The sequence below is a fragment of the Patiria miniata genome, unplaced genomic scaffold, assembly GCF_015706575.1.
Source record: "Patiria miniata isolate m_02_andy unplaced genomic scaffold, ASM1570657v1 HiC_scaffold_2, whole genome shotgun sequence".
NCBI classification, from domain to species: domain Eukaryota; kingdom Metazoa; phylum Echinodermata; class Asteroidea; order Valvatida; family Asterinidae; genus Patiria; species Patiria miniata.
The window spans coordinates 832,010-951,959 of NW_024037058.1; the positions used below are offsets into that span (position 1 = coordinate 832,010).

General features: G+C 40.7%; 4 protein-coding genes and 1 long non-coding RNA gene across 9 annotated transcripts; 3 read left to right on the plus strand and 2 right to left on the minus strand.

Annotated features, from left to right (window-relative positions):
- The first annotated feature begins 8,810 nt into the window (after positions 1–8,810).
- On the plus strand, positions 8,811–23,260 carry LOC119726963. Of its 4 annotated transcripts, none has more exons than XM_038198810.1 (6): positions 8,811–8,894; positions 12,244–12,316; positions 14,337–14,454; positions 15,075–15,237; positions 20,431–20,721; positions 21,965–23,260. In XM_038198810.1, the coding sequence occupies exons 2-6, from the start codon at positions 12,282–12,284 to the stop codon at positions 22,585–22,587; spliced, it is 1,230 nt and encodes a 409-aa protein (XP_038054738.1). In that variant the 5' UTR covers positions 8,811–8,894; positions 12,244–12,281; the 3' UTR covers positions 22,588–23,260. The 4 variants fall into 4 exon arrangements, with proteins under 4 accessions (XP_038054738.1, XP_038054740.1, XP_038054741.1 ...); XM_038198812.1 differs by lacking the exon at positions 8,811–8,894 and adding an exon at positions 8,994–9,080; XM_038198813.1 differs by lacking the exon at positions 8,811–8,894 and adding an exon at positions 9,164–9,184.
- Positions 23,261–28,039: 4,779 nt separating this feature from the next.
- Positions 28,040–37,343, minus strand: LOC119726965 (vacuolar protein sorting-associated protein 29). Its single transcript, XM_038198814.1, has 4 exons — positions 37,231–37,343; positions 32,436–32,627; positions 30,059–30,294; positions 28,040–29,813 (listed from the first exon to the last, which is right to left on the minus strand). The coding sequence occupies exons 1-4, from the start codon at positions 37,231–37,233 to the stop codon at positions 29,696–29,698; spliced, it is 549 nt and encodes a 182-aa protein (XP_038054742.1). The 5' UTR covers positions 37,234–37,343; the 3' UTR covers positions 28,040–29,695.
- Positions 37,344–37,369: 26 nt separating this feature from the next.
- LOC119726826 (cell cycle checkpoint control protein RAD9B-like) lies at positions 37,370–70,524 on the plus strand. Its single transcript, XM_038198684.1, has 15 exons — positions 37,370–37,596; positions 39,515–39,585; positions 40,150–40,302; positions 41,302–41,416; positions 41,937–42,036; positions 43,431–43,537; positions 43,966–44,072; positions 46,218–46,282; positions 57,882–58,037; positions 58,817–58,900; positions 59,583–59,677; positions 63,948–64,320; positions 64,894–64,909; positions 65,112–65,186; positions 70,411–70,524. The coding sequence occupies exons 1-15, from the start codon at positions 37,563–37,565 to the stop codon at positions 70,522–70,524; spliced, it is 1,665 nt and encodes a 554-aa protein (XP_038054612.1). The 5' UTR covers positions 37,370–37,562.
- A 6,992-nt stretch (positions 70,525–77,516) lies between these two features.
- Positions 77,517–87,961, plus strand: LOC119726966. The gene is made up of 3 exons (XR_005270875.1): positions 77,517–77,666; positions 84,784–84,946; positions 85,949–87,961. It is a non-coding gene; the product is annotated as an uncharacterized LOC119726966 (long non-coding RNA).
- Positions 87,962–92,365: 4,404 nt separating this feature from the next.
- On the minus strand, positions 92,366–107,694 carry LOC119726967. Of its 2 annotated transcripts, XM_038198816.1 has the most exons (6): positions 107,597–107,693; positions 106,703–107,393; positions 103,351–103,446; positions 100,448–100,609; positions 98,843–99,001; positions 92,366–94,271 (listed from the first exon to the last, which is right to left on the minus strand). In XM_038198816.1, exons 2-6 carry the CDS (start codon positions 107,116–107,118, stop codon positions 93,983–93,985), a joined length of 1,122 nt encoding a protein of 373 aa, XP_038054744.1. In that variant the 5' UTR covers positions 107,119–107,393; positions 107,597–107,693; the 3' UTR covers positions 92,366–93,982. The 2 variants fall into 2 exon arrangements, with proteins under 2 accessions (XP_038054744.1, XP_038054745.1); XM_038198817.1 differs by lacking the exon at positions 103,351–103,446 and having other exon boundaries at positions 107,597–107,694.
- Between the last annotated feature and the right edge of the window lie 12,256 nt (positions 107,695–119,950).

A 119,950-nucleotide genomic window follows, 5' to 3' on the forward strand; every position in this document is an offset into this window, starting at 1 on the left:
AAAGCCCTGTGTTCTGTTTTCAAACAGACATACAGCTCTAGTTGTGCATCTGAAGTTGTGAGCCGAACATTGACGTCATTATGACTTCATCACGAGTCACGTGACGTCACATTATACGCGACTTTTTTATTGTGACCATTTTCTATTGTGACCATTTTGTGACAGATTGAGCTATATATCTCCAGAACTACAGGTCCGATTGGGTTGAAAGTTGGTATGTACCTAGACCGGGATGTCTTATAGATGAAAATTAACTTGACGTCATGATGACGTCATCACGTGACATATGACGTAATATAAAATAAACATATTTTGAAGGCTTATATCTCCTGAACTACAGGTCCGATGGGGTTGAAAGTTGGTATGTACCTAGACCGGGATGTGTTATAGATACAAAAAATGAAGTGACGTCACGACGTCATCATGGGTCACGTGACGTCACGTTAAAGATTAATAGATCTTTGAAAATCAATATAAAATCAACCGTGAGAGACCTGAACTTGACGTTTGCAAGAATCGATAGAATAATCCAGGGTCTTCATTTTGTTATATTATGTGCAAAATCACGTGCCCCTTCCTTCCGGTTGAAACCGGAAGTGCCATGTAATTTAAAATTGGTGAAAGATGTGAACTTGCTTTCAACGATGTATGCTATGGCTAAGTTGTTATTTACAAACAAAAATATAGTAATAGATGAGGGGGGCACTTGCATGGGGGGGACTTGCCCCCGCCCCCTGGAAAAGCAACAACAAAAAAACAAAAAAAAAGGAAGAAAAAAAAAGAAAAAAAGAAAAAGAAAAAGAGGCGCGAAGACAAAGTGGTGTAAATTTAATGAGTTGGGGGGGGGGGAGGGGCAAAATGTCCCTGCCCCCCTCTAAAACTGATAAATCGAGAATGTGTTGAGAAATACAAGCATTTGTTGGCAATTTTTTTTTTGCCCCCCCTCTAAAAAAAATCCTGGCGACGCCCATGCTTATACTTGAAACTTTGCATCATGTCACACAAAAATACCGAAACAGCCCTGTGTTTGTCCACAAACATAAGTCTAGTTCTAATCATTTTCATTATCAGCCATTCAATTTCGCGTGAATTTTGCACATGCGATCAAATTGGGGTTTCTTTTTCATTTTGGGAGCGTTCAGTTTCATTTTTAGGCAATCCAAGATTTTGCACTGAATGTTTGTTTTCGTTTTGTGACAGTCTGTTTCGGTTTGTTGCATTCAAAACTTAATTTGTAGCTTTCTTAAATTAAGTCTTTGCAACCATTTGACAGTTGACGCATTCAAATTAGCGAACGTTGGTGCACTAATAACGCATTACCATGCTTTTCGTTTCTTATTCGTTTATGGGCAATCCATTTCATCGTTTGGTCATTCAAATTAAAACGATTTTTTTTCATTGATATTTTTTACTTTTTTCCTCTGAGGTTATTTTTCCCCAAAAATGTGGGTGACTGTAACATTTACAATGTTGCAAATTAACTGATATGAGGGATACAAGATGTACCAAAATAATGAAATGGAAAGGGCTATGATAATTTCTTTTTAACTGTTGATCTTTTCTACTTGTTTAAACGTTTGATCAAGGGGCTTCTTTAAATGTTGACGATTTCTTGACGTGCAAGACATGGGGGCACGTATGTTTGGCAATGGCTGTACCATCGGGAACACTTCTCTTGGGTAATTTCTTAAATGTTTTCTTGCGCTCACTGACCGAACACTTATTTAATTAAGGGATCCGTGCTATGTAAGTTTTCAATGCAAACCTATTTTTCCATTTCGAAGTGTGTTTTGGTGCCTTCTCCGATTTTATGCTGATGCAAAAATCCATATTTTGGCCTATGAGCAAAAGTTTGATTCATTCCGGGCAGATTAATGTTACATGGCTATTTCAGCACAAAAAAGTTGCTAGAATTTTGGATATTTTGCTGTCATAAATTTCTTTTCTTTAATGATTCTTTGTTGTGTCAATACAATCATGTCAGTAAGTCATTGAGCAATCCTTTCTCACAAATGTTTTCAATTAGAAAATTTTGGGTGAATAATTTGAAAGAAAACCTCTCAACTGAACAGTGTCTACCTGAAAACACATCACAGCAACAGCGGGCTCAGTAGTCCGGAAAAGCATGGAAACTTGTAAATGTTTAAAAGACGTGTTCTTTGCAATAAGACTAACCAAAAAAGGATGTCAAAATAGTTTTCATACATTTCAGAGTAGTAGAAAGTTGCACAAAATGTATTCCTAGGATAAATTCATAGCACAGACCCTTTAACTAAGAAAGAGAGGTGTGCATTTACGGATTATATGATTTACGCCGAGATAATTCAGAATTTTACGTGAAGGAAGTCTTAAACATGCTTGACAAAATGTGAAATATGTTTGCACATTAATGGAAATTAATGCCCGATCAACCCCTTACTACTGGTTCAGACAAAAACGAATGATCAACGCGATACTTATAATTTGAATGCATCTTTTACAGGGACGAGTGAAGCTAAAAGGCGATAGAATGCTCGGATTGTGAAATTGAATGATTCTTTTTAATTGTTGAATGACGATCTGTGCATGTGATCTTTCAATTTCAATCTAAATCGAATGAGCCAGGCGTTAAATTCAATGAAAACTTGGTGAAGTTGGCCGGGAAAACCTATATAGGTTTTCCCGGCGAATTTCCGAATTTTTCCAATCAGTTTCATTATCAGCCATTCAATTTCCTGTGAGTTTTGCACATGTGGTCAAATTGAGGTTTCTTTTTCGTTTTGGGTTCGTTCAATTAATTTTTAGGCAGCCAAGATTTTGCTCTGAATGTCCGTTTTCATTTTCGGGCATCCTATTTCGTTTAAGTGCATTCAAGACTTAACGTCTAGCAGTCTTAAATTAAGTCTTTGCAACCTTTTGACGGTTGACGCGTTCAAATTAGCGAACATCTGTGCGCTTGTAAAGTATAACCATATGCTTTCCGTTTCTTATTCGTTTATGGGCAATCGCTTTCATCGTTCGGTCATTTAAATTAGTAAAAAAAATTAATCGATACATTTCCTATTTTTCTCCGAGGTTCATTTCCTTCCAAAACTTGATAACTGTAAAACTTACAATGTTACAAATTAACTGATAGACCCTATGAGGGAAACAAGATGTAATTACGAATTAATTAATTGAAGGGACTAAGATAATTTGTTTTTCACTGTTTATCTTTTCTACTTGTTTAAACGTTTGATCAAGGGGCTTCTTTTAATGTTGACGATTTCTTGACGTGCAAGACATTGGGGCTCGTATGTTTGGCAATGGTTATACCATCGGGAACACTTCTCTTGGGTAATTTCTTAAATATTTTCTTGCGTATGTCTGACCGAACACTTATTTAAAGGACCCATGCAAAAATGTGTCAATGTAAACCTTGGAAATACATCTTTGTGTCACATTTAACCTTACTTTCAAGTTTTATTTTTCTATTTTGAAGGGTGTTTTTGGTGCCTTCTCTGTTTTTATGCTAATGCAAAGTTCCATATTCATGCGCGTCGACGACCGGCCGGCCGGACCGTACCCGTACGTACGTACCCGCATATTAGCCTGGCCCTGTTGCGCAGAGACGGTGTCAAACTTAACTGTGTCAAAGACTGTGTATATGGAGATCAATGGGTACCATGTAATGGAGGGTTCCTACATGCCAGAGTTGTAATGACTCGAGTCAATGACTCGACTCGAGTCCGACTCGAGTCACATTTTTTGGCGACTCGACTCGACTCGAGTCCCGACGGGTAAATGACTCGACTCGACTCGAGTCACTGCGAGCAAATGACTCGACTCGACTCCCTCATCAGAATGACTCGACTCGACTCGAGGAAGGCTAATAAGACTCGAGTCCCAAAATAAAAGCAAAACTTACTTGCGAAAAATATTTGCAATGACTTACGCTGCGCCGTTCGCGTTGCCAGTTTTTGTTCACGTCACGTTAATGTTCGCGAATAATGTACGTTTATATACAGCGGCAGTCTGTTTCCTTCCTCCATAATAAAACAACAAACATACACCGTGTCGCGGACTCCCACCTTGTGGTTCTATAGCATGTAATGCTAAACCCGGAACCAGACTTAAAACGCATTTCTCAATCCGTGGTTTCATCATTGGTTTCGGGTGATTTTGAAGTTCTTGGTGGAACGTTGGCTAAATTCATGTCCCGATTTCACACAAAAAAATGGATCTAAAAATTAATGTGGCCTGACGTTGCGAACTTAGCAAGTTCTTCTTCAGAGGCTAAAACAGAAATGACAGAGGTACATACATTAACATGGGGGTGCACACAAACATGCAGGGATGAAAGAAGAAACACAAAAGGAGGATTAGGTGGGAAAGGTGTGGAAAGATGCAGGGGAGGGTGGATGAGAGAACAAAGAAACAAAGGGAGATGGCAAACCACAAGGGGTCTGGTATGAACAGGGGAGGGACCATAAAGGGGAAGGATCAAAGGTCACAGGGAGTGGGAACGGACAAAAGAGTGTGGGAGTGAAGGGGGATTATGCGGGGGGGGGGGAACAGTATGGAGGTGGAAAGGGATGAAAGATGGGGAAAGATGGGGAAACACAAACAATGAAGACCAGGTGGATTATCTGTAACAGAAGACAATGGAGGAAGAAAAATATTAATCATTTCCAAGTTGGATGTTGAGACCATGTGGTTGAATAGTTCGAAGACGATTCATCCACACTTTCTCTCTGCTGAGGCGAACTGAGTCCTTGCGATGGCCAAGAGATTCAATGCCCTGCAAAATCATATCAGAAATGGAGTGGTTAGGCAGGTTGAAGTGATGACCAACAGGGGTGTCTAGTTTCTTGGTGTTGACCGTTGACCGGTGGGCATAGAAACGTTTCTTGAGCGTATTCTTAGTCTCACCTACATACTGCACTCCACAGACCCTGCAAGAAATAAGATATATGACATTAGGGGTGTTACAAGTGATGTTACCAATGGTTCTGTGGGTAGTGACGGAAGAGTGGCCAGAAAAGGAGTCAGACTCCTGGATATGAATCTGGCAGACAACACATCTGGAACTGCACTTGAAAGTACCATGCTGGGTGGGAGGGGATGCATCTAAGGATGGGACTTCAGCTCGAACAATCAAGTCCCGTAGATTTCGAGGACGCCTGTAAGCCAATGTGGGGCCGTTGGGGATGGCGCGGGCAAGGCGATCTGAAGTATGGAGGATATGATGATTGTCATTAGTGATTTTGCGAAGGGGAGGGAGATTGGGGTGAAACGTGGTAACCAAGGGAATCATGGGTTTGGCCATGGCATCAGGGGCCTTTCCCGTGAGAGCTAGATTTCTGGGGATAGCTTTAGCTCTGGCAATGGTACGATGAACTTGGCGAGAGCTGTGACCCCTGGCCACCAAGTTGTTCCTCAGTATCTGTGTATGGCGGGAGAAATCGGAATCATTAGAACAAATTCTTCTGAGTCTGAGTGCCTGGCTAAACGCTATGCCAGTTTTGCAGTGCCTGGGGTGACAGCTGGAGGAGTGGAGGTACTGGTGGGTGTCTGTGGGTTTGGAATACAGGTCAGTGGTTATCGAGTTGCCTTGCTTGCGGACGGTGACATCCAGAAAGTGGGTTTGGTGAGCCGAGAACTCCGATGTGAATTTGATGGTTCTGTGGAAGGAATTGATGTGGTTAGTGAAGGTCAAGAGACTGTCCTCATCGCTGGTCCAGATGAAAAAAACATCATCAATACATGTATATCTCCACCAGATCCAAGGGCGACATGGGGCCGAGGCAAGAATGCGTTCTTCGAGGTCACCCATGAAGAGGCAAGCCATGGATGGGGCCATGCGAGTGCCCATTGCAGTGCCGTGTACCTGTAGATAGTGTTCACCAAGGAAGGAAAAATTGTTCTTCGTTAGTATAAGTCTCATGAGGGTGCCGACATCACTGATGGGAGGAGTCGTGTGTCCTGCCTTGGCCAGAGCCAAGGAGCAAGCACGAACACCCTCCTCATGGGGGATGTTGGTGTACAGAGATGAGACGTCGAAAGTCCCAATGATGGCCGTGCTAGGAATCTGGTCCTTGATTCCTTCAAGCTTGCGTAGGAAGTCTGGGGTGTCGTGAATGTATGACGAAATCTGTGGGACAAGGGGTTTGAGAAAACTGTCAATGAACAGGGAGATGCGTTCCGTGGGTGAGCCATTACCGGAGATGATGGGTCTACCGGGGTTGCCAGCCTTGTGAATCTTGGGTAGAAGGTAAAATCTGGCAGTCCTACAATCAGAGGGAGAAAGAAATTTGTGAGCTTTCTTGGACAGCTGGTCACGTGATCGCATATCGTCAAGTACCTGTTGTATATCTCGACAGAAAGTGCCTGTGGGTTCAGAGTCAAGGCGGGTATAGTTAGTGCGATTATCCAACTGACGGTGGGCCTCATCAATGTACTGCTTACGATCCATGATGACCACAGCTGAACCTTTATCTGCTGGCTTGATGATGATGTCGGTGCGAGAGCGCAAGGAGTTGAGAGCCAGGCGCTCCTCTCTGGGGAGATTATCATGAGTCCTGTGGGGGAAGCTGTCCGGGTTAGTGACTTGGGAATTTATAACTTGAACGTATGTCTCTATGGCTGGCACACGATTCTTGGGGGGTACCCATGAACTCTTGACTCGAAAAGGCTCTGGCTCACACGGTTCACTGTCCAGGAAAAACTCACGCAGACGGATTCTACGGTAGTATTCCGTGAGATCTTGGCTGAGCTGAACCTGGTTCACAGAACGGGGAGCGGGACAAAAATTGAGACCCTTGGAGAGAAGTTTGTGCTCTGCGTCAGATATTGATGAGGAAGAAAGATTAACTACAGTGTTGACAGGGGGTTCTGGTGGTGGCGTGGTAGATGGGGACCTAGGACGTCTGAAACGTCTGTGTCTGCGTTGTTGTTGCTTGGCAAGCAAGCCACCAATCTTCTTGTTTCTCCTGTTGAGTAGGACAGAGTCAAGGTTAGACAAACCCCTTTCAATCTCATCATGGAAATTCCTGTACGTGGAATCAGAACAACTGGATTTGAGTTGGGAGTCAAGGTGGGAAATGTTCTGATGGAGGTCCTCACGTGTAAATTGACACTGCTGAGAGAGAATATTGATGAGTTTAATAGAGGCACCATGCATAACTTGATTCCATCTCCTTTGAAGGTGTGGTGGGAGGTTTCCTAAGCAGGGAGTGTGAGACAGTTGCAAACCTTTGGGGATAAATCGAGAGAGGGAGTAAAAACTGTAGTTATCCTGATGGTAGGAGAAGCGTAAGGCCTTTTCCTTTGCCTTTCTGAGCTGTTGGAAAGTGCAAATGGTGTCACTCATATCTGTAGAAAGGGAGAGAATAAATGGTTAATACAATAAATCAGTGGAGGAACACGAAGACAAAAAGTACAAGTCAAATGGAGTTGCTCATGCCTTTTGAAGGGACAGAGCAAAACAAAACAAAACAAAATTGTGGGTACCTGTAGAGTGGAGAGAACAGTTTGATTAGTACATGGTATAAAACGATCAAAAGAAGGAACAAAACAAAACACAATGAAACTTACATATCAGCAAGGAGGATCACCACGAAGGGATACTGCAACAGAGAAGTTGAAACATGAAAAAAGTAAGACTGCTGCAAACTGCTTACTGACTGGGTGGACCTGAAATATATAAATCTAAAAATTAATGTGGCCTGACGTTGCGAACTTAGCAAGTTCTTCTTCAGAGGCTAAAACAGAAATGACAGAAGTACATACATTAACATGGGGGTGCACACAAACATGCAGGGATGAAAGAAGAAACACAAAAGGAGGATTAGGTGGGAAAGGTGTGGAAAGATGCAGGGGAGGGTGGATGAGAGAACAAAGAAACAAAGGGAGATGGCAAACCACAAGGGGTCTGGTATGAACAGGGGAGGGACCATAAAGGGGAAGGATCAAAGGTCACAGGGAGTGGGAACGGACAAAAGAGTGTGGGAGTGAAGGGGGATTATGCGGGGGGGGGGGAACAGTATGGAGGTGGAAAGGGATGAAAGATGGGGAAAGATGGGGAAACACAAACAATGAAGACCAGGTGGATTATCTGTAACAGAAGACAATGGAGGAAGAAAAATATTAATCATTTCCAAGTTGGATGTTGAGACCATGTGGTTGAATAGTTCGAAGACGATTCATCCACACTTTCTCTCTGCTGAGGCGAACTGAGTCCTTGCGATGGCCAAGAGATTCAATGCCCTGCAAAATCATATCAGAAATGGAGTGGTTAGGCAGGTTGAAGTGATGACCAACAGGGGTGTCTAGTTTCTTGGTGTTGACCGTTGACCGGTGGGCATAGAAACAAAAAAATGGATACGGATGGGCCCACCTTTAAATAATCTGAAACAGTTTTGTATAATGCAATTAGGTTTTAACGTTGTCAGCGATCAGCGAACAACAAAATCTAGACCCGAAGCCAAACCAGTTATAAGACCGAAGTTTCACATCTTCTTTTCTGTGACGTGAGCTAGCAATGGAAACTGTTGGTTGGGTACCATACAGCATACTTTATGTCTTTGGATTTCCGTAATAGAATGGTGCCTTGTATTCTTTCTCTCTTGTGTTTGTTGCTTTTTATTGTAATTTAGTGTTCAAATATTTGTGACTCGAATTGACTCGAGCTAAATACTTGACTCGACTCGACTCGACTCGACCACACTCTGTGACTCGACTCGACTCGACTCGACCTTGTTGACCTAATGACTCGACTCGACTCGAGTCACTTCTTTAAAATGACTCGACTCGACTCGAGTCACAAAAATCAGTGACTCGTTACAACTCTGCTACATGCTACGATTGCGCACTTTTTAGGCATCATATCAGCATATCCGACACTCAAGGGACAAAATCACATCCGTCCACGAAAGGTTTGTTGAAGTGTTTTACTTAGTTTTATTACAGAAAAAGCAGGGTGTTAAGCAGTGCATGCCGAAGCAGAAGTTTCGATGTTCACACGGGCATGATGTACAAACAAACAAGCAATGCAGTTCACTTCAATGAGTTCATGCACAAACCTGTTATGTGGTGGCAGTGCGACTGCGAGTGAACGATTAGTTAGTGAAATAGGCCTAGTCAAAGTTTAAATTGTTTTGTCTATATTATTTTTTCCCAAACTCAACTGATCCTCATTACTGTATAAGGCCTAATGCATTAGAATGTAAGAAATATAATTTGGAAATAATTTTAAAAAAAAGGTTTCGAAATAATGTATGATGTATACCCAGCTAACTACAGACCGGTGTCTTTAACATGTGTTTTCTGCAAACTACTTGAGCATATAATTGATAGTAGTCTCATGAAACATCTTTCTGAGTAGAACATCCTTGCAGACAACCAGCATGCCTTCAGAAAATCTAGATCTTGTGAATCACAACTTATTCTGACAACCCACGACCTTGCAAAAAACTTGGACCAAGGACATATGACAGATCATGGAGCTATAAAAAGTATGGCAGTTTTAGATTTCTCCAAGGATTTTGATGTCATGCCACACCATCGCTTGCTCGTAAAACTGGACTACTATGGAATTCGTTCTGACACCAAAAAATGGATCAACTCCTTCCTCACCAAAAGGTTCCAACGAGTTGTCGTAAATGGTAAAAAATCTAACTGGGTCCCCGTCCTTAGTGGTGCTCCGCAAGGGACAGTTCTTGGACCTCATCTCTTCCTCCTTCACATCAACGATATTCATCACAAAGTCTCCAGTACCACCCGTTTATTTGCCGATGATTGTCTAGTGTACAGATCCATCCAGACACCAGATGACGTCCTCATGCTTCAAAAAGACCTGGATCCCATGGTAAACTGGGCCGAGACTTAGGGGATGAGATTTAATCCCAGGAAATGTACAACTATGCGCATCACTAGAAATAGATCACTAGGAAGTACATCTTACAACATGATGGGTGTACAGTTTAAACAGACCAGTGTCAGTATTTGGGTATATTCCTCCAAAAAGACCTCCGATGGAACAAGCAAGTCCAGCATGCATCTGCCAGGGCCACAAATATCCTGAATTTCATCAGAAGAAATTTTCATCATGCCTCATCCTCCATCAAAAAGAGGTTGTATTTTACCCTTGTTCGACCGCATCTTGACTACGTTACGGCAGCATGGGACCCTCACACTTCCAAGAACATCAAAGAACTAGAAAAAGTCCAGAAGAGAGCCGCAAGGTTCGTTTCAAATAGACGTGACACTAGCATCTCTGCTATCATGCAGGATCTGGATTGGACAACTTTGGAAGAAAGAAGAAAACAGCACCGCATCTTTTGTTTCTTTAAAATCCTGAATGGGCTAATGGACATCGACCATACCAAATACATCACCCCAAAAACTGGAAGATCACGAAGAGGACACAACAGACAGTTCCAACTCAACCAGGCCAGGATCGACCGACACATAGGCCTATGCATCTTCATTTTTTCTAACAACACTTAAAAATTGGAATGACCTCCCGGACTCGACGGTGGCGCTTAACAAACCAGACTCCTTCAAGAATGCACTTAGTGACAAAATCTAATCCTGACCACTCTCACTACACCACACCTCTAGTTTAAATTCCCTAGATGGAATATTTCGGAGCACCACCAACCAAGTACCAAGTACATATTTAGCAGCCTGTATGTGAATTGTGGACAGAACTTTAAAACAGTGTTTGTGTTTAAAACCCCGTAACTTGAAAAGTACATGAGTCATTTGGGAAAAAATTCCGTACTGGATCACCACTTTTGCAATTAATTTTCAAGCGCCAAAAGTTGCATCCTTTATGGTTATTTCCTCCACTTTCCCTCCTCTATTCTCACCCTCACCTTTCCTTTATTCTTCCTATTTATTAATCAGTCACTTACTTCATCGAGATTCGAAGCTCGGACTCTTGCTTGAAACACGAGACTTTTAACCGCTAGGCCGTGCACGATCGCTGTTGCAATGATCAATCTTTGGACGTATTTGAAGTATCCATTGAAATAAACTAAATATTCATGAGAAAATAAATATTCATAAATGACGTATTGCACTATCATTGGCCGGCTCATGCATTGTCATGGTTGTCGATGTCATGCGTATAACTTACCGCTGTCTTCCAGACACTTCAATCAGTTTTGACCGGCTGCTTCAACTTAGTTCTGCACGACGTGTCCATCCAAAATGTGCTCTAACAACGCATTTTTCCTAATTTTTGTTCGCATTGCCAAGGCTTCCTGTATTCCTCTTGGGTGAAATCACAAGGTGAGGTGAAAATTGATGTGTTTGGCGGCAGGTAAAGTGGTGATCCTGTATGGAATTTTTTCCGTGATGGGAATGATATTTGCACTAAAACTTAAAAGAAAGCTTATTAACTAGGCTTTCATATCCTAGATTTTAAAAGTACTACGTGCGGAACTTCATTACAAAACTGGTCCTGCTATTTGGGTTTCCCTTTTTTGACTCACCCTGTACATGTGACATAGCACGGTAATGGGCTAGGGCCAGGTAAACTATATTAATTGGAATGTTTAAAACTCACAAGAAGTTGAGTTTTTTGTGACATTTGGGAAAAACTGTTAGTCCATTTGCACAGGCATGCAATGCTTGAAAAACAAGTGCAGCGCAAGATTTGTCAGCAACAAATGCCTCATGGTTTCCAACCAATAAAATTTGCCAAAAACATAGTTTGTACATTAAAAGTTCATACTGATGTTTTCAGGGCATGTTAGGTCAGTTTGTTAAATGTTGAATGTAGTTGATGTTTCCTACCTCCATGATTTAACCATGGAGCCATTTTTAGACAGCAGACTGTTTACATACATTAGGGCTGGCCTACATGTATGTGTCTAAAGCTCCCTTGGTAGAATAATTAATAGTAATACCAGTATGGCACGCACAGCCTGGTATTTGACAGATTGAAATCTCACTTCAGTCAATGTTCTTTCTTTCTTTATCAATCTAAAGATTGAATGCTGCGGTCAAACTATTAGCACAAACACAAGTTGTGCCCTATTGCACATTCTAATCATCTAATGTACATTAAATCATGGAAGAAAGGGTCCATTACACAGTGTTGAGTGGAAACACATGTATTGACATTGCCGTGTTGTTGTTTGTTACTATAGTGATACAAAGGTCAATTCATTTAACAATCGTATTCCCTTCATTGTATAAAAAGACTGCATGCCAAAGTTTCTTTTCAATTCATTGGCATGATTGATAACTGAAATGTATGGCCTTCTATTAAAGGATGATTCAAGTTTCTGAAGAGCCATAGCGACAAGATAATGGACATGAAAGTAGAATCTACCAGAAGTAAAAGGCAAGTATGAAAGCAACAACAAATCTAACTATTTAATTGAATGATCATGCTTAGGATTCCCTCCTTAGTTTTTCTCCCCTGTTTTTTTTTTAATTTGGAAGTTGGACTTGTTGGGGTGTTGGGGTGTTTGTTTGTTTGTTTGTTTAAAACTTCTCCCAGAAAAAAAGCAACAAAGGTTTTTTGAAATTTGGAACTTACCTTTAAACTCATAACAATTTAAGTAAGATTTGAGGCTTTGCATGGTGGAGATGAATGAAAGGTTTGTGGAAACACCATGCAGGAATAAATTTCTCAAACTAAAGAGAATGGTTCTAAAAAGAACCAGAGGTATTTAAGCTTGACGTCCGGTCAGTATGCTCTGACCGCCTTCATAACAATTGGATTGACAAAACCCTTCCCTCACCCTGCTTTCATAGGAAAATGTAGTGAACTTAAAGTAAAGGCCACAAACCATTTTTTTATTAAAAATGGGGATTCTAAACATTTTCATTGATTTATTTGATAATGGTATGTATATATGTGAAAGTCCATCACACATATTTTGTGATTAATTGAATGAGAGAATAAATGTGTGCTTAGCCAGTTTTAAATATATCTTTTGGTAAAAAGTCCAAAAAAATCAAAATTATAAATTTCCAATGATTCTCTCTATACAAAATGTAGATTTAGATTGATGTAAATTTTCCTTAAAAGTTGCAAAGCCTGATTTCATCATATCATGTTCTCCAGCTTGCATGAAGGACCATCAATCAAACTTTCTTTCTATAAGTTTCACAAAGATCAGTGCCGTCGTTTTGAAATGAGAAGCATTGTTTTGAAATACATATGCCCAGGGACAACTGTATTCATAACTTTTGGTATTTTTCATGATATCCACACCGTCTCGACTGTATCAATCAAGCAATGCATGCACGTTTAAAGTGTCTTTAGATTTAAAGTGGTTCCTATCCATTACGCTGTGCAGTAAACAATTGCATAAAAGCCTCCTTCACGAGTTGTTAATTAACAAATATAATCCTTTTTGCCGGCTCCCATTGGTCGATATCAAGACCCACGCCATGTCATGCTGAGTGACGCTAATGAGTATGCTAATGTGCCCGTCATCATTGTGTGCCGGGCTGAAATCAGTCAGCCGTAGGCGCTTTGCTAACCAATGCACATGGTTGGGTCGGCAAACAATTGTTTTGATCGTCTTCAAAATTTTCCTTATAGATGGTTCAAAGTGATCACTAGCGTCCGCAACAACAGATTAAGCTGAAATTCGGAATATACTTATATGATATAAGTGTTCAACTACTCCTGAAATATCAACTTCGGTAAATCCCTAGAAATTGGGATAAATTCATACATTTGGGGAAGTTTTCGAACGATTTCTTCCAGACTTAAAGGTCAGCTTTGACAGTAACCAGTATTGATGTTTCGGCATCGATGACGGCTTTTTTTTTTCACTGACATGAAGTTTAGAATTTCTTCTTCAGTAATGTAGTAACATTTCAATCATACCGAGCATATTTTCTGAGAAACACAACTTTCAAAAGGCCATTTCTTGGGGGTTCACGAATTTCGATGCTCTGTTACAGCGTCTTAGTACGTAATCAGATTAGTTTTCCCTTGACAACGACCGCCGCCTTGCCATAGCAACCATATGGCTGTATAATCGAAACAAGAACTTACCCTGGACTGCCACCCTCCCCCCTCCATCCATGAAAAAACTCTGGCATATTCACGCATGTACCCGGTATATCACAATGATTATTGTTTGCCGGTTGTTGTCTTGTTCCTTTCTGTGTATTTATCAGGAATTTCATTTCTACACAGGTGGAAAGTGCTATAGAAGAACTTCATCCCTACTAAGTGATAATCTAAATTCTAATCTTGGAGACAATTAACCTTCTGATAACCATTACATGTAGACCTGTCTCATTGGCATGATTGGGGATGAAATTCTTCTACAGCACTTACCACCTGTGTAAAAATGAAATTCCTGATATATTTCAGTGTTTGCTTTCATTGTGTTTAGGAGAGGAAGCAGTTTGCAAAACAGTCCCTGTGATATTGACCAAGCAACAGACTCATCAGATGTATCCCAATCTGGTTCAGGCCTTCTGTCTAGAAGACCCAAACAATCCAGGCATATGGTACGGTATGATAGGACTCTGCCAATCACTCCCTCCATTCATAAATACAGCAAGTCAAGAAAAAGGAGCCTCATGGCTTTGTCACAGTACCAATTTATCATGCACAGCTTGAAAAAAATACAAAATGAGGACAAGTATTAAATATTTGACATGTTTAGTCCAAACCAGATGCTTCTGGGCTAGAGCTTGAAATGGAGAAACAACCAAAAAAGCATGTGGAGTGCTTTTCAGATTTTGTTTGGAAATTGACAAACTCAACATTTAAAAAAAAAGTAATTTTGCCCCAAAGGGGATTGTTTGATTGATTTGAAGATGTGCATCAGCAAGAAATATATTTCTCTCACCTAATTCAACTACAGAGTTGCTGCAATTACTGAGTTTCAGTTAGCAGAATGTTGGCAAGCGAAAGTTATTTTCAAACATTAATCTGTCATTGTAAAGGGACAGATCTGTGTTTTCATATTTGAAATACACTGACTGTATATTGTACAAGTTGCCAAAAGGTGTTTTGACAGAACACAAATGTTCCATAGACTACATGCCTTGAAATATTGTTGACAAAAGTGTTGCATTGATGACATGTACATGTATTTAGTGTTAACCTTTTTGTACTATTTCAGGCATCATCACCAGGCAGAGCCCATCATCAGAGAGCCCATCATCAGAGAGCCCATACAGCACCACAGCATCAAGAGGGTAGACTCAGCTCCAGCAGTTCAAGTTCATCACTTACAATTGACAGTGGAGAGGAAAGTAACCAATCTTCTGGCTCATCTTATCAAGGTCAGAAAACACAACACATTATATAAGTAGGGCTCATGCACAACAGGGGCGGCGGAACCGGGGGGGGGGGGGGGCAGATTTACCAAATTGCCCCTCTGGGGAAGTTAAAGTGCCCTCTCAAGATGAAAACAAAACTGGCCCTATAACTTTAGATAATTGCATTCAGTAACCATTTCCCAAAATGGTATAGAGAGTTTTGATTTGAACGAGGAATATGAAAACCAAGCCCCCAAACCCTAACATAATGAATGCGTAGTTTGCATATTGGCCGGTGTGAAGAACACCCCCTATTTTGGAAGATGGTACCAGCCCCCCCCCCCATTTTTTTTATAGCATTCCTCGTAATTTGGAAATATAGTTCAATCATGTAACAAACTTATTTCCCATTTTGATTGTGATTGACGTTTGAAACTTCTTATTTTAACGCCGAGTACAAAAAACTTTGCGCGCACAACAGCGTTACATGTATGTTTATAGGCCATGCAAGTCGGTACAGACCGGTCCATGCACTCAAGTATCACGGCAACAATCTTCTGCCCTGTGGACTGTATTTAACTCTGTCTCGACGGTAGTATCGCATTGCAGATTTCAAGAAACCATACATGAGTTGGAAACTTATAAAAAAGTGCATTCAACCATCCTAGTTCCATGATTATCGGTCAATGCATTGCGAAGTTGCAATTCTTTTCATATTTCCAATATTTTTTTTCTTTACGAAATAAATTGATATCATTTCAACACCATTCTACACAAGAAACAATCAAATCATCCTGATTTTGGTATTTGTGCATGTAGCAGCAACCGGGTATGACGACCCATTGTTTGATCTATCTTGTCTGTGTATGTATTTTCCGTGTTCAAGAGTTCATTTTGAGATCGCACTACTCGTATTTGGAGTGATACATGCAGCGTGTTTCCTGAAATTTTCGACCGTAAAACGAGGTCTGTTGGCCGCGCACCACACATGCACAGTGCATCACACACTTCGGTGTTTTGGCCAGCTTCCCGTCTTGACTACTAGCGTTGTGCATACCGGTATGATGCGAGCGGCCTGAATTTTCCATTATTTTTTAAGAATTATCAACGTAAATATGTTGACAATAATTAAGGTAGATTTTATTCACTTTTTGTGGCCATTTTGTGTATAGCTTTCGTAGTGCAATGGAAATAGTTCGGGCTAAAACTTCACATATAATTGAATACCTCATTCAATCTGCATAACAAAAATTGGCCAAAGATTTTTTTTTTTTCGACCGACCGACCCTATTTTTGAAAGGCATGTAATCGGAAGCAGAATATTTTCTTTTTTTTTCCGGCCTTAGGCATAAGAGCCTTTCATTAGGCATATTTTGAGAATTAACCTAGAGACAACACTCGTCTTTGCAGTTGTTATGGATATTTCTGAATATTTGTACCACATTTGATATTATATTTAATCTCATTGCTGTGATAATACCAGGTACTCCAGTGTTTTAATTACGATCGTTCAATAATTTGGACCTTAAAGACTTGATATTAAGCAATCTTTACAGAACTATCCTTCAGGCGTAAGAGCCTTTAGCCATTCAATATACATAATTAAATAACCGCGAGATAACACTCGTCTAATACATCTGTTATAGCTGTTTCTGAATTTGTACCACATTTGATATTACTGTGTTGACTGCCAGATACGAAAAACCACAAAAAACATATTTAGCAAAAGTGGAAACGTACACCTGTGCTGTGCAAGACAACTCCTTCAGGCAAGGGGAGCAATGTTTGTTTCTTATAATTACTGTTTGAGACGTAGAACAACTCGTAGCAGAGCTGACATACTGACGAATAAGCGAAAACCCTGTTTCGAGTAATGCGCATTTGAAGTTGGACATTTTTTGGGGCGTCGTATTTCACCCTTAATGTTTTGATAATAACCCTTTTGGTGTATAATCGAAATAAAATAGGAACGTAGTATCCATCAGGTTACTTATTTAATCAGAGAAGATGTGCAATATGTTTTTATTTGAAGGTAAACATATTCGTCAGTTTGTCAAATTACAAAATCTCTAATAGCCGGTTGCTCTTCACACTGTTTGTATGCTATTCGTCAGTTTGTCAGATCGCGCGTGCACTGTATACAGCGCACACGATCCAACAAACTGACGAATAGCATTTGTTGGTACTGTTGCGTTCCCTAATAGCAGTTCATGAAACATTTATTAGAGTCAACAATAATTCAATAAGTTGGAGGGAAACAGAGCTTTGGGGTGACAGTCACACATGTCAATACACTGATTTATTCATCTCTTCACTTTACATAACTTTGTTAGATTTCATCAACCTATAGGTTTCTCTTTTTGGTAGTCTTTGGTAGCGTTATAGAGATAACAGGTTGGCGTCTACAAAGTCTATACATGTACTATGTACTATGGCAAAACCATGTCAACCAATATGAACTGAGTGGGCACCGGCACGGTACGGGTTATCGACGGTCAGACCGAAGCGGGAGCGGTCCGCTACGGTGACCGGGGAGGCAACGGCAACTGGACGGGGCCAGCAAGTGTACCAGGCCACACTACAGTTCGAACCAAAGTGTGCATGTGGCGTATTGGGTATCCAAGGTCAATCGAGGCACTATGCGCCAAGGATAGTGTTTATGACAAGACCGGGCTAGCATAGCTGAACTACGGGGGAATGGCTACGGGGAGCCGGCTGGCCACAGCGGGAGCGGTCCGCTGTGGTGACGGGGATGAACTAGCTCTGGCTGGGCTAGAACACCAGACAACCGCACAACATGTTCAAGCTAAGACTAGCAGTCCAATGGCCATTCGAAACCGCACAGCACCATTGGGACTAGTGTATTACTATTTCACCAGCTTCTACACACTCCGCGAGGGATCTAGGAGAAGGATGCTTCATAATAACACTAGTACTAGTGATTGCACTATTACTTCACCGCGCCTCAACCACCAAGGGAGGCCGATGCTTCGTAGTGACAAGAGTCGCACAACAATCGGTCTGTCAGAGTCGAGTTCGTTGCACATCATACTAGTTACCGCACAACATATAAGTTTGCCGCACAACGTTGGGTTTAGGGTTCGTTCGCTCTACATTGGTTTCGTGGTTCGCCGCACTGCCGAAAGTGAGGAAAACCTCCGGTATTTATAGGCAGTAGAAGTCTCGGGATTAAATAATGCATGAGCACTGATTTAGGAATTAACCAATAGTAATCTTCCATGTCTAAGGGTCACATGACTAGTCACATGATTTACTAAGAGTGCCTAGTGCAAGAGACTAGAAACGTGTGCATTTACATAAGGGTAAACATGGAGAGAGAAGTGTGCAAATACAGAGAGAGATGTGTGCAAATAGTTAGACCAGAGTGCAAAAGTGTTAACACAACATCTTGAGCAACCTTGATGGAGTGAGTGACAAGCTAAAAGGTTACTGTGTCACAGGTTATTGACACCGCAGGATGTCTTACCACGCCCAGCTACGCGACCACGCAAGGGTAACATTCCATTCCCTCGAGCTAAGTACGGGACTGGAAAACTGGACCGAGAACTCCAGTTAGTGTTCATGGGTAACACACGGGGGAGAGAAACGCTCCGTGCCGCTGAGCAGTCTCTCGGAGAACGCCAAAGCACGCATGCAATGGGGAAAGGAACTTAGCTCGCTGGGGCGAAGGGAGGTGTGGTCAGTCGCGCACATGTACATCGCTACATGAATAATGCATACAGTAGCGCGCGTGGTATTGCATCATGCGCTGTGCTTGGTAAGAGACCCTGGGAATAAAAGTGCAAGTTGGCAATTTACGATAATTAGGTAAAATAAGGGAACAACAAAAGACAACAATAAGATTGTGTACTTCATGGACAGAGTGATCCAGAGGGCGCTAGATTTCCATAATCAAGCATTCTGGGTTCGTAACAGTACTTTGAATGCACACCTTACATTAGCTGGTTACCAGCGAAATTCCGTATTCGTCACTATGTCAAATTACGGATTTGTTATTATGATTGATTCGCTACAGGCGGGGCTCCGAATCTCAAAATCCAGGCAAGAATTAAGAATTTTGGCATACATGTAAATACTTGAGAGAGCAACCTTTAAAAACCACAAAAATAACAAAATCTCAAAAGTGCCAAAATGGTCGATTCGCTGGTATGTCAGCTCTGCGACGAACTTTGACTATACAACAAAACTTGACAATTGCCGGTGTTAAAAATTCTGTGTTGTCGTTGCTGCTCGTAAGCGTTAACTGATCTAGCTTCAATCCAAGCGTGTACACGTGCATGTGCCAAAGGATCTGGATCTTTTTTCATTGTACACTGAAATTATGCGCCATATCAGGTAGTGAAGTTTCTGTACCTGGGCAGCCTGGTAACATGGAATGGATTGGGATAGCAAAGATAGCCTACAGGAGAATGGAAAATGCTCTGGCATGACGGAATGTTATGATGACAACACAACTGCGGCTGCTTAAATGCTACATAGGGTCAGTGCTGCTCTATGGATACAAAGCGTTGACTGTCAGTAGAGTGATGCAAGCATGACTGGAGATTGCTGAAATGTGGTTTTTGAGAAAAACGCTGCAAATTTTTTTGGTGGAGAAAGTCTGAAATGAGACAATTTGGAACGTGCCGAGACAACCCGGAAGCTTATGGAGACACAGCAAGTGTGCTTTTTGGGTTATGTGCAAAGAAAATGTCAAGTGGAACACCTGGCCTTGATGGGAAAAATCGCAGGAAAGTGAGCATGGGGACGACAGCGTTGCACACTTCCGACCTGGATGACATGAGCTACCGGTGTTAATATGCTGGATGTCATTAAGAGATGTGTGAACTGAGAAAAGGGTCTGGTCGTCCCCAACACTAGAATCTGACATGGCATTCAGATGGATTGATTGATTGATATCCACTTCAACAAAAGTCGATTATAAACTCGGGGCTTTCACTTTCCAATAAGGAGGTGTATCAGTCACAATGAAGACAAACTTTGCAGTGGACGGTAAAACATCTTGCCTGTTCATCGATCTTCAGATATAGATTGTCAGTAAATTTCAAAAACTATTTTTAGTAAAAAAGGAAGTAAAAAAAGATTCCATTGCGTGCTGCTTCTCTGTTGCTGCTCATCAGTTATTAGACAAGTGTATTTTCTTTACTATGATTTTTTTGCTTGCTAATTGAATATTACTCTTTTTTCCCCATCCAGGGAAACGCCCCAGCACTGGAACCTATTCCTGTCATATTTCTTGCCGAGTATCTCCAGACAAGCCAGGCCATTTTGAGTATCTCCGACCCTACTCTGTCTTCCGTTCCCCACTGAAGCGATCTAGGAGTGTTCCTATAAGTTTCAGTGAAAGTTACCGTTTGCAGCACCCCGACTTGAGTAAAGGCCAGAAGACCTATTTGTGGCACACTGCAGCAGTATACAGTATGACCAACATGAAGGCATTACAGGAGAGGCGCTATAAGCAGTTATTACAACACCAAGTAGATATTGGTAAGAAAGTTAAACAGTGATTAGGATGTAACTAATGTCAGGATGGATTATTGTTCCTCATAAATGTAAGGAGCCAAAAGATCTTCTTGGCCAATACTCCATCACATCATAGAAGTACAAGTACACATGGCAAGCTACACAGTATCCAAATTGAAATTCCCAAAGTGTTAACCTCAGGTCAACCAGGCATTCAAAAGTTTTATAGCGCACAGACATTTCCAGAACGGCAGAAAGCCAGAAATGTTTCTAGATTTGTTTTTCTTTTTTTCCCACCGCGGATGTGAAACACGCTGCGGGCTTTAGCTGCTAATGTTGGTTGGTGGGTGGGTTGGTTGCAGGGGCGTAAATCCCAGGGGGGGGGGGGGGGTATATATCCCCCACTTTTTGACCGGGGGATGGGATATTAAATCATCCCCCCCCCCCCCCCCACTTGTTTGTGATGAGAAAAATAAATGCGTATTTTGAGGTATTTTCTGAACGTCCTAACAACTGAAAGGTATTCAATCGGACGAAAAAGTTGAGAAACATCCCCCCCCCCCACTTGCAGGCACAGATTTATGCCACTGGTTGGTTGGTTGGTGAACACTTTACTCGGCCATATATTGTATTCATGCAGCTCGAGTGTTACAGCTTTGCATTCGAAGACCGGTTTTGCAAACACTGATGCACATGCGCCTAATTTGAATATTTTTGCATATTAGATCATTTGTTTTCTGTACTCTCACGGTATTGGTACGGGTGCATGCACCGATGGTGCCGTAAGCCGTCTTCACACATTACCTGGCCGCCGTGGATTGTACCACTTGATACTTGTTTGTTTTTTGTTTTGGAAGGGGGCTATTTACATTTTTAAGAGGTTACAAAATAAAGGCAACATGGTATATTTTGGCCCTTACATGTTAACTACATTTTGTAATATTGACTTTCTATCTGATATTGACTGCATTATCTTTCAATTAGCCAATCATTTATCCAGAATGCTTCATATATAATTGCATTCTTCTTGTAGAGGTTAATTAAATACCAATTTTTTTCATTCCTGTTGTCAACATCGAATAGTTTATGCATCAGTTGCAAACCACAGACAATACATCCTGCAGTTTGTCCTTGAGGGGAGTGGCTTGTGCCTTGTGCCAACAGAAATTATTTATCGTACCACATTACCAATATACATGTGATCAGTCAAAGCTTTACATGTATTTAATTTGTATGGTTACATCTCATCCTTTCAATTACTTTGCAGGTTTTCATACTCAAGAAGAATGTGATCGATACCTTAATTACCTGCTTGGCTCACGTAAACACCAGTACATGGCTGACCCAAGGGTATGGAGGGAACCACCCAAAATACCTGTACGGCCCAAATATTTTCATCATCCCCCACCGTCCAAGAGCCAGTCACCTCGAGACTACCGCTTCTTCCCTAGAGGATATGAAGGGTCTACAAAAGATGTAAGTGATGATGACAAAGACAAGACAGAAGACACTGAGAAGTATGAATATCAAGCCAAGGACAAAGGTCAAGCTGACAATTTGAATCAGGGCAAGGACAGACCAACTGATGAGGAAAGAAGCCATACAGATGAGGCAGGTCAACTTGATGGTACAGAGAAAGCCGTTGATGAGAACAAGAAAGATGACATGCACCGTGAAGGTCAAGATTCACATTCAGTTTCAGATGATGAGCAAAGTCTGTCTGAATCCATGCAAGGGGTGTCTCTGTTCTATGATCCGAAACGGAAGACCACAGTTACACGGGGACAGAAAGCGAATCAGGAGGAGTCAGGAAAAGAGAATGCTAACTTGGAGGGCAGTCAGAAATCCCTAAAGATAAGTCATCAAAATTGTTTCTGGGGATCTCTCTGATGTCACCTGTGGCATGTTGACATTTCAGGTGCAAGTGACACTCTTGAGGCATGTGCATAAGTGTATTAAAATAGGAGGATTCAGGAGATTTAGGCTCCATAACATTACAGTTGCATACTCTGGATTTCTTCTGCCATGTGTGTGGTTACTAAAAGTAAAAAAAAAAAAAGTTTGTCATCCATACCCATGCAATGCAAATGTCCAAGATGTTTACTCACCTAACTTTGACCTGGTAACCCCAGAAGTAAAGGTCATGGTACTTCTTTTACCCAACAAGGAATGGTATATCAGATTACAGAGTGTAAACAGAACACAGCGGGAACTTTTTTTCACAGGTTTTAATTGAAAGATGATCTTGAATGAACTAAAATCATATGTAACTTGATACCCGATGTTGTCATCTTGATGTCACAGTAATAACTAATATGAACACCTCACGATCAAAGGTTGAAGAAAATTATTGTATGGAGGGGAAACAAGAGAGAAAAAAAAGAAAAAATTGTACAGAAACAAAGGGTGATCGGAGATCCGCTTGATCAGCCAGGAGTGGCCCTTTATTTTGTATACCTTCTTGGCAAAACAGCTGCCAGTCATTAATATATAAAATGACTACTAATGCTGTACCGTTTTAACTGTTTGATAAGTATAAACAGTTTTTAAACTGAAACTTGAACTTGCCCCATATATACTATTAAGTGAGCCTCGTCTGTTTCACCATGGGATTGATCACCTAGAGTTTAAATGTCTTGCACTGATGAGGAGGAGGATAGATGACGCTAATTACCCATCCACTCATTAATTAATTGGATACTTCAGCCAGTGTCTCTGGTAGGCCCATTGCGTAAGCATCATCAAACCATTTGGTTAAGAGCTGACTGACACTGATTAGCTAATAAGGGCTGACTGTGCAAAGGAATGCAAACAGAGTTTATTACAAAATGTATTACCTTATAATAGAGCCAGATCGAGTACAGGCATTCTCAGCAGCCACAATGCAGACTTTTGTCCCAAGCTAACTTCTAAACACAGCTAGACTAGGTCAGAGTTTTGGCCCAGTCATATCAACACGAAGCATTCTTTCATACTGTTCACTGCTCACAGAGTAGAACATCGTTTACAAGAAATTCTTTGAAATAGGCAGCCGTTTTCCAAGCAGCCCGGCATCTCCAAGAACGGTTCATGCAGCTATACATTCTTTTGCACTGACATGCATGGGCGTCGCCAGGATTTTTTCTAGAGGGGGGCAAATTTTTTTTTTTGCCAAAAAATGCTTGTATTTCTCAACACATTCTCGATTTATCAGTTTTAGAGGGGGGCAGGGACATTTTGCCCCTCCCCCCAACTCATTAAATTTACACCACTTTGTCTTCGCGCCTCTTTTTCTTTTCTTTTTTTTCTTTTTTTTTTCTTCCTTTTTGTTTGTTTGGTTTTTTTTGCTTTTCCAGGGGGGGGGGGGGGGCAAGTGCCCCCCCTTGCCCCCCCCTCGCGACGCCCATGCTGACATGCATTTCTACATAATGCTAGGTTCACACATTCCTGAATTAATACTCGATCTATCCCGAATAAAAATTCTTGATGGGATCGGGAGAAATTACCCCCCATTCGTTGTTTGTAAGAAGAACTTAAGAATGAAACAGAAATAATCAAAAGCTAGGTGGGAATTGGAAGCCAAATCATTGCGATTAGTACAGAATAAAACCCAATTGTAGCGATTTTGTCAAGAATAATATATGAATCAGTGCTGTAGTACTCGTACTCGGTACTCGTACTTGAGTACTTTTTTGTCAAAGTACTCGTAATTGAAATGATGTACAGTACTCATACTCGGGCAGCAAAATACTCGTACTCGACATATCGAAATATTCGAATAGCAGTACCTTATTTTATCGATACTTTCAGTTTGAAATGGTTGATTGGCTTGTGGAGAAATCAAAGTTTCCTGATTTTCCTCTGTGCACGTCTGGACAAACACATTTAACAGCCAGCCGTGAGGTCTGTTTATTGGTCTGACTGGCCTGGGCCAATAATACACCATGAACCATTTGCTGTATGGCCGTATTAGGAAAAAGAAGTACCCATACTCATGCTCGGAAGTACAAATACTTGTACTCGTACTCGGAAGTCCAAGTACTCGTACTCGGAGACCTGTACTTGTAATCGGAGGTACAAGTATTCGTACTCGTACTCGGCAACCTAAGTACAGTGTACTCGACAGTACTTGGTACTCGGCAAAAAAGTACTTGAATACAACACTGATATGAATTATTCCAGAATCATCCAGAATGACCCAGAATTATACTAATTTCATTACAAATTGATCAGAACATGCGGGAATCATCCAGAATGAGGCCTAATCCAGGCGATCCCGTTATTTAAACCAATCCCGACAACCTGACTAGACAAGCGATCATCGTCAATCAGTTCCAGTTTGCCAAACAGCGTAGATCTTCACATCATTCAGGGACTATTCTGGATCAATTCATATTAAATTGTGCTTGATTCTTGCTATTTTTAATAAAATCTTCGGAAAAACTGGATAACTCAGCATTATTTGTGATTCATTCTTATTTATTCTTAACAAAATCTTAGTGTTTTGGTAGTTATTCTTATACTATTCGTCTATTCTTGGTACATTCGTAATGATTCGGCATTATTCTGGACTGTTACCACCAAGAATAACTGTAGAAAACTTGTAAGAATCAATGCTGTAAGAATATCTAGAATTAGTTATGAATACAAGAAGAAACCAAGAATTCAAATTCTGACAATTTTGAACATGTCAAAAATTGTTGGGGCGCTTTCCGATCTTTCACTGAACTAACAGAATCATTCCTGAGGCATCCAAGAACTATTCCCTGATTTACTCAAGAATTGTTATTCGCGGCGGTTCGGCTTAAAAAATGGGGATGTGTGAACCTAGTATTACCATTGAGTCAACCGCTGAAACATCTATGTGGCAGCTGACATCTCAAATCAATATAATTATTACAATAGTGCCTTTTATGAATACTTATAATTCACTTTCTCTGCACAGCCATATTCTACTTTTGTATATTATTCTGCAATGCTGAAATACACTGGTATGTGTTGCCTCAGGAAGCATACATGTAACTGAAAGCGTCTTCATAAAACATTTCAAAATGTTTTACATTTTTTGGGCACTGTTTATATGCAGTCTAACTTTGTTATATTGTGGTCTTTTGGAAGATCCTGCAGCATTTGCGGATGGTTCATTGCACAAATGCACCCGTGCACATAATTCATTAAATGAAGCTTTCACTTCAGGAAATAAAAACAATTCAAGGAGACTAGGTTTTGATTTGTGTTGAACAATAAAGATTGACAACAATATTTGTTGATCTCAGCCAGAAAAAAAAAAGGAGTGTTAAAATCTAGACTAGAATTCTGTTTTATGCCATTTAAATAAGCTGTTAATAGTTGTATATTTTTGTAAACATTTGGTGGATGAGAATATTTGTTACCTAACTATTTTTTGGCAAACTAAAATGTGACCCGCTCTGCAAAAATGAGTCTGATGTCGCATAGCTTGAATTCCAGCTTTCACCACTTTTAAATGGAAACAGTGAAAATTTTTCTCAAAATTTTGATTTTTTGTTTTTGTTTTATTTTGGTTGTTTGATAGTTTTAGTTCAGATATCTTACACAGAAATTTAAATATTGTAAGAAAAAGACTAACAAATTCATGATTTTTGGTGCTTTTCTTGGTTAGTTACAGTGTATTTGTAATTTTTAAACCCTTTTTTCTTCATTGAGACATTTCTTGCTTTGCAAAAACTTGACAGAATTAAAAAAGGCACAAGAGTGCAACCAAACGCCCTAGAGAGGCCCATGATATACCAAATGAAAGCTTATTTCATTCCCATTTTATTAATGTAGTTAACTCAAAATGTCAGTTTTGCCACAACAGACTCATTTTTGTGGAGCGGGTCACAAATAAGAAACATACATGTACAACATATTTTTGTAATTGTATTTTTACTAACAAATGATGGATTTTAGACAAATTAAAGTTTGCATTAGAACTTGCAAAGAGCTGTTTGGAGGGACACCTTGTATTCTTAGATTATTCAATTAAATTTACAAGATTTAATTTTCCAACTGATTTTTTTTTAATTCTTCACAAGCTGTTTTGATGTAATGGCATGATTAGCTTATTTTTTCATTTTGTTTGTTAAAAGAATTCTTGAATTTGAAATAGTTGTTTTGTTTTGTAATTTGGTGTTTTTATTGAAGCTTAAAATTGGGATTCAGTCACCATGGTCATAATAGTGAAGTTTCTGTTGCGTGTAAAAAAATAAATAAAATAGTCTTACAATCTGGAGGGTTTATATTAAATATACTTTAAATAATTATTTAAAATGCCTGATTTGTTGTGCATTTTCTGAAAAAAATTTACTCCCAACAACATAGTGAACCAGTCCAAAAAAACCCCAAGATTTTAGACACGTCGTTATTCAAGGCCTCCAAAAGTGATGTCAAATATTTGGAACATAACTACATGTCTATATAGCCTTGTCTTCATTAGTTCACACAGATACATAACTAACTCTGTACTGGGCCAAACCCTTCACAGTACACATAAGTTAGTCCCAGGGGTTTGAAATCTCAGCTTTAAAGATGATTTTAGTGCTTCAAAGCTCACTTTTTTTTTTTTTTTTACCTTTTTCAGGTGTTTTCAGCTATTTGTATCAGTGGTCACTCACACCCCGGTAGTCTCAGGGGAGAAAATCCAGGGGGAATGGGGGTATATATCACCACACACTTTTGATTAACCTGCCACATTTTCCAAAAATCTTGAACACCAATTGACCAGGACAGTGCTGCAAATTCGAAAAAAAGGGGGGGTAGTCCGATATCACCGTTGTCCACGGAGCCCTATCTCCAGTCCAACGTAGATATATCTAAGAATGCAAATTTATGCGACCCAACGCGCCAGCCAAACAGAGTTGACTTTACTAAATTGCGACGTAATATTCCCAAATCTGGCCTAAGATTGTGATTTGTCGATTCATATGCAGTGTTTTTGAATAACACAGCCGGGCGCGAATAGATCTACAAAACCTAGACACATCCGTGACTGGCCAGCTCTATTATTGCTTGGCATATCACATAACATATCGTTACAGAGTGCATGACCGCAGACTGTTTTGCTCAATTCACAGCGTAAAAAAAAAAGAATAGATGCCGTGTCTAGGTTTTATTTATAGATATACATGACAAGACCGGATATAGAAAGTGCCCGCTGAATGGTCAAAATGTTGAGGTCAAGATGCAGTCTTTTTTGTATAATTAATCACCTCAAATAAAATAGGACCTTGCAAAATGGACTGGGGGGGGAGCTACTGGATTGCACACCGTGTTACAATGTACATTTTATACAGCAACAATGAAATACATGTTCACTGGCAGTAAGTCAAAGTGGCAAACTGACTGATGTAATGATACTGCAATTCTTGAGTACAGTGTAGTTTATTTGGACATAACTGACAAAATGCTCAAATCAAAATACTCATTAACTGACAATAATATAAATATGTTTGAGTTCAATAGAAAGCATTTGTAAGAAACCCCTTAATATACTCCACAAGACAGTTTTTGGAGGTCTCTCTATCTACCAGACTTGTATGACTCGTGACTCGGACTTTCTGACTTGAGTCCTATTTTCCGTGACTCGGGCTCGAGAAATGGTGACAAATTAATCGGACTCAGACTCGACCCCTGCGTGACTCCGGACTCGGACCAAAACTGCCTCATATCACTTATTTTTTCAACAATATAGTCGCAAATTATTTTATAGACGATCCTGTCCTGAGCAAGCGATAGTCACTCAATTCGGTGCACAAGAAACGCAAGTACTGTAAATACACAGCGTGTGCAGCTGGCTTGTTTCCGATGTATTGATTTGGGAAATAAATGTATCGAAACATGTACCACAGCGTCCACACTTGATGTTGCATAAATGCAAACTTAATAGTATTCCATATCCTTTCCAGACACTGGTGGCTTGCCTTTTTTGACATGTTATACATGTATTTTCAGTTCATTAAATTAGCTGACAAAAATGGAAGCATTCACACTTTGAGGTTTCAGCAGTACCTCAAAAATAATGTCCAATGTACATACAGGTGACTTGTGACTCGTACTCGATCTTTGTGACTCGGACTCGGACTGGACCTTCATGACTCGGGACTCGATCTTTGATGACTCGAATACAAGTCTACTATCTACCTATCAGGTACAAGAAACACATCAGAATATTGATGCTCTATGGAAATCAGTAATGTGTGCACCCTCATCAGAACATTATTTCCTGGCTGTGGAAGTACACTAGCGGAAACAGCAAAGTTGGGCATTTTTATCTATTTGATACAAACACAGTTTGAAGTAAGAAATGTAACTCTTTCAGTATTTGTTTCTAAAGGGAACGAAAATAATGTCTTATTCTTTGCCAATTCATTTTACAGCCATGCTATGAAACTTTCATAAATTAATTGAAATTTCCAAAGAGAATTCCAACTCCAATATCAAGCCAGATTGCTATATACAGTCATACCCAGTGAAAAAGGTATGAAACCTGGTAAAGTGTGATGATTTTACTAAACAAATATGGTGCATTGCAAAATATAATCACTGATTACGTAGATTCTTACTGATATGATTTGATTGATTCATCAGTGACTAAATAAAATGTCTTACGATGCAGTTCAAGGACCAATGGACCTGACACTATTGTGATGGAATTATCAATGTTCCTATGTGCCAAATTGTAAACAATACACAGGCATAATTTTTTGCCAAAAATACATTGGTTAAATGTAATGATACAGGATCAAAGCCTATTGTGATCATTGATATAGAGTGTAGGTTAGTTAATCATTGTCATCTTGATCTATACATAATTGCTGTCCAAGTAAACACCACAAACCATTGCAATTTGAATGGGCAGGGATACCATGAAGTACAAAAGTTGTGGTTTTTTTCCAAGAGGAATTTCAAAAAAGGCCTAACTATATATGTACAAAGTGTGCAAATTAATGCAATGTCACAATCAAGATGCAACGTTTGTAAGGTGTCCTTAAGCCAACCGTTAGTTTTTCTTATACTCTATTCTCTCAACTTTGACTTCTTCTCCAATGAGTTGATACACATAGGTGACCACTGTGGATGCCTGGATGTCCATCAGCACAAAGGAAGGGTTGATGTTGCTGTTAAAATGAAGAAAAGCAGAAAATACAAATGGACATGCAAAGTTTTGAACTAACCAACATTCACTGTTGACATATTACCACTCATTCATGTATTATTTGAGGGCCACTGAGCTACAATGTAGTAAATAAAAAAAATAAATAAAGGTCAATGATCAAAGTTTTTCTTGCAACTAAAACTGTCATTCTCAAAGCGAAGAAACATAACGCTCGGGGGTGTGCTTTCTTTGTTGCATAAGCCATACCTTTCCAAAGCATTGAACGCTCCAGTGGCTGAGCCTGGATTAATGTAGAATTTATTCTCATGTTCAAATGCTTCAAATTTGTGTGTATGTCCTGAGATGAGGATATCTACATCCAGTTGTCTCTGAACCATAGCCAGACTCTCCACATCACCCCAAGGAATCATCTGATGACCATGGCATATACCGATGCGAAACTGGCCAACAGTAACCACCTTTTGCTCTGGGTAGGAGACATTCTGAGAATGAAAGTAAATGAAATGAGTCTAGGATCAACATGTGCTAAGGAAATGTCATATCAATCAATCCTGTGTATAAACAAACACCCAATGTAATGATATGTTACCATTTTAAAGGTTTGTTGTGCTCATTTAACCCTAAACCCCAAGTGGCCCCTAGTAGTTGCCCAGGACTACCCTGCTAAATCCAACAGAGTCGGACGGTTACTCCTATGAGTTTCCTACTCAATCCAACACAGTTTCACACAACCCAACTTGCTTAGTTGCTGGGTACCTGAAAATATAAAAGAACTGGCATGCACAATCCAACAGAATCCAACAGAATCCAACTATGCCTTATATTTCTGTTTGCTACCGGATCCAACAATGTCCAACTTGGCGTTATTTACCAGTAACTGAACAGAATCCGACTATGAATGTTTTAGTTGCCTGCTGAATGCAACAGATTGCAACAGGAATATAAACTAGGGGTTTGCTGCTCAATCCAACAGTACCCAAAGGATATGTAAAATAGTTGGATCACATTGGATTGAGCAGGGTTGAGGTTAATCCTATTGTATGAAAAAGAAATCTTCCTTTCACATTTTCATTTATTTACTGCTTTGTGGAATCATTTGAAATAAACCAAACTGGACCAATGTATATGGAAAAACCTCATCTTGATAGGTTGGATGATGAAAATGAATTGTAAACCTAAGATTTAAGTTACAGTCAAAGTGATAAACCTTACAAATCAAGTTGAATGCTCAACCATTGTGTTTTTGGCTGCCTAAACCCCACGCGAGTGGATGATTTGTACTTCCTATGTGGCATTGCCCCTCCATTAGTGAGCAGAGACACTACCTCATGTATAGAAAGAGCTAAGCAGCAGGACACATTTCCTCCATGAAATCCATCCCCTGTCTGGAAATCACACCCTCAGAGCAGAGGCCTGGATCAAGAGGCTTGAATCTCATTCCACAAGCTGTCACTCTACCCTTAGGAATCCCTGCCACCTGGAGCTACTGATGGTCAACCTGGAGCCACATGGTCAACCTGGCCCTGTCTCAAGATTGGAGTTGGCAGGTGCACAGTCTTAATGCAGAAGTGTGGATACCAATGACCTTTGTGACTGTAGAGAGGCCTCTCAGACAATGGAACATCTCCTTTAATATTCTCCCTCTACCGACAGAGTACTGCAAACCATCTGGATCTAGATACCTACACTAGTCAAAGTGCCAGAGCCTGTGCTTTGCAGCAGCAGGGCAGAGTTAAACAACTCCACAAAAACATCAATAGATGCTATAAAAAGTTATACACATTAATTTAACAGCTGTCTAAGGCACACAAAATTGTGTTTCCAGTAACACTGCCAAAAAAATGAAGGGTTGGTCAGTCAAGATTTATTTATTTATTTTTTGAGATTTTTTTCCAATGTGGTATGTGCCTGTGCATCACGACAGTCTTTGCATAGGCCTACATGTATTTCCACTGAGGTATGTTTTAAAATGTTAATATAAAGACAGATAATGTCCTAAAAACAACTTCTTATTTTTAATAATTGCATCAAGGCTTGAAATTAGCGGGAGAAGGTGGCTACGATGGGCCACCATTGAGGAATTCCTGACTTATTTGCCACAAAAGCTATTGGCACTGGCACACAAGAAAATGCCTTAATTCATACAGAAATATATTTATACACACCAACAATCCCAACGTTTATCACAACGGACTAGTTGACAAAAGTAGTCCATTACATCCATGTTGCTGAAGAGGTGGATTCAGTTTCCACTCATCACTGCCTGAGATTTTAATTGTTTTAACTTGAGTTCTATATCAAGTACTCCAAGGTCTAAATACTTCACAAAACTTGTACGCAAAAGGTCAAAGTAACTTGGGCTCCGATACCTGCACTCGTTCTTACGGGATAACTTGGCACTTGGATAAAATTACTCGACTACAATACTGGTAGCACTTTATAATGTTCAGTGTACACTGATGTTGGGATGCTGCATCTAACTACAATGTACATGTACATGGATTTTAATTGGTTTTCTTGAGAAGTGTAACATTGACTATATTAGTTAGTTTTCAACACAAGATGTTCTCCCATTGGACAAAGGAGAACACAAGGACAAACAAATGATCTTCATCTTTCTTACCTCATCGAAGTCTCCTCTGACAATGTGAACATCACTGGCAAGTGTCTTGAGATAATCATAGGACTCCTTAGTGCACAGGTTGCCAGTGCATAATATGTGCTGGATCTTGCCAGGGACTAGTAGCTTCTTGAACTTAGCTGGCAAGCCACTCTGCCTGTGAGGTATGTGAAGATCTCCTAACACCAGAACCAACTACATCAAGGAATAAATACAGAAGGAGGTTTGATATGAGATTAATAGATAGGAAAAAACTAAAACTTGTGTCAGGAAAGTGAGGTTTTCTTATACTTTTTTCAAGTGCTTGCTGTTTGTTTGTAGATGGGTTCGTTCCTGAAGCACTCATGTAATGCTGAATATCCTCGGTGCTCAAGTGATTCTGAAGAACAAGTACGTAAACTTACACAGACAGCATATTTTGAGATTGAGTGCAAAATTGTTGCTGCATGCATTCATATTGCTAATGATAATGAAAACGTTGGTTCCCGCCCCGAGTCCTTTCATGGAATCCCGTCCACATTTGATGTGGGTAGCAATCAGTATTGTGTCTGAACCAGTTTTACACAGGTTCCCACCCTCTCTACTACCATTCGGAATGCAAATGTGTTTACAGCCTTGACATACATGTACATGTGTATATTATCATAATAGATTTGCATACTCCATTTATGACTGGTGAAAGAGATTAAAACTATGATCGCGGTAATTAACTGAGCAGAAGAAATGGGTTTTTTGGTGGTTTTTTTTGGGGGGGGGAGGGGTGCTGTGGTCCAATGGTTACGTTGTTTGACTGGTGTACCGGTACTTTGGTATCTGGACTCGAACCCTGACATGGAACATGGTGCTTGTGCTCTTGGGCAAGGCACTTAAGAGTATAAACCGGTACCTATGAAGGTGGAGACCAAATTGCACTGATCTCAAGCTACTGCAGAAAAATGGTCTCATTCCTGATGAACAGGGATAAATAATATTCATGGAATTTGCGCAAGGTACATGTACCAATTATTATTATTATTATAATAATTATGTGCAGACCTGATTTTGCACTCTTGCAGAAGACACTGTCCCCTATCAGTTGTTCACAGTTTGTTCTTTTGAATAACGTTGACACTGGGGACTTTCGCATTACGTCTAAATGTCCTACATACATGTATTAGACTGCAGTTGTTCATAGTAGCATACATGTAAGTCCACTTGCACTACAAGTTGTGCAACATTTCACAGTTAGCAACATTTCAGGTATGACAATTTCATGACAGTTTCATGATAGTGTGTAAGTCTGTGACTTGCGCAACAAATTATGTTGTAACTTGTGCAATCATTTAGGTACAACTTGTACAACTTGGCTAATGTATTACAAACCTGTAGTCAGGTAGTGTAAATATTTGAAATGAAAATATTAATAACAAAATAATAACAAAATTTCCTATTGGAGGAATGGTAATAACCACTGCCACAAATGTTGCAATATGCACCGACGCAACGCTGCGCACATAATACAGTCTGTGTGCTAGACTTATACATTGCACGGGGACAAATTTGCCAGGGGGACACATTTTCTGTTGGGCAGGGGGCCATAATAACCCAGGTAAATCTGTCCAGTGGACAGATTTACCAGAGCAACAGAATTACTGTCCACAATGGCCAGGCACTCAAAACATGTATCAGGCTGACACACGTTATGTTTACATTTTTTTTTAAAGGGTAAGGCGTACGTAAAAAAAATCTTTATGTACATGTACATTTCTCAAAAACGATAACATTTCTGCTGTCCATATGTTGTTTGATATTTTTTTCACAATCAACAAATTCAGTAAGGAAACCTTTGTTTTCTGAAAAGACCACCAGCTTTCCTTCACGCTGCAGCACAGGGAAGCATGATGCACAGCGCATGCAGCATTCATGCCATAATAACTGATACAGTGGCTCCCGTTGCTCATGCTATAGCTCAGCTGATTGCTTTGGACCACATCATTTTTGAGCGAGTGGTGTCAGTCATCAGGACGTTTGCTTACTGTTTGCGCAATTGAAATATTTTCATTGTTATATTTTCTTTTGCAAAACTTGTTTTAAAATGTTTTGCATAATATTTTCGTTTTATAATAATTGCTTAAACAACTGCAAAATTGCTAGTTCAGTAGTTGGCGACATTAAGAACATACACGCATGTCATAGATAAAGGGCAGGCTTTTGCATTTTTGAGAAAAATTTGGGGGTAAAATGACGATGACAACAATACAATGCAACACTGAAATAGAGATGGCGACACCGCGCGATGTACCGTCAGTGCACAAGACACGCTGAATCGCACCGCAACAACCATGCCAACTGTAGACCGTGTAGGAAAATCGTAATTTCTACCCCAAGGAACTGTTAAAAATTACCAAACAGGTGTCCTTATATTGAGAAAAGTCTGCTTTAGGTTGCAAAACTACACAATCGCCATTCTGACTTCTCAACAATGGACAATCAAGGGCAGGAACTGAACATCTTGTTTTCTCATTGTATTGAGCAATAAGGTGTTTCACGTAATACTAATAAGCCCTATGCGCGCCATCTTGTTCACGGGGCAAAAAGAACACACGCTGCTAGACGCGGGCGCATTTTAGAATGACTGCATGATGACTTGGAAGTGCCAAAGTTTTCCATTGACGATGTGTACACAGCAATGCATGTTAAATTGCCCCGCGGGCAAGATGGCACATACCGTGAAACACCTTATTACTAAGTACGTACTAGGCGGTAGAATTCTTGGCGATCGTGTAGTGTAGGGCCCGGTTCCTATAACTTATAAGGGAACAAAATCCACTTTAATATCATTAGACCTACCAAACTAGTTGGCGACATTCTCAATAAACATGTATGTCATAGATAGAAGGCAGGGTTTAGATTTTTTGAGGGAAATTTTGGGGTAAAATAACGATGACAGCGCAGCGACAACACGCAACCCCAAAATAATAATGGCAATCACCACGCGATGTACCGTGAGCACCCACGGCGTGCTGAATCGCAAGGCACAAACAAGCGCAGGAAAATCGCGATTTCTACCCCCCAAAAAAAACTGTTCAAAATTGCAAAACGGGTGTCATTAGAATTGAGAAAAGCCTGCTTTTGAATTATAAAGGTGATTTTTGAGCAATAACAAACATTTTTGAATCTTTGGATAAAAAAATAACAGGGGCCCTACACTACACGATCGCCGAATTCTCATCGGGTCAAAAATACCAGCTCTTAGCTTTCCCTATTGATAGTATTTTGAAATTACCCCGAACTGACGAAGGCGTGTCAGTGAACTTTCATCTATTAGTATCAACCCTAAAAGAGCCGGGTTATTTTGACCATCTCTCAGCCGGGGGGGGGGGGGGGGGGGGGGGGGGGGGGGGGGGGTGACATGCTTGACACGCATTCTTTCCGCCCCCTTAAGATTACGGCCATCCAGTGACGAGAAAGTTTGAAACTTGGTACATTAATACAGCAACTCATCATGAACATACCCAAGAAATTTCATGACCATACATGTAGGTCAAAGGGTTTGGGAATTATGGCTAATTAATTATGCATATATGTACGAATGGTCATTTTGGCGATCGTGAAGTGTAGGGCCCCTGTTTTGTTTTGATCAAATTAGAGTCACAAATGTTTTTATTGCTCAAAAATCTATTATTATTATTATTGTCATTTTACCCCAAAATTTCCCTCAAAAAATCAAAACCTTGCCCTCTATCTATGACATACCTCTTTATTGAGAATGTCACCAACTAGTTTGGTAGGCCTAGGTCCAATAATTTTAAAGTGGATTTTGTTCCCATAGGAACCGGGCCCTACACTTCACCATCGCCGTAATTCTGCTCTGTGTTCACGACGTATGGGAAAATTCAGTTTTCACGGAGCACAGCGCCGACAAATTTTTATATTTTTGGTATCAAAAGATGTGCAAGGCTTGAGGCTAAAAAGTCATAGGAAGCTAGCTCGGGTCGCGAAAAAATTGTTTTAAGGCTATCACGAAAAAAGTTGAGGGGGGGGGGGTTTAGGTTTCAAATAATGGGGGAAAAATAGAAGGGTCCTAAAAGTAACTAATGCTTTGATATGACACATGTGGGCATGGTGGGGCGGGAAATACCGCCATATAGCCCCATAAATGTGGCCTATTTACTGGACTACCTCCGTAAACATAGGCCACACATCCACATGTACAAAAACGTGTCGCACTTTGCCAAATTTTGATTTTCACATTTAGGCTTAGTTTGTAGGTTTTTTTTGCTTTAGAAGCATACTCACCCTCTTTATAGGATAATCAGAAAGTGCTGCCTTTTTCAGATGTCTATTTTTCGTGAAATTTCCAGATTCATTTGCACACGTTTGCGTATCAAAATTTCAACATAAAAATTCACAAAAATTAGACATCTGAAAAAGGCAGCACTTTCTGATTAGCCTATAAAGAGGGTGAGTATGCTTCTAAAGCAAAAAAACCCCAACAAACTAAGCCTAAATGTGAAAATCAAAATTTGGCAAAGTGCGACACGTTTTTGTACATGTGGATGTGTGGCCTATGACTATGTTTACGGAGGTAGTCCAGTTAAATAGGCCACATTTATGGGGCTAACCGCCATACACCACTGTACACTGATACAGACCATGCAGACCGGGGGCGTGTCGCAAGCAAACTTTCATCCCCAAGAAAAACGTCTGTTTGTACTATCATTTTCCAAAAAGATCTGCGTAACCATGTGTATGTTTTCAAATGATTGTAACAATTGCCGGATGAAGATGAACCAATAAATAAGATCACAAATGTTACCATTTTGCTGAAGACTGTAGTGTAGGCCTACAACTCCGCTCGGGATCCGGGGGATGCTAATGATCGATTCGCTAGAGGGCGCTAGCACAACAATCGCGCTGTTTTAATTTTGTGCATGGTTGTGCATGCAGCAGCGGCGCGGCCAATGGTACGCGACGGTAGAAGATGGTTTTGATTTTGTGTACCAATTTTTTTCTGCATGTGTCAAAAAGCGCCCTCGCTTGTTTGCGCATGGAGCGCAAAACTTGTGTATACATGTATGTGTGCATTGAGGATTGAAACTGTGAGTGAGAGGTTTTTTTTCAAAGTTTTATTTTTCGCTAAACAACGATATGAAGTGCATGATACCTGGAAGCAACATTAAAGGTAGGCCTAGGTTATCCGAGTGCCGCAGTCGTTAGTCATATTATGTGTTAAATCTCCTCTTAAGTTAAAATAAAAATCTTTAGGTCATCATCCTGGCCGCGGAACCGGAAGGAGGCAGACAGGGCTCTGGATAGACCCGTGAACGTGGCGTTGTAATACAACGCCACGCTGTTGTGGCATTTCGAACATGGCGAAATCGATCCGCCATACACACTTTTGTAGAATGTCAGACAAGTCGACCGTTGAGACAACTCGACTCGGGACAAGTCGACCGTTGAGACAACTCGACCATTGAGACAACTCGACGCGGGACAACTTGACTGTTGAGACAGCTCGACTTAATGGAAATGTATACGCGGAGCAGAAAAAATTGCATGGCAGGACCGATCACGGGCGCGGCGCGGGCATACTCGATGTACAGTGGGCGCTCCGATCCGGTGGCCGTCGCGCGCGTTGGGCTGGTGCGCCCCACCCGCGAGGACGTGACCGGGCGCGGCCCGGCCCGGCACGCGGGCACGTCGACCGGCGCGGCAAGTGGGCGCACAGGCCCGGCACAAACGATGTCACCGTGCACGGTACGGCCACGTTGACTGACCGGGATGGGATAAGTGGGCGCACAGGGCTGGCACCGTGCACGGTACGGACAAGTTGACCGGCAAATGCGCGCACAGGTCCAGAAAAAACGAACGGCGATGTGCATGGACAATCCGACGCTGCGCTATATCGGCTCTGTTATATCATGGTTATCATGTCATCACTCCCAAACGGCGATCAGACGCCTTAAAAAAAACCCCGGTACTATCCCCAAAACTAGGTTCCAAAACATGCGAGGCGACTTGTCTGAACGGTCGACTTGTCTTTCCATTTATCGCACATACGGTCGACTTGTCTCAACGGTCGAGTTGTCTCAACGGTCGACTTGTCCCGAGTCGAGTTGTCTCAACGGTCGACTTGTCTGACCCCCGTTGACCCCCTTTCGTACATATGTTGAGTACTCACCTAGGAATCTAAATTTGCCTTCCCGCGTGTTCAGGATGTGTCATTTCAACGAAATTTGCCGTTGATGAAGACCCATACGAACGTGTAGAAATTAGATTTTAACCTGACAAGGGACCCTGACAAATGACGCTGGACAAGTACCCAGGGTCATTTGCGTGCAAAATTTTCGGAGCCCTCCAAGCTACCTGTCTGCTTCATGTGATGCATATGATAGGATGCCGACACATAAAAAGACTAGCACGAGCGGCGAAGCCGCGAGGGCCTTTTCAATCTCGTAGAGAACGCTTATGTTTTTCTTCACATTTGTCTACCGATTTTGGACGTCTATTTCGTGTAATTTCAAGGTTCGTTTGCACATGTTAGCGTATCTAAATTCCAACACGAAATTGAATACAATCGGACAAGGGGTTGCAGAGATGTACCTGTAAAAATGACAGCTGTTTTTCCTCTTAGATCTTGGAGTAAGCAATCATTTTCCTAAAATATAAAGCACATTCAAGTCTTTGGATTTGAAAGTAACATTCTGGTAAAGTTGGTGGAGAGGTTTGCTTTGACATTGTTGCCCGAGGCAAGCCAGAGAGCTCGGGATCCAGGAGATAGGTGCTACGGTAGGGAGTCCACTGTTTGGATCATGTATCCGTTACCACGTAAAATAAATGTGAAACGGTGAAATCAATAACCATTGTTCAGTTTGGAAAAAAAAAGAATCTGCTTTCTCCCTCCACTAAAACTATCACAAGAAGCTATCTTGGATATGATCTGAATCACCTGTAGTAATCATGTCACTTCAATCAATCAACTGTCAATTAGATTGTCACGAAATCTTTGTCCAGATAGTCAGCAGAAACTTTAAACAGATGGTTTTCATTATAATCTTAAAAACCTTGTCATTCATTTTACCCTTTGTTTTCCAAACTAGTATTTGGAAGAAGTATCCACTGTTTATCAAAGATTGGAGAAGACTTGTACATCGAACCTTTAGATCATGGGGTAAGAAACTAAGAATATTTCAATCAGATCATTTCATATTCGTACTTTGGCTCTTAGGTCATTAAGGTTGTACAGTGTAAATTATGACTAGGCCCTGACACAGGTTGAATTTCTTTGCTTAGGTAATACTAATAGTATCATTGCTTGCTTGAGCAGAAGTGATATATCCTGGCTTCAATTTCATTTAAATATTCTGAAGGAATTTGCAGTAACTATACATGTACATCTGATGACGGAGCAAAGAACGATATTGTCAAATTTTGTCCTGTAATTGCATTACACATTCAGGCTTCGCTTCAGCTGCAAAAGCAGCAATGTACACATGTACCTTCCTGCCATCAGTGGGCAAGATTCAACTTATAAATGATGTGGAGAAAAGATCCAACTTCCTCCTAGAAATCCTACATAAATAGTACTACAGGAAGGTACATACATTGTACATGTAGGTGGAAGCAGGAACATGCTACTTGCATGTAAAATGTCACCAGGTAATTTACTTTAAAGTGTCACTTCATCCATGAGACGAGCTATCTGTTGATTATGTGTGTGTTCTTTTTGCATCAGCTGGCTCTGAGGACAGTGAACTCTTCAAGGTCAGCCTATGCCTGCTTCCTGTTTGCCCCAAGTTTCTTCCTGTCGTATATTAATGGGACGTATAATCAACAGGAGACAAATCAAGAGGAAGAGGACAGCTTTAGATGCCGAATAACAATGAAGGTAATGTCCTGAGGTGTATACTGAGATGTTGAATGAATTGAAGAAAACAAGATGCATGTGCTACTCACATTGTACGTGTACAGTATGCCTTCAACCCTTTCATGTGTGAGAAATCAACTTCGAAATTTGCAGTAATTACAATGACCGTACAACCAAGGTGATCATGAACCCAAAATGATTTACTTATAATCCAAAAGTCTCTTACATGTGCTAGAGTGCAGCAGTAAGCATCTAGATTTTAACATTTTCTAGTAGAACGTGCCTCTCAGACTTCTTGAGCAGGGGCGCATGCCATCGCCATCCATTCACAGCACCCCCCCCCCCTTTTGACTTGAGCCGAACCTGCTGTATTCTTTTGATGCCGGTTTCAGCGGTTGCTCAGTGTTTTGTACTTGAAACTCACAAATAATTCAGCTACAGCCTTGTACTAGTGCTACAAGTCAACTGTTTTGAAGTTCTTCTTTCACATCGATGGCTCTTTTGTGCATGCTCAGTTTCGTGTAACCATGTATGTAGTCTACACGATCGCGACACAACAGTCTGTTCACGCCGTCCCGTATGTTACAGCAAATGCTGCAACTGCGTATTTTACGCAATCAAGCACACAGTGCGCAGTGAAAATGTTCCAAAATGCCGATGCATGTGGGTGGTCTGTAGGAAATGACTTCATAATTGAGAGAGACCAGTAGCACTGCATTAGCACCCAAAAGGTTGATTAAGCACCCCTAAACAGATATAAATAGATCTGTCCAAAATAAAATGTCGGCATTTGGCTGAATTCTTTCAAAGAAAGTCATGGTCCACAAAACTGGGTTTTTGAGTTTATGTCTTTCAAAAGTATCAAATACTTTGATTGTATGGATTTTCTGATTTGCTGCTGCTGCATGCATTGTGTGATCGCTCTTTCCACCACACATGTTGGCATTGTTTGGCAAATTTGGGGTTTGATTTAATAGCAGTTTGATGGCAGCAATTACTTCTTGATTCTTTACGATGTAGTCTTGCCTGACAGTTTTCAAGTCGCTCTACACATTGGAGAAAACAGTGGATAAATGTCAGGTGTACATTGATCTGAAGGATTGCCGACTAGTCTTCCTTCTGCATTGCAAGCATGGTAGGTTCCCTACAAATCAGACATTCATAGTGTACATTGTACAGTGTCTAAGGAAGCTCAGGTTGTTTTGTTTTGTACATGGAGATGCATATATATTGCAAAGAGACAAACGACCAAGGTTTTACTTACATCAATCGAGTGTAACTCAACATACAGGACTCCGTATTTCATTAAAGTCATGAAAGTTTCAGGCAACCTACATGAAGAGGCAAATATCATCTAAAAACTTCACGAACCAGGCTGTATCTGCTAAGCACTGCAATATGTGGAACTGTTACCCATTGCGGACTAGTGTGCATAATATGATGAGTACAGTCAGATATCTCAAGAAATACATAATGTATCAACTTCAAACGTGATAAAGGTGAGTTGGTATGGCAGTTCTTTGGAATGCTGTTTTTGTGCAATATTCAAAACATAATCAAGTCCTGACGCTCGTAAATTAACTCATGAAATAAATGTAATATGTTCTTTATGAAAAATGTGCGTTTTCATTCATTTAACTGCCCTTTTTCTTCAGGTATTGTGAAGACCCATAATCTGACTTACCAAGAAACAGAGACCCTTCAAGCTGTCTTCTCCAAAGACCTGTGTCCTAACCACATTGTGGCTAATTCAAAGTGAGATTTTGTTTTACACTTTTGTTTCTGTTATTTTGTAGCCAATATATAAAAAAAATTGGGTTGGTCGGTTGGCACTAACCTTTATTTTAATGGCTAATCTTAATGCATGCGTCAGGTGTAGAACATGTACATGAAGGTTTACTTCAATGTTTCAAATGTCACAGAATTGTCATGATTGTGGACAGCACTAGCTATGTTGCATGTGCTAAAAAAAAAACATTTCAATCATTCAACTTCTGCAGTGTCCAATACGATTCATTTGTGTTCCGCATTGGAGCAGCTGAAATGTGGCAGTTTGCTTCACAAGTTGCCACACAATTGCAAATCAGGAAAGGATATGTCCTATAATACTGTTCAAAGAAGGAGGGACCCGTGTGCAAGAAATCTTAGAATCTATCATCAAAAATGAGTCATTTTGGATGTTTTTTGGCAAGCATTCTCTTTTCCAAGTGCTAATGGGGACTAGATGTGGGTTTGGGAGGGAGCACAATGCTGGACATAAAAAAACTCTTGACGGTGTAAATAAGATTTAAAACTTCATGGCGGTAGCGTTAACTAGTGAGGGCTTGCAGAAACCAGAGATGAAACTTTTCAGATTTTAATCTGAAATCAGATTTTTAAAACTTTTCCAATGAAATTTCAGATTTTTTAACCATCCCACAAAAATGATTTCTTAAGGATTTTTCTACAAAATGTTTTTTTTAATTATTATTTCCAAGAAAAGTCAATGAAAATGGCACGTAAAATGTGCACAAGGGTAAAACACCTAGACCAACACTGATCAGATGCTTTCCGGCTGGAGAAAAGGTTCAATACTGACCTATGACATTGATGTGCTGTGCTGCACTGCGCTGTGCTGCGCTGCGCTGCGCGACGCTGTGGCTCCTAACCAAGGTCCAATTTCAGATTTTTGTTGCCAAGGCCAGTTTCATCTCTGAGAAACACCATGCAGAAGAATCTCTTTTGAGACAATGTGTGGTTCTGAAAACCAACCAGTTCTTTTCAGAACCACGCATCTTCTGAAAAGAGATTCTTGACAGTGTGTTTACTGCAGGGAAACAACAGAAGACAGATGCCATGTCCTAATCAACTTGCCCCCGGGGGCCAAAGGCATGCAAAGGGTATTTACTATAACTTCAAAAAGGTTTCCGCAATTGCTGTTTAAGAACATGAGAATGATGAAGTTCAGATCAAAAGTCAAACATACTAATAACTGTATTATAAATTGTTACAGGTACAATACAGAATTGGTCTGTGGTAATTTAAATAAGATGGCAGAAATTTGATGTTTGAATTTGGCGTAAAATACTGAAATCTAAATGTGACGTAGAAAGATCGTGTTTTTCTGTGATATAGGTGAGATTTGATGACAAGTTGTGTTGTTTGTCTAGGGCTCTGATTGATGTTGTGAGTGGCTTCCAGACGTCACAGGAGGAGATTACATTGAACGTAACTCCTCAACAGGTCAGCTTCAAGAACTATGTAGAAGATGAACCAGGTACATCAGCCACCAATCACAGTCTAACCATTACAAAAAGAGTGAAAAACTGCTTAATAATTGAGGTGCGGAGTGTCATTTTGTCATATGGTGAAAGGCTTGCAGTTTCACAAAACATGCATAACTTTCTAATTTTTTCACATATGGCTTTGATTATTACATCACACGAAGAAAACCTTAAGTTAAAAAACAAATGAAACACACCACCTTCGATTTGAATCACTCCTTGAGGATAAAGAACCTCATGCTTTTGATACAACATGCATTGGACTATAGCGTAATATCTGTGATGCTCATATTTCTGAACATTCTGATTGAAAAGTTCATGCTCTCTGTGCACAAGTAGCCCCTCAACCACTACTTTTCATAGTAAATTTATGTAGGTTTTATTTGCATTCTTTATGAGGTCAATCTTCTATCGTCAACAGATCCTAACAAGGTTGTGCACTCGGAGATGTTTCTAAGCCCAAGTGAGTTTGATGATTATACAGTGGGCATTGATGCAGAAGTAACATTTTGCCTAAAGGAACTCAGGGTAAGTTGTATCCTGGAATACCACCCATTTGCTCTGCTGGCATCTCTTGATTGCTTTATATAAAGCACTTATGATATCAAGATTGGAAATGAAGTCACTGATCCCAGTAAGCTATACTTTCAAGACAGCTCTATCATGTCATGATTGTCAGGCGTATTGGTTATGCCTGACAATCATGACGTAACACTTTGATGTATGTGGTCACATGATGCCAATGTTATCAGCCAACTATTCTATTCTGCACCGCGCATATAATATCTCTCTTGAAAGTTGGACTGTCTAAAGGCTTCAGTAATTAATTATTAATCATTATTATAATTTTTAATCATTTCTGGTAATGAAACCAAGGATTCCTCAAAAATGCCCTAGGCACTGTAGTTTGCAGCCCTGAAGGAAACCTGTGGAGAGATGACAATGAGAAGAAATTACAGTTTTAGAGGTGGGAGGAAACCCCAGAAGAATATTCTGGGGAAAACCCACTGAAAATCTAAACCACATGTTGGCCCAGGCCAGAGTTGTAACAAGTCAATGATTTTTGTGAGTCGAGTCATTTTAAAGAGGTGACTTGAGTAGAGTCGAGTCATTTTAAAGGAGTGACTTGAGTCAAGTCATTAGGTCAAGAAGGTTGAGTGGAGTCGAGTCGAGTCAACTATTTAGCTCGAGTCAAGTTGAGTCACAAAAACTTGAACACTCTTTACCAAAATGTATAAAAGCAGGGCATAAATTTAGCTGGCGTTCCAATCCAAGAGCTTAATAAAAAACGCCCAAAGCCAATGATGCAACAACAAATTGGAAAATGTGTTTAAAATCCGGTTTCTCGATAGTATTTTGTGCGTTCTAGAACCATGAGGTGGGAGTCTGTGACACGTTGTATGTTTGTACATGACAAGCGGCTGCTGTACTGTACTGTATTCGCAATGTGATGTGAACATAAATTTTGCACTTTAAGTCATTGCAAATACTTTTTGCAGAGTTTTGCTTTTATTTTTTGGACTTGAATCTTATTAGCCTTCGCTCGAGTCGAGTCAAGTCTTCTGATTATGGACTCGAGTCGAGTCAAGTCATTTGTTCGGAGTGACTTGAGTCGAGTCGAGTCATTTACCCATAGGGACTCAACTGGAGTCATTGACTCGGGTCATTACAACTCTGGCCCAGGCGGGATTCGATCCAGGTCACAGCGGTGGAAGGCGGGGAAAGTACCGCTGCGCCAACCTGACTCCCCTCAAGTCACGCATCCGCATCATCTAAGTCAAGCTTCGATGTTTATTGTTGACAAATAATATGATAAAGATGCATATGTACTTGTTTTACCTGTTTGTTTGTTGCTGTCAGCATGATATCTCAGGTGATATAGTCTGTATAATTCCTCTGAAATGTTCTGTTCCTGGGCACTTACATGTATTCACGCAGACATTATAACATTCCTTCCCATGCGGACTATACAAAGAGATTTGTCATAAAGATGCCGTTGATCACTTGTGCAACCCTAACCCTCCTCAATCCTCCAAAATCATCCTGGCTGTTTTGGAAGATTTCGGAGGATTGAGGATGGTTCCTAGGAAAAAGGGCCTAGGGGGTTAGAGTTCAAAATATAGATGATTTGGTATCAGTTATAGAGAACTCACATTTTCAATGTTAGGGACAGACAGTTAGTTTAAAGCTGTCCTTAGAGCACACACAAAAAACACTTGGGAGAGTCAGGTTGGCGTAGCGGTACTTTCCTCGCCTTCCACTGCTGTGACCCGGGTTCGAATCCTGCCTGGGCCAAAATGTAGATTGGGTTTTCAGCTCCTGCCTGATTCCTTGGGTTTTCCCCAGAATATTCTTCCGGGGTTTTCCACCCACCTCTAAACTTGTAATATCTTCTCATCGACTTCTCTCTACAAGTTTCTTCAGGCTTGCAAGCTTTACAGTGTGTAGGGCGCTATTTTGGGAATCCTTGGTTTCAGTACCAGAAGTTATGAATACAAATGTAATAAATAAATAAATATTCCATATTCCATCTCACTGGCACACCACTCACATAGTTTTTGACCCCTTTCATTTGATACTGCATTTAAAGACTACATACATTTTCCACTTCTAACTACGTCCACTTTTGATTGCCTACATTGATAACTTAATGAATAAGTGTTTATCTTGTAGGCTGTGTTGTCTTTTGCTGATGCTGCTGGTTTGCCTATGTCACTGCACTTTGAGTCCACGGGAAAGTAAGGGCAATTCATTATTTCTTTCATTCGTGTTTGTGTGGAGTTTTTCTAAGAGTTGTAGTGTTGATTGTTCTTTTGGTATGTTGCTTGTTGTTGCTACTTGGAAAATGTACAAACAACCTGCACAAAGTTGTTAATCCTTCACGTAGATAATTCTGAAGAAAGAGCTTTAAATCTCACCCAGCTTCACCCATATACCACCCGTCATGAAAATGGACAGATCTTTTTTCCTTGTAGCCCTAAAGCAAAACATCAAAAGAGAGGACTATGTTTATTTTTGGTATGAGCACTTTATTATTATTAGGTGGGACTCAAACCCACGACCTCCTGCTTTCTAGTGCAGATGTCTTACCACTCGACCACTGAGCTAACGGGATCGGTTGGCTGGTTCGAATCTGATGTACATAGTAACCTATTTGCACCACCGTCTTTGTTTCCATCCGACTCCGGTATCTACAGGTCTTAGATATGGGGGCGATAGTAACCTATTTGCACCACCGTCTTTGTTTCCGTCCGACTCCGGTATCTACAGGTCTTAGATATGGGGGAGATAGATTTTCGCCGAAACATGGACCCTTGTTACTGCTATGAGCCCTGGAAACCTACAACTACCACCCAAACCTTACCCAAACCTGGAAGGGGCAAAGACGACCCCCCCCCCCCCCAAAAAAAAAAAACACCCAGAACGAACCAAAATATCCATATATTTTTATCATGCCTTTATTAGCAAAAGCTACATTTGCATTGAACAGATCAAAGCGCGCAGTCTTATAAACTTACATGATTATACCACGGTACCTGCAGCCAATTTGAGCGGACATCCACAAGAAAAGGTTCCATGTTTCCCCAAATTTGTACAACCTACCATGTGAATCTGTGTGCGGCCTCTAGAATCGCGATCGACCAGAAACATTAGGATGTCCTGCGGAGTTGCTGAGTCCAGTCCCAAGCCCTCCGTGTGGTATCCAGTACTGTGATGTTCTTGCAAGAACCGATCCAGCGCTGCATCCAATTTCCAGCCTGGCCGTCACGGCAATCATCTTGGGATGAGAAAAAAAAAAGAAGGAGCAACACAAAACACTTTGGTGTGCCAGAAACAACGTAGGCCTATGCAAATACCCGCATCCCTCTATGTCTGCCATACAACCCCAATCTCCCCAATATTTCCAACACTCTTCTCCACAACTTCAACATACTTCAGTCCACACCCAGACTGAAGTCTTGCTTTCCACATCCATCCATGATTGCATATAAAAGGAGCCCAAGCCTGAAAGATTTGCTTGTGTCTTCATCACTTAAACCCACAGATACACCAACTGCCGGATTCTTCAAATGCAGAGCTAAACGCTGTGTCACATGTGAACACGCTATCAATACCACACAAGTCTGCAGCAGTTCTACAGGGAGAATCTTTCCTATCAAAAGCCACCTGTCCTGTACCTCACAAAACATCATCTACTGTCTCACATGCACCAAATGCAACATGCAATGTATCGGTGAACCATGCACTACTCTAAAAACTCGCTTCAGGGGTCACAGGTCTGATGCTTCACTCAATAAGAAAGATCAAGCCACCACCAAACACTTCAATCTTCCAGACCACAACATTTCTCACATGCAAATTTTAGCTATAGAACAAATCACCACCAACTCCACCCAACTTCGCAAACCCTAAGAAATACAATGGATGCACCAACTCAACACAGTGGAACCAGCTGGGATGAACATCAAACAACAATACACACCGTATCCTACCTAGCTCCCGCTTGACACCAAGGGCTGTGAGCTCCTCCTTTGTCCACTTTCTTTGTGGCTTAATTGTCCATTGTCATCTGTTTTATCTCCTACTCTCCGCTTGCTACAGACTCCACTTTCAGTCACTTCTACAATAGTCAACACATACACACACACACACGCACCCAACCTGGTAAGTCCCCACACCATTCCTTTACCCTTCCTTCTAATGCCTTTGGAGCAAATTCATAAACCCTTTTCGACCTGATTCAATCACCACAGTTATCACCCTTGTTTAAGTTCTGTTATTGTCGTTTAAGTTCGTTTTGTTTAAGTTTTGCTATTGTTGTTTTTTTTACTTGTATAGGTTCCTGAAGAAGAGCAGTTTTACTGTCTCGAAACGTCAATTAAATCCACTCCAGCCAGCAATGCATTGGTTCTGTGTCACCCTCTCTTTTTGGCCTATGCTGTATAGACTTGATTAGCATGGTATTTCGACCCCCCGTGGCAAGCCCAAAATGGCTTGTAGAAACAAACGCAGCTTACGTTGGATCTTGAGATATCCTGGCATAGACAAATGCACGTCGTCTGCCAGGTCAGACTGCCCGATATGATCGTTAGAGAAGAAGTGCCAGCCAGTCTCGTGACAGATGTCCTTCAAAGCCAAATTGACTGTAGCAACTGAGGAGTTGACCCTGACCTTTTTTGTTTGGCATACTGAAGACAGAACGAACACAGAGCCAGGAAACTCCCCCCTAATTCGTGTGGCAGCTGCCCGAAATACCCTGATCACTTCTAGTGCTCCTTGCGAACAGTCGGTCGATCAACTAAGGTCGTTTATGCCTCCATGAAGGACAGCAACCTCTGGTTGCCCGTTGCGGCAAGCTAAGACCAGGCTTCTACACAGAGTGGGCATTTTTGATCCTCTGTTAACGGAGATCTGTACATCTAAAGCGCGAGGCCATCCAAAATCTTCTAACCCCCTGAACATGGAGTCGGATACAAGGAGAACACGTTGCGGCTTGACAGGGGACGTGCAGACTCGTGGTACCCCACTACTGGAAAAGTAACACTGTAGAGCCCAAAGCTCGAACGGCAGCCCCTTGATATTTGGAATGCATCCGGTTGTAGAGGGGTGCTCCAAACCCCTGCTTGGCCTATTTCAGCTAGCTTAATAGCCCTCTGTGCGAAGGATCTTAAGTGGGGCCACCAGACCCTGGGTTGAGCATGCTTCGGCACCACCATTGTGACCAAAACCTCGTCCCATTCCTGGAACAGCCTAACAAGGGGTGCAATGAGGGCGAAGGGAGGACAATGAGGGCGAAGGGAGGAAACACATACAGATGTTCGCCCCGCGGGCACTGTTGAGCAAAAACGTTTATACCCGCCAAACCGGGCACGGGGAACCTTGAGAACAATTTGAGCGGGACGCCATCTTTGCGCGCCGGAACGTTTGAAGGCAGGGCCATCAAGTCGAAGGTAAACCCTGAAGGACCCCCAAATTCGTTCTGAAAAGGAACCCACAAATGATGTGCCAAATGAGAGTCTGCCCTCGAGGTCGTTCTTGATGGAGCGTCGGCAGGGTTATCTTTAGATGAGACCCAGCTCAATTGAAGCGCAAAATTTGCCTCTAAAGAAAGGGCAAAAATAGGTCTGAGAATCCTTGCGAGTGGCTTGGATTTTGCTCGGAGGCCTGCCCAGAAGTAACGTACCACCCCATTTGTAGCCCGATGCGTCTGCCGATAATGCAATGGTCAGGTGGCGCTCTTGCTTCCAAGGGATGGGCTGCGAGAAAGAGTCGACGAATCGCCAAAAGGACACCTCCTCCCGCACCTCGGGAGGCAGGGACGCAGGGGAGAGATCATCAAGAGTGGCTGAGAACGAGAAACATTCCCTGAGAAACAAGGATGCGGCTGGGAAAAACCAAACTGAAACTTTGAGCCTTGCCCGCGAATCGCTGCATCTGCTTTAGAACGACTTGATTCTCCCTCAAAATTGACTCTCTAACCTCAGCGAAGGATGTTTTCTTGCGCTCCGGAATCCAAAATGATAGAGATTTTGAGCATATTCCAAATCCGAGATGAACCATCGAATGAGATGGCTGCAAATGACTCTTCTTCAAATTGACGAAAAAGCCCAATTTGGACTGTATGTAGCATACGACATATGAGGCTGGAAGAGATCTGGTATAAGGACTCTCCTCGCACACATCCCGCTCACCCTGGAATGCAACCAAAATAATGAACTATTACGATACACCTAACATGACTGCCCCTCACCCGACTTGCACTCCCCTATAAAACGATCGTCTGTCCAGACTTCAGTATGTATCCCTCTGTTCTTGAGCCACGTCGAAAGGCAAAAACCAATAGACGAAAAGATATGCACACTTTTTTTTTAACCAAAAGGCAGAGTAGCATCAGCGAAGTAAAAGCCCACCCACTCGAAGCCACAAAAGGTCCTCGATTCCTTGGATAAGAAAACCTGTTTGTATCCTTGGCAGTCGTCCGTGCCCGAGAAGAAACCGCCTTGCTCTATAGGCTTGACAATGTCACCCAAAGGGACCAAATTAAAAGGCGTATCCTTGCACCACAGGTTAGGGCCCTTCATAGACAGACGAGGCTTCTTAGGCTCTATTGTCGGAGCGTTTATACACCTCGGTGGCTCCACTTCTTGGATCTTACCGAGGAGGTCGATGGAACCCTCTATTAAGCGCTTAGTGATAGTGGTGCTGATAAAATTCACACGATCTCGACAAAGAGGAGAATTAAAAAAATACATCTCAGGGGGTATATCAGAACAACAACTTCTACCCCTATATTGACTCTCAAATGGTTGGAAGAAATCCTAAAGGTTAACTCCCTGATGCAACCAGGCCCGAACATATTCCTTGTCGGGCGATTCTGCCAAAACATCATTCCAAATACCAGGGTCTTGTCTTAACGAACCGGCCACAAAGAACTCTGGGTCCCTGAATCGGAGAGCCTGCAAATCCGGCACGGCTCTGCCCGAAATAACATCCCCCGGGGTAGGTGCTAAAGGAGCCGGGTAGTCGCTTGGCTGCCCATGAATATCCACCCACTTAAAGACCCTACGTCTCCTCCTCACAGCTTGTGCAGCAATGGGATCAAAGGACTGACCAAGAGGCTTCTCCCACGAATGGCTCTTCAGGATATTCAAATAACGCTGATACTCCTATCGAAACAATGTACACAAATTCATGCACAACTTCGTACTTTGCTTTCTTTTCTAACAACTCCATGAGTAAGTAGCCTTGACATGGAACCCAACAGCACACAGAAGACCGATAAACTGCAATCAACCCTCTTTAATAACTGAAATTTGTCCTATATGGTTCATTTGTACCAAATGTATAGCGTTTGTTCATATCTAAGCTTGTGATATTACCAAAATATTCTTCATTAATGACCAATAATGAAATCCTCAGTCTCCAATTCCTTTGAATTGATAATTTTTGTCTGTCTCGCATCATCATCTACTGTATTTACCTTATCTATTTATTTTTATCTTCTTTTTTTTCGCATTACGTAATTAATGCTACCCTCATAACTTTATTTATTTATTTATTTATTTTTCTTTAATATTTTTTTTTTACCCTACCAATAAATCCGAAACGCCTGAAGGCCCCTGCTATCCATAAGGAACGCACGCGCCTCCATACCCTGCCGCCTTACATAAGGCCCCACGGCTCAGAAATTTTGCTGGCTCAAATAATTTCTTTACAATCTCGAGCAATATGGCCAATTTTTTGGCAACGGAAACAGGGCCCAGCCTTATAACGCGGTGGGCCCCCGCCCTCGGAAGGACGGCCCCATTGAAAACCGGCTCTGCCCCCGCGAAAACCTAACTGCTTGGGCCTGTTTTGCCCCTGCACTCTGAACCTGGGTCTCCCCTCCAAAGGCGGTGCGCTTAGCCCCAAGTGCTTTCTTGCAAAGCGCATACGCTTGTCACATTCCTCCCCAGTTACTGACTTATATACATTGCGATACCTTCTATCTTAGCATCTACATGCTTAGTACACTCTGCGAGCAAGTTGACATATAGCTGCTTTTCCTTTACATCATCAGAAGACAGTGGCGTGAATTCTTTGACACACTTCCTAAGCAGGGCCATAACGTAGGCGACGTTGCGATCGTATCCGGTCTCCATGCATGCCTTGAGGAGCTCCAGGCGCCGTGCTTTGTGGACATCCAATGCCGATTTTGCCTGCATGCGCATGGAACAAACCACAATACTTTTTGTTTCTTTTCTTTTCTTTCAGAGGCTCATCCCCCAACCGCCGCCTTTTTTTTTTTTTTATATTCTACCTCTGTCGTCGGGGCTCATCCTCTGACCAACGCACCTGCCTTTTTGGCTTTTCCGCTGAACAGCAGAAAAGCCTTTGTTTTTGTTCTGATTTTTTTTTTTCTTTTTGATCTTTTTGGGTCCACCCCAAATCCCATTGACTTTGTACACGTTTTTGGTGTGACCCACTTTTGACCTAAAACAAAGTCCTTTTCCAATGAAACTTATCTCAGGTAATGACCCTATAGTGAAGTTGTGTCTCTAAGAGTGACGTCATGATTACGTCATCATGGGTCACGTGACGTCATCACAAACGTGCATATTTGGAAGGCCTACATCTACAGAACTGTAAGTCCGATTGGGTTGAAACTCAGTATGTTGGTAGACCGGGATGTGTTATAGGTAAAAATTGAGGTGACGTCACGATGACGTCATCGTGCGATTTAATATAATTTTTTGAATTTTTGGAGCTTTAAGCCATATCTCACGAACGCAACATGCAAAATTGAAAATTCTTTTTGTATTATGTTGATAGGTAATACGTGTTTGCCCAAAATTTAGAAAAAAGTGTGACGTCACGATGACGTCATCAAAAATGCCATTTTTGAAAACACATATAAGGGAAGGCCCAATCGTCATGAAACTTGGTGGATAGGTAGATGGTGTCACAAGAAATCTGAAATGACGTCACCATGACGTCATCGGTTGATTTTTTATGATTTTTTAAATATTGGTGGATAGTTGGATAGGTAGATGGTGTCACAAGAAATCTGAAATGAAGTCACCATGACGTCATCGGTTGATTTTTATGATTTTTTAAATATTTAAAATTTTATTGCATTTACAAAAGTTTACACTTTGTTTCATTGGATTAACGTCAAACTTGGTGCACATCAAGACCACAATAAAAAAATATGTGCACTGACAGGTATTGTTATGATGACATCATCATGGGACACGTGGCGTCATCACAAACGTGCATATTTTGAAGTCCTATATCTACAGAACAGTAAGTGTGTCGGTAAATTGCGATGTGTTAAAGATAAAAATGAGTTCAAAATTCCTTTTGTATTTGGTTTGTTAGGTAATAGGTATATACACAATTGTTTTTTAATTTGTGACGTCACGATGACGTTACCAAAAACACGAATTTCCAAAACACATATATGACAGAAGTTCCCATCCTCATGAAACTTTGTGGATAGGTAGATAATATCACAAGTATGCAAAATTTGAAATGACGTCATCATGACTCATCATGACTCATCAATGACGTCATCATGACTCACGAGGTCGCTTCCCATGGGCCTCGCGGACCTCCTCCAGGCTCGGCGTACTGACATCGATGGTGGGGGTGTCGGCATCGGGCGTGAGGTAGGGGTGGTTCTCGAGGTTGTGCAGCTCAGTCGCGGGTGGGCATGGTCGCTCACTGAAGTGTGTCTTGAAGTGCTGGTAGAGCTTGTCATGAGTATTTATTTTCTTTTTTTGTATCCTTATTGCTTGTTTCTCCCTGTCGAGGCCTATCCACCGACTCACAAACATGTCTCTTTTTGTTTGTTTTTTATTTCTCTGTCGGGGCCTATCCACCGACCAACAAACATATCTCTTTTTGTTTGTTTTTTATTTCTCTGTCGGGGCCTATCCACCGACCAACAAACATGTCTCGGTGGATAGGCCCCGATAGGCCTATCCACCGACCAACAAACATATCTCTTTTTGTTTGTTTTTTATTTCTCTGTCGGGGCCTATCCACCGACCAACAAACATATCTCTTTTTGTTTGTTTTTTATTTCTCTGTCGGGGCCTATCCACCGACCAACAAACATATCTCTTTTTGTTTGTTTTTTATTTCTCTGTCAGGGCCTATCCACCGACCAACAAACATGTCTCTTTTTGTTTGTATTTTTATTTCTCTGTCGGGGCCTATCCACCGACCAACAAACATGTCTCTTTTTGTTTGTATTTTTATTTCTCTGTCGGGGCCTATCCACCGACCAACAAACATGTCCTTTTGTTTTTCTTTTTCTTTTTTCTGTTTCTCTCTGTAGGGGCCCGTCCGCCGACCAACAAGCATGTCTTCTTTTTTTTTCTTTCTTTCTATTTTTTTTTCTTTTTTTCTCTCTCTCTGTCGGGACCTATCCATCGACACAAAACATGATATATATATATATATTTTTTTTTCTTTGCTTGTTTCTCACTGTCAGGGCCTGTCCACCGACCGACAAACATCTGTTTGTTTTTGCTATTTCTCTGTCTGGGCCTATCCACCGACCGACAAACATGTCTCTTTTTGTTTTGTTATGTCTCTGTCAGGGCCTATCCACCGACCAACAAACATGTCTCTTTTTGTTTTGTTATGTCTCTGTCAGGGCCTATCCACCGACCACAAACATATCTCATTTTTTTGGTTTTTTTGATTGCTTATTTATTTATTGCATTAACTACAATGCACAGGCCCCTCCCTTGACCGACAAACCATTGACCTGGCTTGTCTTTCCTGATCTACTAATTGATTACCGACAGCAATATGTGTACATGTAGTACCTATAGAGAAAGAGGGATAATTATGTGAGATATTTTAAGACACAAAACAATGATGAAGGCCTCCGAAAAAAGGCTTCAAATAGAAACTAGGACCTTTCTCAAAGGGCATCCATTTAGTGCCTCAGAAAAACAACACTTGACAAACATTCTCTAGCTTGCGGACGCGACACATTGCACAAACTAAAGCTTTCCAGCTTATTAAACCTCCTTTACAAACGTGCCCATGAAATATGGCACCCTAAGTTCAACATTTAGAGGCCCCTCTTTTCGAGACAAAAATGCAGCCTTCCAAAATATACCCTCCAAACTTCTACCATGTGCAAAATCAGCCAAAAGCGAATGAAATGGGATTGCCTCAAAAGCCTCTTTTTTTCCCTAGCTCTCTCTCTTTCCTTTTGAAGCAACAATCGGAACGTTATTGACAAACACATTTCAATAGCGTACTGTGACGCAACAATCTATGGACCTTGCACAGTGCTCGAAACACGCTTACTGGTGCTTAGTATAACGCTATTCCTCAAGCGATGCCTCTTAACCACGCTACGCCTATGAAATTAACACTCTAAAAGCCCCTATTGGGGAGCTATTTTTTTTCACAAACGTACGTTGGGCAAATGCCTTCACCGTGTGAAACCCGGGAATGGTCTTACTGCTCTTAACTCTTTGTGCAACTTGTAAAATAATGAAGGACTTAAATTGGGTATTCACCTGCGACGTCTTCTTGGTCACTGACTCGGGGGCCTCCTTATCACCTTGCGATGTACTGGGACCTGCTTTGTCTGCCTGCTTGGAGGCTACATCTGCCTGTGCAGGGGAACCGTCGCCTTGAATCTTGAGTTTCTTTGCGGGATTGCTGCACTCCTGATCCAAAGGACCGGCTTCTACCCGCTCCAGCATCTTCTCCAAACTTCAGCGTTGCCCTCCATTGGGCGCCACAGTCAAAATGTGCTCCTTCCAGCGGCCTTCGAGCCCTTGAAGCTGGTCCACTTCCTCCCATCCGTCCTGGACCAGTTGCTCCAAACATTTGGCTGACACCTTAAAAGCAGTGCATAAACCCTTGAATAAGGCACTGGCCGAACTGTCTATGGCTTGATAAGCATCAGCCTTCTCCTATGAGTTGGAAGAAAATGAACAAGGGCTGTTATTCAGGAAAGGAACAACTCTAGGAGCATAATGATGTATATGCTTATCGCCCAGCAACGAATGATGCCCGGAACATTTTTTATTTTTTGGGGGTTTTTTTTTTACATCTACATATTTGCCTTTAATCACTCATGTACCAATGACAACATTTTTATATAAGCCTAACCTGTAATTGATTCGGGAACTCCCGCGCAAAGACAAAGTCTTCAATGTCCAGAATGTATGGATTTCTAATGCGCCAAACATCAACAAACCAAAATTACATGTAAGAGTAAAACAAGGTGTATGTTGATAAAGTTGAGACAACTCCCGTTGACAGCAATGTGGCCCAAAAGTCCCCTTATTGTTTTTTTTTTTTTTTTTTTTTGTACGAACGAACAAAAAGTGGCCTACAACGTACACCCAGGCCGCCCTGAGAGAACCCAAATGATCTTTGAACAAAACACAATATTACAACATACAATTACTTATGTATGTATTCATTTATTTATGTTTTAAACTATACGCTTCATTCATTTTGTTAAATTTTACCTCAATTAAGTCGAGTTTCAAATCCATCCTCAAAGAACTGAACTGACGGACTGGCAGGCAAAATGAATTAGTACCGGCACGACCGTGTTGACAGAACCGTACAACTGGCGCACTGCCTCGTCATGCGCGCGCCTGATAGCAAGCACGTTTCCCCCGAGTCTCAAACCAATGCATCTAAGTGCACAGCAACAATAGGGATTAAGGCTAACCCACAAGGAATTACATACCAAGGCACTAGAGGCCCCTGCACAGGACAACGCCCAAATACAAAGACACAACCATGCCACTGAGCTTGCACGCAGCGGGCAAAAAGAACACGCCTGCTACCGTCATGTCCCTTCAGTCATTACACCACTCATACTCATTATATGTCCACTTTTTGACCTGATTTCACCCTATTGACATCTGGCACGGCCTTGAGAAAAGCGGCACCCAGCACCATCTTGCCATTTGCTTTTGCCATTTAATCATTGACTTGCAAGATGATGTCTAACTTTTAAAGTAAAAATAATGCTGAGCAGTCACAAAGACATCCATCCGGTGGATTGCTATACTCGAGACTGCGTAGACTCCTGCGCTGCTTAACGCCGACGGAGGTGCAAATAGCAGCGGGTACCGCATAAACTATTATGGAATGATGGAATTTTGCGTCGGGATGATATAAATCAAATTAGGTTTTGCCCTTCACCGACGTTTAAACACTGTATACTCGGTGTGTTACCTCCCGAGTGAAAGTTGGAGAAAAAAAAACGATCCCGCTAGCCCGGTGGTCGAGTGGTGAGACATCTGCACTAGAAAGCAGGAGGTCGTGGGTTCGAGTCCCACCCGAGTGATTTTTTTCCAACTTTCACACGGGAGGTAACACACTGAGTATACAGTGTTTAAACGTTGGTGAAGGGCAAAACCTAATTTGATTTGTATCACCCTGACGCAAAATTCCATCTTATGATAATATTTTATTAGTACGTGTATGCAATATTTTGATCTGAAAATGTTTTCTGTCTTTATTTTCTCCATGTTGTTCGTACAAGTGTAAACCAAACTTCTTGGAGAATTATAGGCCTATCTTTATTTTATATTTATTTAGTTGTTTGTTTTTTATTTTTTATTTTTTATTTTTTTAGTAAATAGTGAAACTTACCAAAACTTTGTTTACCTGTCTTTAAAAATAGATATAATTACCAACGCCTTGAGTACCTAATTGTTGGTTGATATAAGACTCTGGTATTATTATTATTTATTATTACCAAATCACCATGGCTAGTTTTTAGAAGGACCAGTCAACAGTCATTCCTTTGTCAGCATCGTGAAATTATGCCCAATCATATGTTGTGTCATCTAGGCCCATTGTGTTTGCTATGGAGAGTGAGCAAACATTAGAAGCAACATTTGTTCTTGCCACCTTAGCTGACCTTCCATCCAGTCAAAGCTCTACTCAGCACAGAGTCTCTGCAGCTAGTCAACACACTGCAGTCAATCATACAAGCCACACACACAGGTAATGAGTATTGTCCAACATTGCTGCCACTAGCAGCCCTCACTCAGTAGTATGGCATTATTTGCATATTCAACATTTTTGGATGTTATAATAAGGTGTAGAAGAGTCTGGTGCCTTTACAATACAGTAAGTTGATGCTTGTGTGGATGTGGCGTCAGGCTGCAAAGTTAATGATTTTCAAAAGTTGCAAGGTAACAATCATACCCATCCAACCTGAAATATTACATAAAAAATACACAAAAGCAAAACTGAAAAGAAAGATTGTTTTTAAGCAGCGTTATAACAGTAAAACATGTTAAAACATGAAACACCTGTTCAAATGAAAATCACCAAAAACACAATACAAATCAGAGTTATTTACTGTCCTAGGGTTGGGTGAAGGCATTATACAAAAACAGGCAAGTTTATTGCCTCACAATACAAAAATGCTATATCGCAGTACTTTCCTTGAATAAGCATAGACAACAAATCAGAATTGGTGATGTTTACAAAATAACTCCAGATCGAAAGCAAATAAGCAGCTGTGGGAAGTTTGGCAGAGTAATCAAAAATAAAAGGTGATCAAAAATAGAAGGTAGATCCTGTGAATCCAGTATCCCATTTTTGAAGTTTAGGTTCCATTTAAACATTTGGGAAATTTCTGAACAGCTTTTGAATGTTGTTGTTTATCTAAGCATGTAAATATCACATCCTTAGTTGGTAGGACAATATTTTAGGGGATAACAGATTAATTTTGATATCTGTTTGTTGTTCATTTTCCCATCGCTATAATATCACAGTTTAACAAAGCAAAGGAAGCAAGCAGTGAATAACTCATCAAGCAGGAGTCATTCTAACCAAGCCGATGATCGGAGAGAATTCAGGTAATGAGAAACCACCCTGCAGACTACGCAGACAAGAATTTGACCAGGAGATCCAAATCATTGATCGTTGACAACTTTTTTCCTTGTGCTCACAGAGCCAAAACTGATTAAAAAAATCCAATACATTGACCACCAAATTCCAATACACGGACATTTTATTCAAGTTATTTAATGAAAACTATTATTCATTACTTTAAATCTGAAGAATTGAAATCATGCAGCTATTTCTGCTGCTTGTAAAGCCCTAGTCACACATTCACAGTTGGAGCTATGAATATCCACGGTTTACCAAGAATCAATCGATCACGATGAACCGTCGTGATTCGTGGAGAAATTGACTTTCTGAGAATACTCTACAGTTTTAGGATAGATAGCCATGACTGTCCTAAGGTTTCTCTACGTATACACCACGGTTTGTCAAGAATATGGACGGATTGGTGAAGAATATCGACGGTAATACTAAGAATAATACCCAAGGAAGATGACAGATAACCACGGAGGTACTAAGGATGAATACGGTACTCCCACGGCTTATCACGAACCATGAACGTGTGACTGATACTGTTAATGTGCATGTACCACTGTAAGCTACATACATAGTTCAATTTCATGATAATAGCCCTTCACACTTGTTGAAAAGTCCACTGTTGATCATAATTGCTTATACATTTCGTCCATGCAGGAAAACCAAGCCTCCTAATACAAAGAGACAAAATGAAATGGATTTTCCAGATGATCTCAACAACCAGAGGGAAACCAGTCACTGTAGGCAGCCAGGTGAGACAGTCAGGGTATTGCTGCTTAATGTTCAACTGAACTTGCAAACTATTCATCGTTTTAAAAGTATAGGATCCATGAAACACTTAATCAGAATGCACCATTTATACCCTACGTCTCTAGGTGTTTTGGGGGGGTTTTGTTTGGTGCTTGGGCTGATCCCCAATTACAGTTGTACAGTTCTAGGTGTACAGATGTAATTTAGGGCACAGAAATATGATTTGAAATGGTATATTTTATTCAACCATAGCAGCCAAAAGCTGAGTTGCGGTTAAATTACATTAAAAACATTAAGAAAGTTGCTTATACTAAACAAAATGATGAATAAGAATAGAAAGGACAAACATTGATCATTAAGTTAAACTAAATCGTGTGAAGATTAAAATGTGTTACTGCACCAGGCAGATTTACAAGGGTCAAAATCAAGATGAATCATTGTTGGTAAAATGCATACTTTGAAAGAGAAAAAAAATGTAAAAAACATTAAACTCTGTGGATACAGATTAAGATATATTGAATTACATGACCTATGAAAATATTTCATTAAAAAATAAATTGCATTAAGATATATATAAAAATTAAGACTCAACGAATTACATAAAACCATCATTGAAATAAAAACAGATAACCCTCGTATGCTATTTCAAATTGAGAGATGTCCATTTTAAGACGGGACAGAGATGGTATTGCACTGTTACTGAAGCGCACAGTTCTGCATCTGATGTTCTCAAACAAGTGTTTGTTCCTTGTACTGTACGCTCTGGATGATCTTGGTGGAAGCACATGATGGAGTTTAGATGTAGGTTTCAGCATGGATTGGGCAAATGTGAGACACAGATTTCTCCGTTTATCAGAGAGGGTAATTAGAAGAAGGAGATCTCTGGCATCTGTGTATCCCTTGTACTCCTTCCCCAGGATGATTTGGCATGCTCGCTTTTTGATGCGCTCAATAGACTCTACCTGTTTCTTTGTGATCCCTCCTGCCCACACAGGGTGCGCATACTCCATGAGAGGTCAGACAATGCTTAGGTAGACTGTCAGGAGGTCGGAATGTGGTAGACCGTGGTGTTTCAGGGGTCGTAGCTGCATTTATAATGCACTGCACAGTGAGGATATGCCGTTAAACACCGTACAAACAGATAATGACGAATGCCTTGACCAAGACTAGGATGATCCTTGCCACTCACGACTTAAAGACATACCTTAAAGACTTAAAGACATACCTTCGGAGGGTGATGTGAGGTATTTCAAACTTGCTCGTTACTGTACGACATGGTCTACATGTACAATTGACAAGGACTGCTCTTAATACACTTCCTATGATATCCCGTGGGGTCTGTCCACGGTTCATCTTTCTGCTGCATCTAAGAAAAGGCTACATGTATTATGGGGAAAATAGGAATAGCAAAACGTTTTGCTCACCATGTCACCTGCTTAAAGCATGTTGTTTTGAAATGGTGAGTGAAGGAAAGATTTCCAACTTGGAGCCGATTGGTCATTGGAGATAAATTACGAAAATCATATTAGTTTAAAAGAAAAGGATTCGCCAATGGTAGCCCTTGTATAGTAGCCCAAGTCAGTAAATTTAAAGAAAAAGGAAATTGTTTTAAAATGGAGGACTGGCATTTGCAAAAAAAACAAGTGCAAGCAGCACAAAAAGATATGTACATGTATGAGATCTAGTTTGCCATGCTACATATTTAACAAAGGCAGATCAATAGTTCTGAAACAAGATAAGCCAGAATTTATGATAAATACTTGCATGTGCCGGGACTATGGGCAAAAACAACAGGGACAGTGCACATTTCTGCGGTGGCGGGACACTTTTGTGGGGGGGGGGGGGGAACACCGCCAGTGCTGGCCTGTGCCAATTCAAAAAGTGTGGGCATGGGGCTAAACCTCATTCATCAATAGGGGCGCCTTTTCCAAGAGTACGCTATTGTGGGACCGACCATGTCCCCTAGTGGAAAAAGTGAGGGGGAGGGGGCATTATGGCCCCAGTGGTACATGTGCATGATATTTAGCTAAACTAGGCCTACACCTTTCCCACAAACCTAGATTGCACTATAGTGGTGTTCCCTTATGTGGTGCACTTCAACGTTTACCACGACTTTCTTCGTCAGTGTTGCCAAACTTCTTTGTTGACAACTTCAAATTCATTCAATGAAATACTGGTACTTTTACCTTATTAATGCTTGCTATTTAACCTCTTTGAACAATTTCAGTGTCATGAAAATTAATCCGAAATTCAAAAACAGCAGCGTACGGAAATTGGGCACAAATCGGCAGAGTGTTGCCAAACTTGGCGCACTTCAATAAATCTCAGAAAATTTCCAAATTAATATTTAAACATTTCTGTAAAGTTGACAAATTTTGATAAACCATTATTATCTTTACTTACTTTATACCCAACAAGAAGTTTGTCAGAAAATTATTTTGTAATTTTTGGGGGACATTTTCAAAGGGTTCATCATGCACTTTGAAATAAAATTGGAAATTCACTCCCAAATAAACGTTTCTGCTAACTTTGTAACAGGTAGATAAGGTCATGATTAAGGAGCGGGAGTGTTTAGAACTTTCAGATAAAACTTTTACTCTAGCGAGGCGCTACAGGCGAAAAATCAAAGTGCTCCACGTTAGGGGCCGCGCCACGTTAGGGTACATCAATAACATAACAACAAGCAGTTGACTCAAGTTTGTTTTGTGGAACGTTGGGTTGAAATATTGTATGCCTACAACAGATGCACAGCCCAGCTGTGAAATATCATAACTATTATGTATATTTTGGCAGTTGTAGGCCAGCCAAATGTGGAAAAGTTCACTAGATAATAGTTTTACAGCATTTTGGGGGTAATAGCTGGCATCCATGCTAGATCAATTCTTTGAACCATAACGAACAAGATGTGGGTGGATGCCTTCGTTAATTTTGACCCTTAATATACCTAATTTGCAAAATCATTAATCCCATATGTTGTATTTTTTATTAGAAAAATTTCAACTTCTGCGACGTTCCGCGACCATCACATGATTTCTCAGTTTTGTGACCTGAGCATTATTTTTCTGCTTGATGCCGACGGTTCCTTCGTGGCGCAAGCAAATCGTGGGTCCACCTGAGGCCGGCTTAAGAAAATGCTATTTAAGTAAGGGTGTGTTAGTAGAATCACTAAAATAAACTTTTCAAAAATAAATTAAGAATATACCCAAATATGGGAATAAATGTATTACGCGGCAGGGATTAACAATTTATGCAAATAAGGTATATTTAGGGTCAAAATTAACGATGGCATCCACCCATCCACCCACATCTTGTTTGTCATGGTTCAAAGAATTGATCTAGCATGGATGCCAGCTAGTACCAAAAAATGCCGTCCAAAGTGTAATATTTCTCTTTGGCCGGTATGCTACAGTTTTTCAATTCAGTTCAATATTACATTTATTTCCATACTGAACAATAACATAATAGAAAGCAAAATACAATATTGTGGAGGCACAATCCTAATAAGCCAAGGCTTGTAGCGGAGTGCCTTTAGAAAAGAGAACAAAGACATGAAATAATCAAATAGTTAAGTCAAAGACAGTAAGTCTAGCTTCCTGTTGTGCAATATAAAGTTGGACCTTTATCCAAAGGCACGACCCTCAAACATATCATTCTGTGGGGTTAGTAGTTTGAACACGCTCCAATTAGCCCACATCATAATGTACCAACTATCTTCAATTTAACCTTATTTTGGAGAGCCTTAAAAACTCAGAAACTATTCAACTCATTCTATAAACATCATTAAGGGGGAAAAAAACAACTAACATTTGGTCTGGGTATTGACCACAGTCAGTAAAAGTTTCACTGATATTCAGCCATGCATGAAACGGATACAAGTCTTTCTTTTGTCTACCCCAAAACTCTACCAACACAATGTTTATATCATCACCATGGCAACAATGGGCCTCTGGACAATGAAAGAAATTATAAGGAGTAACAGAACAGGGTATTAATTAAATGGAATTACATTTATTGAATTGGATATGAATTACAGTTCAATAAATGTAATTCCATTTTATTGATATCCTGTTCTGTTATTCCTTTTATTTCCTTCATTTTCCAGAGGTCCATTGTTGCCAATGAGTTTATATAGCAAAAGGCCTTGTGTGGGTAGTGTTTTGGGGTAGTCATTAGTGTAATGTGGTGTCCAAGTGTAATGTGGTGTTCTTTTTTCCTTCATAAAAATGATAAGTTTTAGAATACAATACAATTTAACTTTTAACGTATTTACAGGGTCAGACAGGATGAAAGATATTGATGCAGAGTTTGAGCATCAAGACAGAGTACAAGCAAGAGGCCCCAGTAGTCCTGTCATTCCTCTGCACTCACATGTCCACAGAGCATCTGAACATCAGACTAGACCAGCACTCTTCCCTGAGATTAAAGCTGCCCCAAAGGACAATGACAGAGCTACACAGATCACCCAATGTGTGCAACCAAACAGGACAGTATTGGCAAGATATGAGGAGCCTTGTGATGAAGAGCATAGAGTGAATGCTAAACAACAGACTGGTGTAGTTGCCCCTGATGATCAGTGTGTTGATAGTGCCAATGTTAGTGACAGTGAAGACTATGATTTTGTGCCAGGAACTCCCCCCAGCAAAAGGTAATTACTGACTGAAACATGATGTTACTAGTCCAAAAAGGTTTGCTTCTATTGTGACGGTGAAAGGCATACTTTTATCTAGAGAGTGAAAAGAGTGATTTTCTATTGTAATTGATGTAAATCAAGTCCAAGTCCTTCAAATCCTTTAAAATTTCCAAATTGCCCTGTTGCCCCGCATGCTCATATTCCTATACTCAAAAGCTCACGTACTCGTATCACTTAATCGGTTTATTTTCTTATGTATCCACTCACATTTCAATATACATCTCAGACTTGAAAAAGGACTCGACTACTATACTAATACTTATACAACAATGTTTGAAGAAGTGCAAAATTACTGGTCCTGAGGTGTTGCCTGAGCTGGGTTGACTAAGCAAAGACCAGTAATATTTTTGCACTACTAGACAACTTCCCAGATGTAAACTATGTTCCATTTGTTTAGTAACAGCTCATGCATGTGAAGTAGGTAAATTGTTGACATTGCTTTCACAGAATGTGTATGGTAATTCAGAGTAATTAATCTGTTGTGAAAGTTTCACTAGCAACTTGGATGTGAATGCTCCTTGTGCATAGAGTAGGAGTCTACATGGTAAAACTTAATCAGGTTCTACTGACCAACTGTGTATAGTACTCACATTTTGTGCGAACTTTCGAAAACTATGCATGCCACATGTCTAGGAATTGTCACGTTTGCATCGCTGATGTATTGAAACTTTGAATTGGATTTTTTTAATTTGAACTTTTTTAAGCTAAACTTAGAATGCTCTTTTTGCATCTTGTTTTACCAATAGTTCAAGTCAATGTTCTTTGGAGCATCTCAACAGCTGAGCCAGTCATTGGAGACTGCCCAGAAGTCTTCAGCTGTGGTATTGTGCGAAGATACTGATGAGGAGGATTCAGACTGACAGACAGCATTAGCTGTTGTACATTAAGATCATACCCAGAGGTTTTAGTGGTTACTGAATGATATGTGTGATGCCATGACTTCATGTGCATTTCCTGATGACTACATGCATAATGCATGACTGATGGCACAAGTTAGAAATTAGAACAGTTACAATGTTACTGTTCTAATCTTACTGTCATACCTAAGGGTGCTCCCTGTGCCCCCCCCCCCCTTGCTAACAGGGAGACATGAGAATTGCCTCACACTGGAAAACCATTTGCTGCTAGAAAATAATACTCAAGTTCACTTCTCCAATTTTACAATTTTCCTCACCATTAACATTGTCAAAAAAAAATAGTATTTCCCCCATCCAAAATAAAAAAACGAGTGAGACCACTGATTGGACGTAGAACATGAACCAAACTGCATGTTCGTCTTAAAAACAAATGTGGTTAATATGCTAGATCATTTTATAAGTTTTGATTGATTACTTTGTGAACAGTTGTGCCTCCAAAAGTTTTCTTTTAATAGTAATGCCCTCTTTACTATTGTAAAGTTTAGTATGTCGTTACTCGTAGAATATCATTAAATACTAAGTGGAATCATTGCAAGCAGTATTGCCAGCTACAATGTGCCGTTTGCAAGTAAGTGTGCACCCATATAGGTCTGGGTGTGTGTGTGTGTGTGACAACATTAGTGCTGTATTTACAGATACTTGATCCTATCAATCTACGCATTGGTACAGTACAACTACCTTCACAAGGTCATCTGTATGGAGCCTAATTAGATGATGTACCCTTCAAATTCCAGGCCGTGACTAATGCCATGAGCTTCCCTGCTAATTTTACATGGGAATGTTTCAAATGACTGATGTAGCAAAGATGCCTCACCTGAGCATGGATATAGGATCCCACAACACCATGGGCAGACCTTTAAACAGATCGTTCATCAATACTCAGAATGCAACGGCAGTTTATCAAGAAGGTTTATAAAGAGGCAGAATCTATGGTTGAAGTGTTGCAGTACAAATTCTTATGTTTACAGGAGTAGAGTATTAGCCAGCATTTATGTCATGGTAGTGTGGAGACCTGCTCTATTGGATGTGACGATGTAAACGTTTACATGAAACAAAAATCTAATTCCTTTTACAAATTTTCAAAAATGTTGAAATGAAACACGAAATATAAAAAGGGGTTCTTTGTTCAAGCAATCTTCCTTTGAAGTTAAACATGCATTTAACGATGTTTTCAAACCTGGTTAATTTATAAAACCTTGAAGGCACCGCAGTGCTTAAGTACATTTGATGTACATGTAGTCAAATTTTTACTTTTTTAAGTGACAGCCCTCTATCTATTATGTCAATCATTGTTGATGTATCATGTCAGTCAGTCACGCCAATCTGCAGAGATTATGGGTAGACGTAAGCCTTTGTGAAATGGCTAGACGTTTAAACATTTTTTAGTTACAAAGTTAAAAGCAAAGTCACATCCTTCACCTGCTCCAACCAGAATGGGCAGCTTGATGCATGTACCAATCGCAGATAGGGCTACATTATCAGACTATTCAGTGAGACAAGTTGCACATTTCTGAATACGTGTCTGGATGTGTAAAGCAGTGGCGTAGTCAGGAATTTTTCAGTGGGGGGGGGGGGGGAGGGGGGTGCTGGGGGGGGGGGCTACGCCACTGGTGTAAATTAAACTTGATATTAAATTGTTTGATTTTAAAGGATATGTTTAAAAATATTTGTTTGAAATTAAATTGTTCAGCATATTCCCTTGAATCTGATTGCCAATTTTGTGGTGTGTTATTGTTTGTTTCAAATAATTCAATTTACCCAATTAAGCCCATGTTATTAGCCATATACATTGGAAGAAACGATTAACAAACCACAGATTCATTAGGCCAAACAAAAAAGTCTCCGGTTTCTGGTATGGAGCTTGCCCAAAAAGTGGTGCGGCGACGCGGCCTTTTTTTTTTTAACCTGATTTTTTTTTGCTTCATATGTCGGCTGATGACTGCAAATGGTGCCCGACTAAACTTAGTGCAAATATATGGGAGTCCAGAGAGGCCACATAAAGCTTATTCTCGACCATAACCCAATCTAAAAACACGTGAGTTTGGCGGTTTTGAGACATCATCTTTCATTGAAAAAAAAACTTTTTCTTTTTGCCGACGCGCATGGCTACGCCGACGCGCGCGCATACCAGAAACCGGAGACTTTTTTTGGGGGGGGGGCCTAAAGCATTGACTAGATTGTATAACGAGTTGTAACAAAATTGTTATTTCACGAATCTTAGGGAACATTGGGATTTTCTACCCAGTTGGCATTTTTCCAGACGGAATGACCCCCATAAAACACGTTTTAGCTTAAAGAACAAATGGAGACTTAAAAGTACAGTTCTGTTTTAAAAACTTTTAAAAATTCGTTCAGTTCTTTAACAAGCTTAAAAAAAACACGTTTCTAATTCATATCAATATACGGTTTTAGTGATTCTTGATGCAAGGCATCCTTTTATCAGTTAAAATTGAATGGACCGGTTATGTAATTTTGGGAGGGGGTTATTGCGGGGAAAACATTTTAAAGTTGGAAAATCATTCTTATGTAATTATCATTCGTTTAAATGTATTAGTTTTCTTCAGCGTGGTGGAATATTGAGCGTATTATTGATGCATCCCCCAACCCAAACACCCATTCCTCAAAACGTATCATTATATCAGTACAATTTCCCTTGTAGTTGCGAGGGAATCATTCAGTTCTTTCTGTCAGCACACGTTTGTGCTTGGTGGCCATTTTGATTCGATAGGGGGGGGGGGGTTGTGAAAAGATAAGCCCTATAAACTTGTTGTTACTTCCCCCTGGCAAAAATGCCACAGAAATGTCTATTATGGCAACGTTTTCTGAAAAGATCAAACATAGGCCTTCTGTTTTTCAGCACCCCGCTCCTTTCAAGCAAAACCGTTCCACGACAAGAGCACAACGGATAAAAAACGCAATGACGGACAGGAACTTCAAGAACAATGGACAAAATAAGGCGGTGGCGTAGCCACCGGGGGGGGGCGACCGCCCCCCCCCCCCATGAAACCTTGTTGCCCCCCAGTCGCCCCCCCCCCCCAACTGAGATTTTGAGTTTCTAAAAAAATTATCATTGATCTAAATCTAAATAGTCGCGAATGATCCACATGATGACCACTGAGAAACGACCCTTCGACCGAACGGCGACCGCGGACCAGTAAGCTGACAACCGGCGTGACATAGCGCATAATGCGTATTAACACCCACTGCACTGCAAATAGACAGGTGGTCCGTGGGTCACACAGTTTCAGTCAGCGATATCACGCGAATCGGCCACGCACAAACTTTTTCCTCCATTCATATAAGCTAAATAATAATAATAGACCAATTAAAATTCCTTGAAATCAGTGGCGTAGCCACGGGGGGGGGGGGGGGGACAGCCCCCAGTCGCCCCCCCAACTTTGTCGCCCCCCCCCCCCCCAGTCTCCCCCACTGAGATTTTGAGTTTCTAAAAAAATTATCATTGATCTACATGATGCCATGGGCGTCAATCCTGGGGGGACAGGGGGACTGGTCCCCCCCCTACTTTTTGAAGGGTGGGGGACACAATATCAAATGTCCCCCCCCCCCGATTTTTGAACTCGTGTCTCATTTACAGGGCCCTATTATGTACTACAATGTATCTTTTGCTTAGAAAATATTGGTTAAAGGGGTCAGAAATTGCCTCAGATAGCACCACAGAGCATTTAGAATCCAAAATTTTTCGGGGCCCTTAAGCGGTCCCCGAACCCCACGCCTATAGTTCAGAATTCTGGTAGCTGGTTCAATGACTCCAACCTCGAAAACAATGTTTAAAAAATGTTCTTATGCCTTTAGCTGAGAAAACCTCGAAAATTATGTTTAAATTAGTATCTTTTGTGCTAAGAAAATTATTGGTTAAAGTGGTAAGAAATTGCCTCAGATCACACCACAGAGCATCGAGAATCCATTTTTTTTTCGGGGCCCGAACCCCACGCCTATAACTCAGAATACCGATAGCTGATTCAATGACTCCAACCTCGAAAACGATGTTCAAATATTTATCTTTTGCTAAGAAAATATTAGTTAAAGCATGGAGGAAAGTGGTAAGAAATTGCTTCAGATCACACCACAGAACATCTAGAATCCATTTTTTTCGGGACATTTTTATCAGCACCCAGACTCTAAGCGGTATTAAACAGAGTGATAAATACCGACCGAGCACATATTTATTCCCATTCATAAATACCTTATCCGTAAAAAAATATCAAATAATTCGTTCAAAAAATCCCGATTTTGTTCAACAAGTTCACTTCATGCTTTTTGAAACATCCCTCTAGCAAAATAATGGAGTGTTCATCTGGCGAGTAAGATGTAAACAACCCTTTCATGGAGATTGACGCGCGCTAGCATGTTCTGCGCGATGTCACGCAGAACGCACCTGGGGTGTTGCGTTTTGAATTTAGAACTATAAAATTCTGTCTCGCTTGTAGTGTTGCGCATGCCTACGTGAGGATTGTGAACGTTCAACCAATGAAACGTTAAGAGGCACTGGATTTTTAGGAGTCCACATTTTGTTGTGACACTGGAAAAGTGTTTAAGACCAGCTAGCAATGGGTGCGTTCGATTAGCTTACACGTGTAAGTTTCCCTTACACGAGAGCGTTCGTTTAGCCATCACGTGATTCTCGTGTCTGCTCCGGTGTCATACACGAGTACCCGAGCTGGCGAGTGGGTCTCTGGTGGAAGTCCCGGTGTAATGACGTAACGGGCTAGCCCATTGATCTCCATATACACAGACTGGATAGGACATCGCGTACGAACGTGCGTCCGCGCGCGCGTTTTTTGAAAAGGGTAAAGAACACAAATTCGCATTCGAATTGTGTACACTTTCGAACGGAGGATTAAAAAAAGAAGTTGGGTTTTCTTCGGTTTCTTTGTCATTTTTGAAAGAATAAAAGAAACAGAGATCTAAATTGATCAAAATCGACGAGGAGTATAATCAAGGTGTGCGCAGCATTAGATTGCTGGAGTCGGGAAGTAAGGAGCGTTGAAGAATAGGACAATTATTCGCAAGTAAGTTGTTTTTTTTTAACTTTGAATTGGATTTTTTTAATTTGAACTTTTTTAAGCTAAACTTAGAATGCTCTTTTTGCATCTTGTTTTACCAATAGTTCAAGTCAATGTTCTTTGGAGCATCTCAACAGCTGAGCCAGTCATTGGAGACTGCCCAGAAGTCTTCAGCTGTGGTATTGTGCGAAGATACTGATGAGGAGGATTCAGACTGACAGACAGCATTAGCTGTTGTACATTAAGATCATACCCAGAGGTTTTAGTGGTTACTGAATGATATGTGTGATGCCATGACTTCATGTGCATTTCCTGATGACTACATGCATAATGCATGACTGATGGCACAAGTTAGAAATTAGAACAGTTACAATGTTACTGTTCTAATCTTACTGTCATACCTAAGGGTGCTCCCTGTGCCCCCCCCCCTTGCTAACAGGGAGACATGAGAATTGCCTCACACTGGAAAACCATTTGCTGCTAGAAAATAATACTCAAGTTCACTTCTCCAATTTTACAATTTTCCTCACCATTAACATTGTCAAAAAAAATAGTATTTCCCCCATCCAAAATAAAAAAACGAGTGAGACCACTGATTGGACGTAGAACATGAACCAAACTGCATGTTCGTCTTAAAAACAAATGTGGTTAATATGCTAGATCATTTTATAAGTTTTGATTGATTACTTTGTGAACAGTTGTGCCTCCAAAAGTTTTCTTTTAATAGTAATGCCCTCTTTACTATTGTAAAGTTTAGTATGTCGTTACTCGTAGAATATCATTAAATACTAAGTGGAATCATTGCAAGCAGTATTGCCAGCTACAATGTGCCGTTTGCAAGTAAGTGTGCACCCATATAGGTCTGGGTGTGTGTGTGTGTGTGACAACATTAGTGCTGTATTTACAGATACTTGATCCTATCAATCTACGCATTGGTACAGTACAACTACCTTCACAAGGTCATCTGTATGGAGCCTAATTAGATGATGTACCCTTCAAATTCCAGGCCGTGACTAATGCCATGAGCTTCCCTGCTAATTTTACATGGGAATGTTTCAAATGACTGATGTAGCAAAGATGCCTCACCTGAGCATGGATATAGGATCCCACAACACCATGGGCAGACCTTTAAACAGATCGTTCATCAATACTCAGAATGCAACGGCAGTTTATCAAGAAGGTTTATAAAGAGGCAGAATCTATGGTTGAAGTGTTGCAGTACAAATTCTTATGTTTACAGGAGTAGAGTATTAGCCAGCATTTATGTCATGGTAGTGTGGAGACCTGCTCTATTGGATGTGACGATGTAAACGTTTACATGAAACAAAAATCTAATTCCTTTTACAAATTTTCAAAATGTTGAAATGAAACACGAAATATAAAAAGGTTCTTTGTTCAAGCAATCTTCCTTTGAAGTTAAACATGCATTTAACGATGTTTTCAAACCTGGTTAATTTATAAAACCTTGAAGGCACCGCAGTGCTTAAGTACATTTGATGTACATGTAGTCAAATTTTTACTTTTTTAAGTGACAGCCCTCTATCTATTATGTCAATCATTGTTGATGTATCATGTCAGTCAGTCACGCCAATCTGCAGAGATTATGGGTAGACGTAAGCCTTTGTGAAATGGCTAGACGTTTAAACATTTTTTAGTTACAAAGTTAAAAGCAAAGTCACATCCTTCACCTGCTCCAACCAGAATGGGCAGCTTGATGCATGTACCAATCGCAGATAGGGCTACATTATCAGACTATTCAGTGAGACAAGTTGCACATTTCTGAATACGTGTCTGGATGTGTAAAGCAGTGGCGTAGTCAGGAATTTTTCAGTGGGGGGGGGGGGGGGGGGGGGGGAGGGGGGTGCTGGGGGGGGGGGGCTACGCCACTGGTGTAAATTAAACTTGATATTAATTGTTTGATTTTAAAGGATATGTTTAAAAATATTTGTTTGAATTAAATTGTTCAGCATATTCCCTTGAATCTGATTGCCAATTTTGTGGTGTGTTATTGTTTGTTTCAAATAATTCAATTTACCCAATTAAGCCCATGTTATTAGCCATATACATTGGAAGAAACGATTAACAAACCACAGATTCATTAGGCCAAACAAAAAAGTCTCCGGTTTCTGGTATGGAGCTTGCCCAAAAAGTGGTGCGGCGACGCGGCCTTTTTTTTTTTAACCTGATTTTTTTTTGCTTCATATGTCGGCTGATGACTGCAAATGGTGCCCGACTAAACTTAGTGCAAATATATGGGAGTCCAGAGAGGCCACATAAAGCTTATTCTCGACCATAACCCAATCTAAAAACACGTGAGTTTGGCGGTTTTGAGACATCATCTTTCATTGAAAAAAAAACTTTTTCTTTTTGCCGACGCGCATGGCTACGCCGACGCGCGCGCATACCAGAAACCGGAGACTTTTTTTGGGGGGGGGGCCTAAAGCATTGACTAGATTGTATAACGAGTTGTAACAAAATTGTTATTTCACGAATCTTAGGGAACATTGGGATTTTCTACCCAGTTGGCATTTTTCCAGACGGAATGACCCCCATAAAACACGTTTTAGCTTAAAGAACAAATGGAGACTTAAAAGTACAGTTCTGTTTTAAAAACTTTTAAAAATTCGTTCAGTTCTTTAACAAGCTTAAAAAAACACGTTTCTAATTCATATCAATATACGGTTTTAGTGATTCTTGATGCAAGGCATCCTTTTATCAGTTAAAATTGAATGGACCGGTTATGTAATTTTGGGAGGGGGTTATTGCGGGAAAACATTTTAAAGTTGGAAAATCATTCTTATGTAATTATCATTCGTTTAAATGTATTAGTTTTCTTCAGCGTGGTGGAATATTGAGCGTATTATTGATGCATCCCCCAACCCAAACAACCATTCCTCAAAACGTATCATTATATCAGTACAATTTCCCTTGTAGTTGCGAGGGAATCATTCAGTTCTTTCTGTCAGCACACGTTTGTGCTTGGTGGCCATTTTGATTCGATAGGGGGGGGGGTTGTGAAAAGATAAGCCCTATAAACTTGTTGTTACTTCCCCCTGGCAAAAATGCCACAGAAATGTCTATTATGGCAACGTTTTCTGAAAAGATCAAACATAGGCCTTCTGTTTTTCAGCACCCCGCTCCTTTCAAGCAAAACCGTTCCACGACAAGAGCACAACGGATAAAAAACGCAATGACGGACAGGAACTTCAAGAACAATGGACAAAATAAGGCGGTGGCGTAGCCACCGGGGGGGGGCGACCGCCCCCCCCCCATGAAACCTTGTTGCCCCCCAGTCGCCCCCCCCCCCCAACTGAGATTTTGAGTTTCTAAAAAAATTATCATTGATCTAAATCTAAATAGTCGCGAATGATCCACATGATGACCACTGAGAAACGACCCTTCGACCGAACGGCGACCGCGGACCAGTAAGCTGACAACCGGCGTGACATAGCGCATAATGCGTATTAACACCCACTGCACTGCAAATAGACAGGTGGTCCGTGGGTCACACAGTTTCAGTCAGCGATATCACGCGAATCGGCCACGCACAAACTTTTTCCTCCATTCATATAGCTAAATAATAATAATAGACCAATTAAAATTCCTTGAAATCAGTGGCGTAGCCACGGGGGGGGGGGGGGGGGGGACAGCCCCCAGTCGCCCCCCCAACTTTGTCGCCCCCCCCCCCAGTCTCCCCCACTGAGATTTTGAGTTTCTAAAAAAATTATCATTGATCTACATGATGCCATGGGCGTCAATCCTGGGGGGACAGGGGGACTGGTCCCCCCCCCCCCTACTTTTTGAAGGGTGGGGGACACAATATCAAATGTCCCCCCCCCCTGATTTTTGAACTCGTGTCTCATTTACAGGGCCCTATTATGTACTACAATGTATCTTTTGCTTAGAAAATATTGGTTAAAGGGGTCAGAAATTGCCTCAGATAGCACCACAGAGCATTTAGAATCCAAAATTTTTCGGGGCCCTTAAGCGGTCCCCGAACCCCACGCCTATAGTTCAGAATTCTGGTAGCTGGTTCAATGACTCCAACCTCGAAAACAATGTTTAAAAAATGTTCTTATGCCTTTAGCTGAGAAAACCTCGAAAATTATGTTTAAATTAGTATCTTTTGTGCTAAGAAAATTATTGGTTAAAGTGGTAAGAAATTGCCTCAGATCACACCACAGAGCATCGAGAATCCATTTTTTTTTCGGGGCCCGAACCCCACGCCTATAACTCAGAATACCGATAGCTGATTCAATGACTCCAACCTCGAAAACGATGTTCAAATATTATCTTTTGCTAAGAAAATATTAGTTAAAGCATGGAGGAAAGTGGTAAGAAATTGCTTCAGATCACACCACAGAACATCTAGAATCCATTTTTTTCGGGGCCCTTAAGCGGGCCCCGAACCCCCACGCCGTAAGGGCTTCGCGCTTCGCGCTCCTATCAGTTCTGATCAAGGTATGTCCCCCCCCCCCCGCGGCCCACTTTTGAGAAGCGATTGACGCCCCTACATGACGCCCCTCCATGAAATGTTCCAGCCCCCCCCCCCCCCCCCAGCGCCCCCCACTGAAAAATTCCTGGCTACGCCACTGAATAAAGGCCAAACTGAACATCCGGGTGAAGTTTGTACACGACAGTATTGCGTTCGCAATAAATATTGCGTTATTTCGCAAAACTATTGCGTTATTTCGCAATAAGTATTGCGTTATTTCGCAATAAAAATATTTTTTCACTTTAAAATCTACGAAAGCCCTGTAGTGCCATCAAGTATATCTTTTGTCCAATTTCGTTTTTATGAGATATATTTTTCCCAAAGTTCATAAAAACGAACTTCGAGAAAATATATCTCATAAAAACGAACTTGGACAAAATATATACTTGATGGCACTACAGGGCTTTCGTAAAAATCTGGCACGAACGGGCCTCCGTACGTATGCACGTGCGCTGCCGTCTTTTTATTCTCAGCCTCGACTCCAGGGGGCGCGTGCTCGTTCCTTACGATCGCGCAAGGCATGATGGGAAACAACATGGCGCTGCAAGATCGTCCCACGGGGCACGAGGTTGTTTTATTCTTTATCTCAACCTCGTCCCCAATGCTTACTCTATTTCCAACCGCGTTGAGCAGGTAGTGGTGGGCGCGTACTGCTCGACACCCTGGGGACGAGGTTGTCTTTATTCTAAAAGAGCCAAGCGGGGTGGGTTCAAACATTTTCGTAAAGGGGTGGTTTGAAGATAAAAAAAGTTTTTACCAATTTTGTATTTAAATAAAAGTTCAAATATATCAAATGAAAAGGATCTATAAGTCCGTTATTGAAAACAAATATTGAGTGGCTTTAAATTGTGAAATGGGAGGAAGATTATCGCTTGGTAAAATCTGGACTTTTTCAGTTCACTCGGCTTCGCCTCGTGAAATGGAAAAGTCCATATTTTACCTCGCGATGTTCCTCCCATTGGTGACCGTTTCGGCCGATTTCCGGCTGACTTTGATAGATTTTTTGTAAAAAAAAATTTGACAGAGTGGATTTTAATTTTGACAGGAAAAACAGAAACATTTTTTTTTTAAATGGTACATTTGTTTTAAAGGGAATGTACATCAGTGGCTTTTGTTGTAATTTTCAGAAATGAACTATTTGAGGGGTTTGTATAATTTATCAAATTTTGTTACACTGACATTTTTGACGTTTTGTGTTCGGAAATGCTGGAAAAAACAAGAAAAGCAAAAATGTTCAAGTAGTCTGGTTCCCTGACTCCACGAAAGATGAAATGGATCAATTTATGGGTAGGCAGGCCTTAGGGCTACAGTGTTTAAGTACACTTTTGTTACCTGGCCGGTTTGGAATGTTATATTGTCCTTGTTTTCTGTCCCTCCGTCTAGGCTTCTCTCCCCTGCCAAACTGTCCACCCTCCCTTCCCTTCCCTCCCCCCTCTTCCCTCCCCCCTCGACCCATTCCTTCTCGCATCCTTCAGTCTTGTCTGGTCATACTTTTTCAATTTCCAATTTTGTTTACTTGTTGATATATCTTTGCTTTGTCATTGTACTTTTGTTCATTCGTTGGCTGAATAAATAATAATAATAATAATAAGGGAATAAATGTGTGCTCCGGAGGTTTTTATCACTCGTTTAATACCGCTTAGAGTCTGGGTGCTGATAATTACCCGAGCCGGAGGCGAGGGTAATTATCAGCACCCAGACTCTAAGCGGTATTAAACAGAGTGATAAATACCGACCGAGCACATATTTATTCCCATTCATAAATACCTTATCCGTAAAAAAATATCAAATAATTCGTTCAAAAAATCCCGATTTTGTTCAACAAGTTCACTTCATGCTTTTTGAAACATCCCTCTAGCAAAATAATGGAGTGTTCATCTGGCGAGTAAGATGTAAACAACCCTTTCATGGAGATTGACGCGCGCTAGCATGTTCTGCGCGATGTCACGCAGAACGCACCTGGGGTGTTGCGTTTTGAATTTAGAACTATAAAATTCTGTCTCGCTTGTAGTGTTGCGCATGCCTACGTGAGGATTGTGAACGTTCAACCAATGAAACGTTAAGAGGCACTGGATTTTTAGGAGTCCACATTTTGTTGTGACACTGGAAAAGTGTTTAAGACCAGCTAGCCATGTCTTTATCATCCGTTTAATACCGGCCACGTGACGGGCTCTCGACCAATAGGAATGGCTAAACTGTCTGAGGTATTTATGAATAATTTATAAATGCTAGAAAATTGTAAGGTAAGGGAACGAGTCTAGCTGGCCTGCACCCATTCATGAACATTCATGAACCATTAGCAAACAAAGTTTTGACTGAAAAAAAATGGTAAATTTGGAGCACTAGTTGAAAAAGGTGGTCCGCTGACCACCGTTGGAAATATATACAACATTTGTGAAAATGACTTCACTCCATCCAGGCGACCATTACAAGATGCTTTAGACTGCACTTCCCAACATCCTAGTAAGGTATTTTGTAAAAAGTAGTTTTATTTTTCGATGTTTGCAAATGTTGTATATTCCCATGCTTTAATACAGTGTTTTTATCTTTTCAAACAAACCCTTGCATTAAGGCAATACTACAACATCTGCATGTGATTTTTAGTGTTTGAAGTGTATTTCGAGTATTTCTTGGGAATTTGACGGATTTTTGATAAATCCGACAGATTTTCAAGCGCATTTAGCAGAATTTGGCCATGATCTTACGGTCAGCGGGGCTTTATCGCGGAAAAACTATGACCCATGACCTCTACATGGCAGCTAGCTTTCGATGAATCAGCTCGAGCAAACGCTCAAAATTTCCCCCTGCAAATTAGGATAACTAGACTGACGTCTGGAGTACGAAATTCATTTGGCTAAACACCAAGTAAGTATCTGCCATCATGATTATGAATAGCTTGAGCAACTCCAGCTGACATGCTCATATTCATTCACATGTAGCGCTGGAGACATAACCTACCATAGCCCCATAAATGTGGCCTATTTACTGGACGCTTCTGCCTCCGTAAACATAGGCCACACATCCACATGTAGTATGGAACGCCGTATTATCGCGGTACTTATCACGTTTCTCGTTCGCAATAGAGATTGCCCACTAACCTTCCAGAATTGTCCTGTCTTATGTGTAGTATAACTCTTCCTTTTTAAATTAATATAAAAAAATCTGACGGGTGGTGTGGTTTATTCCGTGTACGATGCCTGTGAAAATAGACATGCGCGGCGTGTGCGAACGGAGGTGGACTCCCTATTATCGCGGTATGCGGGAAGTGGTTTTTATAATGATCCCAACTTTTTTGTTCATAGTTTATGTTTGACCAAAACACCCCCTGAATAAAGTCTGATATTTTCCCTGTAACGTTCAAGTTGATTAAAGACAAGATGTCTGCAGGATGATTTCTTAAGACCCTGCCCTTCCCCCGAAAGGAGAACACAAATCCCTGAGGCAAGTCTACTGATCGGCGATTGAGGGCGCCATTCACTTTACACGGTGTGTCGTTTTATTTTCGCTAACGCGCGGTGCTTATTTTGATCCCGTAAAAGTTGTTACGATTTCGCGCTGCAAATATCGTCGTTCGACTTCATTTTACATTTGCAGCTGAAGAATGGGAACCAGACAATGGAACTCTCATTTTATTCCTCCATGCATGGACAGAGCGCAATTAAAGATTTATGTTAAAATATAAACGGTACCTTTTAGCAGACACGGTGAGGGAAAATTTTGCAAGTTTTGGAAACCGTTAATATTTATTAAAATCGTTAAAAGTCCCGAAAGACACAACATTTTTTAATCGTCCTTTTTATACAACTCGGTAGAAAATCCTTGATGACTGGTGAACTGGATAAAAATCGCCACTTGAAGGAGTTTTGACACTGTAAAAAGAGAAATTTCCCATGCCGCGATAATAGGGATGCCGCGATAATAGGGAGTCCGACTATACAAAAATCGTGTCGACGGAGCCAAATTTTGATTTTCACATTTAGGCTTAGTTTGTAGGTTTTTTTTGCTTTAGAAGCATACTCACCCTCTTTATAGGCTAATCAGAAAGTGCTGCCTTTTTCAGATGTATATTTTTCGTGAAATTTCCAGATTCATTTTTACACGTTTGTGTATCAAAATTTCAACATGAAATTTCACAAAAATTAGACATCTGAAAAAGGCAGCACTTTCTGATTAGCCTGTAAAGAGGGTGAGTATGCTTCTAAAGCAAAAAAACCCTACAAACTAAGCCTAAATGTGAAAATCAAAATTTGGCTCCGTCGACACGATTTTTGTACATGTGGATGTGTGGCCTATGTTTACGGAGGCAGTCCAGTAAATAGGCCACATTTATGGGGCTAAACCTACCACTGCCTACATGACCCTACTCCCTAGTCATGAGAGTGTGGTAGCAAGGGTTTCGATCCAACTCGGACCCAAGCCAACTCGGACCCATGCCAATTCGGACCCACTACCAACTCGGACCCACGCCAACTCGGACCCACTACCAACTCGGACCCACGACCAACTCGGACCCATGCATGACCAACTCGGACCCATCGTTTTCAATCATGCGGCATTTCATAAAGTTTGTCCACTTCTCATCTGTTTACAATGATGCTGTTCAGTATACATTTTCATTGTAATTGTAAGGAAAATTATGTGTTTGCAGCAGTTACAATAACATTTTTGTTGTTGTAAAGCGCATTGAAATGCTATTTTGAAATGCGCTTTAAAGGTGTAATTATTCATTTATTATTATTTGTTTCCATTAAAACATATTGCGCTTTGAAAGTTTCACCAATTATTTATTTTCATTAAAACATATTAATTGACATCGCTCACGCCATCTTGCTCCATTAACAGCAATTTATTTCATTTTTAATCAACAAAAGTAACAAAATATACAAATTCAGAACAGATATTCATAGAAAAAAAAAAGTATGGCATTGATTCCATAATAAACTCTTTCAAACATAACATTATTAACTCAATAAATATAAGTAAATATTATAATTCAATAAATAAAATAAATAAGATATAAAACGAAGTCTGTTCTAATCTCTATTTTAAAAACCGGAAAAATTCTGCCAACCGGACACCACTTTTTTCAATTAATTTTCTAGCGCCAAAAGTTACCTCTTTTATGGTTATTCCCTCCACTTTCCCTCCTCTACTCTCACCCCCTCCTTTCCTTAATTTCTATTTATCAATCAGTCGCTCACTTCATCGAGATTCGAACCTCGGACGCTTGCTTGATACACGAGTCTCTTAACCGCTAGGCCGCGCACGATCGCTGTTGCAATGATCAATCTTTGGACGTATTTGAAGTATCCATTGAAATAAACTAAATATTCATGAGAAAATAAATATTCATAATGACGTATTGCACTATCATTGGCCGGCTCATGCGACGTCTCATGCGACGTCATGGTTATCGATGTCATGCGTATAATGTACACTGTTCCAGCAATTTATTTCCTACTGAAAATTATAATCCTTTGAATTTCGTTTGGAAAAGAAAATCAAGATTTTGAAAAAGCATGTATATATCAACAAATGACATGCGAAATGCCTAACCTATACTATACGCTACTAATATCTCTTGGAAAAAGCTAAGCACATTAGTTTCATGACGTCCAAAACGATAAGCGTTTAGCAACAGTATACTGTATGCATCATAAAATACCGCTCCACACAGCGGCAATAAAAGAAAACGACAAAACTAAAAGCCCCATTCTGCCCAATATAATTGCAGAATATCTTCACTCTATAACAATGTCACATTAAGATAACCTATAGATATAATCTCTGAAACTAATGATTGAGTCATTGTTGGGTCTGAGTTGGTCATGCTTGGGTCCGAGTTGGTAGTGGGTGCGAGTTGGTAGTGGGTCCGAGTTGGTAGTGGGTCCGAGTTGGCATGGGTCCGAGTTGGCGTGGGTCCGAGTTGGCATGGGTCCGACTTGGTTTGGGTCCGAGTTGACCTGATACCGTAGCGGTTGACCCTAAAATAATGGCCTCTCAAAAATTGTCGATTTTCACCTCTAATATCCCACCCCACACCCCAGATTTCATTTACATACCTCATACATTCAGCAGTCATTCACAAAGCTAATGATCGACTTGAAACAGACCACACAAAAAAACAAATGTGAAAAATCTTGACGATTTCGGTGGCTTGTCCGTAAAAAAACGCCAGTTCCAACGGCTGTCGTCCATTTTGTTTTGTTATTTATGTAAATGCATGCATCACATGATGACATCGAAAAAAAATCTGAAGGTTTGCATGGTGGAAAGATACTAAGCCAAGATAAGTTTGCGGTAGCACCATGCATGTGAATAAATCTCTTTTGTGAGTATCGTCCGGTGCCCCAAATTCGCACTGCCCAATATTCGGGCAACCAACTTTCTCGGCTCGTATCTTTTTTAACACAACACGGACCGACGTCAAATCACCGTCGATGATCCATCGTTACATTGCCTTTCTTCTCGATGCAGTTATGCAGAAATCAAAAGCTTTTCCGAGAAGTAATTTGAAAGAAATCAAAGAGAGTGTAAATTATTGCTGTACCGACTAGATACAAAACGTCACATTATTGATGGCCAAGAAAACTAATACAAACATCGCTACGAATTTCCACTCAGTGTCGCTGTACAACCCCGAAACGTGAAAGACATTTTCGGTCGACTTTCACTAAACAACAGAGGGCGTAATCAGAATTAAGGAGCACGAAATACGACGTGCGCCTTATATCGCGTTTTTATTTTACGATCTGTTTCGCCAAGATGCAGATTTCGGTACCGAGTTGTTTGTTGGAATGAATATGCCTTAAAATATATTTCTGTCGGAATAAGACCTAATCGTAATGTTTAAAGTACCCAAAAAGTAGGCCAATACCTATGTTTGTTTTTATTGAAATGATGTGTATCATGCAACCATGTGTCGAGGCGGTGCGATCGGCCACGGTATTGGTCGACCGCGTGCTAGGCGCGCGCGCCTGTATAATTGATTGATTGATCGCAGGTGTATTAGAATGAGCAATGAATGCCGGAGAAAATTGTTACAGAAGGGTGGTTTTGTTATGTTTTTGATGGAGGAGTCATTTCAACTATATTTGTCCATGTTCTTAAAAATATAACCAACTATGTAGGGTTTAGTTTATGCAAGAAAAAAAATCGGTCAAAGTACTGTGCGCGAAAAATGGTCACACAAGGATATGTGTGGTTTTGAAAAGAACCAGAGGGACTCAATGTTTGGAACAGTATGCTCTGCCCGTCGTCAGGAGAATGAGGGATTCCAACGATGATGATATGTTATAAGGATGGGTGCGGTGAGGTGTGAGAAGGATGCAAACTGGTGAAGCAAGTTGCGATGCGTCGGCTGTTTCTTGTACAATTGATTCGCCCATACTTAATGGCTGCGCACTATAATACTATCGGTTGAGAGATTGTACAAGAAACAGCCGTCGCATCGCAACTCACGCGCCTGTTGAGCAACAAGATTGATTTGCATAAGCGCGACATCACAGCTTTGGGGTCATTGCTTCGTACATTCAAAATGGCTGCCATCAACAGACGATTTTTGCGTGCATATGGGCTCCAGAAAGATTAAAAAATTTCTCGGAAAATTGGATATTATTACACCTAAGCATCCCAGAAGTGAAGAGCTGAGACATCATTAAATACAATCATATGTAAGAAAATTTGTGTAATTTTTTGAGAACCTCCTCAGTAGTGTGCGATAACTTGGTGTGTGGCCAGAGGTTCAGCGCAGCATACCGCAGCCACACTAGTGGGGCTAGGTATCACAGTGTAGGACTGTACCAGACAGTTGATTTTTCTGCTGACAAAATATTATGATCTTAAATTGATTTTCGGCTCCCCTAGCAACGGAACCATCGGCGCACAGGCCATATGTGGGATGTGTGACTGAATATACAGAGGTAGTCATTTTCTTATGGGACTAGTAGTGGTACAGTAGTTCCGGATTTTTCCTAGTTCCGGAGCGCTTCAAATAAAAACCTACCTCTTTATGATTAGCCTTCAATAATTTTTTTTCTGATAAGGTGCATTTTGAAAAGGAAAATTTAAACTTCTTGATAGACTTGAGTACTTCCCCTGCACTTACTTGTGCAAGCGTGACAGCGTTCGATTTACCTCTCACGTGACTTATTGCGCTTACTCCAGCCTGGCCCCAGTAACCGACTCGCCGAGCCAGTTACTTGGGTAAGTATCCCATAAGGGATAAGGCCATGCAATAAACATGGCTGCCAATGTGCCAGGCGCCTCATGTGTCATGTCAAAGGTCAACTTTCCAGCAGCTCTTGCACGAAACTTTACTCACGTCGACAGGTGCGAGTAAGCTGGGGAAAGTAATCGAACGCACTCAATGATTCTTTTGATAAAATCTTTAGAAGAGGACTTTTGGCAGATTTCCGTCTCACACTTTGACAAGTTTGGACGGTTTGTAGAAAATCGCGGCAGCTGCGAATCGACAATAAATTTTCTCCTCGGTACATCACTCGTACCGTGTGATTTCAAATATTTTGTTCATACACTACAGTTGTATAAACTCTTCCAACGAATGCTTGTTGAATCAAAATAAGTTGTAGAGTCTGTAATATTTGAAAATTCGCCAAAGAATGACCGTATGCCTAGTTCCGTATCGCGCGTGCACTTATGACCCAACTACATGCACGTTGATCGATTTTGTGTGACGTATTCTGCACTGGGTCAAAGGTTTTTCGGTCCGTGCGTGAGTTCGTGCCAAAGTCTAAACTCCAAATAATTTTCGAGTACTAAAAGTCGAGTACATGCGTGTACTAGTAAGAGTATACAAGTACTCCAACATTGTACAGCTCTGCCTCATGCAATTCCTCCTGTTTACACATAAGTATTTCACCACAGTGAAACACTTCACAAAAACAAATATTTTCTTCACACCAAATATTGCATTAGATCAAAGCATCAACCACTGGTCTAATCAGACTCCAACTGATGACCTCTCTGCTTTCACGGTTCCTGCTCCATTTTCCAACTAAATGTCAGAGTTTATAAAAACAAAAATTCTGTTAGGGAGAATACACGAGAAAGTGTGGATTCGTAGTTAAGAATCCACACTTGCGAGTGTATTCTTTGACTTAAACCATTGCGTCAAATGAAGTATTGGCATTAACAGTGAGAGGAGATGAAAAGACTTGGGAAAAATGTTGCAACCTGATGCCACTTCCGCGATTGTCTACAAAGTCTATGGAGAGTCAAGAAAATTTTCTAAGTATTTCCTAACAAAATTGGAAATATTTTTCAGTCCCAGATTCATGCCTTATCATCATTTTTGCAATGAATGACCTTCATTGAGATGATATATGAAGAAAAAAATGGCGTCAGGTTGCAACATTTTTCCCGGCTCCTTCCTTCGACATATGGATAGTTCAGACGATGATTTCTTTCTGACTCGAAGTGGGTTTTGCAGTGACGGCGGAGAATGACTCTGACAGTGAAGATGCATTGGTAATTTCGGAAGGAAATTTTCACGCATACGGTCCTATTAATGCTCATTATGGAGAACAATTGTCCAACATGTTCAAAGTGTGGATTCGTAATTCCGAATCCACACTTTACTAAAGATTCTTCATTCCGAATCCACACTTTGTGACCAGCGTAACAGATTTGTAGTTCCAAATCCACACTTTTAACAATAGTGTGACGTCATAGCAATGGTTTAAACAATCTGAACTTAGTCACTGCATAAAACTGACCAACAGGAATATTCATGTGAAATTCAGTTCGCCCTTCTCCTTATTAACCCTAACCCTGTCAGACGCAACACTACACAGTGCATCAGGTGGAAATGGGAACACTGCTTTAATTAAAAAGAGTTAGACACTGGCAGTCTCTTACTTTGAAGTTGTCATTTTGAAAATAATTTTTTCTGTAACATCCCCAATGGAATGGTTGAATAAGTTAATTCATTGGTGATTATTGATTCCATCCATCTGATTAGGTACTGTCATCTTAACCATGAGTTCAATTAAAGTAACACATGGCTCATCTCACAAGTATGCAGTGCAGGGAAAGAGGACCAAAGATGCATTATCAAGGGAGGAGCAAGATCTGTTTGAGCTATGCAGTCTAGCAGGGGTGGATATAAGCCCTGCTGTTTTTAGGTAATATGGATCTCCTAAAATATACTGTACTGACATTTGTCAAATGATGTTGAATTTTAATGGGCTTTTCCACAAACTTTGCAGAAAAGCTGATCTGGTTGGCTTTTCTGCAAAGTACATGTAGTGGAAAAGTCTTTGTGTTTTTACCTGCTCCCCCTCCCCCTTTTGGGGGACTTCTTTCCAAAATGCCATAGACTTTGGTCACTTTTAAAGCTCAGACCATGATCAAACTAATAGCCCAAGCATGACATCATATCATCTTGAGAGGGGCAAGAACTTTGCCCAGGTCCTCAGGCAGCGTCGGGCCTATTGTTGAGTTCAAACAAAATGGAACAAAAGAAGGAAAGGGGCAGGTCCTCATGAGTATAGTAAAAACACGACTGCGTGGGTGAGCTTGTCTTACATACGCAGTGTGGACTTCCGAACAAAAGACGTCCACATAATGTAGGTAGCAGCGACGAAGTGTGGACTTGCCCACGTCCACACAGTGTTTCCCCATTTCTGGAAAACAGGTTTAGAGGCATTTTTGGGTTAGGTTTATCTGTAGCAGAATGAAGAGAAACACTAAAGGGAATCATTGAAAAAAAATTGGGTTGTAAGAGTTTTCACAGTTTGAGAAAAATGAGTTTTTCCACTGGTGTTCCTTAACTACACGAAAAGAAAGGAAAGTCCACACTAGGTATGTGAAACAAGTCTGGGTGTGTGTGTGTGTGTTTATTCCAGCATCAATGGACACAGAACTTTGAACAGCTCTGTGGAACAATGTCTGCTATAGCCTTTATTCAGTCCATTTCATGAAATTTCGACATGCAAATGATCCTAAGTGGCTTTAAGAAATAGTTTAAGTCGGAGAATAGACTTGGAACTGTAGATACCAGTACATTCATGCAAGAGTGGACTGGCTTTGCCTCGTCCATTCTTAACATAATCTAAAGTTCCGAGTCCATTCTCATTGATGTCAGTTGCATGACATTTAGCTTGTTTTTATCATTGCATCGGCAGGATTATTTTGGATCTACTCCGGATGAATGTGTCTCCTGTTGCAATTGTCCAGATGTTAAAATCAATGGTGCAAAGAAGTGCCAAGAGTTCAACCACTTCGACATTTCAAACTGTATCTAGTATGCAGACACCATCTTCATATGTCACTGAACCTTCAAAGAACAGCAGCACAGCCATGACGTCTGGTGCCTTAAAGACAAAAGAGAATCAGCATAGCAGTAAGCTGGGCATGAAAACAACAAGGTCCAGACCACCTGCAAAGTATTCACACAAGACCTGAAGTGTTTATACAAATGTATATGCATGTACATGTACAGTATTTAACACTATTTAAAGTGTAACAACTTTAAAACTGTTTGATGCAACTTGAGTGTATCTAAGTGCACGCTACAGCCCTAAATGGACACAAAGAAATGGTTTTTTTGCAAGAATAACTGCCTCATACTTTCATAGGAAGCAGTGGAATAGCGTTTGAGTGGGTCGACATTCCTCCCCAACAACGTTCCCCAACATAAAGAAAAGCGGAAAGAAAAATAGCCATTTCATCTCACTTTAATGCATTTTCACAGCTCATAACAAAGTCTAAGTAGACCCAAAACGACACAAAACGTTAGTAATTAGATACTACATGTATTTCCCGTCAAAATTAGACCCGCCTCAAAATGGTGTACATGTTTGTATTTGTTATGGCTCACTTCACTTTCAGTTTCATGCTGGCCATTAGTTTTTTGCCCAGACATCATTTATTTGAAAAAGAATTAGCTGTAAGCAACCTGCTTATAGTATACACGTGCATGTACATGCATGTATGTACAAGAAGTACTCGCAACGGAATTCATTCATTCATTTACATGAACAAAGAAAGATGGCATGAACAATTTGTTCAATTACATGTGTATTTTGGCATTCTTGCAGAAACCGACGTTATTGTGTTGAGCTTATTTACGTACATTTTGCTTCAGTACTAGCACTGTATGCACTTAATGGTGAAGACAGAATTCCATGGTAAATTACACCCATATTATTTAGCAGAAAGTCCTCAAGTTTGTCATTTGTGCCTGCCTTTGCTTTATTCACTTCACTTTACACTTCATAAATAGTCCAAGTAAAAGGCCAAGTGTCTTCACATTTCACCAATATTTTTTTTACAACAAAATGTTTCCCAAAGCAAGGTCTAGCAGATCACAGAATATGGACACTACGTGTTCATTTTATTTTTGTTTTGTTCATTTGTAAAGAACAAATGAGTGTTTTTGACAGGAAGACTGATGTCATCAACCATATTGCACATGAGAAGCGGCAGTAGTCTAACATAATGAGGCACATTACATCTGTCTTCATCAATTTCTATGGCTTGGGATCCAGAAGTTGAGGTGTGGGTAAAAGTTATTCAAACATGAAAACAGTATGAGGCGTGAAGAGTAGTTTAGACTGGGTGCCAACTTGCATTCTCTGTGATTTGATTGCATGTACATGTATGCATTTATAAACAGATGTTTGCAATACGAACATTAGTCCGGTCAATTTAGAACAAAACAGGGCCTGACCTAGAACAAATTGCAATAGAATTTATTTTAATGTGACCATGCTAAGGAAATATCACTATTTAACATACTGAAAATCTAATTTCATCAAAGGAGTGGGAAAGTGTTTTCATTCACTTTTTCGCTACTAATTTTTCATAATACGTAAACAGCCGTATGGAGAGCGTCATGTTTTCTTTTGCGCCCGTTACTCGTCAGAAAATCCGTTCACATCACGTATGAGACTTTGCGAGACACGACTGATCACAGCAGACGACTTTTCTATGTCCACCAATTATTAAAACACTGCCGCACAATACTAAAGGATATTTTTTTGACAAAATCAAGAAATTTGAGATTGTTGTGCTTCCCGAAATATTTTTAGGTTAATATAAATCACTTTGTGCCCCCCCAAAAAACATTTGTTTCATAGAAAATCTTTGCATAAAGAGGTCTACTTGAATAAAAGGCAGAAAATGATATACACAAAGAGATCCATTTAAATTTAAATTTCAGGTGTCTACGCCAATAGGCCAGAGTCCAATTTTAAATATTAGGGAAAATATCTGAAATCCGAGATTCGTGTGTTCCTTCTGTGTTAAATTTAGGTCATTGGCATAACTTATAAATAAGATAAAAATTGTCAAAAAAAAACCTTACTAAAGCCTGGCAAATTAACAGGATTAAAATTTTGCAGTGAAATTATTTTTTTTGCTGAATTCTGCGCTTTAGAGAAAAGAAATATATAGTGTAAAAAGTGTATTACGTCTACAAATAATACGTTTCCCCAGATCAAAGCCTTGGGGGGGGGGGGGGGGACGGACCGTGCCAGTGAGATCATTTTTTAAAGTAATACTAACGCGAGGTCTGTTCAATCCAAAGAATCCTTTTGTCGGGACTCTAGTATGCTTATCTGGTGTAGTTCATTTCACTCTTGACTGTACAAGCAGATGTCTCAATTACTTTTCGTACCTCAATTAAGATGATCTCAATTTAGCTGTTTAAAGTTACTGTACCGTACTTATGAAAAACATGGAAAGCTCATGTACAGAACTACATCTGTTTCTCATCAACCTCGCCCATTAACTTTTTTTCTTTGTGATCGAAGTGTTTTGTGATGTTTTGTTTCATATTTTCATGTACTAACAAAATGCACTGTAAGCTTCACAACCTGAGCCCAGTAATTCCTGAATTTTCTTAACCAAATCCAACATCATTTTCAGGCGCTCAATCAATAATATTTAATTAAAGATCTCGCTTTACTTTAAAAACGGTCCATGCATGCACTGTCCAACCGTTTACCAGCTGTATGATCAGAATGATGTTTAGACATCCCCGGCCCTTTTTGCAAATAATTGTTTCTCGTCAGTGGACTTATTGCGCGCAGTTTCGGCGGAAAGTCGTCCACTCCATCCGTAGTGCCCTGTATAAAATTATAATTTGAAACAGTCGTCTGCTGCAAAAGCATGTGGTCATGAATCCTAAACAATATATAGACATGTAAATCGCAGCAAGTCACCAGACGAATTGTTCGAGGACAAAATGTCTCAAATTTGTTATCTGAAAAAAATGTTTGAAAAACACCCTTCCACTCCATAGAAACAAGATTTTTCACATGTTGTTTGTGTATTTATGAAAGTCGTTTGACGCTTGAATGGTTTCTATTGCAATTTGTTCTAGGTCTTAACTTGAATTGACCGGACTACATGACAGGTATGAATATAGACAGTGCCTCTCTTCGCTGCTCCCTCATCCATTATAGAGTGATTCATTCGGCCCCACCCATTGTAGGCAATGACACGTGTCTCTATGCACTCTGTGCACAAACAGTAGATGGTGCTTTTTGACCACCTTTTTCAGGAGCTCCAGTTGAGCACACCACATCAGACGCCATCAGGAATGTGTTAAAATGTAAGGGACATCAAGACTGGGAGAGCCCAGTGCTATCCCCCAATTGCTCTTTGTAACCATGAAGGGGGTACTTGTGCACAGAGCCCATAATGCCGCATACGTTAAGATTTACACACATTCATTGTGAAGTAAAAAGAACTTCTGAAAACACAAATTACATTGAATATAAGTGTAGGCCTTTATATTGATAACACATAACTTCTGGTTTGATGACGTCACAACATTAGGAAAATTGCCCATGGTCAACATTGTAGCTGATGTTGTTACGTGTGCTACAAACGTCATCACTCAACCTGAATCAAATGAAGGATTTGAATTTTAGAATTAAAGAAAAGAAACCATATCATTTTCAAATTCTCCCTACATATAAGTTCTGGTCTGATGAGATTGGAATCCTGAAACCTCGCAAAATTCATTTGCAGTTGTCCAAAGAATATATAAGGGTAATTTGGTATAATTTCGATAAATGGCTTCAAATTTAGAAAAAAATCAAGTGTCTTTGACATGCCGCTAGAGGGCGCCCTTTTGGGAAATGATGTCATCATGTCGATATTTGTGTTGGGCATTACTGATCATTTGCATAATTTATATAATTGTAATAAAAATACTTCTTTTTTAAAGGGAATGTACAACATTTGCTTTTGCTGCAATTTTCAGAAATAAATGGATTTGGAGGATTAGTATGTTATATAAAATATTGTTTAACTGACTTGTTTAATGTTTTGGGCTTGTAGATGCTGGAAAAACCAAGAAAACCTATCATGTTCTTGTAGTCTGGTTCCCTGACCCCACTTAAGATGAAACGAAGCAATTAATACACTTTGGGGAATTGTAAGGTCAGAGAATCAGTCTAGCAGGCTTGTACCCCTTCACAGGTGTGTGATCAATTGCAAAGAAAAGTCAGAATAACTAAATGTGTAAGGACACAATACTGGCTAATTTTAGGGTGGAACTCAATGTTGTCATGGTGGTTTAACATGTTAGGTACAAGTATGAAGGGATAAATAAAATTTTGAAAAATCCACAATTTTCATTTTTTAGTGGTAAAAATTCTTGATTTTTGGTGAAAATTTACCTCGAAATACCACTTAAAAACGGGACATAACAAGTAAGCCTTTTTGAATGAATTAAAAACACGCTTACAATTTATTTCCTCAGATGAATATTGTATTGAAGTTGTTAGTAATGGAATGAATTTTACAAATACAGGTAACCTGTATTCAAAATATTTCTGGTTTGTGCACAGGGACGCCAGATAAACTATTTAACGTAAGTTACGTTTGGTGTCTACCTATTTAGCATATTTACTGGGGTCTTTATAAACCCTCCTTAGTATATCCTACAGTAATTTCAGATGATTAAGTCTTCAGAAGCATAATATCAGTTCCTTTATACACAATGTACATAAGTTTTTAAACTTTACCTTTCCTTAAATCATATTTAAGGGTGGGTCACCACTTTGGTGTCCATTTTTATTCAACATAATGAATGCCTAATTCATTATGTGTTAGGAGGAAAGGCCAAATACTCCAACAGTGATGTTGTACCCTACATGTGTACCAATATATCTAATCACAATAAGGACATTTGATCTACATAAAAAAAATCAGTCATTCTACACTATGTAAGTAACGATAAATGGTGTCCACTAAATGGTGTAACTAACGTAAGTATAAGGCTACATGGGTAGAAAAGTAAATAATAGCTGATTGGTTTTGAACAGCACATTACTTTCTGAGGAATATCTAGCAGTTTAAAATATTTACTGTGATATCCAGAGCACTAGGAGTACAAATGCCATGCATGTGATTTAACGTTAGTTACAGCTGGACACCAAAGTTGCATTAGTTACAATGTGCACTTTGTATAATACGATAGTTAATATCTACAAGCGACAACTTCCCATTGGAATATTGGTGTTAATTAGTTAAAATGGGTCCCTATGGTATTATGGAGAACAACAATTTAATATCAGTTTTGGGCTCAATAATAATATAAAGTTATGTAAATGAAGGCCTCTGTGGTGTCCACATGTAACTTACGTAACATTTTGATACAGAGAATGTCAAAAGAGGTCCATATAAGATTGTCACAGGAATATAATTATTAATGGATGAATTTCTCTCTGAGGTACTTACTGTGAGAAACTGTTGTCATTAAATTTTCAATTGATCTGCTATTAAAATGGTTTAACAATTAAATCTCTCATTTTATTTAACGTTAGTTACGGTGTCCACTTGTTAAATTTGCGACAAAATATTATATAAAAAAGAAATCGTCAAAATTTTACATTTTCAGCAATAAATAGCTTATATTGCAATAAAGAAACTATAATTATCTCCATTTCTGCCAATTATGGTCTGGTAACAAGCAGGAAGTGGACACCATGTAACTAACGTTAACTTTCTCTTTATCACCAACATAAAGCTGCTAATAAAGGAAAGATGCTTTAAAACTTATCTTCTCATTATTATTTTCTACTGAGGGAAGGCCGGTCAAGCATTACGAAAGGGAAACAAAATAAATACAACCAATTTTATTTTTGATCCCCATGTCCCTATTTTATTCTCCAGTATTGTGTCCTTACACAAATATGAAAAATTAAGAATAGTTTTTGAAAAAAGCCAGTTTTCTCCAGGAGCCACGATTTTAAAGGATGCTTTAGACTGTCAGTCCCTACCAATTCAGTAAGGTATTTCATGATAATTTTATCATTTCGTTTTTTGATGTTTGCAAATGTTGTATTTTTCCTTGAAGTTGACATTCAATTCTCAGTGCTCTTCCAGTTACACCAAAAAGTAAAGGTCATGGCTTTGTGTCCAGGAATAAAAAAATATTGCCTGAGGCAATGTTAACCTGATTACAAAAATGAGAACTCAGGTCGTGACCTTCTGGTAGCCCCGGAAGGAAAGGTCGAGCGACTTCACGATCTATCTGATTACCAAGTATGAACATGATTGATGATTTCATTCATGAGTAATAAGTGAAAGAACTTGTCACTTTTTCAACTAAAATCACTTGTAATTTGATATATGACGACATAATCATGAAATCAGAGTAATATGCACAACTTGAGATCAGGGTTGATTTTTTGTTCAATATTTTAAGTTTATACCATGTACCCTCCAGAAGAAAGCAGCTGAGATTTATGGTCCTGAAAAAAAAAATGACAAAAGAAAACGGTTTCAAAATGGTGATCGAGTTGAGAACGAGCCAGTATTTAAAGGAATATCGTTTTTATTCCAAATACGCTTGCAGATTCAGGGATGTCACTTTTCAGGCTATAGTCAGAACTCGGGCTTTGTCATGTTTTGGAGAAAACAAAATCAGGCATTCCATTTTTTCCACGTGTGTGTAGCACACACAGAAAGAATTGTGCATGCGAAGCTCCATGGCAATCACCATGCTAAATGTAGCTCCATACACAAATGTATAAATAAAATTGTATTAGTTCGAAGTAGACAAACAATATATATGTACACGTGATATTGCAATGCATGTGTTTATGGTGTATTGCAGTTGGCCGTCTTTCACGTGTCAAATTTTTCAGGCCCTAGTGCAAAAACCCACTGGCATCCTTGGCAGATTGCTTTAAACCATACATATAATCATTCTTAACACCAGTCAGAGTTGTTTGCGTATTCGCACAGCCTGAGATTCATGAAGGAATGCACACGCAACCTGTGTTGAGGGATATGACAAAATAGAGGTACATGTACGTTCCAATGTTTTCAAACAGCTGTGCGAATTCACAACACGCTGCACAGGACTGCCACAGGATTTTGCAGGATTCAGGCTTGAGGCTATATGCCATTTTACCACGAGGCCACTTGGAGGATTTTGCAGGATTGAGGCTACATCCTAGCAAAAAGGCCTAGGGAGTTAGGGTTAAAGGTTTTCCACAATAACATTTAAAAGCCACTTTGGTCTGCATATTATTTATGTTATGTCACATTTTTTTAAAATCAGACAAAATTTTACTTAAAATAAATAGTACTCCATAAACGTGTTAAAATTAGCACAACTTTCAGTTCATTTTTTAAAACCTTTGCAAAATGTGTTCCACTCTTCCACACCCACTGAAAACAATGAACAAGTCTTCTAAGATTGGATTGGTCAAGCTGTTGCAGCACACAATGCATAGTAATGATGTTGCATATGCACTGATGAATAAATTGCTGGGGGGTACTCGTTGCAGATTGATCAAGACGGATTGAAATTACATACATGCACATGTTCTGCGTATGTACATTGTATGCGTACTGTAGACACCGTGCACGCACTGTTAAAGATGTTAGTGATGCAATTCAGGGCTGATTGTTGTGGAAGCAGCTGTTGAGGATATCAAAATATAAAAAGTCTGACTTGAGCAAAGTCATGCAATAACTCCTGAGCATGGCCTGATAGTACTCAGCACTTTGGCACTGGGGCATAAACTAATGTACTATCAAACAAATCAAGTTGAATTAATGGTTTCCCCACTGACAATATGTGAATATACATGTACACCTGGGAAACAGTCAGCCAAATGTCATTTTACAATGTTTGCATCCAACCGTTCTTAAGCAAACCTTCAGAAAGACTTATTGCCCTACAAAGCCTACAGTTCCATATCATCATCATCATCCACTAAATCAAACAACTGAGTTGCATCTGTTGAACTCGAATCATTTTTCCAGTCGGTCTTGTCATGAGAAGTATCTGCTGTGTGTTTGTTGGCGGTATCATTGAGACCATGTACTTGACCGGCAGAAGGGTTGATGGTGTCATTTGACTGGCCATCAGATCTATCTTTGGAAATCAAGTCTTGAGAGGCTGATGGGTTGATGACATCAGAAATAAATGAGGATGGTGGTTTCCACAGGACAATCTGGTGGCAGATATTGGACCTGTCATGAAGAAAAAAACAAGTAAATGCTTGGACAGCACACAGTGAAACTGTAACGCGTGTATTTCTAGGGAGTCATGACTGTGGTAAAGTCACTGTGGTAGAGAACACAAGAGATGATTCAACATCATTGGTATTTCATTGTACATTGCCTCGCGATAGAGTCCAGAATATAAATATCTCAAAACCATGGTAAACATGTTTGCACTCTATAAAATAGCTGAAACTCATCAGATTGGTCCTATGTCCAGTAACTGAACACTCTACAAGCTTGATAAATTGGGTCCCAAATCGCGAGAAATATGGATGTATTGATATATATGTAAAATCTTCTTTTCCTTAACTTAATGCATTCACAGCATCTGTGCAGCATTATCTTTGATTATGTGTATTGTGTGCACTTTTAATTAAAAACCAAAAATTATCATACAAAAACATATGCTATAAGGCCACCAAATGATGGACAAATTTCAAACTCAATATGGGACCAAAGCTTCTCACATGTCCTGTGTGGATGTAGTGAACATGACAATTTTGATTTGGAGACTTAAAGCTACAGTCCATCATTTGCAGCTATCCAAAAAGTAACTGAGCGTCCGAGAACATGTCTTGGACGCTGAATTCAGGTCCAATTCAAAACATGATTCAGCAACTTTTGATTTGAAATCGAGATCTTAAAATGCTGTTTTTCTCGGAATAAACAGCTGAAGCTGAGCTGAAACTTCATCAGGTTAGTTGTTCAGCATACTTCTTTAGATTTTGAGCATGTTTGCTGCTTCAAACAAAATGCACGAATTACAAATGATGGACTATACCTTTAAATATCCTTCAAGTTTATTGTGGGAATTCCATGGTAACTTGTGTTACATTTTAAAGGGGGTCTTATTTGATATCAAAAGTCAAAGCACTTAACGTGGGCTTTTCTCTCAGAACTACAAACACTACAAAAAAAGATGCCAACAAATTACGTTGGTTTGGCAATAACTTTTTATCAATAACTGGCTATACAAAATACCAGGACATAGTAAAAATTTAAATAACCGGCATTTGAAAGATGACTCCTCTGTGCACTATTGGCAGAATCTCAAGTGCCCTCATGTCGTTAGGTACGCTATGTACATGTATGTACCGTAATTTTCGGAATATAAGCCGCGGCTTATACGTTGAATTTGCCCATGAAAATGTTTACTGCAGCTTATACACAGGGCGGCTTATACGCAGAGCCTTGAAGAATAAAAATGACATTTACATGTGTATTTAATGCACTAGTACAAGAAGAGATGTGTTGCTGACATAATTATCAATTAAGAAAGTCATTAACAAACCGAAAGCACGTCCCACAAAAAGATACCGAGCGGTAAAAAGTATGGTTAGTGAAAGCTGTCCCTTGGACATCGACAACCGGCCGTACGTGATGCTGCCTATGCTGCATGCATGCTGCATGGATTCCCCATGGACCACACCATTTGTGGTAATAAAGGGGTGCACTTTCCTGGGAACAATAATTACCAATATTTCCCCAGTTTAAAAAAAGGAAAAAGACAACTAATACTTTTTATGGAGTTTGAAACATATTTTTATTTGATAATCAGTTGTTAAACGTCACAATATAATTTTTTTTCTTGAAATGTATTCAAGAAACGATGTAAAACTCAAAGCAGGGGTGAAACCACCCCTACGAAATTAATGGATTCGTCCATAAAATCTCGGCATCGTGTTGACTGTTTTCGAAGAAAGTTACGATCCAAACTTGAAGTTTTGACGTTACTACTCGTTAGTAATCACAACAATTTGAAGTTTTGCTGTAAAAACGGACTTGTTTATCCTTTAGGACAAAACAACTCAGCGTCTGTTGCCACAAAGCAGGATTTGTAGCGCTCCACAACATGCGCTCCACACATGGTGGGTTGCATACTCTCTAAAGTGCTGGGGGAAAATAATGTCATTCGCCGGCACAGGCTCACTGACGATCCAGCCGGCAGCAATTCCCGTTTTTTATTTCTCATCATCAATTTCCATATTTGTTTGTAAGAGTAATCGACTGTAAATGATTTGACATAACATTTGTGGCCCTTTTATAGCTTTCGTAGTGCAAATGGAACTGGTTCAGAGCATTTTGATTAGAATTTGGAGGCCTTACGAAATTGAACCGCTGCGGTTGCGGGTGCGGCTTATACGCCGATGCGGCTTATACGCCGACTTCAAATCTTAATTTGCAGATTTTTGCGTGCTGCGGCTTATACGCCGCGCGGCATATATTCCGAAAATTAGGGTACATGTACTTTCCCTCGACAAAGCCAGCAATCTGGCACTCCCTGTGACCTATGGGTTCTATGCACCACAGATACCATGTGCTGCACTTTGCGACGGTTGAAAATGAACAGCATTTTTGTCCCAGCACCAATGGACTTGAAACATTGAACATCTCAGTTGACAAATATCTGCCAGTAGCCCCTTATCAGGCCATTTGTAACAAATGCAAATGATCATATTATTCTCTTGAGGGCGCTAGCCATTCCCTTAGATTTATTTCCAAAAGTACTTTTTGGCCCACTGGTCATTATACTTACAGGAGTGCAAGTGAACACATACGCAAGAGTGGGAAGGTGGGTGGTTCACTCTACGCGGAATTATTCACTATTACTAGTAGTAGAATCTCCCAACACTTCTGTGGGGGGGGGGGGGGGGGTGCTACTGCACTCATCTTGCCCGTAGAGCATTACTATATGCAGGGTAGCACCATTGCAGGCAGGTGGGTTTGAGCGTACAATATTATAGTGTCCGAAGAGAAAGGCGCGACGCAAGTAAGCGAGAGCAGTGCTGCAACTGATCCACCAAGTTCAGTTCGGTTTGGTTCATTTGCGATTCGATTTTTTTTCCCGAACTTCGGTTCGGTTCGGCTTCAGAAGTGCACACATAATGTACTTGTCCATTCCATGTATTGGGCTACAATGAAAAGCAGGCCAGGCCGTTAATTCCCCTGTTCGAACAAACACGTGTGTACCGCACACCTCTGACCAAATAGGCACTGCAATTTCCACATGCTATTCAACACAAGTTGAAGGATGAATCTTATTTTTGTTGTGTAAACAAAATTCCGTTATAATTTGACTTGATGACGTTGAGAAATGAACATCGTAAATTGCTACTTGCGTTACCTATCGCAGCCCTATCCGGCCCGGCAACTATGATAAAATTGGCGATCGTGTAGTGTAGGGCCCGGTTCCTAACTTAAGGGAACAAATCCACTTTAAAATTATTAGACAGACCAAACTAGTTGGTTCTCAATAAACAGGTATGTCATAGATAGAGAGCAGGGTTTTGAGGTTTTTTGAGGGAAATTTGGGGGTAAAATGACGATGACAGCGCGGCGACACAACTTAACAATAACACGTAATAAAAAACATTTTTGACTATAATTTGATCAAAACAAAACAGGGGCCCTACGTACGCTACACGATCGCCCTAACATTTTCCCACACGTGCTGACGGTTTTCCCGACGAGTTCCGTCCCGTCCGAGCATGCCCTGATGAGCACTAAAAATGCTTCGTGGCAATAATTGCTGATTAGTTTTGTTCTAAGAACAAACAGGATCTTTTACTGTGCCAAACTTATGAAATCATAATTATTTTTAGCAACAAGCCAACCGTAAAAAAATAATAACTTTTCGATTTGCGACTCCATGATGAATTTTCATTCTACAGAAGGATCCATTTCGTAAAGGGGTGTTTCACCCTCTTTTGGGAGATTACATCGATTTTTTTTATTCATTCTTTACGAAAAAAAAATATATTGCGAAAATTACGAACTTATTGTGAACATGGGAAAGGTTTCAGACTCCATAAAAAGTTGTTTTTTTCCCATTAAATTCTGATACGGTGAAAAAAAACTGAAAATGCTGGTAAATTTTCCAGAGGAAAGCACACCCTTCACCGCAATTGGTTTGGTCCAAGCGTACTACGTCATGCTGGAACATGGCGCAGGGCCGGATACTGACCACGCTGGATGAATGCAAAGAGCACGCTTTTCATTGAGAAAATCGCAAGGCGCGTACGTTGTATGTCTGGCTAGAACACAGCAAATAATGAAGATGAATGCGGTGACTTGTCAACACAGTAAATTCAATCATCCGTGCATTTTATTTTTGCCCTTTCATTGCAAGCATTAGCATTCCTAGCGCTATCAACAAATACTTGCCGAACTCTTCCTAACTGACATTTGGGTTCGGTTCGGTTCGGGTTCGGTTCGGAAGGCCAAGTTCGCCTATTTTTAGTTCGGTTCGGTGGTTCGGCTGCAGCACTAAGTGAAAGCCCTAAATCAACAGCTTTCTGCCATGTCCTTTGTAACCCAAGGTACCTATAAAAAAACTTCATGTCAAACCAAAAGATATTTATTCTGTTGATCCCTTTTGTGTAGTTTAGTCACTTTAGTTCAAGGGATCTTCTGTGAGAAAAATCCTCTCTATAAATGCTTTGACTTTATTGAATAACAGTATAGAGTTGACGGAAGACCACCGTTAAGTGTAACGTGAGTTAGCATGGAATTGCCCATGGTTATGATTGTGAACTTACATAGACTTGACAACAGAGTCTGGTAAGAATGCTTCTTGCTGTCTCAAAGCTGTCTTGAGCTCTGCACTAACATGAATCCGACAGTGGTCCTTGCTAGTATCATCTCCTGTAGTACCGATGTCACACTCACTTTCCACGTCTGATTCTGAATCAGACAACCTGCAGTGAAACAGAAGAGACTTCAAAGTATAGGTTTTGCCCTTCACCAACGTTTAAACACTGTATACTCAGTGTGTTACCTCCCAAATGAAAGTTGGAAAAAATCACTCGGGTGGGACTCGAACCAATGACCTCCTGCTTTCTAGTGCAGATGTCTTACCACTCGACCACCGAGCTAACGGGATCGGTTGGCTGGTTCGAATCTGATGTACATAGCAGCGGGTACCGCGTAAACTATTATAAGATGGAATTTTGCGTCGGGGTGATATAAATCAAAGTATAGGTTTTGCCCTTCACCGACGTTTAAACACTGTATACTCAGTGTGTTACCTCCAGAGTGAAAGTTGGAACAAAATCACTCGGGTGGGACTCGAACCAACGACCTCCTGCTTTCTAGTGCAGATGTCTTACCACTTGACCACCAAGCTAACAGATCAGTTGGCTGGTTCGAATCTGATTCTGGTCACCAAAAATTGTGACTCGAGTCGGACTCGAGTCGAGTCATTGACTCGAGTCATTACAACTCTGGTAGCAATCGCAAGTAAGGTTTGTGGTGATGACTTAAACCTGGGATTTCCCTAGCCCGAGTAACTTGGACTCTAATTATCACCTTTTTTTAAACCCAGGACATGGTCTTGCAATAGTAGGGTTCAAGCTGAATGGCAGCCATGGTCTGACACATAACTAACGACCAAACAAAACATCAGATTTAACCCTCAAAATGGCCTTGGTATTACTAGAGACGCCACCTAAGATACGAGTGGAATTGATGATTAAGATCGAGGAATTAAGGTTTACATACGATCTGCATGAAAAGTGAAATTTCCCGTTCAATTCCGTAGGCTCCCTAGCCCATGTTATTGTTGTTGTGATCATGGGAACACACAATGCATGGCGAACTCATGCATGTGTATAGGTATGAGTGTTCCTATTCCACCTCAGTATATATCTTGACTGCTGGCCTGGATAAAGCAGCGCCCGACTTCCCTAGACAGTGTCCTGCAGGGTGCAATGAACGTTCATGGTATGCATTGGAAATAGCTTTGCAACAGAATGGGCTTTCATTCATATTTAATCCCAGACAGACAAACCAGATCTTTGGAATGATTTATTTCAGCAGTTATGATCGTCCTCAACCAGTTCACGTCGGATGACGTGTATACTCGCAAAGGTTTTGCGGTATTAGAAACGAATGACAGATAAACACGCAACGTGTGAGGCTGGAAAGATCTGTCAGCGAAGAAAACAAGAAAAGATATGTACCCGAAAACATATTTTGGGGCAGACAGTCGATGTTAGCTCTCCGCGGTAAAAGAAGTTAAGACTCTAATTCCCGTGGATTAGCCTTGAAACTTGTTTGTCAATACAATACCCCTGGGAGCAAATAACAACCGTCCACCCTCAAGCCATGTTATGTTTGTATAATTGTGTGCCTTCTAATTCTACCTGCTTTCAATTTCTTCTAGTTGTCTCTTGGTGTGTATCTTAGCTTGCAGCCATCGCTCCTGTAAGGAAGCCATCTTGTTTTCATTTGTGATGCTTAGGTTGCTCATCCTAGCAGCCATTTTCTCTTCACTAAGAAATTGCTTACGTGATGGCAAGTAACAACTGTGTAAATGAGAGGGCAATGATACAGAGATTAGGCATTACCATTGGTCAAGGCATTCGTCATTATTCGTCCGTACGCTGCGGTTAACAATCGGCGGCATATCCTCGTTATGCAGTGCATTAAAAATACAACTTGAACAGCGACCTCGTGCGGCCACTATTTTATGCAAATCATTTGGATCCAGACTAACGCTTTGGTCCAATTATCCTCGAAAGCTTATGCTTTTCTTTATCTTGCACTATATTTTCAGCGCATGACCTCATTATGCGAATACAGATACCGGTAAGTGTAGGCGGGGCTAATATGTGGAGCGTCCAATCACACCTTGGTTAAACCCCAACGTCATCAAACTATTTGCAGCTATTTGCTTTTGCAGACGTGTCAGAAACCACTTTTTTTGTGCATTGGTGTTGTGTGTAATGTGAGACACACAACGTATATGTATTACATGTATAGGCTATAAGCATATAGCACCACCCCCAAAACCTCACATGGAGGATTGGACCAAGGCGTTCGTCTGGATCCAAATGATTTGCATAAAATAGTGGCCGCATGAGGTCACTGTTCACGCTTTAATGCACTGCATAACGATGATGTGCCGCCGATCGTTTACCCACGTACGGACGAATAATGACAAACGCCTTGACCAAGGCTAATTAGGCATTACATGTAGATTAATAACAAAGCCATCTTCTATTCAGCTTATAATGCATTTTTATATTACAATGAATGAAAGGAAATTGTCCGATATAAACCTTAAATCCAGGAATCCAATTTTCAATGACCCTTTTATATTATCTTTTGGGGCCTGGATGTGGATAATGGCCCGAGCCAAATATCTTTTGGTCAATAAGTAGAAAATAATCAAACATTTTAAAGTTCCAATGATTTTGTTCAACAATTTACTCCATGTTTTGTGAAACACCACTCTAGCTTTATTTATGGTATGTGCCTCTTGCGATTTGTACTAAAAATCTACTTCTGGTTTGATGATGTCATCAGTTGGAAATGGTGGTGGGGTTAGGGTTAGGTTGTTTTTTTTAATTTGGTTTGAATTCTAGTTTCCTGTTTGAATTCTGCTAACCGGTTATTTGAAACCGACATCAAATAAATAGTTCTTTTTGGTACACAAGTTGAAGACTACAATTGGAATGTTCCCCAATATGCCCATGTAGCGTGTGTATGTGTCTGCATACTGCTGCAGACCAAGCAAGATGCCCGACTTGGGCCAAGTCTAACATGTTCACTGTTTGACCCATTTCCAAAATGTTGGTTACGACTCTTCGATTTTTTGCCTCAGCTTTCAATACAATACATCCAGTGAGGTCCCATCAAAATAAGGTGTTTCCGTATTTACAAAGTTTTTTCCCAAGGAAACAAACCATTTCATTTATAGGGCTGTCCACTTTCGATTTAGTATTCAACTATTCAAAACTGCCCGGATTATTCAAATATTTGAAACTTGGCGGTCAACTTTAAACATGCCAGATGCAACTACATGCCACACCCATCAAAATGTTGCATGCAAAGCACGCCGGTGAAAACTTGAATGTGGCGATGAATGTTATGGGCCGCAGGAGTGTTTTGCGGTAAGTACATGTGTTTTGGCCAGGTAAAGTGAATCCAATACTAATGGAAGTTGACCTTATTCATCACCTGGGAAATACATTTTAGCCCTAACTCCCTAGGCTTTTTTGCTAGGATGTAGCCTCAATTCTGCAAAATCCTCCAATTGGCCTCCTGGAAAAATGTGATACGATCAAGCTAAATGAGTCGTTTGTCGGGAATTTCATTTGGAGATTCAGGCCAAAATAGGACCACTTCATCACATCACTTCATCAGATTTCTTGTGTTCCAACTTCCATCATTTTTTTAACTAAAGATGGTATCAGCATGCGGCTTTCACAGCAGTAATGCTGAGATTCTGCTCTTTTCAAATTTGTAAAACAAAAAAAATTGACCAGGGTCGACAAACGACTCATTTAGCTTGACCGCATCACAAATAGCATATAGCCTCAATCCTGCAAAATCCTGCGGCAGTGACTGTCAACAGGTTGAGGCCTGGCCAGTGACATCTTGGAGCAGTGTGTAGGATTTCAAGCATAAGGCCAAAAAAAAAAAAAAAAGTTCTGCTTCCAGTTTCCCTACCTACCCTATTCTGACAGCCCCTACCCTAATTTTTTTATAGGAAAAATGAGAAGAAAAAAAAACCACCCAAAACCATCACTTTATACCTTTTACCCTTGACTACACGCAGACGCCTCCATATGATCGTACACACACAAAAATTGGCAAAAAAAGAAGAGCTCCCTACCTACCTACCCTATTTTCGAATGCCATGTAATCGGAAGCAGAACTCTTTTTTTTGGGGGGGGGGCATAATCCAGGCATATACTTATCCGTGGCTGAGCAAAAACAACACAAGGTCCGGCCCAAGACCTTGACAAAATGCATCCTACGCAATCAGTAACACACTTTTACCATGTAACCTCAATCCTTCAAATTCCTCCACTTTGGCAAAGAGGGTTTTGAAGGATTCAGGGCGGTTAGGGTTAGGGCATCAATTTTATGCTGACATTTTAGGATCATGAAGGTTTCAATTGATAATTATAAGGATTGACATTGCAGGAATAAGCAAACATTTGAAACTCATTTTTGAAGAGAGGCAGAGCAGAAGCCACTATGTCAAACAGTTGACTTTCATGTCTTTTGCTCTCATAGTCTCTTGAAATCTGTTTACCTTTCTTCCTCAACAAACTGCTGGCTTCTCTTGCCATGCAACCGCTTTCTAGATTTTACGTTTCCTCCACTGTCGCCTTCACTGTCTCTTGATTTCCTTGTATTTGTATTATAAAAAAATTGAAAAACAAAATTAAAATGTTAGGTAAACTTTGAATCTGTTTGGGATAAATCTTCCAATGTCATTATACCAGTGATTCCCCTGAGAGGTTTATCAGTGCAATTCATGCATGATCTCTTTGGGCTTGAAAGTGGCTTTGAGGGACAGTTCATACTCATAGAGGTATGTTGTCTGAAACATTCATTAAAAAACAGTGCTGGCACATACAAAATGTGGCAGTCATTCAATCTGTACTTTAAGGCCAAATGAAAAAAAAAACAGAAGGGAGCTAGGAGGCTCTTTTCCCCCCTCAAAAATGGCCACCCGACTGGGCTATTTTTGAAGATGGCCGCCAGCTTTTTTTAAATAGCTACCACATGTACTCAGGTAATGACATACCAGCTTTATGTGGGCTAGATGCAACAGACAAAGAGACCAAAATGATGTCACTCTTTAAAATTTATCATTTTTTTTGTTAACAAAAAAGAGGAGGCAGCCTCCAAAAAGGAAGTGGGCACGACCGCTAAACATTTTTTTTTACTTGGCCTAAGGTGAGAATTATTAGTATGTCATTTGAAAACAGCTACTGTTTTTGTTGAGATTTCCAACCCCCCCCCTCCCAATGGCAGAATTTCATATTCATGCCACAGCTCTAATTTCTACTTACTGCTTACTACTTACGGTTTAATGGGTAATTTATTTAGGCATAACCTTTGTGACCCCATATCCTATATTTGTTCTCTTCTATCTGATGGAAATGATTCTATCCACTTAAGAATCTTCCCATTGTAGTCATATGCTTGGAGTTTGGATTTCAATCTCCGTGTGGTGCCAAGTCAAATGCCTTATGGTAGTCCAAAAAAATGATATCTACAACATCATCATCATCAAGGTATGTTGTGATGTCCTCCAAAGTTGGAGGTTTGTCAGACCCAATTTACCTTGCATTTCAATGAGATTTGGATGTCTGAATGTGAAAGTTTTATTAACCCTAACTCCTGGGGCTCTTTTACTAGAAAGTATCCTGAATCTGCCGAAATCCACCAATTTTTTCAAGCAAAAAATGCTGGTATCCTGAGTCCATCAGAATCCTCCAGTGTAGATACTGGAGGTATCCTGAATCCGCCAGAATCCACCAGCAAAAGTCTCGATGGATTCTGGCGGATTCAGGATACCATTGTGGCATAGAAAAATACAGCATGTTTTTCCATAGAGTCTTCAAAATCCATCACCTAAATTTCTGGTGGATTTTGACGGATTCAGGATACCATGCTCGCATGAAAATTGTGATGTGTGATGTTGCGTAGGATCCATCAAAATACACCAATGCATGGTTCAACTGCTGGTGGATATGATGTTGGTTGTTTTTCCTTTCAACTTGGGCTTTGGGTAACTATGTATACTATGATGTTAAATGCATTGTCTGGAAGGGCTATTTCAATGAGCCATTGTCCGACCCCAGCATTGCTTTGTCTGGATGGGTTATGTACATAATCCATTGTATATGCTGAGGCCTAATAAGCCGCAGTCACAAGCTCCCAACCACCTAGTACATACATTTTTGTACAGCATGTGACAGACCTGGCAGGGCTACAAGCAGTATTTACTTGACCGCAAACATAGCCAAAGAGTTATTCTGTTGAGATCCTGAATCCACCAAAGTTCCCCAACAGCTCAATATGGAGGTATCCTGAATCCATCAAAATCCTGCAGTTCCACTAGGCTTACAATCCTGAATCCATCAAAATCCCCCAGTTTGTGCAATATGGAGGTATCCTGAATCTGCCAAAATCCCCCAAAACAGGGGGGTGGGAGTTTGATGGATCGAGGTACGTAGGAATAATCTTCAAAAGAAATTGGCAAAGTTAAAAGTGTGAAAATACATTAACTTATTTACACATGCAATTTATATGTGTTACATGTCGGTATCGGACAATGTACATGTAGTAGTATACAAATAACGAATGTTTGTGAGTGCGATGGTAAGAATAATTTCATAAGGTGACAGATTGAATGTTCTATTCCACGAGGCGAAGCCGAGTGGAATAGAACATTCAATCTGTCACCGAATGAAATTATTCTTTCCATCGCACGAACGTAAAACATTCGTTATTTGTTTTATACAACACCAGAATAAATTCTCGTCATTTGATTGGTAAATTATAAACTACAATTTATTTTGATTTTAAAGATGTTGAACTACCCCTTCACGAAAATGTTTGAACCCAACGCTGTAGCGCTGGCTCTTTGGAACAATACGCGCTACGCTGAACGCGCACACCAGCATGCATTTTGCACGCAAATACCGCGTCATGGAACAAGCGCAAAGTGAAATGGTATAACGCATGGGTATAACGCATGGTCGCACCGTGCATTATACCGAATAATAATATGTCACGTGATCTACAATTCACCAATCAGATGACGGGGATTTATTCAGGTGTTGTATAAATTAAACTAACTTTTACAACCATTATTTTTTAAATGGACATGAATACCCTACTATACTGTGCCCATTTTATAATACACAAGAACAAAATTTCAACTCAATAGTTATGTATTTTAGGCCTTTTTTTTTAACCCTAAACTGCCCAAATCCTCAAAAATCCTCTTTGCAAAATGGAGCATTTTGCAGGATTGAGGCTACATGGCAAAAGTGTGTTGCTGATTTTGGAGGATGCACTGTGTCAGGGTCTTGGGCCGGATCTTGTGTTGTTTATGGTCAGCCGTGCATAAATGTAGGCCTACATTATACTTGAAATCCTCCATACTGTTCCAGGATGTCACTGGCTCTGCCTCAACAAACTGACAGTGACTGACGGAGAAATTTGCAAGATTGAGGCAGTGGTCATCCCTCCAAGGACCACATTAAAAAAATAACGGAGGATTCTGCAGGATTGAGGTTACATCCTGGCAAAAACCAAGTCCCCTGGCAAAAATGCCAGGGGACTTGGTTAGGGTGAATGAGCGGTCCCATATTTAATAATTTTACAAGAATTTCTTAAGGACTACACTATTTTTTTTAAATTTAATGTCAGTTTCAGAAACTCTAATTTATCATGTACTGTCATGTATCCTGCATTTCTAGCTTAAAACAAGTAATTTAAAACATGTTATGTATATGTATAGGGCTTAATCCGAGTTATTTAAAATAAAAATGGTTCAATCAAATGTTTACTCAATCATTGCTCATTAAATCAGTATTGTATTGTATTGGTAAAGTGATGTACATGTACATATTTGGAAACCTTACCTTCCTGAATTCATGTCATGTGATCTAGCATGATGTCTTGTGAGCAGACCTTGACTGGCACCTGGTAGCAACATACTGCATCCAGATGCTGTCAGCTCATCATGCTCAGCAGCATGTGGCTGCAGGGCTACATGGAAGTTACTCATTCTGTGTGAGCCACTATCAGTACATCTTGCCTTTACATCATGGCAAGTCTGCCCAATTTGACCTGAAGACATACACTTCTGGGAAAAAGACATCAATTTTTGAGAATGCGGATGCCCATTTACGGGTTGGTGAATGTTTGTAACCTCAAGTTGAAGTCTTGATTGGTCTTCACTGAAAATCAGTTTGTGAGAACATCCTCCAAGTGTGGGTTGGTTGTAGCTTTCACTTTGTACAGACTCTGGTTTAAATCCACTACAGATAGGCCGCATGTCTTTATTTTGTAAAGCTGAACCCTGTGCCAAATACACTACCAGAGTTCAAGGAATGAGGCACCTGTTCAAAGCTGTGTTGTACACGGGGTGACTGCTTCACACCAACTGGCAGATCCTGCCAAGGCACAGCAGTTTGTTGAGTAATGAATAAATCTCTAGCTTGCAGCGGCTGGCTTGGACCCTGGCAATTGTTCACAACGCTGTCATGATGGCTTTTCCCTGCGTTTGGCCTGGGTCTGTTGACTATGACACTGATGCATGTTTGTATTAATCTGTAATGATTAAGAAGAGGGGAAAAAAATGACAATCAGGCTTTTTCTAAAGTTTAAACACTTCGTTCACATTTGATGAGCAATTCATATTGCACTAGACTGCCAACTTGTGTCCACAATTTGGAAATATAGTTTACAGTCAAGTCAGACCCAGACAACCTTGGGTCCAGACCAACTCCAACCCACACTAACATGATGCATACCAAGTTTGCACTTCATCGTCTTGCGGGGTGACGTGGTCCAATGGTTACGGTGTTCGACTCATATGCAGGGTCATTCTTCAGTACGGTAAGTGTCTACTCTGGGCGTCTGGAAAATTTTGAAACTTTTTTTTTCAAATGTTGAATTTCTTTCATGGGATGTGATCATTATGTTGTACAGCAACTATAATTAGCGTACGGCGCAATCTTTAGGGGAGTTTTGACCATTTATCAACATTCACTTGTCAGCGTTGTAGCATAGGAAAAATGCAAGTGTCATATCCATCACACCTTTTGCGATGGCAATGACAATATTTGAATAAATGTGACGCCGAGTAAATTCTAATGAGAGCTTTTAAAGTATGAACATAATAAAATAAATGGTGGATTTTATTACCATAAGGCAAAATTAAAAAAAAACATGTTTAGTGGTCCTGCCTTTTTTTAAATAAAGGAAGCGGGAGGCCCCCTTTTTCTTCCCCTCCAAAATGGTTGCCCGACCGGGCTATTTTTCAAGATGGCCGCAAGTTTGTTTTTTTCTAAATGGCTGCCATTGGACTCAGGAAATGACATACCAGCTTTATATGGGCTGGGTGCAACAGATAAAGAGGCCAAAATGATGTCACTGTTGAAAATGTATTATTATTTTCGATTTAAAAAAAGAATGAAAAAAAAAGGAAGCGGGCGGGGACGCAGAACATGGGTTTTTTTTTATTTCGTCTAAAGAAAATTTCAAGAAATCATCTCCGTCACGGTGAAATGTGACTGAGCATGACTGTGACAGAGCTGACAAAATTACAAATCAAACTTTTTCGTGCCATCTACAGTTTGTTTGAAGCATGAATATCACATGTGTTTGGAAGTTTACACAATTCTGATCGTATTCATGAATATTTTTTTAGCATAATATAAATAAGGCAAAAAAACGTAAGCGTTCGGATGACGCAGAATAAAGGTATGCACCTGTAATTTAGCTCAAATCCTGCTTTTCATGGGTTTTCTTCACAATACCTGGAGAAAATTTGAACACAATGCACTGTCGTATCTCACGTTATACAAAGACCGAAGCAGTGTTTTTATTTGATTTTATCAACTATTGAGGGCGCTGCATAAGTTCGTGACAGTATCTGACATAAATCCTCGGGACAAACATATTCCAACATAAACGATAAAATTCAGGACTTAATTGGTGTATAATCTGATAATGAAACATTACAAAAAACAGGTCCGACGCCTCATAAGTCCAAAATTTCGGACTTGAAGCATTGGACTTATGACGCGCCAGACTTATGAGTCCAACGCCGCATAAGTCCAACGCCTCAGAGCTCCGACACCTCATACTGTAAGTTCGAAACAGCGTTTGTCCATTGTCGGATTTATGAGGCGTCGGACTTATGAGGCATCGGACTTATGAGGCATCGGACCTACGAGATGGAATTTATGGATCATAAGTCTGGCAATGCCTCATAAGTCCGAAAGTTTGGACTTATGTAGTCCGAGTAACTTGGACCCAACATATCACCTTTTTAACATTCGGACATGGTCCAGCATTAGTCGTGTTAGTAGGGTCCAAGCAACGGTGCTGCCATCGTGCGACACAATTCTGTCATTGACCCCAAAACCCAACATGTCATTGCCCAACACAACCTCAGATTTCATCCTCGAAACGGCCTCCCAATACTAGATACGCTACCTGAGGTACAAGTAGAGATCGATGATTAAGATCCAGGTTCTAAAGTTTACATACGATTTGGATGAAAAGTGAAATTTCTCGTTCAATTCCAAGAGCTCTCCTCGTGATCGTGAACATGTTAAATTTCTGAGTCGTTTGAACATCGCGATGTGGTCGTGCCCAGCGTTCATTCAATGCTCCGAAAATGGGAAACCGAGCGCGATGCATCGATTGTGATAATGAGTAGACTGGATCTCGTTTGTAAACACATGTGCATTTCGAACGATGATGGGGAGTCGGGAACTAGGGCAGCTTGAACTGGTTCCCTTCATGATCAAATCAGTTAGAAATATGAGCGGAACCAGTTCAAGCTAGTTCCCGACTCCACTCCACGACCACATCTTGTTGTTCAAACGAGTCAGAAATTTAACGTGTTCAAGATTGCAAGGAGAGCGCTCAGACATGTCAGAATTGAACGGGAAATTTTACTTTTCATCCAGATCGTAAGTAAACTTTAGTACATCAAATTAGTTTTGCCCTTCACCGATGTATAAACACTGTATACTCAGTGTGCTACCTCCGAGTGAAAGTTGGAAAAAATCTCTTGGGTCGTTTATACATTGGTGAAGGGCAAAACCTAATTTGATTTACATCACCCCGACGCAAATATTCCATCTTATGAAAACTTTAGTACCTCGATCTTAATCATCGATTTCTACTTGTACCTCTGGTGGCATATCTAGTAATTCAGAGGCCGTTTTGGGGGTGAAATCTGATGTTTTTGTTGGGCAATATTGTTTTTTTGGGGTTTTTGGGTCAACATCAGAATTGTGTCGCTGGATGGCACATTTGCTTGGACCCTACTATCGCCAGACCATGTCCGAATGTTAAAAGGCGACAAGTTGGGTCCAAGTTACTTGGACTAGGACTTATGAGGCGTCGGACCCATGAGGCGTCGCGTCGGACTCATGCTACTGGGCAATGGCAGTTTTCTTTATGTGTCAAATACTCCCCCTAGTAGTATTAGGTCAGGGAAACAGTCAATTCTGTAATGACAGCACAGATGAAAATCCCGTAAGGCATTACAGCTGTCGTAACGATGTTGGTCGATTGCATTGCACTAGGGCTATCGGTCAATTGATTAATCGACGCTATCGGTCAATCCCGCTGCCACCTTTCCTTTCTAATTCACGACTATGGTGGGGGATTTTCTTCAGGTAAGTAAAGTCCGAGATATCCTACAGAATCGACCGATTGGGTAAGGTTAATCGACCACTCACACAGATCAACCCATCACAACCAATAACGCTTGCCACTGGCATTTCTTGTTCTATATTGAGGCTAGCTTGACTAACTCCTGCTCATATGTCAAATTCCTGATATGAGCACTGGAGCTGGAGTTACTCAAGCTAAACTTAGGCCAGGAGAATGAAGGTTTTACATTTGCGTCCACCACCCGCACTCCATGGTCTGAGCACAGATCCTACACACAAGGATAAACAACTGTTCTGAGCTCCAGTACAAAATGCACTGAGTGGACTTGTCTTAATTGGTTAATTGAAATAACTCGACAACCAAAGAAGTCAGGAATTATGAAATTTGAGAATTAGAGAGAGAGAAAAATACACTGAACAGGGTTGCAAAGATTTAAAATGTAAAACAGCTTTTTCATTTTTTTCATAAAATGACCCCTACTGACCAGTAGGTGACCACTGGCCAAATTCTGTGAACAAATTTTGGAGGCTTGGTCCAAAGATACAACTGGCCAAGTTTTACATTAATTGGGTCAAGACTCTGGGAGAAGCATTTTGTAAATATTCATTAAATGACCACTACAGGCCATTGGATGACCATTGGCCGGATCTTATGAACATGGCTAGGTAGGGCATGTGTCAAGGTTTAATTTGACCAAATTTGTTTGAAATCGGCTGAATAGTTAAGGAGTTATGGCCATTTTTTCATTGGTCACGTGACCGTTTGCCCGAAGAAGAAAGAAAGAAAGAAAGAAAGAACTTTAGAAAGAAATTTGGATGATCACAGTACATGTATATCAGCGTGCTTCGCACGGCTGATATAAGAAAACTAATAGTATACACAACCTACGGCGTGCATTTCCTGCACTGACCAAGTGAAACCCAGACTTGGGCAAGTCTACTTGGCTGCAGCTAGCTGGCTGCGCTGATCTGAGCATCACCAAATTTGTACATTTACGATAACGAAACTAGAAATTGGACGACTAGGGCATTATTACATAGTTTCGGCGGATTTCTAATTTTGCTGCAACACTTACACTAATTAGTACTTACAGCAAGGGGGATAAAAAGGCAATTTGTAGAGTTCTTGTTACTCAGACCATGCCCGCACCTCCCCACGGCAGCTGCACACAAATGTCATTGTTTTGCAAAACTATCTGAAGCCAATGCGACATCTCGTGTGGAACAATGAAATTTTTGGCCGGATTAAGCAAACCCACATAATGCATAAGCTTGCGATCTATGATTAGTTAAGAAGGATAGTTTGACGTGTTTTGTTTATAAAAAAAAAAAAAAACATTGTTTACGTACTCATTTTTCATTGTTTGCCTAGCAATAAGTAGCATGCCTAGGCTAAGCCTAAAGCCTACATGAAGGCCTATGCCTATGGCATGTTTGCCCGGTTCCTTTACTTTACTTTACTTTATTCCACCTCATGGTACAATACAAAAAAATATAAATATAATTCTTCAAAATAAATTAGGTATGTTAAAACAAATAAGATAAGAAATAATGTACTAGTATTAATACCAAGAGATGCAGGGGACCCACAAAAAGCAAGCTTGTCGAGTGCGATGAATTTAACAGAATATTAAAGAAAATTATAATAATGATAGAAAGCCACATTTTTGTATAGGGCTCAAAAAAGACCATGGTGCTATGCGAGAAAAATAGAAACAAACAAATTATATATGGCTTAAAAAGCATTACTAGAAGCACAGAGTAACTTAAATAAATCAAAAGAAAGACTATATACCAACAAGGGATAATAATAAGGCTCACGAGCATGAATATTTGTTGAAAATAGATTGTTTGATCTTAACTTTGAATGTAGAAATGGATGGCGATTTCTTAATAGATTTGGCAAGGGAATTCCAAAGTATAAGGCCTTCAAACTTAACACTTTTCTTTGCAATGGATGTCCTTACTAATGGAAGTCACTGGCCTGTCTAGTTAAATGGGTATGTAAAGTACTGCTACTGTAAAACATTGATGAAATGTATTCTGGAAGATTATTTTTTGTTGATAATAATATAAATCATTTATTTTCATTATCCTATCTTGTAGAGAAAGCGGATCTGTATGGGCAAGGTAGCTAGTATGATTAATAATGCGTAGAGCGTTTTTTTTTGTAGTAACAATAATCGGTTAATTGATTTTTGAGAAGTGTTCCCCCAAGCTAAAATTCCATAATTGATGTAAGACAAAATTAGGGTGTTGTACAGAGATAAGAGAATATACTTAGGGACATAGAACTTGATTCTATTGAGAACGCCGATATTTCTGGAAACAACTTTACATAGATAATCAATCCTATAAGTATAAGGGAACAAAATCCACTTTAAAATTATTAGACCGACCAAACTAGTTGGCTGAATTCTCAATAAACAGCTATGTCATAGATAGAGGGCAGGGTTTTGATTTTTTTAGGGAAATTTGGGGGTGAAATGACGATGAGAGCGCGGCGACAACAGGCAACCCGAAAATAAAGATGGCGATCACTGCGCGATGCACCGTCATGACCATGAGTAGCTAGGATGATCCTTAGCGTTATGTTTATGCATAACGCTAGGAAACTCACAATAGCAAAACTGGCAATTTTTTTCAGATACGAAAAGGTTTATAATATATTCAATATTGAAGTATTATACTAATACAGTATGAAGTACAGACCTATAATGCACCAAATGATGAAAAGATGAATAGTAAAACACTGACAACTCACGTTTTTCCAGATAATTTTTGGAGGTCTGTTTTTGTCAACTCACACTGAAGCACACTCAAAATGACTGTCGAGTGTAAACACATGTCACAGGTCAACGCAAGGTACTTTGCATTAAGTAGCACGCATTGTTTACCAGCGCTAAGCAATGGTCGGGTGCGCTTCCACCGCCACTGTTTTCCATGTTGAATATGTATACCAGACGACTGTTACATGTTGCTATTAGTTGCGATAAGTATCACAACACACGTCAGGGCACCACAATCAATATATCAGAATATGACATGAAACAGTAGTATACAATCTGGATGGTATTGTGGGGTTGGGGACACAATCCAAATATCTTGAAGTGACTGCATGGTGGCGATGTTTAAGCCAGCAAGAAAATGTGTATGCATGAGGCAATAAAAAGACAGTCGTATTTGTTGACATGTTTGTAACAAAGGTCTCCTCAGTTTCAGCCAAAATATACGTAAGAAGTGAACATCTCTGGTTTTATTTATCATTCAAGTACTGGAAAAAGTTTAGCAACTATTATTATCCAGGTTTTAAGTCAGTTCTCTCCGTTTTGAGGAATATATTGCAAATGACATGGTTCTGAAAGAGATGTGCAATAGCTAGACCGTGAGCACAAAACTTTCCATGGGGGGACAGAAAAAACAATAATAACAGCTTTAATTGAATTCAAATTATCGTAGTTCAACGGGTACTGAAGCATAGATTATTTTCTTTTCTCGTCATATGATTATTTCCCCTTTAACCTCTAATATGTTTAATTTAATGCCGTGCAGTGTTTGTTAACTAGTCCGAGTAACTTGGACCCAACTTATCGCCTTTTTAACATTCGGACATGGTCTGGTGATAGTGGGGTCCAACCTAAGACCCCCCAAAAATTGTTCTGCTTCCGATTACATGCCTTTCAAAAATAGGGTTGGTCGGTCGGAAATTTTTTTGGGGGGCCAATTTTTTTTATGCAGATTGAATGGGGTATTCAATTATATGCGAAGTTTTAGCCTGAACTATTTCCATTGCACTACGAAAGCTATACACAAAATGGCCACGAAAAGTGAATAAAACCTACCTTAATAATTGTCAATATATTTACGTTCGATAATTCTTACAAAATAATGGAAAATTCAGGCCGTTCGCATCATACCGGTATGCACAACGCTAGTAGTCAAGACGGGAAGCTGGCCAAAACTCCGAAGTGTGTGATGCACTGTGCATGTGTGGTGCGCGGCCAACAGACCTCGTTTTACGGTCGAATATTTCGGGAAACACGCTGCATGTAGGCACTCCAAATACGAGTAGTGTGATCTCAAAATGAACTCTTGAACACGGAAAATACATACACAGACAAGATAGATCAATTCTGTGAATTAACTTGCAAAAATGTTCTTTCTCCATCGGTGTTTTCTTGGCATTTTTACGATGTCGAATCCGACCAATTGACACTGACAGTACACGTGCCTCATGCATAGCCATGCTAGCGCTAGCGATCGCATAGCCATGACAGACTGGTTACCGCACTTTCATCATGTCTTCTAAATTGGCCCCTGCGCAACGCGGCGGGAACCAGTCGTCACTGCATTGAGCAAGGTTTACGCACGTGATTATAGTCACCATGACATTGAATTGCGAGGTATGACAAATCGCGAAGTGAATTTGGTTTCTTTTGAAAAAAAAATAGCGAATGTAAGTAAGAAAACAAATAAATACAAGCATTTTTTTTACGCAATGGGTTGTTGAGAGGTATTTTGTGAAGACAGAAAAGACAACAAGCTTTTATTTTTATTTATTCAATCATTATTATTTATTTTTTTCGGAATTGCCGAGAAAAGTTTTAGGGTCGCAGCCTAAAAATAGGGTCGGTCGGGTAACTGGAAGCAGAAGTATTATTTTTTTGGCCTAAACGTTATATGCCGAGCAACACAATTCTGTCATTGACCCAAAAACCCAACATTGCCCAACAAAAACATCAGATTTCACCCTCAAAACGGCCTCCAAAATTTCTAGATACGCCACCTGAGGAACAAGAAGACATCGATAATCAAGATGGTTGTACTGAAGTTTACTTACGATCTGGATGAAAAGTGACATTTCCCGTTCAATTCTGAGAGCTCCCCTCGCGATCGTGAACACGTTAAATTTCCTACTCTGTTAATGTTTGAACGACGCAATGTGGTCTTCATGCCCAGCGTACATTCGGTGGTCCCCGTATCCCGAGTGCGATTCTGTTACTGAGCGCGCGCGATGCATTGATTATGATAATGAGTAGCCTGGATCTGGTTTGTTAACACAAGTGCATTTCGAACGATAATGGGGAATCAGGAACTAGGCAAGGGCAGCTTTTATGGACGGAAACCAGTTCAAGCTGGTTCCCGATTCCCTTTTACCGTTCGAAATGCACTTGTGTTTACAAACGTGATCCGGTCTACTCATTATCATAATCAATGCATTGCGCGCGCGCGCTCGGTAACGGAATCGCACTCGGGATTCGGGAACCATCGAATGTACGCTGGGCATGACGACCACACCACGTTGTTCAAACATTAACACGAATCGGAAATTTAAGGTGTTTCACGATCGCGAGGGGAGCTCTCAGAATTGAACGGGAAATTTCACTTTTCATCCGGATCGTAAGTAAATTTCAGTACAACCATGTAACCATCTTAATCATCGATGTCTACTTGTACCTCAGGTGGCGTATAGTAATTTGGAGGCCGTTTTGAGGGTGAAATCTGATGTTTTTGTTGGGCAATGATGGGTTTTGGGGTCAATGACAGAATTGTGTTGCTCGGCATATAAGGATTAGCTTGGACCCAACTATCGCCAGACCATGTCCGAATGTTAAAAAGGCGATAAGTTGGGTCCAAGTTACTCGGACTAGGGCTGTCGAGTGCAATTTGAGTCCCCCACACAAGTTTAAACTTGCGCGCGCAAGTTTAAACCTGCGCGCACGCAAGTTTAAACTTGTGCGTGCATTAATTTCCTTGCTACAAATTGCGCACGCAAGTTTAAACTTGCGCACTACATAGATTTTTCTCATACATGCAAAGCCGCTAAACTATTTTTTTCCCGGGTAAACTCATGCAGATATGTAACATTATTTTTAAAGCAGATTTTTCTCTGATTAATAGCACCAATGTGCTTCGTGAGACGATGACTAAATGACTTTTTTTTGAAACATTTTATTAACAGTTTTATGCTAATGAGGTTGACTGTGTAGAGGTTCAGAGATATAAGGCTTTGCATCATGATGTTTATTGTTTATGGCTCATTATGATTTTTGTTTAATAAACAACATATTTATACATTAAGTCGAATTAACTAATGAAACTAATACATTTAATTAATTAATTAAATCATTAATAAATTTATTTACTTTTTAAAATAATTTCTTTTTATGCATAGCGTTTTTAAGTTAAAGCATGTAAACATTTATATGAATTATTGAGCCTGCAAATAAAATAATTGTTAAAGTAATAAATTAAATTAATTAATTAAATTAGTACTGTATACATTATTTTTTTCTTCAAATTATGCATTTTTGAAGAGTACACAACGCTCGAAATTAAAGAACCATGATTCATAATGTAATCTTTTCCTTTACTTTGCAGCCGCTATTGTCATTGGTTGATGACAAATAAATACGACACAAACTATCAACTAAAGAGTTAGACTTATTGATGACAACAGCGACAGTCCAGACTCTCTGGCACGCTCTACCCCTCCCAATGGCTCACGTCAACTGCTCGGCTACTCGTGACTGGAGGCATCCTGGCCTAGCAACACACCCCCAGAGGTGCTGCTCGCCTTGATCAACCTACACGCCCGCACCGCACCCCCACCCAACTGTTCCTGCCCCTGCACCTACTCCCGCCTCATGCGCCGCCAAAGTGGAGAAGGTCAGACGACCTACGGTCATGGCTGCCAGCATGAGTGAAGAATGGTCCTACTTCGAGCTACGATGGTCCGAATACAAAGAAGCCACACATCTCACAGGAACCGATATAGTCTACCAACTGCTTGAGTGCTGCGACGACTGACTCAGGAAAGACCTGACCAGAACATTCGGTGCCCTGACGTCGCAGGATGAACCGACCATCCTCAAAAACATCAAGGGCTTGGCAGTTCGCCAAGAGAACATCATGGTGGCTCGTGTGCAGCTCCAGCAAATGCGACAGGACCGCGACGAGCCAGTCAGGGCCTTTGCCGTCCGCCTTAGTGGCCAGGCTGGCATCTGTAACTACAAGAAGGACTGTACGTGCTCCCTAGTCGTTGACTGCAGCGACATCATAGTCAGGGACACCCTCATCCATGGACTGGAGGATGAGGAGATCCGCCTGGATGTCCTCGGACAATCCAAACAGGACATGCATTTGGACCAAGTGCTTCAATTTGTCGAAGCGAAAGAGAGTGCCAACGCTCTGCCGGCCGCCTCCTCAAAGGTGGTGCCACTGCCACTACGACTGCTGCAGCTGCCAGCTCCTACAAACGAAGGGAGAGATCCAAGCTACAGCCCTGCGACATTAAACTTCAGGTGTGTGACTACTGTGGCAAGGCGGGCCATGAACGTAGCAAACAGGAACGCATTAGGAAGTGCCCTGCGTACAATCACACATGTGCGAAATGTGGCATACTCCACCACCACGAGAGTGTGTGCCGCCAATCCCAGCGGAGACAGCAGCCAGCCACGCCCAAGGCACAGGAGTCACCTCACAATGCCACCGCAGTCTTCGAAACCCTGTGCTCTGTCGATGACGCCCCACCCATGGACGCGAATGCAATCACTCTAGAGCACCACATCTACAATCAGTTCTGCGACGCATGGGAGAGGCGAGGATCTGACCCCCAACCCATCGTGGACGTCTCTCTCAAAGCAACTCCTGAGGATGCTCGTGACCTCGGCCTCCCTACCCCCCTGCTCAGCACCACCTCCTCAGCCACCTATCCTGCTATGGCTGACACTGGCTGCCAGCCCTGCCTGGCTGGCACAAAACTCCTATCCAAACTGGGACTTGAAAGGAAACACCTCATCCCTGTCACAATGAAAATGAATGCTGCCAACAACTGCCACATCGACATAGCAGGTGCCCTGGTCCTCCGCATCTCTGGCACCTCCCAATCTGGAGAGACACTCGAGACCCGGCAGATAGTATACTTCACCGACTCATCCGACCGGCTGTTCTTGTCTAAGCAAGCCTGCGTCGCCCTGGCATGATCTCTACCAGGTTCCCCACCATTGGCGAGGCAGTCAGGCCCGACAGTGCCAGCGTCGCATCCTCTGCCACCTCCCCGATGCCCACTCCAGCAGCCTGCCTCACGCCAACATGCGAGTGTCCAAGACGCCAGATGCCACCGTCTCCTCCAACAGCCCTCCCGTTCCCAGCCACTGAGGAGAACCGGGAAGCGTGAGACGTGGCTGCTGGAATACTACAAGTCGAGCACCTTCAATGTATGTGAGCACCAACTACTCCCCATGATGGCTGGCCCCCCACTGCGACTCATGGTGGACCCTGACGCTCGCCCGTCGCCTGTCACACACCTATTCCTGTCCCCGTCTACTGGCAGGACAATGTAAAGGCAGGCCTTGACCGCGATGTCCGCCTCGGCGTCATTGAACCAGTCCCAGTCGGCACACCTGTCCACATCTGCCCCAAAAAGTCAGGCCAGCCCAGACGGACGGTTGACCTCCAGTCACTCAATCGTCACGCTGTTCGTGAGACCACCACACACAATCACCATTCCACCAAGCACGTGCAGTTCCTCCCCAGACTCGCAAAACTGTGTTCGATGCATGGAACGGGTATCACAGCATTGCCCTAGCTGAGGAGGACCGCCACCTCACCACATTCATCACACCTGGGGCCGCTACCGATACTGTGTCGCCCCACAGGGAGACATTGCCTCCGGTGATGGCTACAGCCGCCGCTTTGATGAGATTGTGTCTGACATCCCGAAGAAGCCAAGTGCGTGGATGATACCCTGATATGGTCTGACTCCATCGAGGAGGCCTTCTTCCAGGCAGTTGAGTGGCTCGACACTTGTGGCAGACATGGTGTCACCTTGAACCCCAAAAAGTTTGCCTTCGCCCAGATGACTGTCAAGTTTGCTGGCTTTGAGATCACCCCGACCTCTGTACGCCCCTGCCCTGAGTATCTTGAGGCGATCCAGAATTTCCCAACGCCTCATAATATCACAGACGTGCGCAGCTGGTTCGGGCTTATCAACCAGGTCTCCTATGCCTTCGCCATGACTGACCGCATGCTGCCCTTCCGCAAACTCCTCAAACCTGGTACCCCTTTCTCGTGGACCGATGAGCTGGACTGCCTATTCGAGGAATCAAAGGCCCTCATCGTCAGCGAAATCCACAAAGGGGTGGAGATATTCGACAAGACCAAGCCGACCTGCCTTGCAACTGACTGGAGCAAAGATGGTCTGGGATTTTGGCTGCTCCAGAAGCACTGCGACTGCCCCTCCTCAAAACCCTTACTGCTGCAAGACTGGTTGGAGGGTGACTCTGGTCGGGAGCCGTTTCACTTCAGGTGCCGAGTCCCGCTACGCCCAGTGGAGGGGGAGGCCCTTGCTGTCATCGATGCACTTGACAAGGCCCGCCACTTTGTCCTCGGCTGCTCTGACCTCATAGTGGCGGTGGATCACAAGCGCCTCCTGAAGGTGTTCGGTGACCGCTCACTCGAGGACATCCC

What these genes read in the sequence shown, in the direction of transcription:
- LOC119726963 (XM_038198810.1), top strand. Translation starts at nt 12,282, where the DNA reads ATGGACATGAAAGTAGAATCTACCAGAAGTAAAAG. An exon ending in GAATCTACCAGAAGTAAAAG is followed by an intron (nt 12,317 to 14,336) that starts GCAAGTATGAAA and finishes CATTGTGTTTAG; the next exon opens with GAGAGGAAGCAGTTTGCAAA. An exon ending in CCAAACAATCCAGGCATATG is followed by an intron (nt 14,455 to 15,074) that starts GTACGGTATGAT and finishes GTACTATTTCAG; the next exon opens with GCATCATCACCAGGCAGAGC.
- LOC119726965 (XM_038198814.1), bottom strand. An exon ending in TCAGAGGAGACTTCGATGAG is followed by an intron (nt 30,295 to 32,435) that starts GTAAGAAAGATG and finishes TTTCATTCTCAG; the next exon opens with AATGTCTCCTACCCAGAGCA. An exon ending in GCGTTCAATGCTTTGGAAAG is followed by an intron (nt 29,814 to 30,058) that starts GTATGGCTTATG and finishes TCATTTTAACAG; the next exon opens with CAACATCAACCCTTCCTTTG.
- LOC119726826 (XM_038198684.1), top strand. Translation starts at nt 37,563, where the DNA reads ATGAAGTGCATGATACCTGGAAGCAACATTAAAG. An exon ending in ACCTGGAAGCAACATTAAAG is followed by an intron (nt 37,597 to 39,514) that starts GTAGGCCTAGGT and finishes TTTCCAAACTAG; the next exon opens with TATTTGGAAGAAGTATCCAC. An exon ending in CACATTGTGGCTAATTCAAA is followed by an intron (nt 42,037 to 43,430) that starts GTGAGATTTTGT and finishes TTGTTTGTCTAG; the next exon opens with GGCTCTGATTGATGTTGTGA.
- LOC119726967 (XM_038198816.1), bottom strand. Translation starts at nt 107,118, where the DNA reads ATGCGGCCTATCTGTAGTGGATTTAAACCAGAGTCTGTACAAAGTGAA. An exon ending in CAGTTTGTTGAGGAAGAAAG is followed by an intron (nt 100,610 to 103,350) that starts GTAAACAGATTT and finishes TCATTTACACAG; the next exon opens with TTGTTACTTGCCATCACGTA. An exon ending in GACTCTGTTGTCAAGTCTAT is followed by an intron (nt 94,272 to 98,842) that starts GTAAGTTCACAA and finishes TCTTCATGACAG; the next exon opens with GTCCAATATCTGCCACCAGA.